This window comes from Chiloscyllium punctatum, chromosome 30 (genome assembly GCF_047496795.1).
Source record: "Chiloscyllium punctatum isolate Juve2018m chromosome 30, sChiPun1.3, whole genome shotgun sequence".
Lineage (NCBI taxonomy): Eukaryota > Metazoa > Chordata > Chondrichthyes > Orectolobiformes > Hemiscylliidae > Chiloscyllium > Chiloscyllium punctatum.
The window spans coordinates 37,216,107-37,360,285 of NC_092768.1; the positions used below are offsets into that span (position 1 = coordinate 37,216,107).

Sequence of the window (144,179 nt, forward strand, 5' to 3'; positions counted from 1 at the left end):
GTCATGTCGCAGCCATACTGCAGGTTAATGAGGTCACTTTGGGAGAACTACATACAGTCTGGTTGCCCTACTAAAGGAAGGATGTTCTTAGATTGGATAGGGTGCAGAAAAGATTTACTAGGATCATACTCGGACTGGAGTGTTTGAGTTAGGAGAGGTTGGATAGCTGCTATTTTTGTCACTGGAGCGAGGGGGTGACCTTAGCGAGATTGATAAAATCACGAGGGGCGTAGATACGGTGAACAGCCAAGGTCCTTTACTCAGGGTGGGAAGTCTGAAACTAGAGGGCGTAGGTTTGAAGGTGAGAGGGAGAGATTTAAAAGGCACCTGAGGGGTAACGTTTTCACATAGAGGGTGGTGTGTATATGAAACAAGCTGCCAGGAGGAAGTGGTAGAGACAGGTACAGTTACAAGATTTGAAATAAATCTGGACAGGTATATGAATTGGAAGGGTTTAGAGGGATTTGGGGGCTCGAGGCAAGCAAACGGGACTAATTCAGATTCGGAAACCTGGTGGAGATGGATGAGATGGACTGTAAAATCTGTTTCCATGCTGTATGACTCTAATTACTGTACAGCTGCAATGAAACATAATCGCTACCTCTTAAAAATCCCCAACACATAAACACTTACTCATGAAAAAAAAAACAACCATTTAACAGAAATTTTATAGGTGGAAGAATAATGACAGGGAAAACAAAGTTCTCAGGATCTAAGAATCCCCTGTCTGAGAATTCTTTAAAAGAAAAGCAAAAAACTAGAAATAAAAGCTTTTGCATCAAGAGAAAGTGGGAAAAGATGATTTCTGTCTGCTAGCTCCGGAGCTCTGACTGCTCTACATTTACAGGCCTGAAGCAAACTGCAGCTGAACCAATCAGAGGCTGTCGTCAGGCAGTTTGTCAAAGCTCCTGGTATCACTCTGACTCAGCGTTCTTAATACTCTAGCAGCAGCCATTGTCTTGTACAACTGAAAATGGGCACCACTTAACTTTACCAAGTTGCAAACTTGTGGCATTTCACCTGTAAGGCAGCGCCAAATATCCATGTCAGTTTGGGGCGGCACGGTGCTTCAGTGGTTAGCGCTGCTGCCTCGTAGCGCCAGGGACCCAGGTTCAATTCCCGCCTCGGGCGACTGTCTGTGTGGAGTTTGCACATCCTCCCTGTGTCTGCGTGGGTTTCCTCCGGGTGCTCCTGTTTCCTCCCACACTCCAAAGATGTGCAGGTCAGGGTGGATTGGCCCATGCTAAACTGTCCCATGATGTTCAGGGATGTGTAGGTTAGGTGCATTAGTCGGGGGGGTAAATGTCGGAGGTCGGTGTGGGCTTGTTGGGCCAAGTGGCCTGTTTCCCCATCGGAGGGATTCTATGATAGTTTACAGTCAAGGAAGTCGCAATACAGTACTAGTGCTTGAGTGAGGAGCCTGAGCTAACGTTTACAATGCTCTGGCTCCAGTTCAGTGCAAACACTGCCCCTCTGAGCCAGAACGTTGCGATTCTGCTTCAGCAGTTCCCTCGCCATGAACACTTTCTGGACCCCACACTCCCTTCAGTAACCGGTGAGTCACCTAATTCCACTGATAAAGCTTGGCTGAGGCGAGGGGGGGGGGGGGGGGGGGGGCGCAGGACCTCACAACGTGAAGGTTGTCCCCAGAATCGGTGTTTTTCATTCTCTAGGCGTGCCGAAGGCCCCGCGAGACAGCGACATTCCGATGGGGATATTATCCGAATCTGCGTCGGTGAGGACGGTGGGACAGCCTATCCTGAAATCAAAATCGGTAGGAGCTGATGTGGTTCAGTGATGTGTGTCCTGCAGGAAAAGATTATGCCACAACACTGATGTCGTTGAACTAGTACAGGTCCCACAATCCTTTATCTGAAATTCTGAAATCGAAATAGCTTTGAAATCCGAAGTTGTTTTCCGTATAAAAAGGTTGTTTGGCCGGTGAATGAGTGCCGCAATTCCGCACCCACTCGACCCACATTACTCAGATGTGACATTGTGGTGCGGCCCAGCACTGGCAGGCCTCCATTGTGTCTCAGTGCTCGTGCCCGCCATGGGTGGTTCTGCTGTTCGGTAAGATTTTGTTTAACGTTTCATTGTGCAAATGTCATTTATTCTGAAATCCGAAAAGTGCCGAAATCCGAGAATCAACTGCCCCCCCCCCCCAGCAGGACAGTGGATAAAGGATTGTGTACCTGTAACACAGAGGTCCAGGCTGTTGCTGTGTGGCTACCAAGTTCAAATCCCGCCGAAACAACTGGGGAATTTAAATTCAGCCGACAAAACGTTGAATTGCAAAGATAATCTTGATTCGGAGATGCCGGTGTTGGACTGGGGTGTACAACGTTAAAAATCACACAACAACAGGTTTGATTGGAAGCACATCAGGTGGTAGTGGAGGGCTCAATCTTAACACACAGAATTTATAGCAAAAATTTACAGTGTGATGTAACTGAAATTATACATTGAAAAATTTGATTGTCTGTTAAGTCTTTCATCTGTTTGAATACCGTAATAGTTTCACTTCATGTGTAAATCACAAAACCTTTTTTTTAAAAGTTGCATTCTCGGCTTGGCTGTTAACAATGGTGATAGCTAGACATTATGTTGAAGGTGTTAGCCCCCTGTGTTCTCTGTCTATGCCATGATGTTTAGATTGATTCTAATCTAAAAAGTGAGATAACTTGAGTTTTACATAAATTCATGCAGTTTTTGAGCTCAGAGTTCCAAATGACAACTGTCACATGACCGTAAATTATTGCTGAAGGCCTTATAGTTTGTTCCTGTCTACTGGGGAAGGAAATCTGCTGTTCCTGCCCTTTCTGGCCTTCGCATGACTCCAGATCCACAGCAGCGTGGAATTGTCTCTTGAATTGTTCCCTGAAGTAGTCTCGCAAGCTGCCTCAGTTAGGGATGGCCACCAAATGATGAACTTGCCAGCGATAGCCATTAACCAAACCCAGGAAAACCTTTCTGCTCTTAAAAGGAAAAGTTACATCAGTTGCTGTGCTGAGGGTGCTCGGCAGACGCCAGTCAGTGGCGGTGAACCTGTCCCATTCTTTCTGCAGAGCGAGAGGACCCATGCAGCCTTCCTTCCCCAGCGGCCTCGACGGGTTCAGACAGCACGGTGACCTTATCACATCCGAGCAGGTAACAGGAGCAGCTCCCAGCCTTGGGAAGCAGGGGACCTGTCCGTGGAACTGACAGGACCACCTTCGTGAGCAGGGCACTTTCTCTCGAGAGGAAGAGGCGCACACAGTGTCAAACAGTTTCAGCTGAAAGCAGTGGGATCGGCAGGGGCCGGGTTGGGGGTGGGGGGGGAGTGGGGGGGGTCGCCTCTTTCTGTGGTAACGTTGATTGTGGATCCTATCCTGCCTCTGTCTCGGGTCATTCTCCCCATTGTCTGGTGACCACAGTGTGTTGACAAGACAGTCTGTCTGTCTGCTGGCCAGTAAGCCTTTTCTAGCACTTGCACTCTGGTGTTGCAGAGCAGAAAGAGGGGGGAAACTCCAGGCTGCTCCTCCCCTCCAGAATCCCATCAATCTATTCCCCTTTACAGATCTCATTCCGATTCACTTCCCGGAGGGATGGAATCCCCGTCCGGCACCGGTCCGGGCAGCACATTCCAGATCCTAGCCCCTGTGCTGTGTTTGAACCAATAAAGGGTTGCATGTTCTGCAGATTGAGCCGAGTGGGTGATCCCTGGTTACTGACTCCACTGCAAGCCAGGAGTGAGTCTCCCTCTGTCTGTGTTGAGCAGATGCTTTCTCTTGCGCAGATAATTGTTCCCTCCACGTGCCCCCGAATCCTAATGTCCATCCACTGTCCCCCGCGTCGCCTCCCCCTCACACCAGCCCTCCACCTATCTCCCATCCTCGTGCTGTCTCACAGTCTGTCTTGTGCGCGTTCTTTTTTTTTCTCTTTCACTGCTCACTTGCCCACGCCGTCACGTTGTCTTGCGAACGCTGTTGACTCGGCATCGCGTGCTTTGTTAATCTCCCGCTGTCTCTCGCACGTGCGCTCTCTGGTTCTCTAAAACAATACTCTCCCTCCCTCCCTCCCTCCACCTGCCAGCGATATCAGTTTTGAGGAGGATTGCTGCACTGAGGCGGATGTGGTATCTGAGAGCGACACGGAGGGGTTGCAGGCGGCGATGACGAGGCGGAGAAAGCGGATGGCTAGTCCGGCCAGGAATTGCCGGTGCAAGCAGCGCGGGGCGCTTGACATCGGAAAGGAGATCGACCGCTGGAACTCACTCAAGCAAAGCCTGCGGCTGAAGAGTGATGAAGAAATGGCCAGGGCACTGCTGGATGTGTAAGAACCTTTATGAAGAAGCTAGAAATCCCAGACCTTCCTTTGGGACTTCTCCCAGGGCAGCTATTTAAGAGAGAAGTGGGTTTGATTGGTGATTTTTCTGCCAGTCCATCAGTTGTGGGGGGGGGGGGGGGGAAACCTGTCAGGATATGAGAGCTGTTAACTTTCTAGCGTTATCCCTGACACAGTTCTATCTAGCCTTCTGTCACTGACCCAGCTTCCTGTTTGTTTTCCACTGATCCTCTGGGAAGTACTTTGGGGAAATTAGATTAGATTCCCTATAATGTGGAAACAGGCCCTTCGGCCCAACAAGTCCACACCGACCCTCCGAAGAGTAACCCACCCAGACCCATTTCCCTCTGACTGATGCACCGAGCAGTGCGTGCAATTTAGCACGGCCAATTCACCTGACCTGCACATCTTTGGACTGTGGGAGGAAACCGGAGCACCCGGAGGAAACCCACACAGACATGAAGAAAATGTGCAAACTCCACACAGACAGTTGCCCAGAATCGAACCTGGGACCCTGGTGCTGAGAGGTAGCAGTGCTGCCTAATATCCTGTGTTTGACCATCAATGCCTTGAATAATGGAACAGTGAGGATACAATTGGGGTGGGGTGGGTTGTGGACAGTGTGTCTGTGGCTACACTGGAACAGTGTCAGGATTGCCTGGGTGTAACATGAAGGGTCTCGTGTGTAATCTAAGGGGGCGGGGGGGGGGGTTGGTGTTTGCATTGGTACAGTCTCTGTGTTGAGGTATGTATATATAAGAGGACTGTGCATGTCAGTGCACGTGGTGGAATGCTATGTGATTATAATGATTCCTGACTAATACAATTTGCTAATTTTTCTTTATAATAGGTATAACAAGACCCACTCCATTCCCCTCAGTCCAATAACCACGATTGCTACAATGGTGAAGGAGGTGTGAGAGCAAGACATTACATCAAGGTTGGTTACACCTACAAGAATTTGTGCTGGTCAGGACTGTGGTCCAATTCCCTGCGTCCATCCACCCCATGGATCGGGTACCACTGAATGCTCTTCCTGCTTCCTCCCTTGGGCCTGTCTGATAGCTGTCCTGCTGTGATTAACCCTTCAGCTATTCGCTTCTTCCTTGCCGAGGCCAGACTTGGGCAAGGACAGCAGATCACTTTCCCTAAAGGACGTTATAGTGAGCCCGATGGGCGTTCACATACGTTGATGATAGGTGTCACAGTCCCCCTCACTTGAGACTTGTTTTCAATTCCAGATATTACTGATTGTTAAATTACAGGCCTGGTCCTAGCATGTGCAAAGGAGCTGTATTCCAGAGGTTGGGGGGTGGTCACTGCCTTAATATCAAGGCACCATTTGCCGGGGTGTGACATTGAGGAGTCCTCTCCAATCGAGAGTCAGTGGGGAACGGAAGGATGTCTCTCTGCTGGTTGGAGTCATACCTGGCACATAGGAAGTTGTGGTTGTTGTTGGCGCTCAGTCACCTCAGAAATGGGGATGTTCACCGATGATTGCACAACGTCCCGCATCATTCACAGCTCCTCAGATACGGAACCAATCCACGTCGCAATTCCGTGAAGTCTGGACATCCTTGGGCATGGGCTGAAAAGTGGTGAGTAACATTCATGCCCACACATAGGGCCTAGCTATGATGATTTTCAACGAGTGAGAATCTAACCCTTGCATCTTGGCATTCAGTGATGTTACCATCACTAAACTCCCCATGACCAGCATCCTGGGGGTTACCATTGACCGAGAACCTGAACTGGGACCGGCTTTATAAATGCTATGGTTACGAGAACTAGACAGAGGCTAGGTGTTCTGCAGCAAGTTGGGAATACTTGCAAGAACCCCTGTAGGCCATAGCCACGTCCTGGTTTGGAAATGTGTGACTTTATCCTCATGGTCATTTGGTCAGAATCCTACAACTGTCTCCTGAGGAGCACTGGGAATGTCCCTACAACTGGAGCGCTGAAGGAACACTGGCAGAGATTCAAAAATATGGCTCATCACCACCTTCTCGAAGCTAGGTATGGACAGATAACGGATGCTAGACCAGCCAGTGAAGCCCATATCCTGCCAATGAGTATCCTCGGTGGTATTCCCTCATGGCCCCCAGAGCGGGTCTAGTATTGTAATTACTATGTGACCATCGACCCCCATCAGTCCACCCTGCCATTCTCAGGCTGCCATTCTGTTGGTCTAGCACCTCGCATCCATGTCAGTGCGGCCGGGTGGGGAAATCACAGACCGAAATAATCATTTTAGAATCCCCTTTCACCGTTCCTAACTTGGTTACTAACCCACTTATCTCTTTGTTCCCCCCCCCCCCCCCAAAAGCACTTTTGGAACAGCAAGGTGTTTGCATCCAGGAATCCCAGGCACCGGTGGAGCAGACACTGCACGCTGTTGCCCCAGGATCAGAGTCAGGAGCCAGCAGGTCACACCTGGGCAAGGTACGGCTTGGCGGCCGCCATTAATCTCCTTCACCAGCTGCTTGCTGCGTCTGGAATCTCATTCAAACAATAACAGAGCGGTAATTAGCATTGCTACGTACGAGAGGTCAGAATTCAGGGTGGCAGATGTTTCCTGTAAGCTGTGGAATGGGAGAAATGACAGACAGCAGGCAGCAACAAAGCTTCTGAAACTCAGGATGGGAGTTTTACAATCCGAGAAGTGGCTGGACTGGGAGCCAGTGGACTAGGAGAAAGTGAGGACGGCAGATGCTGGAGATCAGCTTCAAAAAATGTGGCGCTGGAAAAGCACAGCCGGTCAGGCAGCATCCGAGGAGCAGGAGAATCGACGTTTCAAGCAATGTGTTTCATCCCGTATTCCTGATGAAGAGCTTATACTCGAAACGTCAAGTCTCCTGCTCTTCAGACGCTGCCTGACCGACTGTGGTTTTCCAGCACCACACGTTTTGGCGAGGAGCCACTGTACCTGAGGGAGCACAGGAACTAGGTGTGCATTAGGACAGGGGAAGTGACATTTCGGAGGAAGTCCTCGGGAAAACAGTTGAGTGGCAATAACTGAGTCACGGGTGAACGTTTTAAGCTGTAAACAAGTGACATAATTTTATTTACACAACCAATTTTAATGTTGCAGGAAGCACTGTTAGCTCCTTAACGTGTGAAGGTCTTCCATTGTAATATCAGGTTTTCACACCAAGTTCAGCAGTAGCTACCTCAGAATTCTAGCTAAGGATATTGTGCCAAGATGCTAACTTACCCTCTTTTCGGGGCTGGGCTGTGTCAGCACCGAGACTGAGAACAGCAGCCCCGGGTGTCCCAGCTCATGCAGCAGCGTCACGGGCTGTGTAGACTCTCATCAAGGCCTTGCATTTACTTCTGAAGGACCAGGCCCCTTGCGGGCGGTACCAAGTGCTGTTGCCTGTTCCAAGGTTGACATGCACAGGAGGTCATTGGACCGGGGAGTGAGCAAAAGCGAGAGCCTGTGGGGCCCCATGCAGTTGCTCAGAGGCAGTCGAAGGGAAAGATTTGGCTGCTGCTCAGTCAGAGGTTTAGAAGCGGGGGGAAGATCAGCCTTCGGTGAAAGTGGTGCTTTTTATCAGTCTCCAGGCACACACGCGTTGTCTCTGTCACAGAGCCACACCTCTGCTGTCTGCAAGCTCACTCTGCTATGGTGTTAGTACATTACACACACTTCTCACACATACATGCACACTCTCTCTGCACGCTGTCTCTCTGTATGTGTGTGTCTCTCTCTCCCCCTCCCCCCGTCTCTATCTCTCTCTCTCTCCCCCCCCCATGTGTGTGTGTCTCTCTCTCTCTCCCTCCCCATGTCTGTCTCTCTCTCTCTCCCTCCCTCCCCATGTCTGTCTGTCTGTCTCTCTCTCTCTCCCTCCCTCCCCAGGTCTGTCTCTCTCTCTCTATCCTCCCCATGTCTGTCTCTCTCTCTCTCCCTCCCTCCCCATGTCTGTCTCTCTCTCTCTCTCTATCCTCCCCCCCTCCCCCTGTGTCTGTCTGTCTCTCTCTTTCTCCCCCACCCCCATGTGTCTGTCTGTGTCTCTCTCTCTCTCTCTCTCTCTCTCTCTGTCTTTAAGCTCCCTCTACTGGATGTTCTCAGTACTTCTGAAAACTGTGTCCATCTCTCTCACATACACATGCTTATTTTCCATCACACAGAAGGTTGCAGAGAGCAGAATCTCCAAAGCTTCAGTGAAGGGGTTCAATTTGAGATGTAGAAGAGGCCAGAATTTTAGAATGTTAGAATCCCTACAGCGTGGAAGCAGGCTGCACCGACTCCCTGAAGAGTATCCCCGCCTCCAATCCCATGACCCTGTATTTCCCATGGCTAATCCACCCTCAGCCGGGCGTCTTTGGCTCGTGGGAGGATACCAGAGCACCTGGAGGGAACCCACGCAGACAGTCGCCCAAAGCTGGAATCGAACCCAGGTCCCTAGGTAAACAGTGCTAACCATCGCTCATTCCTGATGAAGGGCTTTTGCCCGAAATGTCGATTCTCCTGTTCCTCGGATGCTGTCTGACCTGCTGTGCTTTTCCAGCACCCCCACCCTCTTGATTCTGATCTCCAACATCTGCAGTACTCACTTTCTCCCAGTGCTAACCACTGAGCCACCAGGCAGCCCCAGGGGTTAGCTGTGTCAGTGGGACTGGAGAGTGGGGTGAGTGAAGTTGTGGAGCAATTGTAACTTGGGGGCTGGGAATTGTGAAATTGAGGGTGGTCGACTAGGAGGCAGTGCAAGCCAGCGTGCATAGTGGGTGAAGGCCTCTGCAAATCAGAGACATAGAACGAGGGGTTTTGGATAGAAAACGGCTGTGGAAAGGTAAAGTCTGGAGGTAACCAAGGAACCAATGATGGTTTCGTCAGTGGATGAGCTGGAGCAGTGACTGTGCCGAGCGGGGGGTGGTGGGGGGGGGGGGGGGGCGGTGGAGGACAGGCAGTCCCGGATGAAGTGAGAAGCTCAGCTCGGTCTCAAGTAGGATGCCAGGGTCGCAGGAAGAGTCTGATTCAGCTGCAGACGATTCGCAGGGAGAGGTTAGGGAGTTTCTGAGTCTGTCTCTTTGGCTTACCCAGTCCCTACTCCCAGCTGGAGGAGCTTTCTGCACAGCCCGTAGTGAGTATTGAAGAAACAGTCTGACAGACCTGTGGGTCTGTGTGTGTCTGTGTGTGTATGTGTGTGGGTGTGTCTGTGTGGATGCCTGTCTCTGATTGGGGTGTGGTTGTGTGTGTGTCTGTATGTGTCTGTGTCTCTGGGTGGGTGGGGGTGGGTCTGTGTGGGTGCCTGTGTTTGGGGGTGTGGTTGTATGTGTGGGTGTCTGGGTATGGGTGGGTGTCTGTGGGGGGGTGTGTATGTAGGTGTGTCTCTGGTGTGTGTGTGTGTGTGTGTGTGTGTGTGTGTGTGTAGATATCCATTCCTTCATCAGTATCTCTTTCCTAAACCCCAGGCCCACAATAGCAGTGTTCCCATTGGACAAACGTGTTTTTCCTTTCCCTTTAACCCTGTGCTGTCATTGGCTGATCCCCAGTATTTCTATTCTCGTCAACCTAATCAAGGATGTTATGACACACCCTCTGGAGCAGGTGGGACTTGAACCTGGGACATTACCACAATAGCACCACAAGAGGGCTCCCACTGTCTTTGTCTTTCTAACGCTGTGCTGTCATTGAATAGATTACTAATGCTGTTGTAAAGGTGACAGCAGTGCCTAATGTTGGCCAATGATCACTTAGAGTCATACAGCACGGAAACAGATCCTTCGGTCCAACCAGTCCATGCTGAACATAATCCCAAACTAAACTAGTCCCACCTGGCCCTCCAAAACCTTTCCTATTCATGTACCTGTCCAAATATCTTTTAACCGTTGTAGCAATTGTCTGCATTCACCAGTTTCTCAGAAAGTTCATTTCACACACAAAACACTCTGTGTAAAAAAAAAAATTGTCTCAATGTGTTTTTAAAAATCTCTCTTCTCTCACCTTAAAAATATGCCCTCTAGTCTTGAAATCCCCCATCCTGGATAAAAGTTACCTAGCATTAACCTATCTATACCTCTCGTGGTTTTAGAAACTTCTGTAAGGTCACCTCTCAACTTCCTACACTCTTTATAACTGAAACTTTCCATACCCAGAAATATCCTGATAAATCTCCTCTGAACCCAGCTTAATATCCTTGCTACAACTTGACAACCAGAACTGGACATAGTACTCCAGAACAGGCCTCACCAATGTCCTGTACAATCTCAACAATGGCTTCCCCATTCCTGTACTCAAAGGGCTGAGCAATGAAAGCAAGTACACCAAACTCCTCTTTAACCACCCTGTCTATATGTGACACAAAACTTCAAAGAATTATGTACCTGAACTCTTAGGTCCTTCTGTTCTACAATGCTATCCAAGACCCTACTATTAATTGTACAAGTCCTACCCCTGTATGTTGTACCAAAATGCAACACTTCACACTTACCCAGGTTGAACTCCATATGCCATATTTCAGCCCATTAGCCATTTGATCAAGATCCCTTTGTAATCTCAGAAAACCGTCTTCCGTGTCTGCTGTGCCACCAATTTTGGTGTTGTCCGTGGACTTACTAACCATGCTTTCTATATTCTCATCCAAATGCCATATAGTCTCATATATAAATGTCAAACAAAAGCGGACCAAGAGCAGATCTCTGTGGAACACTGCTAGTGACAGGCCTCCAGTACAAAAAGTAACCCTCCACCACCACCTGCTGCCGTTAAGCCAATTTTGTGTCCAACTGGCAAGCCCGAATCCCATGTGACCCAGCTTTACTGGTTGGCCTGCCTGCCATGCAGAGCCTTGTCGAAGGCTTTACTGAAAGTCCAAATAAACAAAGTCTACTGCTCTCCCCTCATCAATCTTTTCAGTAACTTCTTCAAACCCTTTCTTTATGTTTTGTTTTTCAGAGTACCACTGTGTGAGCCTGAGTCTGCCCTGACCAGAACATGCCCCCCGCCACCTTCAGCTCCTTGGGTTTGGTTGCTTGAGGGTGAACCAAGCTGGGAATGTGCTTGAGCAGCTTTGGTCAAGATGTGACATAATACAATCAAACAATGTATTTATTTATATATATATCTGCCTAACGTATGTTTTGTACAATATTTTTGTAAAGACTTTCTATTGCAGAGGAACAAAGTATCTCTAGTTTTTACCAAGTCTGAGGTGCTGTATTTTGTTATTTGTCATTTCCATGACTTCTCTGTACCGGAGTGAGGGGCTCAGTTACAGGAGTACTGCTGTACAAACACTTTATCTTCAGTCTGAAAGGCTGCATGGACTCCATTTAAAGAGGAGGAACTTCAGTGTGCTGTGGCTGCGTCACCCCTTAGTCAGACTAAGTTTACTCAGTAAACGTCTCAGTGGGCATTGTTCTGAAGACTGGAACGGATCTGAACCGTGCACCCCACTGCGTGTTCTCAAGGCTCATTGCCACGTAGGATCACCTCTTGTCAAACTTGTGACCCCACAAGTACAATCTCCCTCTTGATCTCTGCATCCCTCACGTGAAATTACAACAGAATGTGCTGACAATACACAGCAGGTTCACTGTCTGTGGAGAGGGTAACCACAGAGTTCTAGTTTTGGAACTCCGTGCGAAAGAAGAGACTTTGCAGACTCAGCAGTAACTCCGTTTTTCCACAGACCGTGTCAGACCACCAGAGTTTCTTCGGTATTCTTCTATTTCTGATCTCCAACATCAGTGTTTTCCTTTACCGCCTTAGAAAGAGAATAATGGAATTTCACTGACTTGACAAGAGCTCACGTGAGAGGCTGGAGTTTCTACGACTTGGAATTTATAATCACAGGATCTCATTGAACCACATCAAATTCGAACAGAAATTGGAAAGTAGACAGTGAGACCTCATTTGCAGGTTTGCGGTTCCTAGAAAGTGGAGTCGCAGGTAGACAGGATGAAGGCTGTGTTTGGTATGTTTGCCTTGACTAGGCAGTGCATTGAGTACAGAAATTGGAAAGTCATGTTGCGGCTGTACAGGACATTAGTTAGGTTGCTTTTGGAATACTGCGCTCAATTCTGGTTTCCTTGCTGTAGGAAGGATGTGAAACTTGAAAGGGATTAGAAAGATTTACGAGGATATTGCCAGGATTGGAGGGTTTGAGCTGCAAGGAAAGACTGAATACCCTCAGTTCCCCCATCTCTCTATCTGTCTGTATCTGCTATGTCCTTATCGCACTGCTTGCAATCACAGAGTCATAGTCATCGAGATGTACAACACGAAAGCGGTCTCTTCGGTCCAACTTGTCCAGGCCAACCAAATATTCGAAATGAATCTAGTCCCATTTGCCAGCTTTTAACCCCTATCCCCTCTAACCTGGAACACCGGTAGGAACACTACCACAATGGTGCCACAAGAGGGCCCCGAATGTCTGTGTCTTTCTAATGCTGTGCTGTCATTGAATAGGTTACTAATGCTGTTGTAAAGGTGACAGCAGGGGGCTAATGTTGGTCAATGACCACTTACAGAGTCATACAGCACGGAAACAGACCCTTCGGTCCAACCAGTCCATGCCGAACATAATCCCAAACTGAACTAGTCCCACCTGTGACAGTGTTGGGAAATGTTTGTGTCTAAAGGGCCCAGACTTTCTATTTTTTATGAGTCACATAAAGCCAGCACACAGATGCAACAGTCAGTAAGGAAGGTGAATAGCCTGTGGCCTTCACAGGTAATGTGAATGGAGACTTCAGCTGAAGGAGACAAAGGGCATATGGTAGTGGGGGCAAAGTACTGACTTGGATTGAAAATTGGCTGGCTGACAGGAAGCAAAGAGTAGGGATAAACGGGTCCCTTTCGGAATGGCAGGCGGTGACCAGTGGGGTACCTCAAGCTTCAGTGCTGGGACTGCAGCTGTTTACAATACGCATCAATGATAGAGATGAAGGCATTAAAAGTAATATTAGCAGATTTGCTGATGACATAAAGCTGGGTGGCAGGGTGAAATGTGAGGAGGATGTTATGTGTGGTTATCCACTTTGGTGGCAAGAACAGGAAGGTAGATTACTATCTAAATGGAGTCACATTAGGTAAAGGGGAAGTACAACGAGATCTAGGTGCTCTTGTTCATCAGTCAATGAAAGCAGCATGCAGGTACAGCAGGCAGTGAAGAAAGCTAATGGCATGCTGGCCTTCATAACAAGAGGGATTGAGTATAGGAGCAAAGAGGTCGTTCTGCAGCTGTACAGGGCCCTGGTGAGACTACACCTGGAATATTGTGTGCAGTTTTGGTATCCAAATTTGAGGAAGGTCAGTCTGGCTATTGAGGGAGTGCAGCTTGGTTCACAAGGTCAATTCCCAGAATGGTGGGACTATCATATATTGAAAGTTTGGAGCGACTGGGCTGGTATACACTTGAGTTTAGAAGGTGAGGATCTGATTGAGACGTATAAGATTATTAAAGGGTTGGACACTCTGGAGGCAGGAAGCATGTTTCCGCTGATGGGTGAGTGCTGAACCAGAGGACACAGTTTAAAAATAAGGGGTAGACCATTTAGGACAGAGATGAGGCGAAACATCTTCACCCAGAGAGTGGTGGCTGCGTGGAACGCTCTGTCCCAGAGGGCAGTGGAGGCCAAGTCTCTGGATACTTTCAAGAAAGAGCTGGATAGAGCTCTTAAGGATAGTGGAATCAAGGGTTATCGAGATAAGGCAGGAACAGGATACTGATTGTGGATGATCAGTCATGATCATAATGAATGGTGGTGCTGGCTGGAAGGGCCAAATGGCCTACTCCTGTACCAATTGTCTGAGTGGGTATAGGTTGGAAATTTTGTTCAAAGTGGGAATTTGAGAGCAAATGGTGAAAGCTGAGCTTTAAATAAGGTTTACTGCAGGAACTGAAGTCTCCAGGAGAAAACGTGAGCAGGAGAGAATAAAAGGCACACAGACAATAGAAAGGACAGCCTGAACAGTGCATGGCAAGGATTGGTGAAGATTTCTAGTCTTCAAAGTAAAAGTAAGTACTTCAGTTTGTGCTTAGGTCTGTAGTCTTTTTTCCCTCCTGTCCTAAAAATGTGCTCGTTAAGTATAAGGTTGATACTGGAGTTTTAATTCCAATAAAGTGTAATGAGCAGGCATTCTAAAGTACAGTAATTAATAAAGTATAACGATAGCTGGATGGATTATGTGTTGTTGCTGCAACATGTGGAAATGGCTGGATGCCGTAAGATAAAGGAGCAGAATTGCACAATTCAACCCATTGAGTCTGCTCTGCCAGTCGATCATGGGTATGTTTCTCAATCCCTTCTCCTACCTTCTCTCCATCACCCTTGATTCCCTTACAGATCAAGAACCAAGCTATCTCTGTCTTAAGCAGACTCAATGACTTGGCTTCCACAGCCATCTGCGGCAATCAGTTCCACAGAGTCACCCTCTCACTGAAGAACTTCCTCCTCAGATCTAAAGGGTCATCCCTTCACCCTGAGACAGTGCCCTTAGATCCTCGTCTCTCCTACTAGTGGAAACGTTTGCTTCGCACCCACTCTACCCAGGCCCCTCAGGTACCTTTAAGTCTCAATGAGATCCCACCCCCCCACTCCTATCCTTTGAAACGCCGTCAGTACAGACCCAGAGTCCTCAACCTCTCCTCATGTGACAAGCCCTTCATTCCTGGGATCATTCTTGTAAACCTTCTGGACCCCTCCAATGCCAGCACATTTTTCCTTAGAGACGGGGCCTAAAACCACTTACAATATTCCAAATGCAGTCTGACCTGAGCCTTACACACCCTTATCAGTACACCTCTTGTGTGAATGCTAACTTTGCATTTGCCTTCCTATCTGCCAACTGAATCCTGCATGTTAACTTTCTAGAGAATGCTGAATGAGGACTCGAGTCATTTTGTGCTTCAGATTTCAGAAGCCTTTTCCCATTTAGAAAATAGTCTATGTTTCTATTCTTCCTACCAAAATGTATACCTCATACTTCACCATACTGTATTACATCTGCCACTTCTGTGCCCACTTGACTAGTCCTTCTGCAGCCTCCCTGCTTCCTCACAACTACCCGCCCCTCCACCTATCTTTGTGACATCTGCAACAATACCCTCAGTTCCTTAATCCAGGTCATTAATGCACACTATGAATAGTTATGGTCCCAACACTGATCCCTGCAGAACTCCACTAGTCACCATCTGCCATCCTGAAAAAGACTCCTTTGTCCCCCTTCTCCCACTCATCCAGTCCTCCATCAATGCCAGTACCTTCATTCTTGGCTCTTACTTAGCAGCACTTTGCCAAAGGCCTTCTGGCAATCCACATTCGATCACGTCAACTGGCCCTCTTTTGTCTAACTTGCTCATTACCTTCTCCAAGAATTCCAACAGATTTGTCAGGCATGACCTCTCCTTCACGAAGCCCTGCTGACTCTGCCCTATTTTGCCATGCACGTCTAAGTATTCTTCAATCTCATCCTTAATAATCAAATCTAAAATCTTATGGATGACAGAGGTCAGGCTGACAAGCCTATGGTTTCCTTTCTTGCTACCTCCATTCTTGAACAGGAGTGTTACATTAGCCACTTGCCAGTTTTCTGAGACCCTCCCTGACTCCAGTGATACCTGAAAGATCAGCACCAATGCGTCTCCAATCTCCTCAGCTGTGTCCTTCAGAACTCAGGAGTTCAGTTCATTCGATCTGCTCAGTAGACCTTGTACCTTCTCCTTACTCAGCCATTATATTCATCACTGCAGCCTGACTCTGTTGAAGATCTGGAATGCTGCTGGTCTCTTCCACTGTGAAAACCTTTGCGAAGCACCTGTTCAATACATCCACTATTTCTTTATTCCTCACTACGACTTCTCCAGCCTCAGTCCAATGTTCACTCTTGCCCCTCTCTTACTTTTTAGCTGTCTAAAAATATTCTTGCAATCTTTTTCTTTGCTACTAGTTAACTTACCCTCATATTTCATATTCACCCCCTTAATTTTTTTGTTTTAGTTATCCTCTGCTAGATCTTAAAGGCTTCCTCATCCTCTGGCTTCCCACTGATCTTCACCTTTCTTGTTTGTATTTACACTGTCCTTGATTTTCCCTCTCAGCCATGGCTGCGCCATCCTCCCCTTAATATGTTTTTGTCTTCCTTGGGTTGAATTTCTGCTCTACCTCCCAAATTACCCCCAAAAACTCCTGCCACTGCTGCTCCACAGTCTTCCCTGCTAGGTTTCCCTTCCGATCAATTCTGACCAGCTCCTCTCTCATATCTTTTAGTCAATTGTGATACCGTTACATCTGATTTCGGGTTTCTCCCACTCAAACTGCACAGTGAACTCTCATATTATGGCCACCACCCTCTCAGAGTTCCTTCATCTTCAGCTCCCTGATCAAGTCTGACTCATTACAAGTGGATAACTAGAGAAAGGATTGGTCCACTGAAGGATAACAAAGGAAGGCTGTGCACCGAACCTGAGAGAATGGGTGAGATTCTGAATGATTACTTTGCATCAGTGTTCACTGAGGAGAGGAACATGATGAATGTTGAGATGAGAGATAGAAGTTTGATTAGTCTGGATCATGTTGACATAAGTAGGGAAGCTGTGTTGGGTAGGCTAGAGGTTATTAAGGTGGACAAATTTCCAGGACCGGATGGAATCTATCCCAGGTTGCTGAGGGAGGCGAGAGAGGAAATTGCTGGGGTCCTGACAAATATCTTTGCGGCATCCTTAAACACAGGTGAGGTGCCGGAGGACTGGAAGATTGCTGATGTTGTCCCCCTGTACAAGAAGGGTAGTAGGGATATTCCGGGTAACTACAGACCAGTGACCCTAACGTCGGTGGTGCGGAAGTTTCTGGAGAAGGTACTGAGGGATAGGATCTATTTACATTTAGAAAAAAATGGGCTTATCAGTGATAGGCAACATGGTTTTGTGCAGGGGAGCTCGTGCCTTACCAATTTAATAGAGTTCTTCGAAGAAGTGACCAAGTTGATAGATGAAGGAAGGGCTGTTGATGTCATATACATGGACTTTAGTAAGGAGTTTGATAAAGTCCCCCGTGGTAAACTAATGGAGAAAGTGAAGTCACGTGGTGTGCAGGGTGTTCTAGCTAGGTGGATAAAGAACTGGTTGAGCAACAGGAGACAGAGAGTAGTAGTTGAAGGGAGTTTCTCGAAATGGAGAAAGGTGACCAGTGGTGTTTCATAGGGGTCAGTATTGGGGCCACTGTTATTTGTAATATACATAAACGATCCTGAAAACGACACTGTTGGTATGATCAGCAAGTTTGCATATGACACAAAGATTGGTGGTGTAGCAGAAAGTATAAGGGGCTGGGTCCACTATGTTTTGTCATTTATATAAATGATTTCGCTGTGGACACAGGAGGTATAGTTAATGAGTTTGCAGATGACACCAAAATTGGAGATGCAGTGGACAGTGAAGGTTACCTCAGATTACAACGGGATCTTGAACAGATGGGCCAATGAGCCAAGGAGTGGCAGATGGAGTTTAATTTAGATAAATGTGCGGTTCTGCATTTTGGAAAGGCAAATCAGGGCATTTTCAAATTATACACTTAATGGTAAGGTCCTCGGGAGTGTGACTGAAAGAGACCTTGGAGCGCAGTTTATAGTTCCTTAGAAGTGGAAGTGATTAATGTTGCTACCATGGAGACAGACCCAGGCAGGCCCAGATGGCATGAAACTGGATGACATTCAAGCAATCCATAATTAGGATGCCACACATCTGCCTCAGCTGCTCCCCCTATGGCTGAGACTGTGTTCATTTGCAGATGCCTTCAAAAAGAATACAACAGGTTTGGAGGGAAAGGAGCGAGGAGCAGGCGGGTAGGAAGAGTTTAGTTTGGGATTATAGCAAGCACAGACTGGTTGGTCCAAAGGCTCTGTTTCCATGCTGTATGACTCTGTGACTCAGAGAGTTGAACTATCCTGATTCCTAAAACTGAAGACCAGGAATGCCTGAGAAATATCGATAACTGGAAGCCCATCATGATTGGGCCCATTTTACTTCACTTGCCTACAAAAATGGTAGCGAAGAGACTCAGTTCCACAGTCAGTCTAAACCCCAGACACAAAGAGGATCTTAGCTATGACCCCAGATTGCAATGAACACGTTACAGTTTTCGATAACAACATTCAAGGTGCCAAAAGGAATCAGAAGGATCTCACAGTTATCTTTGTAGATCTGCAGAAGAGTCTGGACTCTCTAGGGCATGAACTATTAATCAAGGCTCCCTCACGAGTCTATTTTCCCAAAGCTAATTGTATACACTTTAGATTAGATTACTTACAGTGTGGAAACAGGCCCTTCGGCCCAACAAGTCCACACCGCCTCGCCGAAGCGCAACCCCCCCATACCCCTACATCTACCCCTTACCTAACACTACGGGCAATTTAACATGGCCAATTCACCTGACCTGCACATCTTTGGACTCTGGGAGGAACCCGGAGCACCCGGAGGAAACCCATGCAGACATGGGGAGAACGTGCAAACTCCACACAATCAGTCGCCTGAGGCGGGAATTGTACCCGGGTCTCTGGCGCTGTGAGGTAGCAGTGCTAACCACTGTGCCACCGTGCCACCCATGTTTCGTCATACAGCACGGAAACAGAGCCTTCAGACCAACCAGTCCATGCTGAACATAATTCCAAACTAATCTAGTCCCACCTGCCTCTGCTTGGCCCATATTCCTCCAGAACTTTCTTATCCATGAATTTATCTAAATGTCTTTTAAACATTGTAACTGTGCCCACAACCACCACTTCCTCGGGAAGTTCATGCCACACACGAACCACTCTCCCTTGTCATTTTGCTGTCTTTCTCCTCTTGCCTTAAAAATATGCCCCCCAGTCTTGAAATTTCCCACCCAAGGGAAAAGACGCCCTGCCACTTATCTTATCTATACCCCTCATGATTTTATAAACCTCGATAAGGTCACCCCTCAGCCTCCGATGCTCCAGCAAAAAAAAAACCCAGCCCATCCGGCATCTCCCTATAGCTCAAAACCTGCATTCCCAGCAATAACCCATTAAGTCTCACAACAGCAGTTATTAAAGGGAACCATTCAAAAATAATTCAATAAAAGAGTCGCAAGGGGAGTAAAAGCAGGAGGACTCATGATCTCCAACACTTCTTAACATTGCCCTGGATCTGCCTTCACGCACCCTAGAGGAGGCCAAGCTAGGAGTACCAGTGCTATTAATTGATAGAAGAGTAAACTGTTCTGCCTTGTCCATTGCAGATGGCATAGGGCTGATGGATGGCTCACACTCTGAAACATTGAAGAGCCTCATCCAGGCTCTTTGCAAGAACTTACCATTCCAACATTACTAAATAATCAAGATGCAAAGAAGGGAGGAAATAAGTACAATAACTATTATTATAGGAAAGAAGTACTGGGGTAACTAATGGGGCCACAGGCTGATAGGTCCTTGGAGCTGATAGGTTGTATCCAATGATTTTAAAGGACCTACAGAGAAAATAGATAGACTGGTAGAAATCTCCCTAAAATGTTTTATGATTCAGAGGTGCTGGTGTTGGACTGCGATGGCCAAAGTTAGAAAATCACACAACATCAGGTTATAATCCAACAGCTTTCTTTGGAGGCACTAGTTTTTGAAGCACTGCTCCTTTACCTGATGAAGAAGCAGCACTTTGAAAGTTAATGCCTCCAAATCAACCTGTTGAACAATAAACCTGGTGTTGTGTGATTTTTAAAATGTTTGAACTCTGGAAAAGTCCAAGGGTGGCACAATGGTTCAATGGTTAGCACTGCTGTCTCACAGCCCCTGGGACCCAGGTTTGATTCCAGCTTCAGGTGACTGTGTGGAGTTTGTACATGCATTCTGTGTCTGTGCGGGTGTCCTCCGGGTGCTCTGGTTTCCACCCACCATTCAAAGATGTGTGTTTTATGTGGATTGGCCATGCTAAATTGTCCAATAGTGTCCATGGATGTGCAGGCCAGGTGGAGGAGCCATGGGAAATGCAGGGTTACAGAGATGGGGTGGATCTGGGTGGGATGCTCTTTGGAGCGTCTGTGTGGACTCAATGGGCCAAATGGCCTGCTTCCACCCAATAAGGGATTCTATGGTGGCACATTGCTGATATAATATTCTTATACAAAACGGGAGGAAGAAAAGTTAACAATACGCCAGTTAGCTTAACATCTGCTACCTGGGAGAACGTCATAAAGGATATAATAGCAGAGGATTCAGAAACACATAAAATAATCAGGGAAAATCAGCAGGAATGGGAAATCTTGCCTGAAATATTTGCCGAGGAAGCAAAAAGCAGGATAGGCAAAGGGGCAACCTGTAGATGTGATGTATTTGGATTTCCAAACAATATTTGACAAGTTACCCTGTGCTGAGTTTTTAAATAAGATGGAGTTCATGGTGTTGACAGTAATATATTAGCATTGACAGAGGATTGGCGAAATAATCGAAGACAGATGGAGTTGCGATGAGAGGGCCATTTTCAGAATGGAAACCTGTAACTGGTAGATGTCACAGGGATCCATGCTAGGGCCACAGTTATATTAATGAGTTGGAAAACAGAAATTGAGCATACGATGGCCAGGTGTGGGAGTGATACAAAACCGGCTAGGAACGTAAGTGGTGAAAATGACACAGAGTTTACAGAGGAATATAGACAAGGTTAAGTGAGTGGGCAAAAGCTTGGCAGACCCAATGCAATCTGAGAAAATGTGATGTGCACTTTGGCAGAAGGAGTAGAGGAGCAGAATATTGTTGAAATTGACAAAGACCGCAGCACAAAGGTCTCATGCATACATTACAGAAAGCTAGCACACCAGTTAACCAGGCAATAAGCAAATGGAATGCTAGCATTTATTTCAAAGAGAATTGAGTATAAAAATAGGGGGGGGGGGTCTTGCTAAAAAGTATACAAAGTACTAGTCTGGCTGCACCTAGAATATTGTGAACAGTTTGAGTCCCCTTATCTAATGAAGAATATACTGGCATTGGGCAGTCCAGAGAATGTTCACGACCCAGTCAGAGAGACTGTCTTACAAGGAGAGGTTGAGCAGGCTTGGACTGTACTCATTGGCGTTTGGAAGAATGAGTAGGGTGCCAACCTACTGCTTTCCTTGTAAAACAGTCCCACTGTACCCAAAATGTGGATAAATGAGAGGCAACCTTATCGGAACATACAAAATTCTTCAGGAGCTTGACAGGGTGGATGCTGAGAGGTTGTTGCCCCTTGTGGAAGAGATTAGGACCAGAGGGCAAAGCCTCAGAATGAAGGGTTATCAATTTAAGACAGAGATGAGGAAGTTTTTCTCTCTCACACATCGTAGGGAATTCTTTATCAATGGATATACAGGGGGCATTCAATGGAAATTCAGCAGAACAATCCCTGGGATATTGGGATTCCTTCAGGAAGACCTTGCGGGCCTGTATTTCTGTAGAGTTTTCAAGGCTGAGAGGTGATTTCATTGAAACTTACAAAATTTATTTCCGGGTGGATATAGGTTAAAAAAAAGTAAGTTACCCTTGGCTGGTGTGTCCAAAGCCAAAGGATATAATCTGAAGGTGAGGCATTTAAAACTGCAATGAAGAGGAATTTCTTCACCAGAGGGTGGTGAATTGTTGCAGGCCTCTAACCAAGAAAGTGGGAAGTGCAATCATTTAAAATGTTCAAGACAGAAATGAGTAAAGGTTTGAAGAGTAATGACATCAGGGGATGTGGAGATAGTGGCAGGAAGATGGCCTTGAGGTTGGTGATCAGCCACGATCTGTTTCAGTAGCAGACCAGGCTCAATTCGATGAATGGTCTACTCCTATTCCTTTGTGGATGTCATTGAAACAGCGAACGGTAACGTCGATCCTTGTGGCACGTAACCAGATCCGACCAGAAAATGTTCCATTTCTTTCCTCATCCCTGTTTTCTCTCTCCATGAACCAATTCTCAGATCTTGGCAAATTCCAAGTGATCTTATGGACTCTAATCACGTGTAGCAATCTGATTCGTGGCACTTTCTTAAATATTCTTCTGAAAGCCAAAATGTAACGCAGCCACTTGTTCTCCTTTATCTATCTTCTTAGTCACATGTTTAAAAAGAGTCTAATAAATAAATTTTTCATGGTTCTATATATACACAAGTGCCCTATTACCAAGACCCAGAAAACAGATTGCAGCACGTTTTCCCAATCACTGATTGCAGCTTAGCTTATCAATAGTCTCCCTCATTTACCTCTGTTTCCATATTTGCAGCAACATCCTTTTGGCTACAGGCTGTTGTCTAGGGGATTTATTGACCTTTAGTTCCATTATTTTCTTCGCTACCTTTTTCTACTCATGCTAATTAAGTGATTTGTTCTCACTGGAATGGTAGCTCCCTTCAATTTCCGGTATGATCTTTTGTGAATTCTGCTAAAAAAAAACTAAAAGGTCCATTTACAATCTCTGGCATTTTTTTATTGACAATTATAATTCCTCCTTTGTTAATTTGTTCCTTTTTTTTAACATGTATGTAAATGTACCTCTAACCTTTTAGCATTGCAATGTTTCCTCTTTATTTATGATTGTAGTCAAGACAGCCATTGATAAGCTGTAGGGAAAATATCAAGTAATAGATTCATACAGCACAGACACAGGCCATGCCAAACATAATCCCGAACTAAACTAGTCCGAACTGCCTGCTCCTGGCCTATATCCTTCCAAACCTTGCCTATTCATGTACCTATACACAAGAAATTAAGGGCTACGAGGAGAATGCTGGTAAGCGGAGTTGAAATGCCCGTCAGCCATGATTGAATGGCGGAGTGGACCCGATGGGCCGAATGGCCTTACTTCCACTCCTATGTCTTATGGTCTTATACAAATGTCTTTTAAACACTGTAATTGTACCCACATCCACCACTTCCTCAGGAACATCATTCCACATGCGAGCCACCTTCTGTGTAAAGAATTTGTCCCTTATGTCTTTTTAAAATCTCTCTCCTCTCACCTTAAAAACATGCCCCCTAGTCTTGAAATCCCCCATCCTGGGAAAAGACAACTACCATTAACCTGATCTATACCCCTCATTATTTTATACACTTCTATCAGGTCACCTCTCAATTTCCTACGCTGTGGTGAAAAAAAGTCTCACGCTATCTAGCCTTTCTTTATAACTCAAACCTTCCAGATCAGACAACATCTTGGTAAATCTCTTCAGAACACTCTCCAGTTTAATAATATCCTTCCTACAAAAGGGTGACCAGAACTGGACACCATATTCCAGAAGGGGCCTCACCAACCTCCCTGTACAACCTGAATATAACGTCCCAACTCCTATACTCAAAGGACTAAGCAATGAAGGCAAACATGCTAAATGCCTTCTTAACCACCCTGTCTATATGTGACACAAACTTCAAAATCTCTGTGAAACTGATAACTGGGAGAGAGAGAGAGAGAGAGAGAGAGATAGGAAGGAATGGAGGCAAAGTATCAGTACAAATTATATAACAAAGAAGTGGAGGAGTTTTAAGACACAATGGGGAGCATTCTTGTCTCTGAGTTAGAAGTTCTCGGTTCAAGTCCCACTCAGACCGAAATAGTCAGAGAAGGCATATTTGTTACGTAGCTGCCAAACAAATTTGGTATCAATCTATAAATCCAGTACAGAGGAACCTTGATTATCCAGCACTCGATTAACCGACTTTCAAATTATCCAAAAAAGATCGCAAGGTCCCGATTCTTGGCTAACTATGTTATCTGGCATTTGCTTATCCGGCATTCAATTAACTGTGTGAAATACACCCTGCCCATGTCATTTGGATAATTGACATTCCTCTGTATGTGGCAACAGCATTTGGTAAGTGCAGGGGAGATTTCTTGTCAGCCACTTGATGGAAGAAGTGACTAGGTGCATTGAAGAGTGCAATGCATTTGACATCGTCTACTTGGACTTCAGCAAGGCCTTTGAGAAGCTCCTGCATGGGAGACTGATCGCAGCATTAAGAGCCCATGGGATCCAAGGAAGTTTAGCAAGTTGGACCCAGAATTGGCTGAGTGGCAGGGGAAGCCGAGGATGGTAGGAGAGAGGTGTTCTGGTGACGGGAAGCCTGTATTTCTTCAAGGATCTGTACTGGGGGCCCTCACCGCTAATGCTACATACAAATGATTTGGATTTGAATGTTAAGAGGGTTGATAGTAATTTCACGCACAATGTGAAAATTAGTGACATGGTAAATAGTGAGGTGGGTAGGCTTAGATTTCGGAGGATACAGATGGGCTGATCAGAGGCAAATGGGATTCAACTCAGATAAGTTGTAAGGTGCTGCACTTGGCAAGACAACAAAGCTATGGAATCCATGATGAGTGGTAGGAGCCTGGAGAGCCTCTACTGTCACTTTCCAGTGGCATGGCGCCACAGCTCACATGTTGACACACCAATGTAGGCTCTTAGGGAGGTTGTTTGTCATATTTTCTGGATAGCTCCTGTATATCAAATTGGTGCCAATGACATCTCTCCATTTTGGTGGGATGGATTTAGGACCTGCCTCTTCGCCTTGCCTATCATAGAATCAGGCCGAATGGCCTGCTTCCACACTGTAGGGATTCCATAATTCTAGAATATGTGCAGTGTGGGAGCAGGCCATTCAACCCATAAAATCCACACTGACCCCCCCCCACCACCTCACAACAGCATCTCACCCATACCCACCTTCCCACCTAACTCTGGTAACCCTACATTTCTCAAAGTTAACTGCACATCCCTGGACACTACGGGCAATTTAACATGGCCAATCCACCTAACATCTTTCCGGCTGTGGGAGAAAACTGGAGCATCTGGTGGAAACGGGGAGGGGGCACGTGCAAACTCCGCACAGTCGCTGGAGGGTGGAATCGACCCCGGGTCCCTGGCGGTGTAAGGTAGCAGTGCTAACCACTTAGCCACCGTGTTGCCCCAAAAGTAAAGGTCAGGGTGCTCTAGGTCAGTCTAGCCCTTGAGCAGAGGTCTAAAAAAGGAGACTATTCAGCCCAACATGTCTGTACTAGCTCTTTGTAATCAGTGCCGCTCCCTTGCCTTTTGCCCGTCGATCTTGCCTTTTCAGGTACATAGGTAATCACCTTTTGAAGGTTACTATTGAGTGTGCTTCCACCATCTCCTCAGGCAGTACATTCCAGATCATAACAACTTGCTAAGTAAAGAAACAAAATCTCCTCATCTCCTGTTCTGGTTCTTTTATCAATTATCTTAATATCTGCCCCTTGGTTATTGGCACTTCGTCAGTGGAAACATCTTATCTCTGTTTACTTGATTACGTTCTTAGTCATTCTGAACACCTCTAGTAAATAGACGTGATAATGTACCACATAGGACATGTAAATTGGGAGCAGAAAGTTACAAACATGGATACGTGGACAGATTAAGGCCTCAAGCAGAACTGTGCCAGATGGAGTTCAATGCGGAGAAGTTTAAAAAGATCAAAGGAGAATATTTTCTAAATGGTCAGATGTCAGGAACTGTGGAGAAGCAATGAGATTTAGGAATCTGTGTTCAAGTTTTACCAAAAATTAGTATCCAATAGACTTACCCCTATTGCTGCAGTTCCAAACACACTGGAGAGACTCGATACAAAGCAGTCCACTTGATTGAAACCACATTGACAATGATTGTTCTCCCTCCACCATTGACACACAGTGACATGTGTTCCACCTGTAAAGTGCAATCAAGTATCTTTCGGCAGCCTCTCTAGCCCCTCGAAGGGTAGGGGAAGTGGAGCATGGGTGCACCATTATCTGCAAGTTCCCCTCCAAGCCATACCTCTTGACTTTGAACTACGTCACTGTTCCTTCAAAATTCAGGAATTCTGACACCGGAAATAAAACGAGAAAATCAAAGCAAATGTTGAAAATCTGAAAGAAAGGCAAAAGGAAGCGTTGGTCCCACAGCATCTGTGGAGAGAGAAGCAGCTGACTGTTCAAGACCAGTACGACTCTTTTTCTCAGAACTGAAAGGAACTGGAAATAATGTTTTTTTTATATACTGTGGACAAGGGGGAGAAAATGGAAAGGGTTGTCCATTAGGTCCCTTTTATATCTTTCCTCTCTCCCCTTAAACCTATGCCTTCCATTTCTGGACTCCCCCACCCCAGGAAAAAGACCTTGTCTGTTTACCCTTTCCATGCCCCTCATGATTTTATTAACCTTGATAAGGTCACCCCTCAGCCTCCGACGCTCCAGGGAAAACAGCCCCAGCCTATTCAGCCTCTCCCTGTAGCTCAAACCCTCCAACCCTGGCAAATGACAAAGGGAGTGATAACAGGAAAGGAGATACAGAGATGTCAAAGTGGTGCAAATGAGGGAGTGAGAGAAGAAAATAGATGCATTCTGCTGAAAACAAAGCAAGATCCAGGGTGTTGCTGAGTACAGACGGTTTGAGTTATAAGGAAAGGCTGGGATTTTTTTTCACTGGAGCGTAGGAAGTTGAGGGGTGACCTTGTAGAAGTTTATAAAATAATGAGGGGTATAGGTATCTTTTCCCTCAGGTTAAGGATTTCGAGACGAGGGGGCACAATTTTAAAGTGAGGGGGAGAGAGAGAGTTCAAAAGCATATGAAGGCAATTTTCTCACGTAGAGGGCAGTTCCCAGAGGAAGTGGTGGATGTGAGCAGAGTTACAATATTTAAAATACATTTGGATATGTACATGAATATGAAAGGTTTGGAGGGATATGGGCCAGGAACAGGCAGGTTGGACTGGTTTAATTTAGGATTATGTTCTTTCAGCTTTAATTGTGCTTTGTTGGAAGATCAGAGCAGCCCCAGGAGAGAAACATTAGTACAATAGCACAGTGGTTTATTGAAATGGCTAAACAACTGCAAAATTGGGATCATTGCTACGGGCAGAATGCACATTTTTGGCCATGCAGTCATCCCAGTATGTGTCTGGCCTCGCCAGTGTAAAGATCATGTTGTCAGCAATGATGGCATTAGAGTCAGAGAGTCATAGAGACGTACAGCATGGAAACAGACCCTTCAGTCCAACTCGTCCATGCCGACCAGATATCCCAACCCAATCTAGTCCCGTTTGCCAGCACTTGGCCCATATCCCTCTAAACCCTTCCTATTCATATATTCATCCAGATGCCTTTTAATGTTGTAATTGTACCAGCCTCCACTACTTCCTCTGGCAGCTCATTCCATACATGCACCACCCTCTGTGTGACAAAGTTGCCCCTTAGGTTTCTTTTAAATCTTTCCCCTCTTACCTTAAACCTGTGCCCTCTAGTTCTGGACTCACCCACCCCAGAGGAAAGACTCTGTCTATTTACCCTCTCCATGCCCTTCATGATTTTATTAACCTCAATAAGGTCACCCCTCAGCCACTGATGCTTCAGAGAAAACATCCCTAGCCTATTCAACCTTTCCTTATAGCTCAAATCCTCCAACCTTGGCAACATCCTTGTAAATCTTTTCTGAACCCTTTCAAGTTTCACAACATCCTTCCAATAGAAGGGAGACCAGGATTGCACACAATATTCCAAACGTGGCCCATCCAATGACCTGTACAGCTGCAACATGCCCTCCCAACTCCTATATTCAATGCTCTGATTAATAAAGGAAAGCACACCAAATGCCTTCTTCACTATCCTCTCTACCTGAGATCCCAGTTTCAAGGAACTATGAACCTGCACTCCAAGGTCTCTGTTCAGCAACACTCCCCAGGACCTTACCATTAACGTATAAGTCTCTCTCTGATTTGCCTTTCCAAAGTGTGAAAGTACAAGTGAAATGTTGCTTCACCTGGAAGATATATTTGGAGCCTTGGACAGTGACGAGGGGATGAGGCGAACGGGCAAGTGTTTGCATTGGCAAAGTGCCATGGAGCAATGTGCAAGTGGTAGCAGTGATGAAGGAAGTGCTGACAGTAGAGGGAGGGGAGGGGAGGGGAGGGGAGGATGTTTTTGGTGTTGGTACTGTAGGTAGAGGGGGAAATGACTGGAGAATGCGGAGGCTGGTGGGGTGGACAGCAAGGACAACGGGAATCCTATCGTTGTTCTGGGAAGAATGGGAAGGGGTGAGGGCAGAAGATCAAGAGATGGGTCAGACATGGCTGAGGGTTCTGTGGCCCAGGATGAGGGGAGATCCTCAGCTGAGGGAAAAAGGAGGACATGTCAGAGGCACTCTGGCTGAACGTGACAGCATCGGAATGGGGGGAAAACATAATCTGCTTCACTAGTATCCCTTTCAGGAAGAAAATCTGCCATCCTTATCTGGTCTGGCCTACCTGTGACAATATGGTTGACACTGTGACAATGTGGTTGCTTCGTGAGATTCTCAGTTGAGGTACCGGTGAAAAATCACACGAATTAAGAAATGAAAAGAAGTTGAAGCCGGAATCCCGTTGAATATTTCAGACCTGAGATGGATAGATTTTCTGTAAGTGCAGGTAGTCTCTCACAAACAATTTCCCATTCACCATGATTTCAAGACTTGAAAATTGCTGTCACACCTTGTAAGAATAAGGAGAATGCAGTTGGGGTGAGTGGATGTCAGTGAGAGCAGGGGCCTGTTGGAAGGTTGGGGGTGCATAGCTGCTGGAATTCAGTCATTGCTTTCTCAGTGCTTGCTAGCCCAAACCTGTAGCCCACTTGGGGTCATGACTCCCACTTTAGGAGCCCAATATTACAGATTGTGGCTTCAAGCAATTCTAGTCTCCTCTCTATTGGAAGGATGTCGTGAAATTTGAAAGAGTTCAGAAAAGAATTTACACGGATGTTGCCAAGGTTGGAGGATTTGAGCTATAGGGAGAGACAAAATAATCTGAGGCTGTTTTCCCTGGAGCGTTGGAGGCTGAGGGGTGATTTCTATAAAATCATGAGGGGCATGGATAAGATAAATAGACAAGATCTTTTCCCTGGATGGGGAAGTCCAGAACTAGAGGGCACAGGTTTCAGATGAGAGGGGAAAGATATAAAAGGAACCTAAGGGGCAACTTTTTCACAGAGAGGGTGGTTTATGTATGGCATGAGCTGCCAGAGGAAATGGAGGCTGGTACAATTACAGCATTTAAAAGGCATCTGGAATGGGTATATGAATAGGAAGGGTTTAGAGGGATATGGGCCAAGTGCTGGCAAATGGGAGAAAATAAGGTTATGATATTTGGTTGGCATGGACGAGTTGGACCAAAGGGTCTGTATCCGTACTGTACATTTATCTATGACTCTAAGACGTGCAAATGCAGTTCAGTTAAGGAATAATTGTGATCCAAGCAAATGGCAAAAAAAGGTGCAAACGCGTCTTCTCATCCTGAGGTCACCCAACCAATGCCCACCCTCCCAAAAGCAAATGCAATTTCTCTACATTGACCAAAGTCCTACTGCCACATGGATAAGGCCTCCACTCTGCTTTTGCTCAACCTGGGAGGACTCAACTCATGCACAGGAAGCTCCCAGGAACTTGACAATTTTGACTGCACTCTGAACACACTTCAGTCACCTCAGAGAATGCCTTCAGGAGCCCTGCCAACATCAAGCCGAACTGCAAAAGCAGCAATGTACGTCGATGATTTCAATCAGTGGGTTTTTAAAAAAGGTCCCCTTGTTCTAGGAAGGATGTCATTAAACTGAAAAGAGTGCAAACGGAATTTACAAGGATGTTTCCTGGACTCAACCGTCTAAGTTATAGAGAGTTTGGGCAAGCTGGGGTCTTTTTCTTCAGAATATTGGAGACTGAGGGGGGATCCTTATAGAGGTGTATAAGATCATGAGAGGCATGGATAGGATGAATGTACTCAATCTTTTTCCCAGAGTTGGGGAATCGAGGACTGGAGGGCATCAGTTTAAGTTTAGAGGGGAAAAATAAAAAGGGAACCTGAGGGGCACCTTTTTTTTTAAGAGAGTTGTACGCATATGGAATGAGCTGCCAGTGGAAGTGGGCACATTAACAACATTCAAAAAGCATTTGGAGAAATACGTGGTTAGGAAAGGTTCAGAAGAGTATGGGTCGACAAGTGAGGCGCTGGAAAAGCACAGCAGATCAGGCAGCATCCCAGGAGGAGAAGAGTGGGAGTTTGGGGCCAAGTGCAGGGAAATGGAGTTAGCGTTGATGGACATTTTGGTCAGCATGGACCAGTTTGAGCCAAAAGGTCTGTCTCCATGCTGTCGGGCTCTAATGATTCTCAGCAAATGATTAAATTCCAGTCATAGGCTTATCTGCACAGAGGCAACATCATGTGTCAACAGTTCAGAAAAGATTTACAAGGGCTGTCAGGGTTGAAGTTTTTGAGCTTTGAGAGAGGCTGAATAGGCTGGGTTTTTTTTCCCCTGGAGCTTCGGAGGCTGAGGGATAACTTTATCTAGAGGTTTATAAAATCATGAGGGGCAAGAGTAAGGTGAATAACCAAGGTATTTCTTTCCCCAGGGTATGGGCGTCCAAAATGAAGGCGTGTAGGGTTGAGGTGAGAGTGGAAAGGTTTAAAAGCCACCTACAGGGCAACTTTTTCACACAGAGGGTGGTGCATGTATGGAACGAGCTGCCAGAGGTGGGTATCATTACAACATTTAAAAGGCATTTGGATGGGTACATGAATAGGAAGGGTTTAGAGCCAATGTAGCAAATGGGACTAGCTCAGTTTAGGGTATCTGGGTTGGCAGTGATGAGTTGGCCCCAAGCGTCTGTTTCCATGCTGTATAATCACATAACATAGAGAAGGCTGTGTTATTTGTTATAATACAGACAGGGGGCTATTATTTCAAATCTTTCTGCTGTTTTTTGGTTTACCAGTTGATGTACTTGCCTGAAAGTGTACACAGAGCTGTGCTCCCTGTGGGGTTGGGGAGGTGGGGGTGGGAGGGGGGTGGGGGGGGGAGGTGTTACTGAGGGTGATAAGGGAGATGACCTGGTTCAGTACGTTCCCCATGCCAGGAACATTACTGGTAGAACACTGTTAAGGAGAACAAGGTGTGACCGAGGGCAGGTGAATGTTTCACTAGAGAGACAGGGAAAGGAGAGTGAGAGAGAGAGAGAAACAAATCAGCCGGCAACCTCAGCTGCAGTCACTTTTCTTTCAACTCGTTCCAACTCCTTTGTCACTCGTTGTCAGCCAAAAGGGGGCTTTTTTTCCCCCAAAAAAAGCAAGAACGCTGTCACAACAACAACACGGCCCGTCCTCCGTAGCGCCTAAATTGTAAAGGGCAGCGTTATTTCCATTTTTTGTTTATTGTTTGAGTCCCATCCCGTTGTTGATGCTGACAACATCGATCACTCCCGGGCACTGCGAAAGAAAATAACAACAACAAAAAAAAATTGGGAATCCATTGGCAGGTTTCACTGTAAATCTAGGGGTAAGTCCGAGAGGTTCCCTTCTCCCCCAGGAGACTGTATGTGTGTGTGTGTGTGTGTGTGTGCTGCCAAGTCTTCAGCATTCGCCAAACTTTAACCCGACTGCAGCCTGAACATCTCCTGATGTGGGCAAGACAGGGCTTGGGGGTTTGAGTGGGGAGGGGAGGGGGGGGCGAAGGGAGGGAAGCCCAGTCGGTTCAACAAAATAGACATCTACCCAAATAATCATCCCCCCCATCCCATTATCACCCCCACCACCGTTTCCCCCACCCCTCTCCAACTTGCACGCTGTTTACGAAGACCTTACGCCGAACGGGGAAGGTTGGATAAAGGTTCCCAGTGAGTCAGAGACGGACGGTGCCGCACTATGGGTCCAAGGGGACGCGGGAGCTGCGTCTCTTCGCTGTTATTGTACATCTTGCTGTGCTCCGGCGGTGAGTACTGGACTCTTTCCAACTCAGAAACTGCACCTTGACTCCCCCCACCACCCCCACCCTCACCCACTCCCCTCCGTCTCCGCTCACCACCCTGCCTTTTCTTTGTGTCTTTCAGAATTCAATAATAGATGGAGCACATCTGCCGCCCCCACTCTACCCACGGCTGGTAAGACTTAATTCGCAAACAAAATTATTCCCCCGTGCCTCTCATTTTTTTTTTCCAAAATTTTGTTATCAATCGGTGCAATTTTCAAAACCCACCTCCCTTCTATTTCCTGCTAAAATATTGTTTGAATGTCGTATTTCTGGTTTATCCACATCTCCTCGCTCGTTTTCCAGGCTCATTTTAACCCAATTCGTAATCTCCCGCCCGATTTTGCGCCGGCGCTGACTTCGGCGTGCGTTTGGGGGTTGGGGGTGGGAAGGGGCGGAGAGACCCCCCACCCCCACACTTTCTGTCTGTGACCCCCAATGGGGCTGCATTGGTTAGCTGAAAATTTGACTGTTACCTCCCATTAGCTGACCCTCCCCATTGGAAAGAATTTTTAAATGTGACAATGAGTTGCAAACTTTTGGCTTTTTTTTGGGGGGGGGGAGGTGATGGTTTACTATCACATTCCCAGCAAGGGGAAGTTATGGGCGCTCGGGAGAGAGGGTTGCTGGTCTGTTTCGTCCACCGAACAGAATTGACCCGGGTTAATCCTCCCCTCAATCTTAACTTTCAAATAAAATACTGCGGAGGCTGGAAGTCTGAAACAAACTCAGAGATTGCTGGAGAAACTCAGCAGGTCTGGCAGCGTCGGTGGACGGAAAGATTGCTGGAGAAACTCAGCAGGTCCGGCAGCGTCGGTGGACAGAAAGATTGCTGGAGAAACTCAGCAGGTCTGGCAGCGTCGGTGGACAGAAAGATTGCTGGAGAAACTCAGCAGGTCCGACAGCGTCGGTGGACAGAAAGCAAGAGTTAATCCAACGGGAAGCATTAACTCTGTCTTCTGTCCATATGCTGCTGCTCGGTTTCTCCGGCATACAAAAACAAAACAGTATTTAACGTTTTGAGTCTGATGTGACTGTTTGAGACCCCCCTTTCTCCCTGAGACACAGACTGCTCTGGTGCGGGGGAAATGAGCCAGCTGTAAACTTATCATTTTTAATTCATTTCTGATGGGCACACGCCTTCCTGTTTTCTCTCGATTCTCGCTCTGCCTTTTGGCTGGGAGTCGCAAACTCAGGATTTCACATCAGGTCTGTGCTTGCCTCCGAATGTGTTTCTAGCCCGTGAATGTTTAATGTAACCTCAAGCGTCCAAAGGTCTCGGCTAATGGCTGGGGCCAAGTGTAATGACTGAATCAACGCTCCCGTCAGGTCACTCCAACCTCTGTGATACTCTCCGAAGTCCGCCTCTCATCGCGGAAGAAACCGACCGTGAAGCTCCAGGGGACATTAGTGCCGCACAATCGCCTTCGACAAAGCCCAGCTCAATCAGCGGAAGCCGCTCACTGATATCCCTGGCTCATTCGCATTGGGAGAGTAGGTAGCCGCGTCCCTTTGAAGTGGCTACTAAAGGATTCTTTTTTTCACGCGCCATTGCCCCGCTGGCTCCGACCCATAACTCCTTCAGGAAGGACAGCAGAAGGTCCCCGTAAACTGTCGGCCAGGCGACCTGGCCAGAACCTGAATTCCTTACCAAGGGCCAAACCGAGATTCAAGGGAGCAGGAGACGATGGGGGGGCGCTGGCAAGGCAGAGTACTAACCATCCAGCCGAAGTGCTGGAGCAGAAAGTGTATGTGTCGGTGTGCAAACAGAAAGAGAAATTGCTGGGGAAATTCAGCAGGTCTGGCAGCATCTGGAGAGGGAGAGAGAGAGAAAAAATCTCAGGTCCAGTGGCCCTTCTCCAGAGTTAGACCTGCCCTTACGGTGCTAAGGCATGTAAGGCTACGGGTTAAGTGCTGGAAAATGGAGTTAGATTTTTTTTTCCTGACCATAGTGCGATGGGCCGAAGGGTCTTTTTCTGTGCTGTGGATCTCTATGATACGAAAGACTCCTGGTAGGGGGCGGGGACGCGAAAAGCTGTAGAGAGAGAATCCGAATGGAAATTTGCAGTGAGCCTTCCTCAGACCTTTCCAGAACTGGGAAATGGTGGTTTTAGGCTGATGACGTATAATAGGGTGGGGGAATAGAGTATGTGGAAATAGAGGCGACAGGCAGAGAAAAGGTGATAGGCAAACAAAGATAATTGACCACAAACCAAGAGAGAGAGAGAGAGAAATATCAGGCACCATGAGCATAACTCCACTTTGGGGTGGCACGGTGGCTCAGCGGTTAGCACTGCCGTCTTCCAGCACCAAGGACCTGGGTTTGATTCCAGCCTCAGGGGACTGTCTGTGTGGAGTGTGTACATTCTCCCCGTAGCTGTGTGGGCTTCCTCCCATATTCCAAAGATGTGCAGGTTAGGGTGAATTGGCCATGCTAAACTGACGCCGGGATGTGCAGGCTAAGTGTGTTAGCCATGGGAAATGCGGCATTGTGGGGAGGAGGGGAATGTCGGTGTGCACTTGACGGGCCGAATGGCTTGCCCCCACACTGTAGGGATTCTATGGTGCGAACAAGAACATCAGCAGATGCATTACCCTTTCCCAATCATCCCGAGGAAAGGGTCACTGAATTCAAAGCTTTAACAGTTTCCCTCTACACAGATGCTGCCAGACCCGCTGAGTTTCTCCAGTTCTGTTACCTTTATTCAATATCCTGGGGACCCAGGTTTGAACTGAACCCCATTAGTTGGGTGGCATTTGAATGCAGTGAACAAGAATACCTGGAAAGGGAAACGTCTCGTCGTTACTCTGAAACCGCTGCTGTAAAACTCCCCCAATGCTCTCGCATAACAGTCCACCCACACTGAAAGAGAGGGGCTCAGTTTAGCATTTCAGCAGGGGAGAAATCACCTCTATCAGCACAGCATTTCCTCAGGACTTCAGGACAGCTTTCAGTTTTGTTCGCCTGCTCTGGGGTGGGACTTGTGACTTGGGTGGGACAGGAGCTTTGTGATTTAGTGGTGAGAGCGCCCCCTATTCAGTCTGAGGCCGCTGGAATTTGAGTTGAAACTAGGGCAGATTTTCAAGGGATGAGCCATGAACTCGCCACAATGAAACAAGCTATCAACGGGGAACCCCACGGACAAACAGCGGGGAACTACTTAAAGAAGTAATTGCCACAATATAAACTCCAAAAGGCTATGCAACCCCATGCCCCCTCCACTTCTGACCACTTGTGTAGTAGATAAGCAATCGGAACTAACAAACGAGGTTGGAGAGGGAGAGAGAGGTTGAAGAAAAGCAAGGGGGCTGTGCCTGGCAGTGGAGGGCATTGGAGGGATTATTGAGCACGCTCATTGCGGAAGATCCAACATGGGATTGCAGAACCCACTTACAAACACAATTGGAGGCGAACACATCAAGACAATCTGAATGCAGGCGAATCAAAGATAAGGAACTCTATGAAGAGCATCAAGAGACGTGACAGACCTGCACTTTGTGCATTTTCACAAAGGAGGACAGATCAACAGTGCAGTGGAATGGCAAAACTTGTGAAGATGGGGAATGGCAAATAAGAACTTGAGAGGATGTAAGTAAGAGGAAATAAAATCAGGTTGAGGTATTAAGTGAGTCAATGTATTAGTCAGTATTTTCCATATCACTCCAAATTTGAAAGTGACATAATCTGATGGTACAGATAGTCAGCATCATGTCTGAGCTGACTCTTAGGACGGAGTGACCTCGTTGATCTTGTGCTCGCTCCCCATCACCCACCATTTTGTTTTCCTTTCTGGAGATGTTTGTCCAATTCACCTTCCGAAAATGATTGGTTCTGATGGGAGACTGTAGGGAAGTTACTGGGATGGATTATCAGGAGTGGTATCAGTGAACAACTATGGACTCAGACGTCTAAGTGAGTCAACAGAGATGGGAGAGCTGCCAGTAGAACTGAACAGTAGTTTTGAGGTGGTCACTGTAACAAACTGATCAAGGTTCAATGGATCTTCTCCATTGAGACTTTCAAAGGCATTGACGAGGTTCCACCCAATAAGCTATGAGCAAAGATGCAAGTACAGGGAATTGGGGGTAATCTGGTTGTTTTGGCTGAAACTGATTGAGGAACAGGGAGATGTAAAAAAGGATTAGAGGAACATAACAACATGGAATGTAGTATAAAATAGGAGCCAATTTAGCCCATTGAGTGTACCCTGCCATTCAACTAGATCGTAGCATCTGCAGTCCTCACTTTCTCCTCGTTGAGGATCTCTGTCAATACCATGTTCCCCACTCTTCCCACAACTTTTCTGTCTGAAATACCTAGAAATCTATTGTTCTCTGTCCTGAACGCACTCAGCGACTGAGCCTCCATAGTCCTCTGTGATACGAATTCTAAAGATTTACCTTCTTCACCAGTGAAAGCACTCATCATCATCATTGCAACATTTAAAAGGTATCTGGCTAGGCACATGAATAGGAAGAGTTTATAGAGGGATATGGGCCAAATGCTGGCAATTCAGTTCTGGTCTTTCTGCTCTGGGAAGGATGTTGTAAAACTTGAATGGGTTCAGGAAAGATTTACAAGGATGTTGCCAGCATTGTAGGGTTTAAGCAGTAGGGAGAGGCTGAATAGGCTGGGATTGTTTTCTCTGGAGTGTTGGAGGCTGAGGGGTGACCTCATAGAGGTTTATAAAATCATGGAGCATGGATGGGGCAAATAGACAAGGTCTTTTTCCCAGGGTAGGGGAGTTCAAATCAAGAGGGCTCTGAGGGCAGAGAGAAAAGGTTTAAAACGGACCTAAGGGCAACTTTTTCATGCAGAGGGTGTGCGCATATGGAATGAGCTGCCAGAGGAAGTGATGGAGGCTAGTACAACTACAATGTTTAAAAGGCATCTGGATGGGTATACGAATAGGAATGGTTTAAGGGATATGGGTCAAGTGCTGGCAAATTAGACTAGATTAATTTAGGATATCTGGTCAGCATGGTTGAGTTGGACTGAAGGTTTTGTTCCATGCTGTACATCTCTATGACTCAATGACTCCATCTCTGTGCTAAACAGCCTGTCCTCATCCATAGACTTCATTCTCATTGATGTAGGACGATGGCCAATATCGAGACTGGAGCAGGGGCCTTAGCTGTTCACCCCAGATCTAAATCAAATTTCAGTGTTGTATTTCAGGCGATGAGAGCTCAGAGACACAAGGTGACTAGTCGGTTACAGATGGCTGCAAAAGGGCTTAGATTAAACAGATGGGCAAAATGGTGATATATTAGAGTAAAGAAATTTCTCCTCATCTCAAACTTGAATGGCTTACCTTTTATTTTGAGCGTGTCCCTTGGTTTAAATTCACCAGCCAGGGAAAACCCTTTATCTACATCCAACCTGTAAGAATTTTATTAATTTTAAATGAGATCACCTCTCATTCTTCAAAACTCAAGGGAATCCAAGGGATTAACCTCGTGAATCTTTATTATACTCCCTCTAACAAAAGTAAACTTCTCTTTAGATAAAGAGGCCAAAACTATGCACAATGCTTCATGGGCGGTTACAGCACGATTATGTTTACTTGTGTGCTCAAATCCCCTTGTGATGAATCCATTTTACCTTCGTATTTGTTTTTAGTGATGTTTGGACAAAGGCACCCAGGTCCTCTGAACACATACACTTACCGATTTCTCAACATTTCAGAAGTATCCTGCCTTTGTGTTTCATTTCACGAATTTCTCCTCAAGCCACGTGCCATCCTGATTTAGAAGCATGTTGCTGATCCTTCACTGCTGTTTGATTCAGTGATAGTGAAGGAGCGACAATATGTTTCCCAGCTCAGGATGGGAGCGTGACCTGGAGAGGTACTTTCAGATGGTAGTGTGTTCCCATTGCATCTTCTGTCCTTGTCCTCCTAAAGTGCAGAGATTGCAGATTTGGAAGGTGCCATCAGAGAGTTTGATGAGTTGTTGCAGTGCATTTTGTGAAGGGAGTCAAGGTTGAAGGTGATGGATCTGGTGCCAATTATATGAGCTGCTTTGTCGTATAGTCACACAGCATAGAAACAGAACCTTCAGTCCGACAGTCCATGCCAATCATGTTCCCAAACTAAGCTAGTTCTACCTGCCTGCATTTGGCTCATATCCCTCCAATCCTTTCCTATTCATGAACTTATCCAAATGTCTTTTAAATGGTGTAACTGTACCCACGCTCACCACTTCCTCTGGAAGTTTATTCCATACACGAATGACTCTCTGTGTAAAACAAGAGTTGCCAAGATGTCTTTTTTAAAAAAAATCTGTCTCCTTTCATCTTAAAAATACTCTTGAAATCCTACACGCTAGGGAAAAGAAACCTGTACCTTCTCGGCACCCCTCATTATTTTATAAACCTCTATAAGGTCACCTCCTACACAACAACAAAATAACTCCCTGCCTGGATGGTGGCAAACTTCTTGGATGTTGCTGACAAGTGGGAAATATGCCAACGCTCCCGTTTTGTGGCAAGGTTTGGAAAGACAGGAAGAGAGTTACTCGCCATAGAATTCCGAACCTCTGACCTCCGATTGTAGCTGCAGTGTTTATATAACTGGTACAGGATTCCCTAGGTTATTGATCATGGGAGATCCAGCGGTCCTTTCTCACCCAGCGGGTTAAGTGAGACAACATAACCCAAACGCCTTGAGGCACTTGGAGCTGATTTAAGTGGCTGTTTATCATTAAAGACCAATGCATCTCAATGAAAGTCATCAGAGGACTGTAAGGTTGCTCTCTCACCAGAGGGAGGCAGTGAGGTTAACTTGTGGGTCATTATGCCTCAGATGAGGGGTGAGTCCTTCATGGTAACCTCAGCCGGGCGGGGGGAGGGGGAAGGTGGTGAGAGTCCAACCTGCACTATCAGCATCACTCTGTGTTCGAAACCAGCCATCCAACCAACTGAGCTAACCAACGCCTGAATTAGTAACTCATGCCAGGGGTCTGGGGGGGGATGGTAGTTTCACGACAAGTCCAGCCTCTGGCTTACAAACCAGTCCTCCCACAGCCTTGCGCGGGGAGTGCACAGACTCCCCGGAGATCGTTTCCCGTTCGCCTAACTAGCGCACAGCCTCGTTGACAGGTTCCACTGGTCTGATCATTTCCGGGAGGAGGTTTGTCACCGTTTTCCTGGAGAACCACTCCAGCTCCGCCGTCCTCACCTTGAACATCATCACCTATGACAAGACGGCCAATGTGAACGTGTCCATCTATAGCCCCCCTCTGCACCGGTCGCAGACCATCCCGGCCAGCAGCAGCGCCGTCATTAACCTGGAGCCCACCTACATGCTGAAGGGCAACGACGTGTCGCGGAAGGCCATCCTCATCACCTCGGATGTCGACATCTCCGTGGTGGTGCTGAACACCCGCTACAACACGCAGGACGCCTTCCTGAGCCTGCCCGTCGCCAACCTGGGCACCACCTACTACGTGGTCACCTACAACGGGGTCAAGTCCAACCAGCGGCAGTTTGCTGTCGCCAACCCTGGCTCCGAGCGGGTGCTTGTCACCATCACCGTGGTGGGTCTAGTGGAGTACAACGCCACAGAGTACGCCAATGACCAGACCTTCTCCTTCATCCTGGAGGCGAACCAGGCCGTTCAGTTCCAGAGCGAGGTCGACATGACCGGCACCAAGGTCGCCTCCGCCAAGCCGGTGGCCGTCTTCAGCGGCAACCGGTGCATCATGCTCTCGTCCGCTGACTGCGACCACATCGCCGAGCAGCTGCTCCCGGTGACAAAGTGGTCCTACTCCTTCGCCGTCTTCCCCCTGCTGGACAAGGACAGCCTGGACATCATCACCATCATGGCCGCCGAGAACGACACCACCGTCAACGTCTACAGCATCGAGGGCAACGTCAACGTCTTCCTGAGGGAGGGCAGCCACATCAACCTCACCGTGACCAGCGGCATGATCGTCAACTCGGCCAAAGCGGTCATGGTGTCCTACCTGTCGACCGGAGGCAGCACGTCCCTGGTCCAGAGCTTCGACCCCTTCCTGGTCAACGTCATCCCGCCGGCCTACTTTAGCGCCCACTATGTCTTCGTCACCATTGCCAACTTTTACAACTACGTCCTGATCGTCTCGTCGACGCCGACGTCCAGCCAGATCATCCTCGACGGCAAGCCCCTGGCCAGCTTCCAGACGGAGAACACCACCTTCTGGGACTTCACCGCCACCCGGGTCTACCTGGGCAGAACCGCCAGCCGCTATGTCATATTTCACGCCGACTCCCTCTTTGGGATCTACGTCTACGGGGTCGCTCGGGGCGAGTCCTACGCGTATTCGATGGGTGGCAAGAAGAACATCAGCAGTAAGTGCCTTTCTCTTGTCCCACTTTAGAGCATTTGTGCAAGGTCTGATAGTGTCGGAAAAGAGATGCTTTGAGAAGTCAGTAGTTATTATCATTGGGCTTGCAATTCACGGATACTAGGCTAAGGGGCTTGAATATGAAATTTGAATTCAATAAAAGGGGTGGGTTGGTTTAAATGCAAAACAAACCTATTTAATCCACCGGTGTCCTGTAGGGAAGAACAGAAATCTGCTATCTTCACCTGGCCTGGCCTATATGTGACTCCAGACGTGGTCCTCCAATGTGGGGTTGGCTTTTAACTAACTGCCCTCCAAGCCCTCAGCAATGGGCTGTGCCGGGGCACCCACATCCTGTGAGTGAATTCAGAAAAGGAATGAGTCTCCGATGAAACTCCACCCAATATGCAGTGTAAACTAAATTTTCACTATTTCAGGAGTCTACCATTTGGTAATAACCTTGGCCTTTTAGCAGTGAATTTAGAGAGGCGGAATGGCCTCCCTATGCCAAAGTAGTGTTGTTTGAAAGAGGACTTGAAAATTGGCAGAAAATGGGATTGGCAGACACTTTAGTGGTGCAAATACCCATTAACTTCTACATTGAATTGGGACAAGTGCTCCTTCAAATATCCCCCCTCCACTGCTGAGAGAGTCCGGGCCACTGACTGAGTGCAGCGAGGTGAGATTAGACTGAACAGCTCATCATTGAGCAGCTTAGGCCGATACGGTGTTTAGAAGGTTGAGCGCCGACCCCATTGAGGTGTGCAAGACGCTAAATGGGTTTGACAGTGTAGCGTAGAGAGGAGGACCACCACCTCCCCCCCCCCCACCTCACCCGTGGGCCAACTTAGAACGAGAGGTTACCATTTCAGGCTAAAGGGTGGTAGACTTAAAACAGAGATGAGGAAGAGCTAGTTTTCATAAAGGGTCACGTGTCGGTGGAACTCACTACCCCAGAATGTGCAGTGGGTGCCGGGACATTGAGTAACTTTAAGGAGTAGGTGGATTTTTTAAAATCAGTAACGGGTTGGCGGACTGTGGGGAGCGGGCTGGAAAGTGCAGTTGAGGCCGAGATGAAGTAAGCCCCGGTCATAGGAGGTGGTGGAGGAGGGGCCGAATGGCCTCCTGGTTCTAACATTCGGACGCACCATGCAGTTCCTGAAACATTCAGCGACCCCCCCCACTCCCAACCCCACCTCAACCCCAACCCCAACTCCACTCCCCCCAACTCCAACCACCCCCACTCCCGACCCAACCCCCACTCCCGACCCCAACCCCACCTCAACCCCCCCACTCCCAACCCCAACCCCCATCCCAAACCCCACCTCACTCCCAACCCCACCTCAACCCCCCACTCCCAACCCCAACCCCCACCCCAAACCCCACCTCACTCCCACTCCCAACCCCCCACCCCTACCTCACTCCCACTCCCAACCCCAACCACTCCCCCACTCCCAACCCCCCCACCCCCACCCACCACCCCCTCCACTGCCAACCGCAACCACCACCACCCCCCACTCCCAACCCCAATCCCCACCCCAAACCCCAACCACCCCCCCACCCCCACCCCACCCCCACTCCCAACCACTCCCACTCCCCCACTACCAACCCCCCACCCCCACCTCACTCCCAACCCCTCCCCCACTCCCAACCCCCCACCCCCACCTCACTCCCACTCCACCTCCCTCCCACTCCACCCCCCCCTCCACCCCCACCCCCTCCACCCCCCTCCCACTCCACCCCCCCCCACCCACTCCACCCCCACTCCACCCCCCACCACTCCCAACCCCTCCCCCACTCCACCCCCCACCCCCCACCACTCCCAACCCCTCCCCCACTCCACCCCCCACCCCCAACCACTCCCAACCCCTCCCCCACTCCACCCCCCACCCCCAACCACTCCCAACCCCTCCCCCACTCCACCCCCCACCCCCAACCACTCCCAACCCCTCCCCCACTCCACCCCCCACCCCCAACCACTCCCAACCCCTCCCCCACTCCACCCCCCACCCCCAACCACTCCCAACCCCTCCCCCACTCCACCCCCAACCACTCCCAACCCCTCCCCACCCCTCCCCCACTCCACCCCCAACCACTCCCAACCCCTCCCCACCCCTCCCCCACTCCACCCCCAACCACTCCCAACCCCTCCCCCACTCCCAACCCCCACCTCACTCCCAACCCCTCCCCCACTCCCACCTCACTCCCACTCCACCCCCCACCCCCACCCCCAACCCCAACCCCTCCCACCTCACTCCCACTCCACCCCCACCCCCCTCCACCCCCACCCCCCACACTCCCACTCCACCCCCACCCCCCTCCCACTCCACCCCCCACCTCCACCCCCAACCCCTCCCCCACTCCCAACCCCCCACCCCCACCTCACTCCCAACCACTCCCCCACTCCCAACCCCCCACCCCCACTCCACCCCCCTCCCCCCCATCCACCACCACCACCCCCCCCCCCCCCCCATCCACCACCACCACCCCCCCCCCCCCCCCCCATCCACCACCACCACCCCCCCCCCCCCCCCCATCGGCAGGGCCCATCTCTCTGTGCTTTCTTTCCCCATCAGTCGTGGACGTGAAGAGGTCGGCGAACTTCGTGTGTCTGTCGCAGGCGGCTGAGTACACCTTCCCGTCGAGCATGCTGGTCAGCGCCGGGGTCACCGTGTCTGACGTGCACCTCATTGACCCCACGTGCCGCGCCCACCAGCAGGACGAGAACTGGATCATCATCACCGCGCCCTTCGACTCCTGCGGCACCACCGTCACTGTAAGTGCTGCGCCTGCGCGGCTGCCCGAGGCGCGCACACACACGCGCGCGCGTGCGCCCTTTGTGGGCTCGGGGTGGACCCGACCCGGACTTGACCCCGACCGCGCGGCGGGCGGACTCGCTCTTGGGAGGGAAAGGGCGGGGCTTTGACTTCAGACGGTCTCCCAGGAGTCTCCCACGTGACTCCTGCTCAGAGTTGGCGTCGAGTCTGGAGGGGACAGCGTTTGGGATGGAGGAGATGGTTCGGGTGCAAGGTGCAAGGTGAAGCAGAGCAGTGGTGCTTCTGAACTCCCCATGTCTTTTATCCACCAGCACCCTATACCCACTGTCCCTTTCCCCACCCCACCCCCTCAAAAACCATGAGCATAAATGCTGTCCCCTGCACACTCTAGTTCTGAAAATGAGTCGTCCAGACTGGAAGCATGAGCTTGCTCGCTCTTCCATGGGTGCTGTCTGACCTGCTGTGGTCTCCAGGGTTGGTTGTTTGCAGTGCAGATTTCAGCATCTGCAGCCATTTGCCCCCACATTGGGGCTGTGTACCAAGACCAAAGGGGAGATGCACACGTTTGTGATCACCCGTTCCAAATAGACAGGCACCGTTCAGTGAGATAGATTATGGCTGATCCGATAATCCTCAACTCCATTCTCCTCCCTCTTCCCCTCCGTAACCCTTGTTTCCCTCACTGATTAAAAATCTCAGCCTTGGATGTACTTAACGGCCCAATCCGGATGGCCCTCAGTGGTAAAGAATTCCACAGATTCAGTCTGCTCTGAGAGAAGAAATTCCTCCTCATCTGTCTCCTAAATGGGCCACCACTTACTTTGAGATGACTCCCTCTGTGCCTAGACTCTCCCACAAGGGGAGACAACCTCTCTGCATCTACCTTGTCAAGCTCCTGAGAATCTTCTATTTTTCAATATGTGTTGTTCATCTAAACACTCAACTTCCCTTCATAAGATAATCGAATTGCAAAGAATTTTCAGCACCCTTGATTTTCATTCTCCAGTCTAGCCTTTCCATTCTCTTTACTTGCAATGACATATTGTTTACTCCCTTTCATTCTCACATCCTTAGCTAGTCTCCTGATAAACATATCCTGTGCGGTCGCTGTTACAGACATGCGGAAATTAACTGAAAGCACACAATTCTCCTCCTTTGTGTCTGTGATCAGCGCAGCCTTACCTCCAAAAGCTCGTGTAATTGTCAGAATCCCTGTTACTGCGCAGTCAACCTAAAAGCAGCAGCCTTTCACAGATTTAAACGAGGATTGTTGATTTTCACACACACACACTCACTCTGGAAAGGTCCACAGCTGTGTCAAAATGCATGGCACGCACACATGAAAGGTACCATTAAAGACAATATTGCACTTCTACAAGTCTTAAACCAAGTAGTCATGATTTGGAGATGCCGGTGTTGGACTAGGGTGTAAAAAGTTGAAAATCACTCAACACCAGGTTATAGTCCAACAGGTTTAATTGGAAGTACTAGCTTTTGGAGAGCTGCTCCTTCATCAGGTGGTTGTGGAGACCACCACAACCACCTGATGAAGAAGCAGCGTTCTGAAAGCTAGTGCTTCCAACTAAACCTGTTGGACTATAACCTGGTCTTGTGTGATTTTTAACCATAAACCAAGTAGTTTGCAGTTAAATGTCTGTGAAGCAGGTGTTTCCTTTTCCCACCCTGGAGGTGAAGGTCAGTTGAATTGGGGTGGTTGATTTCATTACCTGACAGACGAGGAGTCAAGTGTTTGCGCATTGGTGGTCCCTGTCTTTTTGGAGTACACCTCAATTGTAGCAGCTGTGAATTCCCAAAGGGAGTGTTATTTCAACACATCGAGGGAGATCCCTTTCCATCATCATGGAACCTTCCGGAAAGCTTGTCTTTTCTATTTGCTTTGCTTTCTTTGTTGCATCACAAGAGGACTCCCAGGGGGCCACAATTTATTTGTTTTCTTTCTCCCCATATGACTGTTGTTAAACTTAAAAGGGTGCAGAAAAAAAAATTCACAAGGACGTTGCCCGGGATTGGAAGGTTTAAGATATACGAAGAGGCTGGGGCTGTTTTACCTGGAGTGTCGGAGGCTGAGGGGTGACCTTACAGAAGTTTATAAAACCATGAGGGGCATGGATAGGGTAAATAGCCAAAGTTTTCGCTCCCCAGTGCAGCGAAGACCAAAACTAGAGGGCATGGGTTTAGGGTGAGGGGGGAAAGATTTAACAGGGACCTGAGGGGCAACTTTTTCACACAGAGGGTGGTGTGTGTATGGAATGAGCTGCCAGAGGAAGTGGTGGAGGCTGGAACAGTTACAACATTTAAAAGGCACTTGGATGGGTATATGAATAGGAAGGGTTGAGAGGGTACAGATCAAATGAGGTCAGTTTCATTTCGGATATCTGGTCGGTATGGATGAGTTGCATTGAAGGGTCTGTTTCCGTGCTGGACAGCTCTGACTCTACAACTACGACTGAATCCAAGAGGCCCCAGCAGTAATGCTTATATTTTCCCCAAATCACCCGTGGCTTTCTGTCACATTTTGTTCAATTCATGGTCACACAGTAAAGAGACACCATTGTGTATATACTTTAGTATTCACTTTCTCCAATCACCAGGAAAACACCCATGTGGCCTACTGAACATTAATATGCACTTCCTGTCAAGGGCAATGCTGTCATTAAAATGTGAAGGTGGGGCAATCAGGGAGAGGAAGGGAGGGGATTAAATCAAAATAGGGTTGTAGAGTGGTGAAGTGAAGTGCTTCCCCCTCCACTGAGACCAGGGATCGAACGTAACCACAGAAGGGGCGCAGGCAGACAACAGATATGACCCCCCCCTCCATAGCCTGGCTGCCGGAACCTGTCTTATTGCCCAGGAGCAAATCCACGAGGCGTTCCTCCAACCTGCCCACACCCCTCCACGCTGGGCACCCAAGGATCAGGAGCATGGGGCTGAAGTGCAACCCACAGGTAACTAAAAAAGGGGTCACAAATGCCCGCGTGGTCACAGAGTCTACAACTCAGCCGCAGTTTAGAAGTGACTGCTATGTGCAACACCCCAGTTCCCCAAGGGAAAGCAGGAGGACTCCTGTGGAGTGCCTGACGCCCCCCCCCCCCACCCCAATCCCCAAAACTGAGTGATCCCTGGCTGTAAACGAGCATGCCAAGGTGTGTCCGGGTGCTGGGTGGAGGGGGATGGTGTACAGCAGCAGTCCATAAGAGCCCAGAATTTTGCTTCCCTAAGACAAGGAGAGAGAGAGAGAGAGAGAGAGAGAGAGGATGTGTTTCCAGAGGGGGACCAGCATGTGGGACGCAGACTCCGATGGGTGGCAGATCCAGGCATGAGGGTACGTCCTCACGAATGGGGTCTCACCGCACACCTAAGCATCCATCTATCGGTGCCCTGAAATCCTCACGAATGGGCTCTCACCGCACACCTAAGCATCCATCTATCAGTGCCCACCCTTTCAGGGCACCCTGCGTGCCAATTCGTGCTCAAGCCCCCACCACCCAGCACATTCCAGACCCTGCTTACCCTCATCCCCCCACCCCGCAGCCATGCCCTTCCTGTGGTCATCTCTGCCTTCCCCTCCTTCCGTGGTTACATTTGAGCCCAGTCTCACTGGAGAGGGAGCACAAGGTGCCCATCGATGCTCTTGATGCCTTTAGGGAGAGTTGGGCACGGTGAGGGATGGAGGGCTTCATTTCCCCCTCCTACTCTATTCTGAGTTAGTCCCCTCCCTCTCTCTACCTAACTTGCCCATCACAACATTTTAATGACAGCATTGCCCTCGACAGGATGTGCTTACTAATGTTCAGTAGGCCACATGAGTGTTTTTCTGGTGATGGAGAAAGTGAATACTAAAGTATATACACAATGGTGTCTCCTTACTGTGTCACCGTATATTGAACAAAACATTACACAAGGTGAGGATTCCTGGGTTACCACTCCCTGAAGCGAGTGGGCCATGTTCCAGACAGTGATCAGGTCCTGGTAAAAGACAGGCAGCGTCCTGAGGGCGACCTCCAAACCGTCATGATCGATGAACAGGAGCTGCGTGTTGTAGTTGAGGTTACGCACCTGGCGGAAAAGTTACCTCGCCAGGGCGCACCACCTAGAATGAGGCTCAACATAAGGCTATCGCTGCAAGGTCTGAAGGCAGAACATCGTGACCTGGGTGCGGATGCTCACCAGCGACTGACCATCCTCCTCAATAGGGAGACTCAGGACCTGCGCAGCGACCCAGTGCATCTTTTTGTCCCAGAAGAAGTCGACCGACGTTCTCTGGATGTCAGCAACAAAACCAAGAGGGGGGAATCCAAAGGGACCAGTCGGTACCACAGCATGGCAGCCACCAGCTGGTTTACGGGCAGCACTCGGAGCAGACCTACCAGTGACCTGCGTGAGCCGAGACTTTGGCCTCCAGCTCCTGCCAGTTCACCGGCCAGGATTCCTCAGCCAGGCTGAGGTAGAACCCCAGGTAGAGGAGACGGGTGGTACTCCAGCTGAACCCCCGACAGAAAGTCCACTCACCACATGCCGACCAGGAGCCTGGAACATTTGACCCAATCGATCCGGCGGAAGATGCCGCCCAGCTCATGGCCTGGCACTTGCACATCCTCCCCAGGTCAGCCGGGTCGGGTGAGCATCAGAAGCACATTGTTGGTGTATACCAAAAGGACCACCACCAGTACTCGGCCTGGGCGGAACCAGTCCCAACACCCTTCTTTGCAAGAGGCACAGAAAAGGCTCCACACACAGGGAAAAATAGCAGCTGCAAACCCCATAGGGAAGTGCTATTTTCACATATCGAAGCAGATCTCTGACAATCATTATGGAACATTCCAGAAAGCTCGTTAGGTTGTTGAAATGACAAAAATCAAATGACCCCTCTTGTAGGTTCAGGAGAGATTTACCAGGATGTTGCCAGGAATGCAGGGACCTTTTCACTAGAGTGCAAGAGGCTGAGGGATGACCTTATAGAGGTTTATAAAATCATGAGGGGTTTAGATAAGGTGAAAGGCAGGTGTCTTTTCCCCAGGGCAGAGGAGTTGAAGACAAGGGGACATATTTTTAAAGGTGAAAGGAGAGCAACTTAAAAATAAATAAAAAATAAATTAAAAGAAAAGAGGGGCAATTTCTTTACACAGAGTGGTTGGTGTGTGGAATGACCCTCCAGAGGAAGTGGTGGATGTAGGTACAGTTACAATGTTTAAAATACATTTAGATACGTACATGAATAGGAAAGGTTTGGAGGGATATGGGCCAGGAGCAGACAGGTGGAACTGGTTTAGTTTGGGATTGCGTTGGGCATGGAGTGGTTAGACCGAAGGGTCTGTTTCTGTGCTGGGTGACTCCACCATAAGTTTGTCAGATTCTATTTTAAAAGGCAAACGTGTTTATTTCAAGAAAAAAGCTAATGTGCTCATGCCTCAGATTTGAACCTAAGTCCATATGGCATTAATCTTTCATCCCTGGCCCAATGATGTCATCATCATAGCCCACAGTCGCAAGTGGTACGTGGCTGCAATTTGAGATTGACCGATTAGGTTCAGGCATTGCGTTTTTTGGCATCTTTTGACTGACAGGGCCTTAGAGATATTTTCTAAGCAGCCTGCTCAGAGATGTTAATGATACACCTCTAGAGCAGGTGGGACTTATACCCAGACTTCTTGGTCCAGTGGTAGAGTCATTACCACTGCACCACAAAAGCCCTGCCTTCCAGTTTACACAATGGCTCCACACATCACCTAGCAGCATTTACTGCACAGTCGGGCGCACAGCAGGTTTTTCCCTTTTCACACAGGGACAGTTGAAGCTAATTGGAATGCCCTAACCCCTGCCTCAGTGGCTTGAATATTCATTCATGGGCCCTGTCATGACTGGTGACCACATTGAGTGGGCTGTCACGGTGCAGTGGTAGTGTTGCCTGGTCACCACTCTCAGCAACAGTTATTGGCTTGGTACAAAGAGGAAGGAGAGTCAAATCTGTATCAACTGACTAACAACTTTATTAGTTCAGTTAAAAGAGATATAATTCACACTGTTTGGTTAAGAAAGGGTTTAAAAAAAAAAGCATGCAATTCATACAGGACTAAAATCTATGCGTCCACCTACTAAAACAAACAGTCAAAGACTTCAAAAACCAGTACTTGAGAAGAGTAGCTCATGGTGGTCAGGCCATTCTCCATGTACTTGGTGCAATCTCCATACTTCCAAGTGCAGGGTCCTCCATAATTTGCGAGGTTTTGCTGCTGGCACACCCCAAATCCTTCATTGCAATCCTTTCTCCTTACCTTCCCGAACTGCGGTGTCTTGACTTCTCAATGGTTCTGGTTATCAGGCGAGACTGTGCCTTTTCACCCCAAAGACACCGTGAGGAATGTCTCAGTGGCCGTCCACCAAATCAGGATTTATACCTTATGTCATTCCCTCAGAGCTGAGCCGATTCGAACTTGGTTCCAGCCAGCACAAGACATGGGCTGGGACTCCGCTAACTTGAGTCCACCAGCTGCTGTTTATATGTGTGAGCAGCCCCTCTGAGTCAGGTCGAACCTGGCTTCAAGTCCCACTTCTCCAGGTGTGTAATAACATCTCTGAATGGGTTGGTTAGGAACATGCTGACTACCACATTGAGCAAATCCAACTTAAATGAGAAACCAAACAAGGGCTTTGTGTCCTTATTTGTGTGGAATTATTTTTTCACCCCATGTTATTGATAGAACTGTACCTCAGCAGTTCAGGAAGGCAACTGTTATGGACCAGACCAAACCCCCTCAAAATATATGAAGATAGCCTTGATCCTAGCTTCTTATTTTAAAGGCCAGTGCCAGGTGTTTTGCATTCTGGATGCAATTTGATGGGTCAAATTACTGGATCGGAAGCAAAACTCACCTTCTCCATCCACTGCAGTTAGAATACAACAAAATGAAGAAGGAATTGGAATAACTCAACTCTATTGGAAATGTTAACATAATAACGGATTATTCAACAACAGGTTGTTCTGCTATAACACACATTTTGTTAACATGAATTCACTGTAACACGATTGACAAATTGGGGACGATGTTTCTAAAAGTGCAAACTTTTAAAATGTGTGTTGGCTGTAATGTGATTACATCAGCAACACTTTAAGCACTGTTTCTATGGCATGAGTTTTCTATAATGCAGAGTTGCACAAGAACACAACCATCACATTATAGAAGGACTACCTGTGGTAAACAGAAAATGTTCCAGTGTAATAACATCCCATCAACACACCATCAGCTAAGGCAAATTCAGAAAGAAAAACAGGTTGTCTCACATTCAAGCAGCAGGAAGAGAAAGCTCTTCCCAGCTTTTCACTGTAAAAGCTGAGAGAGAAAAAAAACAGCTTCAAGACCCCATGGAAAAACTAAAAACTAAGAAATCCTGGTTGTGTGGGAACTTGACTCCACCCATTCAGGCTGCTTCTATTGTTTCAATTTAAAAAAAAACTCAGGCCTCACAAACCGTTTACTCTAGTGTCTCTGAGTAGACAGCTTACCACCTTAAAATAAGCACCCAGGACAAAACACACCTGTTGAAGGCATAGTATCATCACCCAGCCTGCCACCACATTCTCCAAGGGCAAGAGGGGAAAAGGCATTAAATACTGGCCCAGCCCAGCATGCCATGAGACGCTTACCGTAGAGATTCAAGTAAAAGTCAATCTGATGTAAAAGTTGACCCCCTATTTTTGGCCAAAACAAAATCTAGTATTTTCCATATAGCTCGTGTAAAAGTCGACCCCAGCCCTTCTCATAATTCACCCTGACATTAGGCTTCGGATTTCTTAAGTATAATTAGTATTCACTTTTTGTACGGCCGTCCCACTCCACTCCGGGATTCGAGTCTCGCCGTCAACTGCACTAGCGGTGTCATTGCCGCTCCAAGGAAGGTGGGGGCAGAAATAACCACTCATTCATTTTATTTAAATTATTATTCTCTTGAGCCGGTAATTACCGTAACTCATCGTGCCTTTTTCGTTATTCGTTTAGAGGCCAACCGGGCTCCTAATGATAACAGTATGAATTTTGACGGGCATGAATTTCAGCCCCTCGACAGTAATAGTCGACCCCATAAATTTAACCTTAAAACGTGGTCTACAAGATCCGACGCTTACACCCTACCTTAAAAGAAAAATTGTCTTGCTTCAATACTCGTTGAACATTGAGTGAACATCCTGTTTTTTTGTCATTTGTTGCAGAACGAAACTGGAAAGATAGTGTACGTGAACACGGTGTACGGCAGTATCCCTCGCACTCCCATTCACCGGCTGGAGATCGAGCTGAAATGCGAGATGTCGCTGAACGAGAGCATTACCATGGGCTTCATGCTGCAGACCAACCACCTGGTCCGCTTCGGCCACTATAACGTATCCTTTCGCTTCTTCCGCTCCATCAATTTCAACGACCCCATCGTGCAGTTCCCTTACCAGGCTGAGCTGAACGACACGCTGTTTGTGCAGATGGAGGCGGAGACGGCCGACGCCGGGGTGCAGATCTTCACCGACACCTGCGTGTCGGCACCGATGCTCAACTCCAACCACGCGCCCTACGTCATCCTCCAGAACGGGTGAGTGCCCGCCGGAACCGGGAAATCGGGGCGTGGACTGCGAATCAAAAATGCACACCCCGCGGATGCTGACCGTCCAACTCAGTCCCCTGTTCTGCTTTGCCCCACCACCCCCACCGTCCTCTTTGCCCCACCACCACCCTCCCCATCCTCTTTTCCCCACCAACCCTCCATCTGCTTTGTCCCACCACCCCCACCGTCCTCTTTGTCCCACCACCCCCCTTGCCCCACCCGCCCATCCACTTTGCCCCACCACCCTCCAACTGCTTTGCCCCACCAACCCCCCCATCCACTTTGCCCCACCACCCCCCATCCTCTTTGCCCCACCAACCCCCCCATCCTCTTTGCCCCACCAACCCCCCCATCCTCTTTGCCCCACCACCCCCCATCTGCTTTGCCCCCACCCACCCATCCTCTTTGCCCCACCACCCCCCTTGCCCCACCACCCCCGCCATCCACTTTGCCCCACCATCCCCCCATCCTCTTTGCCCCACCAACCCCCCCGTCCGCTTTGTCCCACCACCCCCCCACCTCTTTGTCCCACCACACCCCCCCCCCCATCCTCTTTGTCCCTAAATCTCTCATTCCTTCTCAAAAAGCATTCCATGTTTTGGTCGCACTGCGCTTTCTATGGCAGGGAATTTCCCAGGCATGCTGACCTCGCTCTCTGGAAACCGAAGGGGAGGTGTAGCAAGGCCTGTTTGCATTCCGATATAAATCTGATACAAAGAACCGCTGATGCTGGAGATCTGAAACAGAAGTTGCTGGTGAAACTCAGCAGGTCTGGCAGCATCAGTGGTGGAGAAAGCAGAGTTAATGCTTTGAGTCCAGCGACTCTCTGTCAGAACTGTTAGCAGCTAGAGGAGGATGGGATTTGCACTGAAGACAGGGGGCGGGCGGGGGGGTGGGGTGGGGGGGGGGGGGTTGTGAGCGCACATTTGGGTACAGAGTCCAGAGGGAGAGGGAAAAAGATAGTTGTAGATTTTCTATAAGGGATAGTCGATGGTAAGCCAGGGAGGAAGAAAAGCTGATCGTGGGGTCTATGAGTGGGTGAAATGGGTTGGCTCTGCTGAGCGCAGCCTGTGTCAATACAGGTCCTGGAGTAGGGAGTGGAGAAAGGACATCGATGGAGGTGTTCAGGTTCTAAGATTATTGAACACCATATTGAGTCCTGAAGGCTGCAGGGTCCCGAACAGGAAAATGCGATGCTGCTCTTCCAGCTTGCACTGAGCTTCACTGGAGGACTGCAGCAGATTCGAGGCAGAGATGTTGGCCAGGAAACAGGGTGGGCGTGTTGGCCAGGGGACTAGGGTGGGCGTGTTGGCCAGGGGACTAGGGTGGCGTTTTGAAATGATAGGCAAGTGGAGGCTTGGGATCACTTTTACAGAATGTGGGTGTTCTCCAAAGTGGTCCACCCCATCTGCATTTCCTCTTCCCAACCTAGTTAAAAATCACACACCACCAGGTTATAGTCCAACAGGTTTATTTGGAAGTACAAGCTTTTGCAGTACTGCTACCTGGCGAAGGAACAGTGCTCAGAAAACTAGTGCTTTCAAATAAACCTGTTGGACTATAACCTGATGTTGTGTGATTTTTAACTTTGTCCACTCCAGTCCAACACTGACACTTCCACACTGTGACTCCCAATGAAGAGTAGATCACATGGTGAGCAGTGAATACAGTGGGCTGGATGGATCGAAGTGCAAGTAACACCCTCCTTAGTTTGCTCCCGTACCCCAAGCTCTAGATTGACATGGGCTGCTTTCAGTGGATCTCAAGCCATTTGACCCACTCATAGTCCCCATTATCTTCTTCCTCAGTTGATCACCAACCATCCCTATGTCTGTCTTTTCTCTCTCTGTTTCTCTCTCTGTCTCTGCCTCTCCCCTCCCATTCCAACTGTCCATTCACCACCCCCCCCCCCCCCAACTCAGTAAAAGAACAAAGAAAATTGGAATGTCTTCTGGGGTAGACGTCACCTGTACAAGAAGGGCGGATTGCATCTGAATTGGAAGGGGACTACTATAATGGCAGGGAAATTTGCTGAAGCTGCTCGAGAGGATTTAAACTAGTAAGGTGGGTAGGTGGGACCTAGGGAGATGGTGAGGAAAGAGATCAATCTGAGACTGGTAAAGATTGGGAAAAGGAGCAAGTCAAACAGTCAGGGAAGGCAGGGACAAAGCAGAGAACAAGGTAGGACTGATAAATTAAACTGCATTTATTTCAATGCAAGGGCCTAACAGGGAAGGCAGATGAACTCAGGGCATGGTTAGGAACAAGGGACTGGGATAGCATAGCAATTACAGAAACATGGCTCAGGGATGGGAAGGACTGACAGCTTAATGTTCCAGGATACAAATGTTACAGGAATGACAGAAAAGGAGGCAAGAGAGGAGGGGGAGTGGTGTTTTTGGTAAGGGATAGCATTACAGCTGTACTGAGGGAGGATATTCCTGGAAATACATTCAGGGAAGTTATTCAGGTGGAACTGAGAAATAAGAAAGGGACGATCACCTTATTAAGATTGTATTATAGACCCCCTCATAGTCAGAGGGAAATTGAGTAACAAATTTGTAAGGAGATCTCAGTTATCTGTAAGAATAATAGAGTGGTTATGGTAGGGGACTTCAACTTACCAAACGTACATTGGGACTGCCATAGTGTTAAAGGTTTAGATGGAGAGGAATTTGTTAAGCATGTACAATAAATGTTTTTGCTTCAGTATGTGGATGTACCTCCTCGAGAAGGTGCAAAACTTGACCTACTCTTGGGAAATAAAGCAGGGCAGGTGACTGAGGTGTCAGTGGGGGAGCACTTTGGGGCCAGCGACCATAATTCTATTAGTTTTAAAATAGTGATGGAAAAGAATAGACCAGATCTAAAAGTTGAAGTTTTACATTGGAGAAAGGCCAATTTTGATGGTATTAGGCAAGAACTTTCAAAATCTGATTGGGGGGGCAGATGTTCGCAGGTAAAGGGACAGCTGGAAAATGGGAAGCCTTCAGAAATGAGATAACGGGAATCCAGAGAAAGTATATTCCTGTCAGGGTGAAAGGAAAGGCTGGTAGGTATAGGGAATGCTGGATGACTAAAGAAATAGAGGGTTTGGTTAAGAAAAAGAAGGAAGCATGTGTCAGGTATAGACAGGATAGATTGAGTGAATCCTTAGAAGGGTATAAAGGAAGCAGGAGTATACTTAAGAGGGAAATCAGGAGGGCAAAAAGGGGACATGAGATAGCTTTGGCAAATAGGGTTAATGAGAATTCAAAAGGTTTTTACAAATACATTAAGGCCAAAAGGGAGAGAATAGGGCCCCTCAAAAATCAGCAAGGCGGCCTTTGTGTAGAGCCACAGGAGATGGGGGAGATAATAAACAAATATTTTGCATCAGTGTTTACTGTGGAGAAGGACATGAAAGATATAGAATGTAGGGAAATGGACGGTGATGTCTTGAAAAATGTCCATATTAAAGAGGAGAAAGTGCTGGATGTTTTGAAATGCATAAAAGTGGATAAATCCCCAGGTCCTGATCCGTTATACCCTAGAACTCTGTGGGAAGCTAGAGAAGTGATTGCTGGGCCTCTTGCTGAGATATTGGATCATCGATAGTCACAGGTGAGGTGCCGGAAGACTGGAGGTTGGCTAACGTGGTGCCACTGTTTAGGAAAGGTGGTAAGGACAAACCAGGGAACTATAGATTGGTGAGCCTGATGTCGATGGTGGGCAAGTTGTTGGAGGGAATCCTGAGGGACAGGATGTGCATGTATGTGGAAAGTCAAGGACTGATTAGGGATAGCCAACATGGCTTTGTGCTTGGCAAATCATGTCTCTCAAACCTGGTTGAGTTTTTGAAGAAGTAACAAAGAGGATTGATGAGGGCTGAGCGTTAGACGTAATCTGTATTGGCTTCGGTCAGGCATTTGACAAGGTTCCCATGGGAGACTGATTAGCAAGGTTAGATCTCACGGAATACAGGGAGAACTAGCCATTTGGATACAGAACTGGCTCAAAGGTAGAAGACAGAGGGTGGTGGTGGAGGGTTGTTTTTCAGCCTGGAGACCTGTGACCAGTAGAGTGCCACAAGGATCAGTGTTGGGTCCTCTACTTTTTGTCTTTTGTATAAATGATTTGGATGTGAGCATAAGCAGTATCGTTAGTAAGTTGGTAGATGACACCAAAATTGGAGGTGTAGTGGACAGCAAAGAAGGTTCCATCGGATTACAACGGGATCTTGATCAATGGGCTGAGAAGTGGCAAATGGAGTTTAATTCAGATAAATGCGAGGTGCTGCATTTTGGGAAAGCAAATCTTAGCAGGACTTATACACTTAATTGTAAGGTCCTATGGAGTGTTGCTGAACAAAGATATCTTGGAGTGCAGGTTCATAGCTCCTTGAAAGTAGAATCACATGTAGATAGGATAGTGAAGAAGACGTTTGGTATGCTTTCCTTTATTGGTCAGAGTATTGAGTACAGGAGTTGGGAGGTCATGTTGCGGCTGTACAGGACATTGGTTAGGCCACTGTTGGAATATTGCGTGGAATGCTGGTCTCTTTCCGAATGGAAGGTGTTGTAAAACTTGAAAGGGTTAAGATAAGATTTACAAGGATGTTGCCAGGGTTGGAGGATTTCAGCTCTAGGGAGAGGTTGAATATGCTGGGACTGTTTTACCTGGAGTGTCAGAGGCTAAGAGGCGATGTTATAGAGGTTAACAAAATTATGAGGGGGCATGGATAGAGTAAATAGACAAAGTCTATTGGGTGGGGTGGGGGAGTCCAGAACTAGAGGGCATAGGTTTAGGGTGAGAGGGGAAAGACATAAAAGGGACCTAAGGGGTAACCTTTTCACACAGAGGGTGGTACGTGTATAGAATGACCTGCCAGAGGAAGTGATGGGGACTGGTACAATTGCAACATTTAAAAGGCATCTGGATGGGTATATGAATGGGAAGGGTTTGGACAGGTTGGGCTGGGTGCTGGCAGGTGGGACTAGATTGGGCTGGGATATCTGGTTGGCACAGGGTCTGTTTCTGTGCTGTACATCTCTATGACTCTACTCAACCTCTCTTCATAGCAAGAAAATACTGTTGCTGGCTACTGTCAGTTCTGAAGACGGGCTCAAAGTGGTCAGTCTGCTTTGCCTCCACAGATCGGTTGAAATTCTGTTTCTATTCACAACCCACCCATTCTCCCTCCCCCTCAACGGGAGGGTGGGGGTTGACCAGCCTGGGTTGAAGAAACCTCTAACCCACCGTGAGAGACCCCTCCGAATGTTAACGCTCAGTTTCTCCTTGTGTTGCAGCTGCGTCAACGACGAGACGTTCAGGAGCTACAAGACCAACGACCTCAGGAAGCAGCGTTTCAGTTTCCACGTGTTCAAGTTCGAGGACTTCCCGCAGGTCTACATCTTCTGCGACCTCATCCTGTGTCACTCCAACTCCTCCCCCAACCGCTGTGAGCGGGGTTGTGTGCCGACCCGGAGGAAGCGGGAATTGCGATCCATGGAGAGTAAAGTCAAGGCCGCTCATCTCTCCCAGGGGCCCATAGTGTTTCCGGCCAGCTCACTCGGTGTGTTGCTTTTCCCACCTCCTCCTTTAATACTCCCACCCTCTCCTACCCCCCCCACCGCGGGTCGCGATCCGTACAAGCCGTGGCCATAGCATCTCCGCGTACTTTTTCCCTGACTGTGGGCCTAGAAATTGGGGTACTTTCGCGATTGGGCGCACAAGGTGCGAATCCTGGCCCGGGACACGGCGGGGTTGAAACACAGGGTCTCCCTCAGCAGAGCTGGCAAGCCCCCCCGAGCCACTGGCACAGCCGAATGGAAGATCCGGCCCATGGCACACTAGGTAAGTGAGCTGGGAGCGCCAATCGGCTTGGGGGTGGGGTGGTTGGGGAGGATGGGGGGGGCGGGCAAATCGTACAATACCCTACAGTGTGGAAGCAGGCTATTCAGCCCATCAAGTCCACACGCACCCGCCCTCCGAAGAACATCCCACCCCAGACCAACTGCCCCTCCTGTCACCCTGTGTTTCTCATGGCTCATCCATCTCGCCTACACATCGCTGCACACTATGGGCAGTTTCGCCTGGTCAATCCACCCTGACCTGCGCATCTTAAGAAACCCACGCCGAGGTGGGGAGAGTGTGCACAGACTGTCACCCGACGATGGAACCTAGAGCTGTGAGGAAGCAGTTGAAAGGGTGACATTGGAAAAGCATAGCAGGTCAGCCAGCATCCGAAGAGCAGGAGAATCGATGTTTTAGGCCCTTCATCCCAGATGCTGCCTGACCTGCTGTGCTTTTCCAGCGCCGCACTCTCGACTCTGATCTCCAGCGTCTGCAGGCCTCACTTTCTCCTCCGCTGTGAGGCACAGCACTAACCACCGAGCCCTAGGAGTCGTGGAATGGAGTGTGGAACATTGGAAAAGGAAGTGTGGGATGTTAGGGAGTTGAGTTGAGAAACTCAACTGAGTGGGAAAGTCATTAAGCTTCCGGGAGGATAGCTATTCAATTTTCTTTTCATTCATTCTTACACATCTCTGGCTAGGCCAGCCTTTATTGTCTGACCCTCATTGCTCAGAGAATGGTTCAGAATCCACCATATTGCCGGAGTCACATGGAGGCCAGATCAGGTAAGGATGGCAATTGCATTCCCTAAATGGCCTTAGTGAACCAAATGGGTTTTCTCTCCCCCATGACAATGGATTCATGGTCACCATTAGGTTCTCAATTTCAGAATGTTATTGAATTCAAATTCCACCATAGTGGTGGTTTGAACCCAGGTCAGAACATTATATGGGTCTCTGGATTAACAATCCAATGATAATACCACTAGGCCATTGCCTTCCCTTGGAATTGGGGATGGTGGTAAGTAACATTAGCACCACTCAAGTGCCAAGCAATGGCAATATGCAAGAGAGAATCTAACCACATCACCTTGGTATTAAATGCCATTACAGCCACTGAATCCTCCACTGTCAACATCCTGGGGATTAGTAATGACCAGATTCTGAATGGGGCAAGTCACATAAATGATGTTGTACACCCAAAGGCTGGGAGTTGTGCATGGAGTAACTCACCTCCTGATTTCACAAAGCCTGTGCTGCCCATTTGCAAGGCAGGTGTCAGGGGTATGAAGGAGTACTCCCCATTTTCCTTGTTGCGTGCAACTCAAAGAGCCCCAAGGGCATCCAAGCTAATGCGGTCCACGAGATCAGACCCCCATTCATCACTTAAATGTTCAGTTTGTTTACCACTGGTGCACAGGGCAGCAGCGTGAGCCATCTACAGGATGCACACAGGCTCCTTTGACAGCACCCTCCAAACCTGAGGTGCCTACCACCTAAAGGACCAGGGCTACAGATCCATGGGAACATCTGCAAGTTCTCCAAGTCACATATAATCTTGACCTGAAACCATGTTGTGGCTCAATCACTATAACTGGGTCAAATATCCTATAGCACCCTAACTCTCAGCATTGTAATTTTCCTGCATCCTAAGGAATGCAATTGTTTGAAAAGGCAGTTCACTACCCCACTTCTAAGGAGAAAAGTAGGGAAGGTATTGTGGTTTCACTAGGGGTGTCCAGATACTGTGAAATAACACATTTTAGAAAAGGTGGTGGATCATAAAGTGTGATCGATTGTTTTGGGAAATTGGGAACTTGTACTGGAAAGAGTGATTAATTATCCTGTGAACAGGAGGCTCTTAGAGTGGGAGGTTATATTGGCCGGGCAAAAGTGAGGACTGCAGATGCTGGAAACCAGAGTTTAGATCAGAGTGGTGCTAGAAAAGCACAGCAGGTCGGGCAGCATCCGAGGAGCAGGAAAATCGACATTTTGGGCAAAAGCCCTCCATCAGGAATAGAGGCAGGGTGCCTGCAGAGTGGAGAGATAAATGAGAGGGGGGGGGGGGGTGTGGGAGTGAGGAGAAAGTAGCCTAGAGTACAATAGGTGAATGGGGGTGGGGATGGAGGTGATAGGTCAGAGAGGAGGGTGGAGCAGATAGGTGGGAAGGGAGATTGGCAGGTAGGATAGGTCATGAGGACAGTTCTGAGCTGGAAGGTTGGAACTAGGGTAAGGTGAGGGGAGGGGAAATGAGGAAACTGGTGAAGTCCACCAGTTATATTGACCAGGGTGGACAATTGCTTTGGGAGTGGGTGGATTATTGGATCAGGAAAGGTGGGCATTGATTCAAGAGTATATGTGATGCTGGACCAGGAAGGGTGGATAATTGGGAAGGAACAAAGAACAAAGAAAATTTGCAGCCCAGGAACAGGCCCTTCGGCCCTCCAAGCCTAAGCCGACCCAAATATACTGTCTAAACCTGTTGGTCAATTCCTAAGCATCTGTATCCCTCTGCTCCCCACCTACATTTATCCAGACCCATCTTAAATGAATCTACCATGCCTGCCTCTACCACCTCTGCTGGCAACACGTTCCAAACGCCCACCACCCTCTGTGTGAAGTACTTGCCGCGTGTATCCCCCTTAAACTTTTCACCTCTCACCTTGAAAGAGTGACCTCTCGTTATTGACTCCTTCACCCTGGGAAAAAGCTGTCTCTATCCACCCTGTCTATACCCTTCAGGATTTTGTAAACCTCAATCGTGTCCCTCCTCAATCTCCTTTTTTCTAATGAAAATAAACCTAACCTACTCAACCTCTCTTCATAGCTAGCACCTTCCATACCAGGCAACATCCTCGTAAACCTTCTCTGTACCCTCTCCAAAGTGTCCACATCCTTTTGGTAATGTGGCGCCCAGAACTGTACACAGTATTCTAAATGCGGCCGAACCAATGTCTTGTATAATTTTAACATGACTTGCCAGCTCTTATACTCAATACCCCGTCCGATGAAGGCAAGCATACTATATGTCTTCTTGACCACTCTATCCACCTGTGCAGCAACCTTCAGGGTACAATGGACCTGCACTCCCAGATCTCTCTGCCCATCAACTTTTCCCAAGGCTCTTCCATTCATTGTATAATTCGCTAGAGAATTAGTCTTGCCTAAATGCATCACCCCACATTTTTCTGGATTGAAAACCATCTGCCACTTTTCTGCCCAACTCGCCAGTCTATCTATATCCTCCTGTATTCTCTGACAGTCCCTTATACTTTCTGAAACTCCACCAACAGTGCCCTCTTCCAGATCATTTAAGTATATTACAAACAACAGTGGCCCCAACACTGACCCCTATGAAACACCACTGGTCACCTTTCTCCATTTCGAGAAACTCCCTTCAACTACTAGTCTCTGTCTCCTGCTGCTCAACCAGTCCTTTATCCACCTAGCTAGAACACCCTGCACACCATGTGACTTCACTTTCTCCATCAGTCTACCTTGCTCATGTTTAACCTGAATCCACGAGACTCCATGGGATCCGGAGTCAAGGTTGAGGAGTCCCTGGACAACTCCATCCTGACTGTATCTCACTGTGCCATCACCTCTGCTGGGTCTGTCCTGCCGATGGGATAGGACATATCCAGGGATGGTGATGGGGGTGTCTGGGACATTGGCTGTAAGGTATGATTCCATGAGTATGACTGTGTCAGGATGTTGCTTGACTAGTCGGTGAGACAACCCTCCCAATTTTGTCACTAGCTCCCAGATGTTAGTGAGGAGGACTTTGCGGGGTAGATAGGGCTGTTTCTGCTGTTGTCTTTTCCGATGCCTATGTTGATACCTGATGATCCATCTAGTTTCATGTCTCGAGACTTGGTAGCGATTGGTACAACTGGATGGCTTGCGAGGCCATTTCAGAGGGGAATTAAGACAAAGCACATTGCTGTGTGTCTAGAGTCACATGTAGGCCAGACCAGGTGAGGATGGCAGGTTTCCTTCCCTGAAGGACATTAGTGAATTTGATGGATTTTTCCAACAATTGACCATGATTTCCGGATCACCAGTAGATTCTTAATTCTAGATTTTCTTCTGATTTTAACTTCCACCATTTGGATTTGAGCCTGAGTCCCCAGAACGTTACTTGGGTCTCTGGATTACCACTAGACCATTACCTTCCCAATGGACCAATAATGAACTAATTTAAGCCAACATTGCTACAGTTCTACAGTTCAAACCAACAAGTCTTAAAAAACACAACTGTCTGTACTTTATGAACTAGCACAGCAGCCTCCAGGAATTATATCTGCACAGCGGATGCAATCATCTCTCTCTGGTGAGACCAACGACTTCATATTCCCCTCCGAGTCATGCACCATCCTCAATTGGAGCTGTGTTGCCTTTCCTTCGCCTGCTGGAGGGTCAAAATCCTGAAAGTCCATCCGGGAATGGTGCTGTGGGTGTACCAGAAGCTCACCGCCACTTTCACTCTGGCAGGTTGGCCAGGCACATCAAATACTGGCAAAAAGAAAACTTTATCATGCATCAGGGAATTTAAATGTTCAGAGGGCAATCCATGTTACATCCCACCCTTAGACAGCACCTTCCAAGCATCGAATCCTAGAATTCCTACAGGGAATCCTAGAAATATCGAAACTACCGTTTGTCATTTTTATAAATGAACTGGATCAGGGTGTCGAAGGATGGGTTAGTAAATTTGTGGATGACACTTAGGTTGGTGGAGTTGTAGCTAGTGCTGAAGGGTGCTGCAGATTAGAGGGACATAGATAAAGTGCAAAGCTGGCCAGAGCGGTGGTGAACGGAGTTTAATGCAGAGAAGTGTGAGGTGATTCGCTTTGGAATGAGCAACAGGAATAAAGATTACTGGGCTTCTGGTCAGATTCTTGGTAGTGTATTTGAGCAGAGAGATCTCTGTGTCCATGCACATAGATCCCTGAAAGTTGCCTCCCAGTTTGTTAGGGTTGTTAAGAAGGTGTGTTAGCTTTTATTGGGAGAGGGATTGTGTTTCAGAACCATGAGGTCATGCTGCAGCTGTACAAAACTCTGGTAGGGCCGCACTTGGAGTATTGCGTACAGTTTTGGTCACCGCGTTATAGGAAGGATGTGGAAGTGTTGGAAAGGATGCAGAGGAGATTTACTAGCATGTTGCCTGGTATGGAGAGAAGATCTGATGAGGAAAGACTGAGAGACTTGAGGCTGTTTTCATTAGAAAGAAGAAAGTTGAGAGGTGATGAATTGGGACATATAAGCTAATCCGAGGGTTAGCCCGAGTGGACAGTGAGAGCCTTTTTTTCCTCGGATGGTGATGGCTAGCATGAGGGACGTAGCTTTAAATTGAGGGGTGATAGATATAGGTCAGATGTCAGAGGTAGTTTCTTTACTCAGAGAGTAGGTGGTGCGTGGAACGCCCTGCCTGCAACAGTAGTAGACTTGCATTTAAATGGCAATTGGATAAACATATGGATCAAAGTGGAATAGTGTAGGTGATATGGGCTTCAGATTGGTTTCACAGGGTCAGTGCGACATTGATGGTGGAAGGGCCTGTACTGCACTGCAGTGTTCTATGTTCCATATCATTGTTCCCTCCGTGTTGCTGGGTTAAAATCCTCGAGTTCCCTCCCAAACCTGCACTTTCTTAGGAGGAACTAGGGATGTGCAACAGATGTTAGCCCAGCTAGACACACTCACGGCCCACAACTGTATCAAAGAAGTATGCAACGCTGGTTACCATGGAGACCAATATTGGGTTTTGCACCTGATCCTCAAGGTGGGCAGGTTGGGCTGCAATTGTTCCCTCACCTCTTGAAGTACAATTGGAATATTCCCCATGCAATGGCTGGTGCTATTGAGCAGCCTGGTGGTTATCCTCAGATTGAACCTGATCATTATTGCCAAGTTTGAAACTTTTAAAACAAAGTTATCCAATGAGCGGGGGCTAGTCTTCCATCCGTTTGAGAGCAGGTGAAGATGCACCAAAGCAAACTGCGATGGCAAGTTAATTCCTGTGTTTTTTTTCCTCTTCCCACCTCCCCTTCCGCTCCCTCAATCTTTGTGCAGGAGGCCTTGCCAATTTCGAAAGGAAAGGTGCCAATTATTCCATGTATATGTTTGGCTTGCTTTCGACTGTTTGTCTGAGTCTGATCACCGCTTTGATCCTGCAAAGAAAATACTACTTGCGGCAAAACTGAATGGTTGCTGTATCCAGCAACTGGGGTTTTAAAACAAAAATTGAAACGCGCGCGGATGTGAATGAAGCACAAATCCTCCTTTCACCCTTTCTCTTTCTGCCTACATCCAGAAGTGCTCTTGTACAAAACTGAATGTGTTTTCTCTCCCCATCCCCAGATCGCCCCAAGGTACTTTTTCACGTGTTGCGCACACATACCTTCTCTAAGGCTGTCCACTTGGAATTCCCTGTGTCCTGACTGCAGGGCTAAGCCCCTAGATGTACAAACCTATCAATGGCTGGGGGGGGGGGGGGGGGGGAGTGGGTGAGAAATCTGTCAAGGCTTCAGATTGTAACCTTTTGGCTCTTCAATTAATGATGATTTTATTTTTCCCAGGTAAAACAAATTTAAAATAACCAGGAGAGTAAAAAAAAATGAACTCGAATCAGTTTATTTTGAAGCATTGCTTTTATATGATGGCAATTTTTTAAAAGAGTTAATGATTAAATGGGCTGATTGCTACTGCTGTGAAAGTAAACAAAATCGCTGTCATGATTGCTCTGATTTGAAGTTAATTCTCTGTGTACCTACTGAGCTCGATTAAAGTATTTATTGCACCAGACCTGATCACTGTTTTTCCTGCCCTGTACATTCATTCCTTGTCAAGCAAAGCAGATGACATCAGTCTGTTCCCAAGGGAAAATAACGACTGCTAACCAAAAACCTTTAACAGTTCATAAATGGACTCACTGTGAGCTAGTGCCCAAACAGAACTGGCTTCCTAGAAACTGAATGTGCAAATGCGTCCTCATATCAACAAGGATCAATAAGCCCTGTTCTGGAGATCCGAAACAGCGGCCCCACATCTTTGAGACACTGAACAGATTAGGCAGCATCTATGAAATGAGGATAGCAACTTCTACAGGGATAGCCATTCCGATGCTCTGAATGAGCACAATGAAAGTATGGTTGCTAAATTTGCGAGTGCAATAGCTGGGAGAGTATGTTGTCACGAGAAAGTCGAATCTACCAAGGGATATAGGCATGTTAAGGGAGTGGGCAGCGATTTGGCAGATGGATTATTTTTAGACTCAAAATTGGGAGATACAATTGGGAGGTTTGCAGGCGACACTAATAAAGAGGGTTGCAGTGGACTGCTGGAAGACAGCAATAATTTGGTGGAGTGGGCGGATAATTGGTCAATGGAACTCAGTCTAGAGAAGTGCATTGCGATGCATTTGGGGAAGGCACAAGAGAAAGGAGGGGTAAAGAAAGGGAGAGACTTTGATGTGCATGTCTGCACAGATCTCCTCATGTTGGATGAACCAGGAGATAATGTGATAAAGAAGGCATTTGGGTTGCTGCCCTTTATTGGGCAAGTTAGTGAATACTAATACTGATACTCTGTAAGACACTGGTTAGGCCAAAGCTGCAGGTTTGTATACTATTACACATCACAGTGTTATGGACCAGTTCAGACCCCCTCAAAATCTTGGAAGAAAGTGGCCTCAACCCTAACTTTTTATTATTTTAAAGGCAGGAGTGAATGGGGTATTCCAGGTGTGCTGCGGTTGGTCAACTCACTCAGCTTTAAGCAAAACAGAATTTATTTAAACCCTACAGTCCAGTTGAAACACAAGCAAAATAAAACCGACTTTAGAATAACTTCACTGGAAAACTTAACTGACCTGATACAGTAACTATTACTAATTAACTGTTCCAATCCCATAAGCGCAAAAAGGTAAATTGAAATACAGATTCTTACAGGCATCACAGAGCAACATGCAAAGGCAGATTTCAGTGGAATTCTCTACTGAAGCTTGAAACTGCTCTGGACGGACACACACTCACCCACACACACACACACACACACCCTTACACACACACCCCCATACACACACACACACACACATTCACCCATACACACACACACACACACACACACGAAAGCAAGCTAAAATATAAACCTGAACTGGGAGAACTGAACTGGCCGCTCCCCTTCCATTGTTAAATGAGACTCTTCAAAAGCTCTACCTTTACCACCTCTCTTCAAACAAAAACCACGGACAAAATAATCTTTTTTTAAAGACGCAGCATCGTCACAACAGGAAATATGTAATTGCAGCAGGAAGAGCGCGGAGAAGATTTACAAGAATGTTGCCAGGATTTGAAATTTGAAGCTGTGAGGGGAAATTGGATAAGCTCGGGACAGATGAGGCTGAGGGGTAATAATTGAGGAGTGTACAAAATAACTAGAGACTTGGACAAAGTGGAAAGGGAAGGCAATCTTTCCCAAGGAGAGACATCAGTTATCAGGAGGCACAAATTGAAGGTGGCAGAAGAATTAGAGAAGACATGACAAAACACTCTTTAACCCAGAGGGGGAGTTAACTTCTCAGTTTGGGGGTTGAGGAGGGAACCAATGAAACTCTTGAAAAGATCTGCACCTGTAGTGCTGTAAACTGCAAAGCTACAGGCCACATTATGGACTGGGGGATTAGAATAGGGGTCTAGTTAATTCAGCTAGGCGCAGACATGATGGGCCAAAGGGTCTCTTTCTGTGCTGTCTGGTTCTATAAGTGTGGGCAAGTGTGAAGTTTTCTATGTCGGTAGGAAGAACATAAGATCAAAATACTATTTAATTAGAGAGAAATTGCAGAACTCAAAAGTACAGAGGATATGGGTATCCTGGTAGATGAATCACAGGTTAGTATGCAGGTAGGCCAAGTGAGTAGGAATTGAAGATTGTTATTTATTCAAAGGGACTAGAATGAGTAACTAGGGAAGTTTAAGTGCAGCCGTATATAGAACATATAACATAGAACATTACAGTGCAGTACAGGCTCTTCAGCCCTCGATGTCGCACTGCCCTGTCATACTAATCTGAAGCCCATCCCACCTACACTATTCCATGTACGTCCATATGCCTGTCCAATGATGACTTAAATGCACTTAAACTTGGCAAATCTACTACCGATGCAGGCAAAGCATTCCATACCCTTACTACTCTCTGAGTAAAGAAATTACCTCTGACATCTGTCTTATACCTATCTCCCCTCACTTTAAAGTTGTGTCCCCTTGTGTTTGCCTTCCCCATACTTGGAAAAAGGCTCTCCCTGTCCACCTTATCTAACCCTCTGATTATCTTGTATGTCTCTATTAAGTCACCTCTCAACCTTCTTCTCTGTAACGAGAACAGCCTCAAGGACCTCAGCCTTTCCTTGTAAGACCTTCCCTCCATACCAGGCGACATCCTAGTAAATCTCCTCTGCACCCTTTTCAAAGCTTCCACATCCTTCTTATAATGCGGTGACCAGAACTGTAAACAATACTCCAAGTGTGGTCATAGCAGAGCTTTGTACAGCTGCAGCATAACCTCCTGGCTCGGGACCTCAATCCCTCTATTAATAAAGGACAAAACACTATATGCCTTCTTAACAACCCCGTCAATCTAGGTGGCAACTTTCAGGGATCTGTGTACATGGACACTGAGATCTCTCTGCTCATCTGCACTCCCAAGAATTTTACCATTAGCCCAGTACTGTGCATTCTGATTACTCCGGCCAAAGTGTATCACCTCACACTTGTCCACATTAAACTCCATTTGCCACCTCTCAGCCCAGCTCTGCATCCTATCAATGTTTCTCTGCAACCTATTACATCCTTCGTCACTATTCACAACTCCACTGACCTTAGTGTCATCCGCAAATTTACTAACCCATCCTTCTATGCCCTCATCCAGGTCATTTATGAAAATGACGAACAGCAGTGGACCCAACACCGACCCTTGCTGTACGCCGCTAGTAACTGGACACCAAGATGAATGTGTTCCATCAACTACAACCCTCTGTTTTCTTTCAGCAAGTCAATTACTGATCCAAACTGCTGTGTCTCCCACATTTTGTAAAATAGCCTACTGTGGGGAACCTTATCGAACACCATGCTGAAATCCATATACACCACATCAACTGGTTTACTCTCATCTACCTGTTTGGTCACTTTGTCAAAAAACACAATAAGATTCGTTAGGCACGACCTACCCTTCACAAAACCATGCTGACTGTCCCTGATTAGATTATTCTTTTCTAGATGGTTATAAATCCTATTTCTTATAACCTTTTCCAACACTTTACCAACAACTGAAGTGAGACTCACTGATCTGTAATTACCAGGGTTGTCTCTACTACCCTTTTTGAACAAGGGAACCACATTTGCTATCCTCCAGTCCTCAGGCACTATTCCTGTAGACAATGATGATTTGAAGATCAATGCCAAAGGCTCGGCAATCTCTTCCCTTGCTTCCCAGAGGATCCTAGGATAGATCCCATCTGGCCCAGGGGACTTGTCTATTTTCACACTCTGCAGTATTTCTAATACCTCTTCCCTGTGAACCTCAATCTCTTCTAGTCTAGATGCAAGTATCTCTGTATCTTCCTCGCCAACATTTTCATTTTCTATAGTGAACACTGTCGAAAAATATTTATTTAGTGCTTCCCCTATCTCCTCTGACTCCACACACAACTTCCCACTCTTATCCTTGACTGGCCCTAATTTAACTCTTGTCATTCTTTTATTCCTGACATATCTATGGAAAGCCTTAGGGTTAACCCTAGTCCTATCCGCCAACAACTTCTCATGCCCTCTCCTGGCTCTTCTGAGCTCCCTTTTTAGCTCTTTCCTGACTTCCTTGTAACCCTCAAGTGCCCTAACTGAGTTTTCACATTTTGTCCTAACATTAGCCTCCTTCTTCTTGACCAGGGATTCCACTTCCTTAGTAAACCATGGCTCACGCATTCTATATCTTCCTCCCTGCCTGACAGGTACATACTTATCTAGGACACACAGGAGCTTTTCCTTGAATAAGCTCCGCATTTTTAATGTGCTCATCCCCTGCAGTTTCCTTCCCCATTCTATGCTTCCTAAATCTTTCCTAATTGCATCATAATTTCCTTTCCCCCAGCTGTAACTCTTGCTCGGTGGAGTACACCTATCCCTTTCCATCACTAAAGTAAATCTGACAGAATTGTGGTCACTGTCTCCAAAGTGCTCACATACTTCCAATTCTAACATCTGGCCAGGCTTGTTACCCAGTACTAAATCTAAAGTGGCTTCGCTCCTTGTAGGCCTGTCTACATACTGTGTCAGGAAGCCTTCCTGCACACACTGGACAAAAACTGACCCATCTGTAGTACGCGTACTGTAGTGATCCCAGTCAATATTTGGATAATTGAAGTCCCCCATGACAACTACCCTGCCTCTCTCACTCCTATCGCGAATCATCTTTGCTATCCTTTCCTCTACATCTCTGGGACTATTTGGAGGCCTATAGAAAACTCCCAGCATGCTAACTTCTCCTTTCCTGTTTCTAACCTCAGCCCATACTACCTCAGATAACGAGTCCCCAAACATCCTTTCTACAACTGTAATATTGTCCCTGATCAACAATGCCACACCTCCCCCTCTTTTACCATCTTCTCTGTTCTTACTGAAACATCTGAATCCCAGAACCTGCAACAGCCATTCCTGTCCCTGCTCTATCCTTGTCTCAGTAATGGCCACAACATCGAAGTCCCAGGTACCAACCCACGCTGCCAGTTCACCCACTTTATTTCGGATGCTCCTCGCGTTGAAGTACACACACTTCAAACCAGGTTCTTGCTTGACAGTGTCAGATACTTGATTTTGGAACTCTCTACTCTCATCCTCTTCTGTACCTGTCCTACAATTTTGGTTCCCATCCCCCTGCTGTATTAGTTTAAATCCACCTTAATAGCTTTAGCGAATTTCCCACCCAGGATATTGGTACCCTTCTGGTATAGATGAAGACCATCCTGCTTGTAGAGGTCCCACCTACCCCAGAAAGAGCTTCAATTATCCAAAAACCTGAAACCCTCCCTCCTCCACCATCCCTGTAGCCAGGTGTTCAACTCATTTCTCTCCCTATTCCTCACCTCACTAGCACATGGCACGGGCAGCAAACTAGAGAAAACAAATATGTTTGTCCTAGCTCTAAGCTTCCATCCAAGCTCCCTGAATTTCTGCCTTAAGTCCCTATCTCTCTTCTGACCTATGTTATTGGTGCCAATGTGGACCACGACTTGGGGCTGCTCTCCCTCCCTCCGAGGGATCCCAAAAATACGATCAGAGACATCACGGACCCTGGCACCTGGGAGGCAACACACCAACCGTGAATCTCTCTCGTCCCCACAGAAGCTTCTATCTGGCCCCCTAACCAGACCATGTCTGAAGTACTGCATACCATTTTGGTCTTGAGTTTTGAAACAGGGTGAAATTGCTTGAGAAGCACTTCAAAGAAGGTTCACTTGACTCATTCCTGTGATGAGGGGCTTATCTTATGAAGAAATGTTGAACAGGTTAAGCATGAATCCATTGACGTTTCAAGGAAGAGGGGTGATCTTATTGAAAGGTAAGGGGCTGAAGGGACTGGGTAAGGTGGGAGATGTTTTCTCTTGAGGGGCAGACTAACTGATAGGACATGGTTAAGAATGTAAAGTTTCCCCTTGAAGAGAGTAATGAGGAGAAATGTATTCTCTCAGAGGCTGGTCAGAGTGTTCAGATCTCATCCCCCAGAGCTGGCATTGGTTGAGTCTTTCATTCCAGGCAGAGTGAGCTGGAGCTTTGACAGATAAGGCAGTCACAGGTTAAAGTGGAGACGAGACCACAACCAGATCAGTCATAGAGTGGACTCCAAGCGACAAATGGCTGGTTCTAGTCCTAAATCCTATTGCCCTATACTGAGGATGGCATGGTGGCTCAGTGGTCAGCACTGCTGCCTCACAGCACCAGGGACCCGGGTATGATTCCTGCCTTGGGAAGGTTCTTCCCGTGTCTGCGTGGGTTTCCTCCAGGTGCTCCGGTTTCCTCCCACAATCTAAAGATGTGCAGGTTAGGTTGGATGGGCCGTGCTAAATTGCCCCATATTGTGCAGGCTAGGTGGGTTAGCCATGGGAAGTGCAGGGTTATGTGAATAGGGTTGGGAGGGGGGTGCTCTTCGTAGGGTTAGTGCATAGTTGATGGGCTGAATGGCCTGCTTCCACATTGCAAAGACTGTATGTAAGAAGCAATGGAAGTGAGCTATTTGGCCCTTCAAGCCTACTACTCCATTTAATACAATCAAAGCTGGTATAACTGCGGCCTCAACCTCAGTTTCCTGGGCAACAAAGCCACTTTTGATTCAAATAGAATCCCTACAGTGTGGAAACAAGCCCTTCAACCCAAACAAGTCCACACTGACCCCCTGAAGCGTAACCCACCCAGACCCATTTCCCTTTGACTAATGCACCTAACACTATAGGGCAATTTCCCATGGCTAATTCACCTGACCTGCACATCTTTGGATTGTGGGAGGAAACCAGAGCACCTGGAGGAAACCCACGCAGAGACGGGGAGAATGTGGAAACTCCACACAGACGGGAATTGAACCCGGGTCTCTGGTGCTTGGTATCTCGCAGTGCGATGGCCTCTCCATGTTTAAGTACTCCAAAATGTCTTTTCCCTAGGATCAGGGAGTCCAGAACTTAAGGGTATAAGTTTAGGGTGAGAGGGGAAAGATATAAAAGAGACCTAAGGGGCAACTTTTTCACGCAGAGGGTGGTACGTGTATGGAATGAGCTGCCAGAGGATGTGGTGGAGGCTGGTACAATTGCAACATTTAAGAGGCATTTAGATGGGTATATGAATAGGAAGGGTTTGGAGGGATATGGGCTGGGTGCTGGCAGGTGGAACTAGATTGGGTTGGGATATCTGGTGGGCATGGACGGGTTGGACTGAAGGGTCTGTTTCCATGCTGTACATCTCTATGACTCTATGACTCTATGCAAGGATCATTCTCAGTCTGAAAGTCTGAAAGATTAATGTTTTTCCACCTCCCTCACAACCTCTGATCAAACAGGAAGCTGCACACATCCTTCTTGAATGTATTTGATAATTCAGCTTACATTGCCCTCTGGAAAGAAAGGGTGGCTCAGTAGTTAGTACTGTCGTCTCACAATGCCTGGGACCGGGGTTCAATTCCTCACTTGGACAGCTGGCTGTATGGAGTTTGCGTGTTCTCCTGGTGCTTTTGTGAGTTTCCACCAGCTGTTCAGATTTCCTCCCACAGTCCAAAGATGTGCAGGTTAAGATGGGTATGCTAAATTGCCTCATCGTGTCCAAGGATGCACAAGTTGGGTGGGTTAGCCATGAGAAATACAGAGTTACAGGGTTAGGGTGGGGAGTTGGGTCTGGGCAAGAGGCTCTTCAGAAGGTGGGGGCAGATTCGATGGGCTGAATGGCCTCTATCTGTGCAGTAGGATTCTGTGAAAGTTGCAAAGATTCCCCTAGAGGATAGAAACGTCTCCTCATATCCAACATTCCCTCTAAGTCACGTGACTGCAGTTTTGGAACCCACAGCTGCATGTGGAGCTCAGAGAGACACACAGGAGATTTAAAACGAAAAGGGAATGTTGCTCATATCCACCCTTCACTGCTTACCCCTAATTTTGGAATTGCAACCTTAGATTAGATTACCCCCGTGAGGGGAAATACCCTCTCTGCTTCTCTCCTGCCAAATTCCCTCTGAATTGTATGCGTTTCAAGAAGATCATTTCATTTCTTTTTGCTCCAGTTCCATAGAACAGGTTGTTTCTGGTTTGTGGCATTTGGTTAAAACTGGAAAATGTTAGTTGCCGATAGAGTCATAGAGTTATACAGCACAGAAACAGACCCTTTGGTCCAATTCGACCATGCCAACCAGATGTCCTAAATTAACCTGGTCCCATTTGCCAACACTTGGCCCATATCCCTTGAAACCCTTCCCATTCATATACCCATCCAGATGCCTTTTAAATGCTAACTTCTACCACTTCCTTTGGCAGCTCACTCCATATAAGCACCACCGCCTGCTTGAAAAAGTTGCCCCTTAGGTCTCTTTTATATCTTTCCCCTCTCACCCTAAACCTTATGCCCCTCTAGTTCTGGATTCCCCCACCCCAGGGAAAACACCTTGTCTATTTACCCTATCCACGCCCCCTCATATTTTATGAACCTCGATAAGGTCACCTCTCAGCCTCCGACACTCCAGGGAAAACAGCCCCAGCCTGGTCAATGATGATGTAAAAGAAGGCAGAGATGGTGCATTATAGTCACTGTTTGAACGCTTCACCTGCATCAGACAATATCGATAAAGGGTGGCAGATTTAAATCCAAGACAAGGAGAAATTACGTCTCTGAAAGACTCGTGTATTGTGGAATTCACCATCATGAAGTGCAGTCGTTGCTGGGACAGTGAGTAAAGTTAAGGAGGAAATAGTCAGATTTTTAATTAATAATGGATTAAAGGGTGAGGGGGAAGGGGCATGAAGTGGAGTCGAAGCCAAGATGAGATCAGCCATGATCGTGTTGAATGGTGGAACCGGCTTAAAGAGCTGAATGGCCTATTCCTGCTCCAAGTTATTATCGTCAATAAAACAGAGCCAGAAAATGCTGGAAATCCCTATAGGTGGCAGCGTCTGTGGAGCCTCACCTCAGCACTTCCCAACATACACAGGCAGAGGTTATGAACCTCTGCAACCTATTTCTCAGCAACTTTCTGCAGGACAGCTACTTGATCACTCATGACTCAAAGTAACTCCACTGTAATTTTTTAAAGAATATGTATTCATGGAATGCAGGTTTGCTCGCTGAGCTGGAAAGTTTGTTTTCAGATGTTTCGGCATTATGCTAGAATCAGAGAGAATCCCTACAGTGTGGAAACAGGCCCTTTGGCCCAACAAGAGCACACCCACCCTTCGAAGAGTATCCCACCCAAACCCATTACTGTGCATTTTGCCCCTAACTAACACATCTTTGAACACTATGGGCAATTTAGCATGGCCAATTGACCTAACCTGCACATCTTTGGACTTGTTAACACCTTCCCGCTCAGCGAGCAAACATACATCCAGAACCTCAACCTGAGCTACAAATCTTCTTAAAATTGCTAATATGTATTCATCCTTGGGATATTGGCGTCACTGGTTGACCATACCCAGTTAGACAGTAGTTAAGAGTCAACCTCTCCATTGCTGCAGGTTTGGGCTGACATAGAGGTCAGACCAGATAAGGCTAAAGGCCAGATCTGAACCAGGTGAATATTTACAAAAACCTTCCAGTGGTCGCAACTATGCTAGATTTCTATTCAATTCAAATTTCACTAGATGTTGGGATTTGAACCAGTTCCCTCAGGACATTGATCTGGGGTTGTGGATCAGTATCATAACAGAGGGTAACTGGACTCTGAACATTAATGCTCTTTCTCCCACTACAAATGCTGCCACACCTGCTGAGTTTCTCTAGCACATTCTGCCTCATGGCATTGAGCAACACAGTGGCTCAGTGGCTCAGTGGCTAGCATTACTGCCTTACAGCACCAGGGGGCCCAGGTTTGATTCCTCAGGCGACTGTCTGTGTGGTGTTTGCACATCATCCCTGACTCTGCGTGAGTTTGCTCCGGTTTCCTCCCACAGTCCAAAGGCTTGTAGGTTAGAGTGGATTGGCCAGACTAAATTACCCACGGATGTTCAGGCTATGTAGATTAGCCATGGCCAATGCAGGATAGGGAGTGCGATGCTCTTTGGAGGGCTGGTATACTCTCAATAGGCCAAATGGCCTGACTCTCCACAGACACTCCCAGCTGTAGGGGTTTCTATCTCATCATTTGACCTCAGGTTTCAATCCCATCCTTTATTTGCAAAGGGTGGTCGAAATTCATCTGCAAAATTGCCATGTTGCTGATGCACTTTGCGGGTGGTTGGCTCAGTTGGCTGGTCAACTGGACTGTGATGCAGGGTTACACCCCAAAGAGGGGTTCAATCTCCACACTGGCCGAGGCTAGTAGGAAGGGCTCCCTCGCTCCAACTCTCCCTTGCCTTAGGTTAAACCACCGCCAGTTGTCTGTCTCTCTCTCTTTATTAGAGACAGCCCCACAATTCAGTCTGGTACCACTACAGCGAGTGAACTGGTTAGGCTAGTCCACTTATTCAGGCAGCCAATTTCTGGCTGGGCTGCCCATACATAAACATGGTTCAACATGCCAGGAGATCTTTTCCACATTAACCGGTTCAGTAATGTGTTTGTGCAGCTCTCGTGGTGCAGTGGTAGTGTCCCTCTCTCTGAGCAAAGGAGGCCTGGATTCAAGGCCCACCTGCTCCAGGGATGTGCATAACACATTCCTCGGAGAGGGTTCACTTTAGGCAGTGCTGGGTCACATAGATGGGAAAGTAAGGAGCAGCCGTGCATGAACTGTTTTGAAGTCACAGAAAGACACTAAGAACTGAGTTGCCATTGACATCGCAATTTTATTTCAGTTCAGCAGAAGACAGACAGCTAAGATTTTTGTAAAATTACAGCCTTTCAGTAATCAAGCATTTGCAGATTTTCCGCAATTCAGGCAGTTTTGATGATCAGATCTAATTAATGAGGCTTCTGTGTGATTCACAAAATGTTAGGTTATCATTCGTTCAGCGTTGAGGGAAAAGCAACTGCTGATCAAGGTTTCAATTGTTCTGTCGAACAGGTTAAACCCACAACCAACACAGATGAAGGAACTGACATGGAGATCGCCTCCCAATGGCGTGTTCAACTACTTGGAATCCTCCGGAATCCGTGGAACTGCTGTAAGTAATATCTTCTCTGGAACATCAAACCAAAGACAGAAATCAGAAATCCCCCTGAAAGTACCCCAAGAATGGGGGCATAGCTGCTGTTCTCCTTCCTCTCTGAGTTCACCTGCAGACGGATGAGTTCTGGTTCAAAGAAAATAAAACAGACATAGTAAGAGGCAGCACAAATTCACCTGACCCCTGAAGACAGCTCGGTAAAAGTTCTAATACTTTACCCCGCCTCCAGCACCGAGCGGAAGTGACTTATTGGATCAAGGATGGACTGAGCTAATATTTAGTGTTGTCCCATCCTGGTATATCCATCTTTGTACCAATACTTTGAATCCCTACAGTGTGGGAGCAGGCCATTCAGCCCATCAAGTCTACACCAACCCTCTGCAAAGCATCCCATCAAGGTCCGCCCCTAACCCCTGTATTGCCCATGGCCAAAAATACCTTACCTGCATGTCTTTGAATTAGGGGAGGAAACCGGCGCACCCAGAGGAAACCTGCAGATCCACAAGGAGAACATGCAGATAGTCACCTGAGGTTGGAATTGAACCCAGATCCCTGGCGCTGTGAGGTAGCAGTGCTAGCTGCTGATCCACTGTGCCATGCCTTGTTTGAAACAAGGCCAGGCTTTGAAATTTACTCAGAGCAACGGCAGCTCACGTGGACCTGGGAACCTAAAGGTGTGGTCAATGTGAGAAGGCCCCCGCCTTGCCTGAGTACAAAGTAGACAAGTTTCTCCCCCGCAATGGTACAGCACTGGAGGCCATTTGGCTGATCATCCTGATACAGCTTCTTGCAGGGTCCATCCAGTTACATTCCCCACAGCCCTGAAAATCATTCTTCAGTTGGCTGGATGGACGGTTTACAGTGTGATGCCAACAGTGTGGGTTCAATTCCTGTATCAACTGAGGCTATCATCAAGGACTCTCTTTCTCAACTTGTCCCCTCGTGATGACTCTCAAGTTAAACCACCTTCAGTCATCTCTCTGATGAGAGAGCAGCCCTGTGGTCTGGAACTATGGTGACTGTACCTTTGCATTTTTGTTTTTTCTTGACAATGAAATATTTAGACAGTAACACACAGCAATAACTGATGAAATGATTCACATGGAGACACTTGCTTTTAGAGGTTATTTTGTCTTCTTTAAGAGAGATTCATGAAAGGTGACAAGCTGTTTGTAAGAAAGTAAACAGCTTATGAGGTCTTGGGTTTTTTTTTTAAAAGTTGGAACAATAGAAGCAGCCAGGCTGGGGTGTGGCCAGCTCTCACAGACCACGACTTCTCGTTTTTTTAAAACATTTTAGGTATAGGTTTAAGCAGTTGCTGTTGTGGGCTTAAAGAAGTAGAAGCTATCTTTTCCCCCTCTCTGTTACAGCTAGAAGCTGGGGTCTTCCTCTGCTGCTGGGTTACCTAGAAGAAAAGCCTACTTTTCTCTAAATTTCCTTTTTGCCAATGGGTGTGTTCATGGGATGTTACTGCATTGGAATAGTTAATTAATGATAGTTACTGTATCTATTATTCTGCTAAGTTTTCTAATAGAGTAAAGTAATTCTAAATTCCTCTTTCTTTGGCTGTATTTTAACTACAGTATTTAAATAAATCGTGTTTTGTTCAACATCGACTGGTTTGACTAGTCGCATTGCATCCGGAACATAGCACCTCACATTTACCTTTAAAAATAAGAGAAAGTTAAGGTCTAGACTACCTTCTTAATATATTTTGAGGGGGGTCTGCTCTGGTCCATAACACACTAACTCCCAATGTGGGGTGCTGCTTGGGATCAATGAAAACAAATTAACCACAATAGGGTTCTGTTGCAAATATCTCATCATTGGTCCAGGAATAACTGTGTTTCTGATGTCACTGCTAAGAAAAGCTTGTGACGCAAGAAGAAAAACACAGATTGTAGAAGCTACGTCGATCATTGTCGGACATAAAGTTGATCTGTTGGGTACACGAACTACTCTCGATCATCCATAGTGCACCACAGGGGTAGAGCGCTTGGTCTCCCCTTCCAGTTCCAATTTGATTCAGCTCCCCACCCCCCACCCCCCACCCCCAACTCCCAACTCTCCATCTCCTTTGACGGCTCACATTGCCCTTAATGGGATTTGTAGCCAAATCAATCATTCGGTGATTTACTGGTAGCGGTTAATAGGTTGAAAAAGCACGTGGGTGATTTGGTGATAGGGAGACACACATTGTGTGCACGAGACTTACTAGGTATAAAGAAAAATCTTCCATAGTACTGTTCCTTTGAAACCAATTATTAATACATCAAGATCATACTGAATACCATTAATATACATTGTATGGTGATATAGGAGCTTTTATTTTAATATACTGGCCAGGGGACCAGTTTTATTTTAGTTCAGAACAATCAGGGCTAGGGCTCTGATGGAAACACTACAAATCAAGATTAGGTACTGCCGTCAGTGGGCTCTGGAACTGACAGTGGTAGTATAGCCTTCCAACTTTCCATCTGGTATCTTACCAGGAATATCGTCCGCCTGCCATTGGCACGTGCTGGAAGGATAATGCTGGCCCCCTTGTTATAAACCAGTGGGGCCCCTGAACCCAGAGTCTCTAGCTTCGAGGATCAGGTCAAAGAGAGAAAAAAGATAGAAATGGCAGGAGAAACTCAGCAGGTCTGGCAATATTCATGGAGAAAGAAAGATGGGTTAGCATTTTGGGTCCAACGATGCTTCCACCGAACAGTTCTGAGCTCTCAGAACCTTATTTCTCAACCAATCTCATCAGTGGTGTCAACCTTTGTCAATTGAATTATGTGCGACCCTGCCAGTTGTGGGAGCAAGGGGCATACAAGTGGTTGGCCATGCTTGCTACATTACAATAGAGACTACATTATATTTGCTGTTAGTCTCTGTACAGCAAGTCTTAGAGTCAGAGAGAGAGAGAGAGAGACACACATACAACACAAAGAAACCCTTTAGCCCATCGAGTCTGTGTCCACCTACTTACACTGACATATTCACTCAGATCCAATCTCTGTAAATAAACTGGGAATGTTTGGGCTCAGTAATAGTGTCCCTACCTCTGGACAGGGAGGCCCGCATCCAAGTCTCACCTGCTCCGGCGGGGCATAATTACATCTCAGAACTGATCAGTTAGAAAAATTAGGTTATATGAGAAAAGATAAACAAGGAACACTACCCTTCACTTACAATTGCAAGCACTTCTTAAGGAAGGGTTGCTGGACCTGAAAGGTTAACTCTGTTTCTCTCTCCACAGATGCTGCCAAATCTGCTGAGTTTCTCTAACCAGTATGGTTTCTGTTCCTGATTTCCAGTTCTTTGGGATTTTGCTTTGCTATTGTTAAGTGAGGAACGGTTTTCCGGGACCAATGTTGCCCGTTAACCGGGGAGAAACGGTGACTCGATACTTGTGACCGTCTCCCAAGTGAAGACCCACCTTCAAAGTCACGGCGGAAGATGATGGGACCCTGCGAGAGGCGCGCTGACTTGACTTTATCGTCCCGTGCGCTGAGAGCCCGCTTGTGTTTTCCTGGTAAGCAGCCTTGGGCACATCGGTTAGGGAGGGAGTTCTTGTGGCAGATCATCACCTCACACAGCACGTAGACCTTCGGATAGTCGTGAAACTTAAACACGTGGAAACTGAAACGCTGCTCCCTGGTATCGCTCGACTGGTGTGACCTAAGTGTGGCGTCCCTGGCACAACTGCAGGAGACAGTGCAAAGCAAAACCCAAAAACAACACAGTCAGGTCCAGAGTCACCAAGAAGAGACAATGTAACCACTGCCCCTTGACTTTCAATGGTGTTAACTTCGCTGAAGAATCCCGCACTATTCAACATCAACATCTTGGAGGTTACCATTGACCAGAAACTCAACTAGATTCACCACATGAATACAATGGCTCAAACAGCAGGCCAGAGGCTAGGAATCCTGCAATGAGTAACTCACCTCCTGACTCCCCAAAGCCTGCCCACCATCCCCAAGGCACAAGTCAGGAGGGTGACGGAATACTCCCCAGTTGCCTGGATGGATGCAAGAAGCTTGACACCATCCAGGACAAGGCAGCCCACTTGAGGGGCACCAACATCCACTCCCTTCACCACCAACACTCAGTTGCAGCAGTGAATAGGTACATGAATAGGAAAGGTTTGGAGGGATATGGGCCTGGAGCAGGCAGGTGGGACTAGTTTACTTTGGGACTATGGTCAGCACAGACTAGGATAGAAAGGTTTGTTTTGTGCTGTATGACTGTATGACTCTCTGACTCTACCTACAAGATGCACTGCAGAAATTCACCAATGATCCTCAGACAGCACCTTCCAACGCCACAACCTCTTCCATCTAGAAGGACAAGGGTAGCAGATACATGGGAACACCACCACCTGCAAGTTCCCCTCCAAGCCACTCACCATCCCGACTTGAAAATATATCGAAATCCTGGAATTCCTTCTCTAAGGGCATTGTCGGTCAACCCACAGCAGGTGGACTGCAGCGGTTCAAGAAGGCAGCTCACCCCCACCTTCTCAAGGGGCAACTAGGGAACGGGGCAATAAATGCTGGGCCCAGCCAGCAACACCCAAGTCCCACAAAGTAATAATTAAAAAAGGAGTCAAGGCAGAGACACAATGTGTGCCATGAAATCACAGCCCTGACCAAGTGCAATGTTGCTAAATTATTAAACTTTATTTAGCTGCCTCTTTAAATCTGCCATTCCCTATTTAGGAATGACTTGGAGGTGCTGGCATTGGACTGGGGTGTACAAAGTTAAAAAAAATCACTCAGCACCAGATTAGAGACCAACAGGTTTATTTGAAAGGACTAGCTTTTGGAATGCTGCTCCTTCATCAGGTGGTTGTGGAGAATTGTCCTATTGAGGGACACAGAGTGCTGTTGGGAAACCCTGCCTGGGACTGCTGTTTTAGGAAAAGCAACACACCTACACTTCACACAATCTAGTCCATGGCATTCGCTGCTCACATTGTGGTCTCCTCTCCACTGGGGAATCAAAGTGCAGACAGGATGACCTGCAGTCTGCCCGCAGAAATGACCCCGAATTTCTGGTTACTTGACTTCTTGACTCACCACCCTGTTCCATGGGCAGCATCTCTGTCTTGGGTTTGCTGCTTTAGCTGGAAGAACAGACCCTCACTTTCTGCTTGGGAACTCTGCAACTTTCTGGATTCAATATTCAACTCCAACAATTTTGGAGCTTGAGCATATGGGTGGCGCGGTGGCTCAGTGGTTAGCACTACTACCTCATGGCACCAGGGTCCCAAGTTCAATTCCAGCCCTGGGTGACTGTCTGTGTGGAGTTTGTAAGTTTGCCCTGTGCCTGCGTGGGTTTCCTCCCACAGTCCAAAGATGTGCAGGTCAGGTGAATTGGTCATGCTAAATTGCCCATAGTGTTAGTCAGAGGGAAATGGGGCTGGGTGGGTTACTCTCTGGAGTGTTGGGCCGAATGGCCTGTTTCCACATTGTAGGGAATCTAACCTAATTTTCTCTCAAGATCTTACCCCAACCTCCACACACAGCCCATTGCCAGCCACTAACAGACCCCATTAGCAACTAGTCATGACCTTTACCCCTTACCACCCAACTTGTTTACTCTCTCTCTGGGCTCCATCTCCACCTATCATTTACTCTTTCCCCTTCTCTAGCACCCTCTTTTTCCCAAGCTACCATTAGTTCTGAAAAAGGGTCATTGGACCCAAAACGTTAACTCAGCTTTCTCTCCACAGATGATGCCAGACCTGTCGAGTTTTCACAGCAATTTTTGATTTTGTTTTTGATTTCCAGCATCTACGAATGTTTGCCTTTCTCATCTGTTTGCTGTTTAGGTGAGGCTGGGGGTCAGAGTTTCCTCAAAAAATGCGTTGGATGAGCCGAGCTCTCTTACAAAGGTCTGGACTGCATTCCTGATGAAAGATATGTTGGCCTTGGAGCACAGGGTAAGTTTACACGAATTATACCTGGGCTTCAGCGGTTAGGTTATGAGGAGAGATTATGCAAATTAAAACCAGAAATTGCTGGAGAAACCTAGCAGGTCTGGTAGCATCTGCCGAGAGAGAAAACAGAGTCAATGTTTCTGGTCCAGTGACCCTACTTCAGAACTAGCTCCAACAATTTCAATCTCCAGCGATTTCCAGCGTCTCTAGTTCTTGCTTTTATGATACAAATGATGCCTATTTTCTCTCAAATTTAGAAGGTTGGGGGTGGGGGTTGGGGGGGGGGGGGAGGGTGATCTGATCAAATTCTTCAGGGTATTAACACAAAGCAATGAGGCAGATAAAGGGCAACTATTTCCACTGGTTGGGGATTCTAGAACTAGGGGCCATGGTCTGAGGATTAGGGCCAGACCATTCAGGAGAGACGTCAGGGAAATCGTTCAATGGACAAAGGGGCGATAGAAGTTCGGAACTCTCTTCCTCAAATGGAAATGGATGTGGGATCCATTGTTAGTTTTAAATCTGAGATGGATTTCCTTTTGGAGAAAGTGAGGACTGCAGATGTCGGAGATCAGAGTCGAGAGCTGGAAAAGCACAACGGGTCAGGCAGCATCCAAGGAGCAGGAAAATCGACTTTTCGGGCATAAGCCCTTCCTGATTAAGGGATATGGGGCAAAGGCAGTCACGTCACAGGACAGCCATGATTTCAGCGAATAGGAGAACAGGCTGAATGGCCTCCTCCTGTTTCTATGTCTACTCTGAAAGACAACGAATTAGAGTAAAGAGTGTCCTGTACCATGTCCATCCCTGATTGGATGCATGCAGGGCAAAGGCTACAGGTGCAGGTCAATTCAGTTTCTGAGCTCACTGTTATCTTTGCATCCCTACAGTGTGAAAGCAGGCCATTCATCCCATTGAGTCCACACTGACCCTCTGAACAGAATCCCCCCCCATCCCCCACAGAACGTTCTCCCCATCCTATCCCTGTAAAACTACATTCCCCATGGCCAACCCACCCAGCCTGCACATCCCTGGGACATTTTGGCATGGCCCATCCACGCCCCCGCACATCTTTGGACTGTGGGAAGAGCCAGAGCACCCGAAGGAATCCCATGCAGACATGGGGAGAATGTGCAAACTCCACACAGACTGTCACCCGATGGGGGGCATCGAACATGGTGAGGCAGTAGTGAGGCTAACCACTAAGCCACCGTGCCACCCTGTAAGAATGTTAAACAAGAGCAGGTGCATGGACAAGGAGATTTTGAGCTCACGGACTGACTGGCTGTCTTAATTACATTGGAAATGTTTTAATGTGTATTTTAATTAAAGCTAGTTTTCTCTGATGGTGTAATGTGTCTTTGTCATCGCTATAATTATTTTGCTGATGTGTAACTTTTACGTTAGAATCTGTATCTAAGTTACCTTTGCACCTAAGAAGATGCTGTACGTGGTGACTTGAAAACATTTCACAGTACTCACTTGACTATGTGACAATTATTCAAATTCCAACATAGCCAGAATGAATTCCAATGCGGGATATCCCTGGAGAAGGAGCACCAATACTCACAATACATTTAGGTTAGATTTGATTCCCTACGGTGTGGAAACAGGCCCTTTGGCCTAAAATGTCCACACTGACCCATTTCCCTTATATATATTTCTCTCTGACTAATGTACCTAACACTTTGGGCAATTTAGCATGGCCAATTCACCCTGACCTGCACATCTTTGGATTGTGGGAGGAAACCCACACAGACACGGGGAAAACGTGCAAACTCCACACAGACAGTCACCCGAGGTGGGAATTGAACCTGGGTCCCTGGCTCTAAGAGGCAGCAGTACTAACCACTGAGCCACCGTGCCACCCAAAGGCGGGCTTAGGCATCACAGGGAGTGAAGTGCTTTACTCCCCCCCCATTCTATTTTGATTTAATCTCTACAACCCCTCCATTCCTTTTCTTCATGCATGGCTTTGCTTGTACTAGGCTTTGCTTAACATTGCTGCATTGGCCACATGGGTGTCTTTCCTGGTGGGGGATCATTAATAAAGTTATTTTCACTTGGTGTTTTTCTCCGGGTCTTGCATCTAAATACATGCACACACTTACACACAGACACACACAAGTGCTGGGGATTATAAGCACAACTGCTCTATGGCAGTAATGTAGGGGGAATTAAAAAAACCCCATGAATTCCCAAGTGGAACTTTCAGGATAGACAATTAAGTGCAATAAATGGATGATGTAGAGTGCTCCTCTTGTCGAAAGGAGTCCTCATAAAATCACAGAAATGTTGCATGTGAGCTGCCCAGGTAACTTTAACAAGCTAAACATTCAAAGTGCAGCTCGCTCACGGATGTTTCTTTTAAAGTGGGATGTTAATTCTTCATTTTAATATGACGAATATTAATATGTCAAAAACGCTGTTTTTCAAAAAGAAAGAACAATACTCATTTTTGATCCAACATCACCAAAAACGAAAGGATGTTCTAATTATTGTCGCACTGCCCCTCGTGGGAGTATGGGTTGTGTAAATAATCGGTCATGCTTGCTACGTTACAACAGAGACTGGATTATATCGACATTTGGTCTCTCTGGGCAACAAGTCTTAGCATCACAGACAGAGTCAGAGAAGAGGCCGTTCAGCCCAGCGAGTCTGCATCCACTGACCTAATGTCTGTGATGGCATTTCTGTAAACAAATCTGGAATGCTACCCCTTCATTTATAATTGTGATTATCTTTCAACTGCAACCAGATTTTCACGGAGCAAGAGACACACAATTTTCTGGCCCTATGATTGATCTGCACTGCAATTGCCTCATCCCTTGAATGCATTCCTCTGGCTAAGGTGAAGTCACATGGATACTTTTAAAAATAAAGGCACTCATTGGGTGGGGCCAGCATTTTGCTATTGCTCCCTAATTGCCTTTGAGCTGCTGGATAGCTTCAGAGTTAACCACAACTCAGTAGGTCACATGCAGGGTAGAATCAGCAGGGAGAGCAATATTAACAAGTAAGAATTAACCCAATGGATTTTTGTAGCAATTCCCATTAAATTCATAAAATCCCCATACTGTGGGAGCAGGCCATTCAGCCCATCAAGTCCACAGCTGCTCTCCAAAGTCCATCCCACCCCACCACCTTATAACCCTACATTCCCCATGGCTAACCCACCCAGTGTACACAATTTAGAACAGCCAATTCACCTAACCTGCAGGTCTTTGGACTGCATGAGGAAACCAGAGCACCCAGACACAGGGAGAACATGCAAACTCCATACAGACAGTCACCCAAGGCAAGAATTGAACCTGAGTCCCTGGATCTGTGAAGCAGCCTTGTTAATCACTGAGCCACCATGCCACCCATTACCTTTATTGCTGTGAACAACCTCCCTGTCAGAAAATGTTGTTTTGATTAATTATAACAGTTTTGCAAAGGCAATTAAGCTGTTGAGGAATTTGAACACCCATCTTAGGGCACTAGCCTAGTTTGTTAGTCCTGTGCAATTACTATTACACTCCCACAGCCTGGAATAAAGTGAGTGATGTTACAACTCCAAGATAGAACACAGTGTTATGCGTGTGTTTTTTTTATTATTGTCCCCGATTGTTAATAATCTGTGGCAATTTAGGGTACTTTGTAGTTGGACCTAACACTTTAAAGGGGTCTGAGATGACTGACAAGGATGTTACCAGGGTTGGAGGGTTTGAGCTGGGACTGTTTTCCCTGAAGCATCAGAGGCTGAGGGGTGACCTTATAGAGGTTTATAAAGCTATGAGGGTCATGGATAGGGTAAATTGACAAGGTCTGTGGAGGAAAGGATTGCAAAGATGGTTCTGGACAGGAGCGAGAGTAGCAGTGTAGCTCTTATGGGGGCATTTAACTTTCCAAATATTGACTGGAAATATTATAGTCTGAGTACTTTAGATGGGTCAATTTTTGTCCAATGCTTACAGAAGAGTTTCCTGACACAGTATGTAGTCAGGCCAACAATGGGAGAGGCCACGTTGGATCTAGAACTGGGTAATGAACCTGGCCAGGTGTTAGATTTGGAGGTAGATGAGTATTTTGGTGATTATGACCACAATATGGTTATGTTTACTTTAGCAATGGAATGGGATAGGAAAATAATGCAGGGCAAGAGTTACAGTTGGGGGAAAGGCAATTATGATGCGATTAGGCAAGATTTAGGATGCATAGGATGGGGAAGGAAACTGCAGGGGATGGGCACAATTGAAACGTGGAGCTTATTCAAGGAGCAGCTACTGCGCATCCTTGATAAGAATTTACCTGTTAGGCAAGAAGGAAGTGGTTGAGTGAGAAGCTCTAAATGAATAGTTTGCATCAGTATTCACACTGGAAAAAGATGATGTTGTCAAGGAGATTACTGAGATATAAACTACAAGACTAGAGGGGATTGAAGTTCACAAGGAGGAGGTGTTAGCAATTCTGGAAAGTGTGAAAATAGCTAAGTCCCCTGGGCTGGATGGGATTTATCCTTGGATTCTCTGGGAAGCCAGGGAGGAGATTGCAGAGCCTTTGGCTTTGATCTTTATGTCATTATTGTCTACAGGAATACTGCCAGAAGACTGGCGCATAGCAAATGTTATCCCCTTCTTCAAGAAGGGGAGTAGAGACAAACCTGGTGATTATAGATTAGTGAGCCTTACTTCAGTTGTGGGTAAAGTGTTGGAAAAGATTATGAGATAGGATTTAGAATCATCTAGAAAGGAATAAGTTAATTAGGGATCGTCAACACAGTTTTGTGAAAGGTAGGTCATGCCTCACTATCCTTATTGAGTTCTTTGAGAAGGTGACCAAGCAGGTGAATCAGGGTAAAGCAGTTGATGTGGTATATATGGATTTCAGTAAGGCATTTAATAAGTTTCCCCACAGTAGGCTATTGTACAATATATGAAGGCGTGGGATTGAGGATGATTTAGTGATTTGGAGCAGACACTGGCTAGCTGAAAGAAGAGGATGGTGGTTGATGGGAAATGTTCATCCTGGAGTTCAGTTACTAGTGGGGTATCATAAGGATCTGTTTTGGGACCACTGCTGTTTGTTATTTTCATAAATGACCGAGATCAGGGCGTCGAAGGATGGGTTAGTAAATTTGTGGATGACATCATGGTCGGTGGAGTTGTGGATAGTGCTGAAGGATGTTGTAAGTTACAGAGGGACATAGATAAGCTGCAGAACTGGGCTGACAGGTAGCAAATGGAACTTAACGTGGAAGAGTGTGAGGTGATTCACTTTGGAAGGAGCAACAGGAATAAAGATTACTGGGCTAATGGTAAGATTCTTGGTAGTGTAAATGAGCAGAGACATCTCGGTATCCATGTACATAGATGCCTGAAAGTTGTCACCCGGGTTGATAGGGTAGTTAAGAAGGCATGCAGCGTGTTCGCTTTTATTGGTAGAGTGATTGAGTTTCAGAGCCATGAGGTCATGTTGCAGCTGAACAAAATGGTGGTGCGGCTGCACTTGGTGTATTACGTACAGTTCAGGTCACTGCATTATAGGAAGGATGTGGAAGCTTTGGAAAGGGTTCAGAGGAGATTTACTGGGATGTTGCCTGGTATGGAGGGAAGGTCTTATGAGGAAAGGCTGAGGGACTTGAGGCTGTTTTCATTGGAGAGAAGAAGATTGAGAGGTGACATAATTGAGACATATAAGATAATCAGTGGGTTAGATAGGGTAGACAGTGAGAGCTTTTTTCCTCAGATGGTAATGGCTAGCACAAGGGGACATAGCTTTAAGTTGAGGGGTGACATATATAGGACAGATGTCAGAGGTAGTTTCTTTACTCAGAGAGTAGTAGGGGCGTGGAATGCCCTGCCTACAACAGTAGTAGACTTGCCAACTTTAAGGGCATTTAAATGGTCTTTGGATAAACATATGCATGAATGTGGATTGGTGCAGTTAGATGGCTTTCAGACTGGTTCCACAGGTTGGTGCAACATCGAGGGCCAAAGGGCCTGTACTGCGCTGTAATGTTCGATATCTTTTTTTCCTGGGGTAAGTAGTCCAAAACTAGAGGCCATGAGTTTAGGGTGAGAGGGGAAAGATTTAAAAGGGGCCTAAGGGGCAAATGTTTCAGGCAGAGGGTGTTGCCTGTATGGAATGAGTTGCCAGAGGAAGTGGTGAAGGCTGGTACAACGACAGCATTTAAAAGGCATCTGGATGGATATCTGAATAGGAAGGGATTGGAGGGATATGGGCCAAATGCTGGCAAGTGAACTTAGTTGAAAACGTCTGGAGGAATTGGATGGAAGGGGCCCTACGACTCATTGTCAGCACAACCGATACAAATGTGAGCCCAGTGCAACCCAAGGAGGGAACCCCAGAATAACCTGTTCGTACAGGACCCGAATGTCCCACACTGCACCAAATTAAAAACAGAGAGCTGCAACGCTTACCCGTTTTCAATGATCGTGTAAGCTACAATGTTGGCGTTCAGTGACGGGACAGACACGCAGTTGTCGGTAAATATTGCCACTCCCTTGTCAGCGGTCTCTGCCTTCATCTGGACATACAGCGTCCTGTTCAGCTCCACCTCATAAGGGAAATCCCGAACTGGGTCGTTGAAGGCTTCAGAGTGAAACAGTGTGAACGACACGTTGTAGTGGCCCAAGTGGGATGCATATAGGGTGCGGGGCACGAAGGCCATGGTGATGTTCTCAACCGTCAACATCTCGCAATTCAGTTTGATTTGGAGACGATGGATCGAGGTTTGAGGGGCAGTTCCGTACACTATGTTGAAGTAAGCGATTTTCCCAGTCTCATTCTACAATGAAAATGGGACGTTATGACACAGTGAGGCATAGGTTGAATAGGCAGCAAAATTATATCTGAAAGCAACTTGAGGCTTTGTCAAGTGGATGAGAACAAAGCAGAGCCGCAGGGGTGGGGGTGGGGGAGAGAAAGACTTCAGTATCTCTTCCTCCCATCATCTCTCAACACCTCAATCAGCTGATACTTCCTTTCCCCTCAGGGGTTTGTCAGTTTTTGAAACTCCTTTCCTCAAAAGGCGGTGGATGCTGAATCTTTCAATATCTTTGAGTATGATAGATTCTTGTTTCCCCAAAGGGTGAAAGGTTATTGGGCGCCATGCAGGAATGCAGAGTTGAGGTTGAAATGAACTCAGCTGGGGTCGCATTGAATGGGCCAGCAGGTTCCAAGGGCTGAGTGGCCCACTGTTATTGCCTGTTGGTATGGTTCACGTCAAACACAAGGGAGTACAGGCCAAGTTTTGCAAACCTAGTCTGATTGCCATATTGTGTACTTGTTGATATCAGTACAGTGGATCAGTGGTTAGCACTGCTACCTTACAGCACCAGGGGCTTGGGTTTGATTCCAGCCTTGGGTGACTGTCTCTATGGAGTTGACATATTCTCCCCGTGTCTGGGTGAATTTCCTCCGGGTGCTCCGGTTTCCTCCCACAGTCCAAAGATGTGCAGGTTAGGGTGGGTTGGCCATGCTAAATTGCCCATAGTGTGCAGGTTAGGGGGATTAGCCATGGGAAATGTAAGGTGACAAGAAGTGGGTGGGCTGGAGGATTGGTATGGGCTGAATGGTCTGCTTCCACCCTATAGGGATTCTGAGTGTAGATTTAAATGTTGCTCGCCAGGCCCAGCATTTATTGCTCATTCTTACTTATCCAGAAGGTAGTTGAGAGTCACTCACATTGCCGTGGGTCTGGAATACCATGTAAACCAGACCAGATATGGATGGCAGATTTGCCTTCCCTAAATGGCATGAGTGAAATTAACTTTCGTGAACCAGAGTTAACTTTTTAGTTGAAATTTCACCACCTGCCAAAGTGAGATTCAAATCCATGTCTGCAAAATACTAACCCAGAGCACTGAATTACTAACACAAACAAAAACAGAAGTTGCTGGAAAAGTTCAGCAGGACTTGTGGCATCTGTGGAGAGAAATCAGAGTTAACATTTAGGAACGAGTAACCCTTTCTCAGAGGACAAAAGGTTAACTCTGATTCTCTCCACGGATGCTGCCAGATCTGCTGAGCTGTTCTAGCAAGTTGTGTTTGCGTTTCTAATTTGTTTCTGCAATTTGAGAGGGAGAAGAGAGAATCGGAAGTGCCAGTACTGCAGTGGATAAATATGTGGTTATCCACTTTGGTGGCAAGAACAGGAAGGCAGACGACTACCTAAATGGAGTCACATTCGGTAAAGGGGAAGTACAGCGAGATCTAGGTGCTCTTGTACATCAGTCAATAAAAGCAAACATGCAGGTACAGCAGGCAGTGAAGAAAGCTAATAGCATGCTGGCCTTCAGAACAAGAGGGATTGAGTATAGGAGCGAAGAGGTCCTTCAGCAGCTGTACAGGGCCCTGGTGAGACCGCACCTGGAATATTTTGGTCTTCAAATTTGAGGAAGGAATTCTAACTCTTGAGGGAGTGCAGCGTAGGTTCACGAGATCAATTCCCGGAATGACAGGACTATCATATGTTGAAAGATTGGAGCGACTGGGCTTGTGTACACGAGTTTAGGAGGATGGGAGGGGATCTGATTGAGACGTATAAGATTATTAAATGATTGGACACTCTGGAGGCAGGAAACGAATGTTTCCGTTGATGGGTGAGTCCCGAACCAGACGACACAGTTCAAAAATAAGGGGTAGCCATTTAGAACAGAGTTGAGGAGAAACTTCTTCACCCAGAGAGTGGTGGGTGTATGGAATGCTCTGCCCCAGAAGGCAGTGGAGGCCAAGTCTCTGGATACTTTCAAGAAAGAGAGGAATAGAGCTCTTGAAGTTAGTGGAATCAAGGATTATGGGGATAAGGCAGGAACAGGATACTGATTGTGGATGATCAGCCATGATCATTATGAATGGTGGTGCTGGATCGAAGGGCCGAATGGCCTACTCCTGCACCAATTGTCGATTGTCTACTTACAGCATCCACAGTTCTTTCAGGGTTTATTTACCATTCACTGAATAATTAGCCCGATGACATTGCAGTGCACCAACTTTAAGTTCTTTCACGGTTTCTTTTACAATCATTACCAGTTGGTGAAATTATTACCAAAACACAACACTACTGATCAGAATGCTACCACTTCCCCTTAATTGTGAGTTCAGATCAAAATCACCAATTCAGACCCACCCAGCTCACAGATTTACTGATTTACCAGAAGCTGCTCAACCCAACCTCAGGAATACCATACCCACGTACAATGATTGTGGTGCCACAGGAATTAAATGGAGCTGTGATGATGACCCAGTTTTCATCTCTCTGGTCAGCATGGCACGTCGGGTCAATGAGGTGTACATCATTGGTTGATAACTTGGCACTGGTGAGCACACTGGATGGCAACATGTAGACGGCAGCCTCGGGAAGGCACGTCAATGAGCCCCATTTTTCCTGTTCTAAAATAAACAGGATGAGAGTGTTAGCATCGCACCATGCTTATTGAGGAAGGGAACAGGTTGCTTTGTACTTCAATCATGTCTGTTAGAGGAGAAAGCAGGTAGGACAAAGATTGAATCATAGAATCCCTGCAGTTTGGAAACAGGCCACTTGGTCCATCATGTCCACACCAACCCTCTGAAGAACAGCCCACTCTCTTCTTTATCCCGTAACACAGCATTTCCCATGGCTAATCCACCTAGCCTACACATCCCTGGACACAATGGGCAACTTAGCATGGCCAATCCACCCCTCTGCTGCACATCTTTGGATTGTAGAGGGAAACTGGAGCAGCCAGAAGAAAACCATGTAGACAACGGGTAGAATGTGCAAACTCCACACAGACCGTCGCCCGAGGCTGGAATCGAACCCAGGTCCCTGGCGCTGTGAGGCGGCAGTGCTAACCACTGCTGCCCCATTGTTTGTGGGTAATCGTCTGAGGAGTGGGAGAGGATCCTCACAGAGTCATTATGGCTATTTGACCCACTGACCCTGTGCCAGCTCTCTCTCTCTCTCTCTCTCTAGAGAGAGAGCAATCCGCGTAGCTCCAATCCCCTGCTCCCTCCCCACTGCTCCGCAATTGTATTTCTCTCAAGTGCTGCCCAGTTTCCATTGGAAATCATTGATCCATCTCTATTTCCACTGCCTTCACAGATCTTTACCTCTTCCATCCTGTGTAAAAAAAAATGCATTTCCTTACACCATCCCTAAAATGATTATTCAAAACCTTAAATCTGTGTTCCCTAGTCCCTGTGGTTTTTAGGTAAGTGAGCTATCTTTTCTTTGCATACTTTATATAAACCTATCACGGTCTCACACACCTCTATCAAATCTCCCCTCAATTACAATTGCTTCAAGCAGGATAACCTAAATATATTCAACCTAACCTTACAATTAAAACCTGCCATCCCTGCTTCCTCTCTGGTAAATCTCATTGGCATGCCCTCAAGAACCCTAACACTTTACTACAGCTTGATAATTTAGGTTTTTATCAATTGTAATCTCCACTCCTTAATGCAGATGATTTGTGTCAATAATAGAAAGTCAAATGATGTAAGGGCAGCACTGTGCTATGTACTTTGTATGGCAGGTGGCCTCACGTACATAAAATGGGGGGGGGGGGGGGGGGGGGGGGGACGACACTCATTTTGCAGTGACAAACAAGGTGGAACTCTGAGCTGACAAGAACAAGACCTTAAGATCTTAGGGAATAAGAAACAGGAGTCAATCCTTTGGCCCTTTGAGCCTGCCAAGGCCTTCAATATGATTGTAGAAAGTAGGATCAGGATTAGGCCCATTTGGCCCCAGCGAGTCTGCTCCACCGTTCAGTGTTTCTCTTTAAAATATATTCGATGAATTTGCTTCTACAGCTGTTTGTGGTAAGGTGGTCCAAAGGTTCACCAGCCCCCTCCCCTCACCCCCCGAGTGAAGCGATCTCGATACACCTCAGTCCTAAATGGCCTACCCTGTATCCCTAGACCATCAAGACATTCCTGAAGAGGTTATGCTCGAAACTTTGATCCGCCTGCTCCTCGGATGCTGCCTGACTGGCTGTGCTTTTCCAGCGCCACACTTTCTGTCTCTGACCTGCAGTCGTCACCTTTCCCTTAGACAATGGCCCATTGCCCTCGATATTCAAAACGTGGCATCTGGTTGTGGCCTTAACTCTGCTTTCCTGCTTGCAACAAAATTGGGATATCTGGTCAGCATGGACGGGTTGGACCGAAGGGTCTGTACATCTCTATGACTCTATGACTCTAAAAGCCATTGACTGACTCTCTTGTCAAGCCATCTGTCTGTCTTTGTATGGCTGTAATTAATGACGCACCTTCTATTGCTCTTGGGGGTTGGAGGGAGGGATGTAGGGGGTGAAACGTCGTCAGAATAATATCCTCTGAGAAAGTAAATTCCATCTCGTTTCCATCTTAAATCATATTTTTAACTTGTATCCATTGGTTTGACATTGTACCTTCTTACAAATTGAATGTCTTGTTGCGAATTATTTAATAACGTGTTCGAGCATTTTCTCATTCACAGATGTTAAGCTAACTTACTAACTGGTAAGTTTCCCACTCTCTGTCTCCTTCTTACTTTTGCTACTTTGCCGTGACCTTTCCAGATTCGAGGTCATTTTATAAATTTACAATAATATGAGAGGGCGTAGATTTAAGGTGAGAGGGGAAAGATTTAAAACGGACCTGAGGGGCAATGCTTTCATGCAGAGGGTGGTGCGTGTATGGAATGATCTACCAGAGGAAGTGGTGGAGGCTGGTACAGTTACAGCATTTAAATGACATCTGGATGGGTATATGAATAGGAAGGGTTTGAAGGGATATGGATCAAATCCTGGCAAATGGGACTAGATTAATTTAAGATATGGGGTCGGCGTAGATGAGTTAGGACTGAAGGGTCTGTTTCTGTGCTGTACATCTCGATGACTCGATGATCTCTGCAATTGCTTTTTTTTAAAGCCCCTGAGATGCAGACATCTAGGTCGAGGGTACCTTACCTCCCAGAATGCCTACTTGGCACTCAGACTTGGCACTTGAGTGCCCATTTGGCTAACCCGTCATTATCATCCTCCGTGTTTGTCAAGCTTTAAACATTTTGATATTGGAAAATTTCTCCATTTGTGCTATTTTCAGTTAATGTGTCGACAGTTAACACTCTATCCAAACTGTCTGCGCCTGACCAGAGGCAAGCAGTTATTTTGTGGCTTGGCCAACCAAGGTGACTCAATTCTAATCAAGAGAGGCCTCATTGGGGACCCTGTAAACTTTGGCTAACAGTGCACAATTAGTGATATTGAATTAGATGTGTATCAGACACCACAGTAATATTTCTAGTTGAAAGAAACCTCAACATCACATGTAATGGTAAGTTATCGAGGTACTCAGGAAGGCTTGTGGAGGTCTCTGCCTCTGAGCTCGCAGCTCTGAGTTGAAGACCCAGCCCAGAACCTGATGGCTAAGCAAGGTGCATTCATAAAGGCAACATGGTGGCTCAGTGGTTAGCACCGCAGCCTCACAGAGCCAGGGACCCCGGGTTCGATTCCACCCTTGAATGTGTGCAGTTTGCACATTCTCCCTGTGTCTGCATGGGTTTCCTCCAAAGATGTGCATGTTCGGTAGATCAGTCATGCCAAATTACCCATAGTGTTCAGGGATGTGTAGGTTAGGTGGGTGAAACATGGGGAATGCAAGGTTAGAGGGATGGGATGGGTCAGGATGGGATGCTCGTCGCAGGGTTGGTGTGGATTCGATGGGCTGACTGGCCTTCTTCCACACTGTAGGAATTCTTTGATAATGCAGCTGAACGGATGGAGTTACAATCTACACATCCTTGCAATGGCAGTCAGTGAGAATGGGAAAAATTCCTGGCTTGTCACATGAAGAAAGAAAGCACTATCATCACTATCCATAGCTCCAGACTGCAACATGCATACAGAGTGTAAGTTGTCACTGCAATATGGACTCACCAGTTGAACTATAACATACCGCCACAATAATTGCCTTTTTTGCACATTTTTGTCAAGTTAGGATTATAGACATGCTAATTAGGATCAACAGTAGGCCATTCGTCCCCTGTTAACCTGGTCCATATGCAATAAGATCATAGCCACTAAACTGTTACCTCAATTCTCCATTCCTGCCTACCTGGATAACCTTTTGACCTCTTTCTTAACAACAACTGATCCAACTGTGCCTTAAAAATGTTCAAGACTCTGCCTCCACCACCTATTCCAAAAGAAAGTTTCAAAGAATCACAACCAACTACAAGACAAAACTTCATCTTCTCTTCGTTTTAGGTGGGTGACCCTGGAGTAATGACCCCTTGTTCTAGAATGTTCCATTGGAAGAAATAGCCTATCTGCATCCTGTCAAGACTTCTTATGATCTTTTCACCAAATCACCTCTAACTTTTTTGAACTCTAGCAGATCCAAGCCTAGCATGGCCAATCTTTCCTCATAAGACAACTCAAAAGATGGCAGTTACATCACACTGTAAACCTTTGTTATAAATTCTGTGTCTTATGATCTTATACTCCACAACCACCTGATGAAGGAGCAGTGCTCTGAAAGCTAGTGCTTCCAAGTAAACCTGTTGGATCATAACCTGGTGTTGTGTGATTTTTAACAAAAGATGGCAGGTATTAGTCTAGGAAACCTGCTCTGAACTACTTTCAACACATTTAAAATGCTCCTTAAATCAGAAGACCAAAACCGTGCACTTTATTCCAGATGCGGTCTTACTACTACTCTGGTTAATTGAACAATAACCTCCCTGCTCTGGTATACAATTCCCTCATGACAAGTTGTAATATTCAATTAGATTTCCTAATTACTTGTTGCTCGTGCAAATTAACCTTTTGTGATTCCTGCACAAGGTCACCCAGGTCTCTCTACAGCTTGGAGCTCTGAAATCGCACATCGTTATAACAGTATGCTTCTTACTCATTCTTACTGTCAGAATGAACAGATTCACATTTTTCCAATTACACTCCAGTTGCTCATCTTTGCCTACTCACCTGATCTGTCGATGTCTTATTGTAGCATTCTCGTGTCCTCTTCCTAATTTATTTTCCTACCGATCTCTCACCAGCAAATTGGCAATCCTTTTTTTCCTTTATCTAAGCAATTTATAGTTGAGTTGCCAGCACCAACCCTTGTGGCACATCACTAATTACACCTTGCCAAACCTTTCTCCTGTGTCTGTATCCAAGCCAGTGTGCTACCCCCTACCCTTTGATTCTTTATTTTTTTTAAAATTTCCACATTAACCTTTGATGAGACACTTTATAATTTGATAATTCTCAGTTCAGTACATTCACCTTTATCCACAGCAGGTGTTACCTCTTCAAAGAACTCCAACAGAATGGTTAAGCATGAATTCTCTTCCACAAAATCATATTGACTCTACTCAATTTCCTGATTTATAACTGCTTCTGCAATATTATTTGCATTCTTAAACGGCGAAGATTGATGCAAAATACATGTTCAATTCATCTGCTGTTACCTTATTTTTTATTATTGATTCCACAGAGTAATTTTCAGTGGGACCAATGTTGACATTGTTACCTTTAAATTTTTATAGAAAATCTTTCAATTTTTTTTTCCATATTTCTGGCTACCTTCCTTTTGTTCTCCAACTTTTTTCTTTATTAACTTTCTTTAACATATTCTGTCAAATCTTCTGACCTGCCACCTGTATGAGCAAAATTACGTGCTTCCTTTTAGCTTAAAATTTTCTTTAACATTTCAAGTTAACCAGACATGTCGGGACCATCTCTTGGAACTTTCCTTCCTCCTTGATATGTGTCTATCCTGTGTATTTTGAAGTGTCCTTTTTTCATAATTTTCCCCAGCACCCATGTTATGTGCGTGCAGGTGTCGGACACAGTGAAGAACAACAAGTGTGTAAATCTTTATTTATATTCCACCATCAGGAAGAAAGGAAACACCCGAGTGGCCAGTGACAAGCGATGCCCTTCACATCAAAGGGCAATGCTGCGTGATCAAACAGTGAAGGAGAGGGCAGGGATTAAATCAAAATAGAGTTGGAGGGGGAAATAATACATTCGACTCCCTGCGGGGCCCATGTTTTGATGTATCCTCTTTTATTTCTTTCAAGGTGCACGAATCTTTATTCAATTTCCACCACCAGGAAGATAGGAAAAACACCCGAGTGGCCAGTGACAAGCACTGCCCTTTGATGTATCCTCTTAAATGTCTGCTACTGCAACACTAACCTTAATCTTATTTGTTGATGCACTTTAGCCAACTCTGCTCTCAGCCATCATAATTTTTCTTATTTAAAAAATAGTTCCAGAACCATTACTCTCTCCCTCAAACTGAATGTAAAATTGATGTCTGCCTTCAAGATGGATTCGTTAATTATCGCAGATCTTGTATAGTCTGTTCTTTGGTCAGTTCCAGAATATGCTGTTCTAAGAAACTATCATAAGACCATAAGACCATAAGACCATAAGACATAGGAGTGGAAGTAAGGCCATTCGGCCCATCGAGTCCACTCCGCCATTCAATCATGGCTGATGCGCATTTCAGCTCCACTCGCCAGCGTTCTCCCTGTAGCCCTTAATTCCTCTCGACAACAAGAACCTATCAATCTCGGCCTTGAAGACATTTAGCGTCACGGCTTCCACTGCACTCCGTGGCAATGAATTCCACAGGCCCACCACTCTCTGGCTGAAGAAATGTCTCCGCATTTCCGTTCTGAAATGACCCCCTCTAATTCTAAGGCTGTGTCCACGGGTCCTAGTCTCCTCGCCTAACAGAAACAATTTTCTAGCATCCACCTTTTCAAAGCCATGTATTATTTTGTACGTCTCTATTAGATCTCCCCTTAATCTTCTAAACTCCAACGAATACAACCCCAGTATCCTCAGCCGTTCCTCATATGCTAGACCTGTCATTCCAGGGATCATCCGTGTGAATCTCCGCTGGACACGTTCCAGTGCCAGTATGTCCTTCCTGAGGTGTGGGGACCAAAACTGGACACAGTACTCCAAATGGGGCCTAACCAGAGCTTTATAAAGTCTTAGTAGTACATCTCTGCTTTTATATTCCAACCCTCTTGAGATAAGAGACAACATTGCATTCGCTTTCTTAATCACAGACTCAACCTGCATGTTTACCTTTAGAGAATCCTCGACTAGCACTCCCAGATCCCTTTGTGCTTTGGCTTTATTAAGTTTCTCACCATTTAGAAAGTAGTCCATTCCTATATTCTTTTTGCCAAAGTGCAAGACCTCGCACTTGCTCACGTTAAATTCCATCAGCCATTTCCTGGACCACTCTCCCAACCTGTCTAGATCCTTCTGTAGCCTCCCCACTTCCTCAGTACTACCTGCCTGTCTACCTAACTTTGTATCATCGGCAAACTTCGCTAGAATGCCCCCGGTTCCCTCATCCAAATCATTAATATATAATGCGAACAGCTGTGGCCCCAGCACCGAACCCTGTGGGACACCGCTCGTCACCGGCTGCCATTCTGAAAAAGAACCTTTTATCCCAACTCTCTGCCTTCTGTTAGATAGCCAATCCTCAATCCATCCCAGCAGCTCACCTCGAACACCATGGGCCCTCACCTTGCTCAGCAGTCTCCCGTGTGGCACCTTATCAAAGGCCTTTTGAAAGTCCAGATAGACCACATCCACTGGGTTCCCCTGGTCTAACCTACTTGTTACCTCTTCAAAAAATTCCAACAGGTTTGTCAGGCATGACCTCCCTTTACTAAATCCATGTTGACTTGTTCTAATCAGACTCTGCTCTTCCAAGAATTTAGAAACCTCATCCTTAATGATGGATTCTAGAATTTTACCAACAATCGAGGTTAGGCTAATTGGCCTATAATTTTCCATCTTTTGCCTTGATCCTTTCTTGAACAAGGGGGTTACTACAGCCATCTTCCAATCGTCCGGGACCTTTCCTGACTCCAGTGACTCTTGAAAGATCTCAACCAATGCCTCTGCTATTTCCTCAGCAACCTCTCTCAGAACTCTAGGGTGTATCCCATCGGGGCCAGGAGATTTATCAATTTTAAGACTTTTTAACTTTTCTAGCACTATCTCTTTCGTAATGGCAACCATACTCAACTCAGCCCCGTGACACCCTTTAATTTTTGGGATATTACTCCTGTCTTCCACTGTGAAAACTGACACAAAGTACTTGTTAAGTTCTCCTGCTATTTCCTTATCTCCCATCACTAGGCTCCCTGCATCAGTTTGAAGTGGCCCAATGTCTACTTTTGCCTGTCGTTTGTTTCTTATGTACTGAAAGAAACTTTTACTATTATTTCTAATATCTACTATTATTTCTATCCTTGAAACAGTCCACAAAATCCGCAGTGAGGTAACCCTTTGCTCGTCTACCTTTCCAGTTGAAATGCAGATCGATATGTCCCATGCATGTCACCACAGCTTTCTGACAAGCCTTCTTTATTTCTTCCTTAATGCTTCACACTGCCATCTGATTACAGTTAGTAGACTCTGATATGTGACTCTTGGCTTTATAATTTCTAATTCTCACACAAAATATTTCCACATCTCGGTTTCTTAAATTTAGGTAATGCCTTTACTATTATGCTAATACTACCATTAACTAGCACAGCCACCCCTTCACCTTTTCCGATTTTTCTGTCATTTCTAAATATATTGTACTCTTCAAGATTCAGATCGCAATCAATGTCATTCTGCAGCCGTGAGTCTGTAATGGTTATTAAATCATACATATTCATTTTTACTCGTGTTCTCAGTTCATCTGGTTTGTTCAATTGCAACATGGTTTCAGATACTGCACCTTGATTTAGATCCATTTATATTATTTATAAATTCTACTCATTTCTGTTGGTTGACTCTTAGATACATATTTTCTAACCATTTCTGTCATGTTATGTTCATCACCTCTCATATTAATATCTTTCTATTTAGCCTTGACCTTACTGCTCGATTCCCAAATTTGATCTATTCCCCAATATCTATTCCTCATTAACCATAAAACTGTAGTTTCTCTTTGCTATCTAGGTTGAATATTTTGAATAAGTCTCCCGTGTAACTTTTTGCTTTATTCATTCACAGGATGAGGCCATCGCTGACTAGACCATCATTTATTGCCCATCCCTAATTACCCAAGCAGCAGTTGAGTCACAGACCCACAGAGAGTCACATGTAGGCCAGACCAGGTAAGAATGACAGCTTCCTTCCATGAATGAACCAGTTGGGGTTCTCCTGACAATCGACAATAGCTTCTTGGTCATCATTCGACTCTTAATTCCAGATTTTATTTTGAATTCAGATTCCATCATCTGGCATGGAAGGATTTGAACCCAGGTCCCCAGAACATTACTTGGGTCTCTGGATTAACAGTAATACCACTCGGGCCATCACCTCCCCTAAATAATGTATATGCGGGAATTAATCCTTGATGAACACATACTGCTCCCTCAGCCTGCTCCACTATACAATATTGCAGCTGATTCACTTCAATCCCATTTACCTATCCGATCCAGGGTATTTGTTGATTCCGTTCGAGTCCACAGCTCGGCCTTGAATAACTAAGCGTTCACAGCTTTCTGACGTAGAGAATTCAAAGCCTTCACGGCCTTCTGAAGGCAATGACTCTCTCCTCATTGCCAGTCCAAAATGGCAGACTCCTCTGCCCTTGATGTAAAGCTCCCTAGGCAACCTTCCACATAGACTTCAGACCATCCATCCAACACGTGCCCTCCCCCACCCACCAACCCACCAGTGAAATTGGCTTCCCAAAGCTTTTGTGTTTAATATTCTTGTCTTTAAATGCAAAGAGAAAGGTATGGTGAATACAATTCAGTTGAGAAGTGGTGGTATCATGGTAGTGTAACTAGACTCGCAATTGAGAAGCCAACTCATGTTCTGGGGTCACAGATTCAAATCCTGCCATAGGAGATGAGAAAATTTGAATACCATGAATATCTGAAGTTACAACAATATACTAGCCTCATGGCAACCAATGGACTTGAAGCATTTATTCTCTCTTCACAGGTTCTCTTGAGTTTCTCCAGCAATTTCTGTTTTTGCTTCTTTCTAGTTACAGGAATTGGTTTACGATTATATCTCTGGCCCGATACTCAACTGCAATGGCTTCAGTCGGACCAAATAGCAAATGGGACAAGTCATGGGCAGTCATGACGAGTTCATTGGCCAAGACCATTTCAACCACCCTGATCCTTTCTGTGGGATCCATGACTTGCGAGCCGTTGGGACAGAGAGAGAAAACCCTGAGCCAAAAAAAACAAATTGCCTTCTGACGTTGATCATTGGTAACCCCAGTGGCTCTCAAAGCTTCTCAACAGCGGGAGAGCTGTGAATCTCACTTCATCCGCACCCAACCAGAATTGATGGAGCAAATGGCACTGCTGTTGCTGAGACAGCAACGAGGTGGCATCTGGGTCAAAGCTGGAGTACATCAGCCTTCAGTTGAGCTGCTCGGTCATTGTTTTCAGCCCCGCGTGTTGAAATTCTGATCGCAGGGGCGTCACGGTAAGGGAAAATCATTTTTAAAAAAACGCATGTCATGGGTGATCACACTTCTGGCCTTGCAACTGTGTCATGGGAATAAAAATTCTGCCATGTTCCACCACACATTACTCTGTGGCTGCCTTTGGACCAACCCGTAGGCTACTTACATGACCATGTTTTGAGAACCTTTGGCTTAATTCAGGCTCTCCTAGCCCTATAATTCCCTACCATCACCACCACTACCCCCGCCATCCCCCCACACACCCCCAGACCTCACCTCCCACCCCCACACATTTTAATGGCAGTTGGGCATTGGTGGCAAAGTCAACACCAGTTGCTCATCCTACATCGCCTTTGCCTCCCCATGTGAGTTTAGTGGCAAGAGGATCAGGGTTGGTTGAGGGTGGAGGGGGTGGTGGTGCTTTGTTAACTCAGCTGGCTAAATGGCTGGATTGCTGCACAGAATGATGGGTTCAATTGCCATACCAGCTGAGGTTACCTTCTCGAACCCCTTGCCAGAGTAACCCCTCAGGTCAAACCACCATGAGTTGGCTCTCTCATTGCAGGCAGTCTTGAGCCACAGCAAGGGGAGAATGGGTCTGGAGGACATGAGTGAGTGCAATTAGAGGTTGTAACAGCATCTATATAGTTAGAAGCTGTAGGTTTCCACTTTGGTTAGCTCCCCTGGCTCCCCCAATCCTAAACATAACCCTGACCCTAACTCTATCCCAAACCCGAGTCCCAACCCAAATCCTAACAATAACACTAACTCTAGCCAAAACCCTAACGTTAACGCAAACCCAAAACCTAACCCAAATCCTAAACATACTGTAAACCTAACCCGAACCCTTTCCCAAATCCTTGACATAACACTAAGCCTAACACAAACCCTGACCCTAGCACAAACTCTAACCTTAACTATAACCCTCACCCAAGCCTTAACACTAACTGTAACACGAATCCAAACCAAAACCTAACCCTAACCCTAAACCTAACACAAACCCTAACCTTAACCATATCCCTAACCCTCAACCAAACCCTTACACTAACACAATCCTAACACTAACACTAACTGTAACAGATGTTGGGAAACGTGAAAGGGTTCAGAAAAGATTTACAAGGATGTTGCCAGGGTTGGAGGATTTGAGCTATAGGGAGAGGCTGAACAGGCTGGGGCTGTTTTCCCTGGAGCGTCGGAGGCTGAGGGGTGACCTTATAGAGGTTTACAAAGTTATGAGGATAAATAGACAAAGTCTTTTCCCTGGGGTCAGACAGTCCAGAACTAGAGAGGCATAGGTTTAGGGTGAGAGGGGAAAGATATAAAAGAGACCTACGGGGCACCTTTTTCACACAGAGGTTGGTACGTGTGTGGAATAAGCTGCCAAAGGCAGTGGTGGGGGCTGGTATAATTGCAACCTTTAAAAGACATTTGGATGGGTATATAAATAGGAAGGGTTTGGAGGGATATGGGCCGGGTGCTGGCAGGTGGGACTAGATTGGGTTGGGATATCTGGTCGGCATGGACGGGTTGGACCGAAGAGTCTGTTTCCATGCTGTACATCTCTATGACTCTATCTATGACTCCATTAATCCTAACCCAAACCCTAACCCTAACCTGAACCCTAACCCTAACCCTAACCCTAATGCTAAACCCAACCCACAATTGAATGGAAGTTAAATTCCACGAGCTGCTGAGGTGGGCTTTTGAGCAAACATCTCCCAAACACTAGCCCAGTGACTTAAACCCCTCAAAACCACCCCATAATGAGCAAGGAGACACTTACTGATGGGTGGCTGTATGTTACCCATGGGGTATCCGTAAGACTCAGCTCGCCCGATCCCATAGATATAGATTGCGAAGTGAACAGAAGGATGCGAGATGACGTGTCGCTCTCCGGTTTCGCCCAGGTAGATTCTGATGCCCGTGAAGCCCGCAAAGTGCAAAATCTCAAAGGGGTAGGTGCTCAACAGCCTGCCATCTAAGTCAATGCTGGCGACGTTATGTCCCGGTGAAATGGCGAGGAGGTAATTGAACAGACGTTGCATGGTCACAAAGACATAGTAATTGCTGAAGAAGATGGAAGGGATGATCGTCAACAGGAAGGGGTCAAAGGTCGACACAATTGGGTTGCTGCCCCCGGTGAATAAGTAAATGACCATGATGGGCTTGTCGGATTTCAGGGTTATCCCGCCGGTCACGGTAACGTTGATGTGAGCGGACTCATGGAGGAGCAGTCGATTGTCTCCTACCTCGGTGTGAACTTGCACAGTGGTGTCGTTCTCTGAGGCGATGATGGTGATGAGGTCCTCCTTTTTCTTCTTCATGAGGGGGAAGACGATGAAGGAATCCGACCACTTGTCCACCGGGTACAAATTCTCCCCGATGTGGTCGCAGTTGCTGGGCGGGACGGTGATGCATTGGTCCCCGCTGAAGACAGCCACGGGTTTTGAGGAGCTGACCTTCGTCCCAGTCAGGTCTGTGCTACTCTGAAATTGAACAGCCTCATTGGGTTCCATGATGAATGAGAAACTCTCTTTGTCATTGTATTGGGTCCCATTGAAGGTGAGAGAACCACTAACGGTTATCGTGATCAGAACATGCTCATTGCTGTTAACAATAGCAAACTGCTTCATGTTATACAGACTATCCACGCTGTAGGTGATGATATAATACTTTGTACCCAGGACAGTGGTTGGCAAAGTCAGAAATGTATCATAGGTCTTTGATCTCCCATTTAATGCGATGAGGGTGATTTCTTCGCTAGATATCACGGTTATGGCACTCCTTGACATCTGGTTACCCAATAGCATGTAGGTGGAATTCAAAACTATCATGCTGGTGCTGTTCTTTGCTATGGCCACTGAGTGGTTATATGCTGGCTGAGCGATAGACACAGTCACTACTGTCGGTCTATCATGGGTGACCACGTGTATGGTGAGAACAGCAGAACGGTCATAGTTTTGCAGAAAAGCTAAGATGAATTTTTTCCCTGAAGTAAGTGATTGAGTGGAATCTGCTGAATAATTCAGAATTTGTTAGAAATCGAATGACTTCCATTCCGGTGAGCAACATAGCGAAACATTGACATTGGAGGTGTACATAAAAAGTCACGAAGCATAGGGCACCTGATGGGGAAAGGTCATGAGGCCACACCCTATGATGGACAGCTTGGTGAGAGGGTGCACAGTGGTTTGAGACAGTGTATGGTGTGATCTGGTCAATGGTGTGGCTTGTAGAGTGGTGAATGGCAGTCATGGTGGATGAGAGGTGGTTAGTGCTATGGGATGGACATCAGTGTACAGTTGTGAGAAGTGTGGGACAAAGAATGATGAGGAATGGTCAGTTTGTGTAGGCTGGACAGTGGTGTGAGACAGTCAGTTTGGTGGGCTGGACAGTTGTCAGTTATAACCCAGTCAAGTGGGATGGACAGTGGTGCTGTGGACAGCGATGTGAGACGGTCAGTGGTTTGGGATGGTCAGCAATGTGGAAAGGACAATGGCGTAGGATTATACTTTGATGAGTGTTGGCCAGAAGTGAGAAATGGACAGAAACATGAGATTAACATGAATTTGGGGCAATGAGTTGTGTCCATTGGACAGCGAGAGAGATTGTCAGTGTTGGAGAGCAATGATACATAGGTACGGGACAGAAAGTGTTGAGTGGTGGACTGTGGTGTGTGATAGTCAGTGGTGGGTGGTGGACAGTAACCTGACCTGGTCAGGTATGAGTGGTAATGTGCAATAGTCAGTGGTGTTGGAAGGTCAATGGTGATGGATGGTCAGGGATGAAAGTTTTGAGGGATGGACTGTGAGTTGTATGGGATGGTCCGTAGAATGGGAATCCCAGCAGAAAGGGCTGGACAGTGATGATGGACGGACAGTGGTGTGAGATGGTCACTGTGTGGAATAGACAGTAGTGTGTGGTGGTCAGTTCTGACAGTTGCAAATTATATTTAGTGGGGTGAGATAGGCCGTGGTGTGGGGTGAACAGTGCTGCCTGGTGGAGTGGAATCATCAGCGATAGTATTATAGACTGTCATGAGAGCTGGCCAGTGGTTTGGGAATGGTTAGTGGGATGGGATGGATCATGATATGGGATGGGCAGTAATGAAAGATTGCCAACAGTGAGAGATAGATTGTGGTGTAGGATAGTTAGTCATGTCGACTTTTCTTTTGAGATGTGAACTTTTCTGGCTGTGTCAGCTCTAGTTGCCCTTGAGAAGGTGATTGTGAGCTGCCCTCTTGAATGCTGCTGGGTATTTGATGGAGGTGGGCACGTAATACTTGGGGAGAAAATTCCAGGATTTTGACTCAGCCACACGTAAGGGATGATGGTATATTTCTAAGTCAAGATGGTGACTGGCTCAGAAGGAATCTTGCAGTTAGTGGTGTTCCCATGTATCTGCCGCACTTGCCCTTATAGATGGAACTGGTCATGGGTTGGGAATGTGCTGTTTAAAGAACCTTGGTAAATTTCTGTGGTGCATCTTGTAGGTGTTACACACTGCTGCTACTGTCCTTCTGTAATGAGAGGGAATGTGGGTTTGTGGATGTAGTACTAATCAAGCAGGCAGTTTTGACCTGGATGGTGTTGACCTTCTTGAATGCTGTTGGAGCCGTACTCACCCAGGCAAATGGGTAGCATTCCATCACACTCCTGACCTGTGCCTTGTAGATGGTGGACAGGCTTTGTGGAACCAGGAGGTGAGTTAATCATTGCAGGATTCCTAACTTCTGACCTGCTCTTGTCGGCACTGTATACGTATAGCTAGTCCAGTTCCATTAACGTTCAATGTTATTCATAGGAAGTCGATAATGGGAGACTCAGCAATGTTAACGTCACTGAGTGATGGTTAAGTTCAATCTTGTTGGAGATAGTAATTGTCTGGCACTTGTGTGATATACCTGTTACTTGTCAGCATAAAACTGGATACACTCCAGGACTTGCTGCATATGGGATGGACTGTTTTGGTGGTTGGGAAGATGTCAATGGTGCTGAACACTGTGCAATCATCGATGAACCTCCCGACTTCTAACCTTTTAATGCAGGGAATGACAGTGATGGAGCAGCTGAAGATGGTTGAGCCCGAGGACACTACCCTGAGGAACTCTTGCAGAGATGCCCTGGAGCTGAGGTGATCGATCTCCCACAGCCACAACCATCTTCCTATGTGCCAGGTATGGAGCTAACTAGCGGAGAGCTTACCTCTGGATACCCATTGATGCCAGTTTTGCTAGGGTGTCTTGATGCTATGCCCAGTCAAATGCAGCCTTGATGCCAAGGGCTGCCACTCTTCCCTCCCCTCTGGAATTCAGCTCCTTTATCCGTGTTTGAACCAAGGCTGTAATGAGACCTGGAGCTGAGTGCCCCTGGCAGAACCCAAACTGGGCATCACTGAGCAGGTATTGCTGAGCAGGTGCTGTTTGACAGCACTGTTGATGGAATATCCCATCACATTACTGACGATCGAGAGTAGACTGATAGGGTGGTAATTGGCTGAGATAGATTTGTCCTAATTTTTGTCTCCACATTCTCAGTTAGACGTCAGTATTGTAGATGTAGTGGAATGACTTTGATAGCCACACAGCTAGTCCTGGCGCACAAGTCTTCAGGACTATTGCCAGAATGTTGCCAGGACCCATAGCCTTTGCAGTATCTGGTGCCTCCAACCACTTCTTGATATCATGTGGATTGAATTGGATTGGTTGAAGACAATTGATGCAAATTCCCTCTGGAGGAGGCCAAGGTAGGTCAGGAATAGGAAGGGTTTAGAGGGATATGGGCCAGGTGCTGGCAGGTGGGACTAGATTGAGTTGGGATATCTGGTCGACATGGACGAGTTAGACTGAAGGGTCTGTTTCCATGCTGTACATCTCTATGACTCAATGCCTCTAGCAGATCTCATCCATTCAGAATCACTCAGCCTTACCTATCATTTGCTGCTCATGCTGCTATGTTGTAACATCAACAGGTTGATACCTCCTATTTATGTTTGCCTGGTTCAGTTCTTCGCATACCCTCTTGCACTCTTGGGTAGTCACTGGGTTGAGATGGACAGTGAAGGGTGATGGTCAGTTGTGATGAATGGTTAGTGGTGTGGATGGAGAGAGGCGTGGATGGATAGTGCTGTGGAGGAACAATAGTGTGAGATGGTCAGTAAACTAATGTTAGATGAACAGTAGAGTGGGAATGTCAGTGGCGAGGGATGGACAGATGATGTGAGTTGGTCAGTGATGTGGGATGGCCAGTAGGGAAGGACAAACAGTTAGTGGAGTGGGATGTTCAGAGGTGGTGGATGGTCAGTGGCGTGGCACACTCTGAGAGAGAAAACAGTTTGGAATGATCTGTGGTGAATGTGAAAAAGTGCATAATTAATATATAAATAACATTTTTGGATGTTAGATAACAAAATAGCATGATGTAAGGTGTGTGTGTTATATAGTCATATCATATATCTTAGCACTTGGTCCTGGAATTAGTAGCATGCTGGTTTGATCTGTGTGTCTGGAGGGATTTAATGATGAACTCCTAAGTATTTCTGTAATGTAGTGAGGTCCTTTAAAAGAAGCAGTCTGAGAAAGAGAGTTCTTAGAGGCTCATGGGAATTGTTTTTTTGTTGGAAGATTGAACAAAGTAAAGAATTGTGCATTAGGCATTCAGGGTAGTCAGTTCTGGAAATTGCAAAGATTTGTTTTTGCTTTGTGAAACGCTCATCGGTGGAAGCAAAGATTTTGTGTTTGCATTTGGCACTTTTGGCAGAAGTCTTGGTTGAAGCTGGATGCTTAAGACAGTTGCTCCTGAAGTAATGAGATAGGCTGGAACTCTGAAGCAATGGATTACGACAGTGCAAGGATTTCAGATTTTAAAGTTGTGGGACCAGAAGCATTTAGACAAAATCCTAAAGATGTTAGTTGAAGCTGATAAAGTCTATGTTCAATTATATGAAGACTCAAGGAAGAGGCTATATGAGTCATAAGACTGGGGATTGAAGCCACAGTTATGTCAAACCCTACAGAAGTAATAGAGGAGGAAATTCTCTCTGGTGTAATATTAATTGTTGTTCAGATTAATGGGATTGTATGCTACCATGTATTTCTGAATCGTTAAACATGTGTTATAGTACATGTTTTGGTTTAGTCTATCTTTTGCTTCATTTATTTTATGTAATAAACTTCTGTTTTCATGTTGGAATCAAATCTGCAGCATTTCAGTGAAAGAACACCTTGTTATAACCAAGAAAAAGATCTATCAAGCCAGATTTCCATCTTGGATCTGACTTGCGCAGTCATAAGATCAGCTGGGAGCAAAAGCAATAGAGGTAGACATATATTGTTTGCTACCACATGAACTCAAGAGAAAAAAAAAAGAACATGATCAGTGAGTCCTTTCAAAACTGATCTTAATCCAAATTATTTTGTCAAAATGCAGTTGGCTTTAGACCACTGTGCTTTTAATAAAAATATGTCTATACTATTGGGTTTATGACAGATATTGTAAACATGTAAGGCCATTAGCTTTTGTTTTTGGTTTGCAGGAACCTAGATCATAGCAAATCTCCTTAAAAATTTAGTTCAGCTGCATTCTATTTAGAATTTAGTATGGCTTATCTCTTGCAGGGAGTTTAGGGAGGTGTAGAGACCAGGTACATCAGCAGTAGGATTTAGTTTGTAAAACTTTCAAACCAGGAGAGATTGGTTAGAAATCTGCTAGTTATTAAAATTGAGAATGTTTAGGCTCTCATATTTTGGAATAAAAATAATTTCAGCAGTTTTGGTAAGAATTAATTGAATTTTCTGCATAGTTCATGACAAGGAAAAAGTAGACACATAGACAGTTGGGATAGAGATGTAAGTTTTCATGACTTGAGTCCCAGTGATGGATAGATAAAATATTTGCAATCTTTTTAAAGGCTAAACTGAGAGAGTAAGCAGATAACTTGAAAGTTGAAAATAAAAGCATAATCCAGCAAGGATTAGCTGCTTAAAGACACAAGGAGAAAGTGAGGACTGCAGATGCTGGAGTATCAGAGCTGAAAATGTGTTGCTGGAAAAGTGCAGCAGGTCAGGCAGCATCCAAGGAACAGGAGAATCGACGTTTTGGGCACAATGCAACAATTACAATTAGGAAGGAAAGCTGAAATTGAACTCTCACAACTAGAATTAATTAAGATGCAGTTAGAAATGAAAAATAAGACTTGAGTTACAGGTGTGTTGAAATGGAAATTGGTCTCTGGTGTTGGAAGGTCAATATTGTGGGAAGGTCAATGAGCAATGGACATGTTGAATGGACAGACAGAGGTGATAGCATTTGGTGTGAAATCTTCAAAGGCATGCACTGGTCAGCTGTATGGGCCAGCCAGTGCTGTTCATTCAATGGTGGTGAATAATAGCCAATTTGTGGCATAGTCAGTAATGTGTGATGGTCAGTGATGCAAAAGGACCACACTTGTGCGGGATTGTCAGTGCTATATGATGGACTGTGGTAAGTGGTACACATTGGTGTTCGATGGATAGAGTATTAGATGAGTAGTGCTGTTAGATGAGCAGTGGTGTTAAATGGGCAGTGGTGTTTGATGGGCAGTAATGCTGGTTGGGGAGTGGTGTTGGATGGACAGTGGTGTTAGATGGGCAGTGGTATTCGATGAACAGTGGTGTTAGATGGACAGTGGTGTTGCATGGGCAGTGGCGTTAGATGGGCAGTGGCATTAGATGGGCAGTGGTATTGGATGGGCAGTAGTGTTAGATGGGCAGTGGTTTTAGATGGGCAGTAGTGTTCGATGAACAGTGGTGTTAGATGGACTGTGGTGTTCGATGAACAGTGGTGTTAGATGGACAGTGGTGTTGGATGAACAGTGATGTTAGATGTGCAGTGGTGCTATATGTGCAGTGGCGCTAGATGTGCAGGGTATTAGATGTGAGGTGCTTTTAGATGGGCAATGGTGTTAGACGGACAGTGGTGTTAGATGGACAGTGGTGTTAGACGGACAGTGGTGTTAGATGGACAGTGGTGTTAGATGATCAGTGGTGTTAGACGGACAGTGGTGTTAGATGGACAGTTGTTTTGGATTGGCTGTGGTGTTAGATGAACAGTGGTGTTAGATGGGCAGTGGTGTTGGATGAACAGTGGTGTTAGATGTGCAGTGGTGCTAGATGTGCAGGGCGTTAGATGTGAGGTGCTTTTAGATGGGCAATGGTGTTAGACGGACAGTGGTGTTAGACGGACAGTGGTGTTAGATGGGCTGTGGTGTTAGATGAACAGTGGTGTTAGATGGGCAGTGGTGTTAGATGGGCAGTGGTGTTAGATGGGCAGTGGTGTTAGATGATCAGTGGTGTTAGATGATCAGTGGTGTTAGACGATCAGTGGTGTTAGATGATCAGTGGTGTTAGACGGACAGTGGTGTTAGATGAACAGTGGTGTTAGATGAACAGTGGTGTTAGATGGGCTGTGGTGTTAGATGGACAGTGGTGTTGGATGGGTAGTTGTGTTGGATGGGTAGTTGTGTTGGATGGGTAGTTGTGTTGGATGGGTAGTGGTGTTGGATGGTCAGTGGTGTTTGATGGTCAGTGGTGTTTGATGGTCAGTGGTGTTAGATGGGCAGTGGTGTTAGATGGACTGTGGTGTTGGATGGGTAGTTGTGTTGGATGGGTAGTTGTGTTGGATGGGTAGTGGTGTTGGATGGGCAGTGGTGTTAGATGGGCTGTGGTGTTAGATGGGCTGTGGTGTTAGATGATCAGTGGTGTTAGATGGACAGTGGTGTTAGATGGACAGTTGTTTTGGATTGGCTGTGGTGTTAGATGAACAGTGGTGTTAGATGGGCAGTGGTGTTGGATGGGCAGTGGTGTTGGATGGGCAGTGGTGTTGGATGGACAATGGTGTTAGATGGACAGAGGTTTTACATGGACAGAGGTGTTAGATGGTCAGTGGTGTTAGATGGGCACTGGTGTTAGATGGGCAATGGTGTTGGATGGGCAGTGGTGTTGGATGGGCAGTGGTGTTGGTGGGCAGAGGTGTTGGATGGGCTGTGGTGTTAGATGGACAGTTGTTTTGGATTGGCTGTGGTGTTAGATGAACAGTGGTGTTAGATGGGCAGTGGTGTTGGATGAACAGTGGTGTTAGATGTGCAGTGGTGCTAGATGTGCAGGGCATTAGATGTGAGGTGCTTTTAGATGGGCAATGGTGTTAGATGAACAGTGGTGTTAGACGGACAGTGGTGTAAGACGGACAGTGGTGTTAGACGGACAGTGGTGTTAGATGGGCTGTGGTGTTAGATGGGCTGTGGTGTTAGATGATCAGTGGTGTTAGACGGACAGTGGTGTTAGACGGACAGTGGTGTTAGATGAACAGTGGTGTTAGATGGGCTGTGGTGTTAGATGAACATAGTGTTACATGGACAGTGGTGTTGGATGGGTAGTTGTGTTGGATGGGTAGTTGTGTTGGATGGGTAGTTGTGTTGGATGGGTAGTGGTGTTGGATGGGCAGTGGTGTTTGATGGTCAGTGGTGTTAGATGGGCAGTGGAGTTGGATGGGCAGTGGAGTTGGATGGGCAGTGGTGTTGGATGGGCAGTGGTGTTAGATGGGCAGTGGTGTTGGATGGGCAGTGGTGTTGGATGGGCAATGGTGTTAGATGGGCAGTGGTGTTAGATGTCAGTAGTGTTAGATAAACAGTGATGTTAGACGGACAGTGGTGTTGGATGGCCAATGGTTTTAGATGAGCAGTGGTGTTAGATGGTCAGTGGTGTTAGATGGGCAGTGGTGTTGGATGGGCAATGGTGTTGGATGGGTAGTTGTGTTGGATGGGCAGTGGTGTTGGATGGGCAGTGGTGTTGGATGGGCAGTGGTGTTAGATGGACAGTGGTGTTAGATGGATAGTCGTGTTAGATGGGCAGTGGAGTTGGATGGGCAGTGGTGTTGAATGGGCAGTGGTGTTGAATGGGCAGTGGAGTTGGATGGGCAGTGGAGTTGGATGGGCAGTGGTGTTAGATGTGCAGTGGTGTTGGATGGGCAGTGGAGTTGGATGGGCAGTGGTGTTAGATGTGCAGTGGTGTTGGATGGGCAGTGGTGTTGGATGGGCAGTGGTGTTGAATGGGCAGTGGTGTTGGATGGGCAGTGGTGTTGAATGGGCAGTGGTGTTGGATGGGCAGTGGTGTTAGATAGATAGTCATGTTAGATGGGCAGTGGAGTTGGATGGGCAGTGGAGTTGGATGGGCAGTGGTGTTAGATGTGCAGTGGTGTTGGATGGGCAGTGGTGTTAGATGGATAGTGATGTTAGATGGATAGTCGTGTTAGATGTGCAGTGGTGTTAGGTGGACAGTGGTGTTAGATAGATAGTCATGTTAGATGGGCAGTGGAGTTGGATGGGCAGTGGAGTTGGATGGGCAGTGGTGTTGGATGGGCAGTGGTGTTGGATGGGCAGTGGTGTTGGATGGGCAGTGATGTTTGATGAACAGTGGTGTTAGATGGACAGAGGTGTTGGATGGGCAGTGGTGTTTGATGAACAGTGGTGTTAGATGGACAGAGGTGTTGGATGTGTGATAAGTGATGCACAGTGGTGTGGTGGTTAGAATTTGGAGTGATGGCATTCATTGTTATATAATCATTGTGGACAATTAGTGGTGTGCGATGGTCAGTGGAGTGAGATTATTCATGCTGGTGCCTATTCAGTGGTGTTCTCTGGAGTTACAGTGGCAGGAAGTGACCATGATGTGGAATGGACAGTGTTGTAGGGTAGACAGTGTGGTGTGATGGTCAGTTCTGAGGAATGGTCAATGATGTGTGATTGGCATTGTTTTGGATGGGAATTTTTGAAGGTTGAATCGTGCTGTAGGGTAGTCAGTGGAAGTTATAAGATGGATAATAGTATGTGTTGGCAAGTGGTGTGAGTTGGTTAGTTTTAGACGATGGACAGTCATGTGGTATAGGCATTGTGTGGGATAAGTCAATGATGAGGAATGGACAATGTTGTGGAATACTTAGTTGCATTTGACAGTGATGTGAGTTGTCAATGTTGGATACAAAGAACAAAGAGAAGAAAGAAAATTTACAGCCCAGGAACAGGCCCTTCGGCCCTCCAAGCCTGAGCGGATCCAAATCGACTGTCTAAATCTGTCGGTCAATTCCTCAGCATCTGTATCCCTCTGCTCCCCACCTACATTTATCCAGACCCATCTTAAATGAATCTACCGTGCCTGCCTCTACCACCTCTGCTGGCAATGCGTTCCAAACGCCCACCACCCTCTGTGTGAAGTACTTGCCGCGTGTATCCCCCTTAAACATTCCACCTCTCACCTTGAAAGCATGACCTCTCATTATTGACTCCTTCACCCTGGGAAAAAGCTTTTCTCTATCCACCCTGTCTATACCCTTCAGGATTTTACAAACCTCAATCAGGTTCCCCCTAAATCTCCTTTTTTCTAATGAAAACAAACCTAACCTACTCAACCTTTCTTCATAGCTAGCACCTTCCATACCAGGCAACATCCTCGTAAACCTTCTCTGCACCCCCTCCAAAGTGTCCACATCCTTTTGGTAATATGGCGACCAGAACTGTACACAGTATTCTAAATGCGGCAGAACCAATGTCTTGTACAATTTTAACATGACTTGCCAGCTCTTATACTATATGCCTCTTGACCACTCTACCCACCTGTGCAGCAACCTTCAGGGTACAATGGACCTGCACTCCCAGATCACTCTGTCCCTCAACTTTTCCCAAGGTTCTTCCGTTCATTATATAACTCAGTCTAGATGATGATCAATGATGAAGGATGAACAGTGGTAAGGGATATAAAGTTATGTTGGTTGCACTGTGGGGTGTGTGACGATCACTACAGAAAGATAGACTGTGGGATGGGGTAGTGCAGGATTAGTAGGGAAACTAACAGTAAATAATTAATTTAGTTATAATCGTACAAAAATATTCAATATTTAATCTGATATTATATGAACCTGAGAATATTTCACTACTCCACTCTTTTTAGACAAGACATACATCAATTTGCCCAGAATAGTACTTTGTGTTCTGCATTCTTTATCTAGTTTTAAGATTATAAGCAACATTTTAAGCTTTTTTTTCAAGAAAGGTAATTAAAACCTCTTTCCAACTGTTTAAACACTGGAGAGACAGCACAAAAGGCTTCACCTAACATGTCGACTGTAAGAAAGAATGGGTGTTCATTAAGAAGTATATGGTTTAACAGGATATTTGCCCATTTAGATTGAGATTATGAGTGCAATGATTGTAACAAGATCAAAAAGCTGAATCACGTAGAGTATGAGTTCCCTGATTTTGGGCTGTTAATCTGGTCCAAGCAAGGAGCCCTGGCAGGGTTAAGAGGATGAAGATTAGGGATATTGAGCCCCTGAATGCCTAACTCAGTGAGAGGCAGCACTATTGTCAAGAGATATGCATTTGCAAATGAAGGGTGATTGATGATGCGATGTCAGCTGCTGAAGAGTTACTTCAGTTGCAAAGAGAGCAAAGCTCAATCCTGAAGGAACTCACTCGCAGCAATCATTTTGAAGCCTCGGGTAAGCATTTTCGTACAGACTGCCTTTGTTTGGGAAGCCTGACTCATTCAACCCTACCATCGAGGACTGGGCCCAGTACGTGGAAAGAATACATTATTTTTTCTGGGCAAATGACATTGTGGCAAACAGGAAAAACAACATGCAATTCTCCTGACAGCTTGTGGAGCTGCAGCTTTTTCTGTCATTAGGGGCCTGACTTTTTCTTGAAGCATCAGATGCTAAAACATATAAAGAATTGACTGACATTGTTAAAGAATATTATGGCCCTCTAATTCTCACTTTTACTTAGCAATTCAAGAACTGGGGAAATCCACATTAGGGTTTCTGATGAAGCCCTGGCAGAAGCTTGCGAATTTGATTTAACCCTTAACAAGATGCTTAGAGACCATCGGCAGGATTAATCTTGTGACTATGCAAAATGCCTACTGGCTGATGCTCAAATGGACTTCAAATTAGATCCACAACTGGCAATGGAAAAAGTGGCAAGTGGAGCATGTGAATTGCAAGCCAGTCCAATGGAAGTGGACACCCTCGCCAGTTCACCTGGGCTTGGGGAACACCAGCTGAGTGTAGACAACAACATAGCCTCACACAGGGCATATCCTAACAGGAGTAAGTCTAGACCGCCCATAGCAAAACCCCAGAACAAGGCAGCTCTTGGCCAAACAGTTAACAGTTTCTTCAGGATCCTGCCTGGTAAGACATTGCAATTGTTGTCATTTTGCAGATGTGGGACAACAACCGAGCCCTAATAGACATAAATGGAGTAATATAACTCGTGGGCGGGAATCCTGGAGTGTGCCCAGGCAGATTTATACCCTCGAAAGACCACCTGCGCCTGGTGTGGAACAGTTAAATAGCTCAGAAACATCCAAATCAGAACCAATCAAAACAAACGGCTGGCAGAACAGCCATTCAATTTTCCTGAGGTCAATACCAGCCTGGCTGTTTCAGAAAATCGCAGAAGCAGTTTTCAATAACATTTGCTCTGGACCCCAGCCCTTAACTTTGCACGAGACTTCAGATAAGCTGAGAACCTATACGAGGGAACCTTTACACATTAAGAGTATAACTTTAGTTCAGTCTGTTATGAGAAGCAGCTGCTAAAGTTACCAGTGACTACAGTAGAAGGCTGGGGCCCAAGTTTGATTGGGGGGGGGGGCATTACTTATAAGAGAGTAGTCTAGATTGGCCCAACATTTTTCAAGTAGAAAATGCCTGCTGGAGTGAAATTTTATTTAAACACCAATGATGTCTTCCAAGAAGGTCTAAGGGTTATCAGAGGGCCACCTTGCCTTTTGACCAGGAGGTAATTCCCTGATTCTCCAAGGCCCACCCAGTGCCACTTCCCTCACGGGTAAAAGTAGAGGCAGAAATCAGGAGGCTAGAAAGTGAAGGGATCATCAAACCGGTCCAGTTGGTGGAATGGGGCAGCAGTGGTCATACCCATCGTGAAGCCTGACTGGTCAGTTTGTCTTTGTGGGGAATTTAGATTACTTACAGTGAGGAAACAGGCCCTTCGGCCCAACAAGTCCACACTGACCCTCCAAAGTGCAACCCACCCAGACCCATTCCCCTACATTTACCCCTTCATCTAACAGGAGAAAGTGAGGACTGCAGATGCTGGAGATCAGAGCTGAAAATGTGTTGCTGGAAAAGCGCAGCAGGTCAGACAGCATCTAAGGAACAGGAGAATTGACGTTTCGGGCATCAGCCCTTCCTTAGATGCTGTCTGACCTGCTGCGCTTTTCCAGCAACACATTTTCAGCCCTTCACCTAATACTACGGGCAATTTAGCATGGGCCAATTCACCTGACCTGCACATCTTTGGACTGTGGGAGGAAACCGGAGCACCCGGAGGAAACCCACGCAGACACGGGGAGAATGTGCAAACTCCACACAGACAGTTGCCTGAGGTGGGAAATGAACCCGGGTCTCTGGCGCTGTGAGGCAGCAGTGCTAAACAAATGGTAAAGAGCTTTCCACAGCTGGATAAATCCCTGATCCCTCACACAGAGGATTTATACACAAAGCTGACAGGGAGTGGCTGTCCTGTACCAAGCTGGACATGACCCATGTGTACCTGCAATTGTGGTTAGATAAGGATTCCCAGAATTATACCGCCATTAATACCCAGAAGGCTTTGTGCCAATGTACAACACTGCCATTGGGGGCAGCATCAGCCTGTTCAATATCTCAGGTTAATTTTGCAAGGTTGCCATTTCCCTCCGTTATATCCTGAAAACAGGGAAGACTAATAAAAAAAGAGGACTTAAGTATAGTCGTAAGGCATTTTTCTGAGGCAGGAGTATGCCGAAGAAGGGAAAGGTGTGTGTCCCAGACCATCCCAAGTGATGTACTTGGGTTACAGTTGGAAAATAAAGTGAGCGTGATCAATAGTGCCTCCGGTCCCAGGTCTGTCCAGGAGCTTAGATCTTTTCTTGAGTTGTAAACTATTTTGGGAAGTTAGTACGTAATCCAGCCTCCATCCTGGCACCTTTGCATCAACTCCAAAAAAGGGTCAGCCTTAGAAATAGTCTCATAGACAGGCCCTAACTTTCGAGGAAGGAAAGAAACAGTGTGTGTTTCCCCAGGGTGCTCCATTTCCTCCCACAATCCGAAGGTCAGCAGGTTAGGTGAATTGGCAATGCTAAATTGGCCTTAGCATTCTGGAATGTGTTGGTTAGGTGCATTAGTCAGAGGTAAATATAGGGTAGGGGAAAAGTTCTGGGTAGGTTACTCTTCGGAGGGTCAGAGCAGACTTGTTGGGCCGAAGGGCCCGTTTACACAATGTAGGGATTCTAATTTTAATTCTATAATTGTCTACGGTGTTGGCACACTATTATCCCAAGAAAGATCTGGCATTGATGTGTGATGCCTCACTGTAAGGCATCGGGGTTATCTTAGCCCTTGAGAGAGGAACTCCCAATAGCGTATGCATCCAGGCTATTGGATAATGCAGAGCGTGAATACGCCTGGATAGAAAACGAAGGATTGACAGCCATATTTGGAGTCAGACGGTTCCACCAATACCTTTATGGGTGAAACATTGTAATAATAACACATCACAAACCCCTGCACGGTCTGCTTATAGAGAATAGGGCAGTGACACCCATAGATTCAGGCTGTACTCAGCAGTGGGCTCTAATATTAAATGCTTACAATTACGAGGTAGAATGTCAGCCAGGAGGCCCAGTATTAAATACAGATACGTTGAGCCACTATTTGTTAGCAGATACACCACCCAAGGTACCTCCCCCCCTGCCATCCCCACCCCCCCCCAATGGAAGAGCTGGTCATGACATTAAATTTTCTGGATGTGCTACCAATCATAGCAAACAATATCAGACTTTGGACGCAGAAGAATCCAGTCCATTCCAAACTGAAACAGTTAGTATTAATGGGTGTAACTGAAGGACCTTCTCAACTAGAATTGAAACCTGTCTGGACCCAGAGAGGCCAGCTCACTGTAGAGGATGGGATATTGCTGTGTGGAACAAGTATGATTGTCCCAAGCAAAGGTCGACACCAGATACTGGGCTGAACTCCTCTGATGGAGATAGTGTCATAGAGATGGACAGCACGGAAACAGACCCTTCAGTCCAACCCATCCATGCCAACCAGATATCCCAACCCAATCTAGTCCCACATGCCAGCACCCAGCCCATATCCCTCCAAACCCTTCCTATTCATATACCCATCCAAATGCCTCTTAAATGTCGCAATTGTACCAGCCTCCACCACATCCTCTGGCAGCTCATTCCATACATGTACCACCCTCTGTGTGAAAAAGTTGCCCCTTAGATCTCTTTTATATCTTTCCCCTCTCACCCCAAACCTATGCCCTCTAGTTCTGGACTCCCCCACCCCAAGGAAAAGACTTTGTCCATTTACCCTCTCCATGTCCCTCATGATTTTGTAAACCTCTATAAGGTCACCCCTCAGCCTCCGACGCTCCAGGGAAAACAGCCCCAGCCTGTTCAGCCTCTCCCTGTAGCTCAGATCCTCCAACCCTGGTAACATTATTGTAAATCTTTTCTGAACCCTTTCAATTTTCACAACATCTTTCCGATAGGAAGGAGACCAGAATTGCACGCAATATTCCAACAGTGGCCTAACCAATCTCCCAACAATGACCTCCCAACTCCTGTACTCAATACTCTGACCAATAAATGAAAGCATACCAAACGCCTTCTTCACTATCCTATCTACCTGTCGCTCGACTTTCAAGGAGTTATGAACCTGCATTCCAAGGTCTCTTTGTTCAGCAACACTCCCTTGGACCTTACCATTAAGTGTATAAGTCCTGCTAAGATTTGCTTTCCCAAAATGCAGCACATCGCATTTATCTGAATTAAACTCCATCTGCCACTTCTCAGCCCATTGGCCCATCTGATCCAGATCCTGTTGTAATCTGAGGTAACCCTCTTCGTTGTCCGCTACACCTCCAATTTTGGTGTCATCTGCAAACTTACTAACTGTACCTCTTATGCTCGTATCCAAATCATTTATGTAAATGACAAAAAGTAGAGGACCCAGCCTTGTGGCACTCCACTGGTCACAGGCCTCCAGTCTGAAAAGCAACCCTCCACCACCACCCTCTGTCTTCTACCTTTGAGCCAGTTCTGTATCCAAAATAGCTAGTTCTCCCTGTATTCCATGAGATCTAACCTTGCTAATCAGTTCAAAGTTTGTGAGAAGATTTGTAGCTTGGGTGCTCGTTGTTGTGGTTCTGTTCGCCGAGTTGGGAATTTGTGTTCCAGACGTTTCGTCCCCTGTCTAGGTGACAGCCTCAGTGCTTGGGAGCCTCCTGTGAAGCGCTTCTGTGATGTTTCCTCCGGCATTTATAGTGGTTTGAATCTGCCGCTTCCGGTTGTCAGTTCCAGCTGTCCGTTGCAGTGGTCGGTATATTGGGTCCAGGTCGATGTGCTTATTGATTGAATCTGTGGATGAGTGCCATGCCTCTAGGAATTCCCTGGCTGTTCTCTGTTTGGCTTGTCCTATAATAGTAGTGTTGTCCCAGTCGAATTCATGTTGCTTGTCATCTGCGTGTGTGGCTACTAAGGATAGCTGGTCGTGTTGTTTCGTGGCTAGTTAGTGTTCATGGATGCGGATTGTTAGCTGTCTTCCTGTTTGTCCTATGTAGTGTTTTGTGCAGTCCTTGCATGGGATTTTGTACACGAGTAGTACAAAAGGAAGGTATGACAGGGGAATATTCAAAACTAGCATTCCTACAACTTGAAAACTTGTTTAGAGAATGTCAACTGTTAAAGTTCACAGAAGCAATTCCAAAAGTTGGGGAGATAGCCATAAGGCAATCCGTAAGAAAATTAGAGGAATAGAAAATCTGTAGATGGAAGAGGTGCTAGTTTCAGGTAACAATGAGTAATAAAAGAGCTAGAACCAAAAACCAATTTGAACAAGTTAACGTGTTTACATTGTAATTGGATGCGAAATACCAAAGTCATTTGCTGGAAGGTGAATGAGAAACCCATTGCAGTAGCTGGAACATCTAAGGTATCCTCAGAAAAGAGGGCATCAGGAGAGAAACTAGGCATTAAAACTACAGTCGAAGTACAAAGGGAACATGCTTGCCTAGGGTGCGATATGTAGAGAGATGACTCAGGACTGTCATGAGCATTACTCATTGAATGTTGATTTTTTAAAAAAAAAGAATGAAGCCATTGAAGATCCTGTACCTTTTATGTCAAAGGAACAGAAATTTCCTTTGGTTTCAAACCAAAGGGGTAAACCAATGAAGATATTGATGGACTCTATAGCAATTCAGTCACTGATGATGTTTGATGATAATATTGTCTTCTAGAGGAGTTAATCAAGGAGAAAATATTCATGTAAGGTACACACGGAGGTTACAAATTAGTTCCATTATATAGAGTCAGATTAAAGAGTGACTTCACAAATGTAATATTTTTTAGTTAGAGTAATGAAACAAATCTTTGTATAGCAATTCAATCTTATCTTGGGAAATCATCCAGCTCGTCCAAAACTAATTACTTTACTGAGAGCAGTGTAGAAACCTGTAGAGGTAGAAGAAGCTGAGATGGTACAGGAGGAATATCTAGTATTGTTTCCTGACTGTTTTGGGACTAGACTTTAGGCTTATTGAATTAGAGAGGAAGAGTCAATTCAAAAAAAGGAAATAGCTTAGAATCAGGTACAAGATTTGAAATTGTAAATAAACTTGGACAAAGATGAAGAGAATGAGTCTGACATCTTTAACCATTTTCTTTAATAGAAATGCAAATAAAAGGCCTTAAATAAAAAAGTTATACCAATAAGCTCACTCAGAAATTAAATCAGAATTAGTATCTGCATGTTGTTCCTTTGCAAGTTAAAAGACAATTGAGGAAGTGAAGACCACCTCAAATTCAAGCTGATGAGGAATGGAGAATGTTTCATCACGTGTCATGAGTGTTTTTGTGGCTTATAAAATTCTAATGGTAGGTCACTTAGGTATTGGGGAAACACAGGCTAATATTTTTTTTTAGCCAGGATTTCATAAAGCTATGGTCACATGCTTTGTTACATTTTGTAAGACATTTCAAACATGTCAAGTACTGGGGATGTGCCAAACATTAATTAAATGTGTGTCATTAATCCAGTTACCACCTTTCAAAATATCATTTGGGGTGCACTAAAAAGATTGTGTAGGATGCTTACTTAAAAAACAGGAATGGGAATCAGCATATCTTAATCATTACGGATATTTCAACAGAATATCTCTGACTCAGTAATTTTAGAAAAGATTGCTACAAAAACAGCAGTAGAAAAGATAGATTGTTTTCAACCAACTATTGCTGCTAAAGAAATATGGGGAGAGCAAATGTTAAAATTTATGTCATAAAAATGTAAAGAAATATTGGATAGATTAAAAATAAACAATTGACACCTTCTGCTTATCAACCACAATCTCAAGGTACATTGGAACGATTACATCAAACTTTAAAGACCTAATTAGATCTTATTGTCAGGAATGTTCTGCAATTGAGGTAATGGAATTATATTTTTTTAAAATTGCTACTGAGTGCCATTAAGGGTGCTCCTAATAAGCCCACAGAAATCAATCCTTCTGAACTGATAAATGAGAGGATCACCCAAAAACAAATAAAACAAAATTCAGAGACTCCTTGCCTACATTGGAGATTCAATAGAAATTAACCACATCATGTAATGTTTCCAAAAAACATACATTTGAAGAGTGCTCAACAAACAATGAAACCGAGATTAGGTAAATAGGCCAAAGTTTTAATACTGGAGATGAGGTATTTGTGTTGTTACTCATCACTGGGGAATCATTAAAAACAGGAATCACTAAACTTTATCAAATCAACAAGAAACTAAATAATGTAAGTTTTGTAGTGAGTACTCCAGGCAGAATGTCAAATCAGCAAGTGTCTCATGTTCATACATTAAAGACGTATTATGACACGGAAGCTAGTCATGAGACAGTGCATTTATAATAGAGAAGGAAAGAAACAATGAAATTAAGACACCAGCATGATGGGAAAGTGAATCAAAAATTGAAAACTCAAAAGTTGATGCTCCAGAAATCAGATTGGATAAAATAGAAGTGTTTGAGATATTAGATAGCATGATATTTTATTTTCCAGAAATGTATCTAAGTGACTTAGATTACTTACAGTGTGGAAACATGCCCTTTGGCCCAACATGTCCACACCGACCCACAACCCACCCACTCCATTTACTTCTGCACCTAACACTATGGGCAATTTAGCATAGCCAATTCACCTAACCTGCATATTTTTGGGCTGTGGGAGCAAACCCACACAGACACAGGGAGAATGTGCAAACTCCACACAGACACTCGCCTGAGGTGGGAATTGAACCTGGATCTCTGGAGTTGTGAGGCAGTAGTGCTAACCACTGTGCCACTGTGCCGCCCAAGGACTCTTAGAGATTAATATACCAAATTGTGTAAATAGGCAATGCAAAGCATATTTACTTATTCAAGATACTAATATAGAAAATTTGTTACTATAAAAAGACTTAGTCCAGACAAATTTACTCAAGTGAGAAGAGAGATTAAATTCATAATGGACAATTATAATATTGAACTGAGTCATAGTAGCTGGAGTTCACTTACTGTGATGATGCCAAAACTGATTACAATAATCAATACAGAATTTTTAGGATCCAAAGTCAATACAGCAGCAAAATTGGATTAATGCCCTATTCCAGGATTGGAGGACAGCACGGAAAAAAATTGGACATGCACGATTCATCACCAAAATTTACTTACTAAAAGGATTTTGGCATGCTTCTTTCATTGATAAAGTCATAGAAATAGCACCTTTTGTAATCCCAGATGAACTTTATCAATGCAGAGTCAAGCTGTTTAGAATTAAAAATGCACCAACAAAGTCCCAATGATAAATCAATGAAGTCATCAAGAGTGACTACATGGTTTATATTGATGGCTTGGTGGTGTTTCGACCAGACCTTGGAAGATCATTTATACCAATTGCTTGAACTATTGAATGGATGCAAATACCACTTTGCTTATAAATCCAGCCCAGAGTGAAATGGCCAAGCAAGTGTGACTTATTTGTTCCAATCTTCATAACGGCTATGTTCTTATGATCCATTTGTTATTGAAAGAAGGAAAAAATTGAATAGACATTTAAAAAGTCATAGTACCTTTTACAACTTGAATGCTGTACCAACAACTTCATGATTTTGGCAATGTTTGAGATGCCCCTCAAACTGGCTGCTAATGCCAATGACATTCTGGTGGGCGCTATTTTATAACAAGACTCAGAAAAGGGGATGGCATAGCCTTTCAGGTAATTTTCAAAGAAATTTTCAAAAGAAATGTTTGTTGGTACACAAAGGGACATTGGGTCTTTCATTGGCACCACTTTGATTTGAAATCTAAATTGCCAACAACACTGAAGATACTGTCATTATATGGGCTGCAACCTGTTGCTTTTGGAGAAATTTCAGGAAAATAACTTATCGTTGTTTTGGTGGAGTTTAATCCTTCAGCCATACAGTTTATTAATAATTCATGCACCTGAGAAATGACAATGGTGAAGCTGACGTTTTAACTAGCATATATATGAAGGAGATTGAATGGTACAATTCAAATGGACCTGGGTGCAATAGGTTACCATTAATTCTTTGCATGTTTAATGCAAATATATTACTGATAATATAACATAGAAATAGAGTTAATAAGAATTTTTGATGGGAAATGGCAATGCTACTTCGGGAAGAAGTGTGATGAAAAAGGTTTATTTATATATAGAGAGACAGAGAGGAGAGAGAGAGGGATTGGATTAAAAAAAACAGCAGCAAGTGAGTGTTGAACACTTTCGTGAAGTTCTATTTATTATTAAAAAAAAAGGTTCTTTCAGAAGATTGATCTAATCCAGTATGTGTCAGAGATGAAGGACTCTCAGAAGCATTAATGGAAGAAGTTTTATATTGTAGTGCCTTACGACCAGCAGAGTAAGAATTGAAGGCCATTAGATTGCTTTGGATTCAGGGTAATCAAAGATTAGTTTAGGATACCCAGAGACTGTGGGGCTTTGTTGGCAGTTTAGAGGAGACCTGACTTGGATAAGAAGCAAATATGTTCTCTCTCCTCAAAATAAGTTTTCTTAAAGGAAATATATTACATGAGCAGAAAAGTTTAGTTTATGCGACCTCATGACCAGGAGTGTTTAGTTGGAACACTGCACATTATTCAAAGCTGAGAAAGTATAAGCACTCAGATTTTTGAGTACTCATGTAAGGAGATTCCATGGCTTTATGTTTGGGATCTTGAGATGTAATTTATCTGTATTTGTACCACTGCAAAGTGATGTTGTTAACAAATAGGTTGAAACATTGTTTTGTCGGGTATCTTGAGATCTTTCTATCAGTTCTATATCTAAAAAGGTTGATGTTGCACTATGTTTTGTGTAATACATTTCTGCTGTAAAAAAAAATCTGCTGTCGTGTGTGACTATATTTCAGTGAATAACCATACATTAACTAAAATATCTTTGAAAGATCTATCCAAATTTCATTCTGGGACCTCACTGGTCTAGCAGTACATTCAGCTGGCAACATAAGAGCTGTGGGACAGTCAGTAGTGTGGGAGGGACAGTGGTCAGGGTGGACAATGGCTGGAATGGACAGAATCCAAAGGATAGTGGTCAGGATGGACAGTGATGTGGGATGGGCAGTGATTTGGGATATACAGTGGTGTGAAATGGACAGTGGTGTGGGATTGTCAGTCATTAGGATGGACAGAATTGTTGGAGGGACTGTAAGTGGCATGGACAGTGTGTGGGATAGACAGTGGTGTGCATTGGAAGGTGGTGAGGGATGGACAGTAGTGTATTGGCCAGTGGTTAGGATAGACAAAATTTTTGAACTGACGGTGGTGTGAGATGGACAATGGTGTGCGATGGACTGAAGTATGGGATGGATTGAGATGTAGATAGGCATTGAGTTTGGATGGCCAGTGATGTGTTATGATCTGTGTTGTTGAATGAATGTTGAAGATTTCATTTGATTTATTATTGATTCATGTACCAAGATACCATGAAAAGTGTTGTTTTGCATGCTGTACAGACAGAATGGACAGTGATATGCAATTGTCAGTTGTGTGAGGTGGAAAATACTACGGGGGTCATCAGTGGTTAAGGATGGTTAGTGGTGACGGACTGTCACATGGGGTGGATAATGCTGAAGGATGAACAATGGTGCCAGAGAAACAGTAATGTGCAATAGTCAGTGAAATGGATGGGATGACATGGAATGATTTTTAACCAGTGACCTCAATTTTGAGTTTCTCCCGTAAGAGGATACATTCTCTCTATACTCACCCTATCAGGGCCCTTCAAGATACCATATATTTCAGTCAAATCACCTGTTATATTTCTAAATTCCAGTAGATACAAGCCAGACTCTCCAACTGATCCCCAAAAGGCAATGTTTTCCCATTGCCAATATTTGTCAAGTAAACCTTCTCTGAAATGCCCCCAGTGCTTAGATAAGGTGACCGACACTGTGCACAACCATCTCACCTGTGGGCTGGATAACAAGCATAATCTCCCAACTCATGATAAATTAAACATTTTATGATCTTTCCACGCAGTGAATGATGAGAAATGGTCAGCATTGTGGTATTGGAAGCTCTGTGGCACATCAGTAATAATTAATGGTCAGCAACGTGATATGGTTAGCCATAAGGCAAGGGTAGAATGGGGAGATACAGTAAACAGTGCAGAATGGTCAACGGTGTGGGATGGTCAATAGCAAGTCATGGTTAGCAGTGAGAGATGGTCAACAGTGAGATAATTTCAGCTGTGAGGTAGAGTCAGTTGTGAGGCATGTTTGGAATGAGAGCAGATTAGCAGAATAGAAAGGTTCGGCTTGAGGAAGGATCAGCAGCGTGATATGGGGAGTTATGTGATATGGTCAGGAGTGAGTTAAGGTTAGTGGTGTTGCATAGTGGGGATCAGTCACCACTATGGTATGGGCAGCAATGTGATATGGTTGTATTAGGTATTACCAGCATTGAGGTATGGTCAGTATGGAGGTACGGCCAGCGAAAGGATGTGATCAGCATTATGAATACTCACCAGTGATATATGGTCAGCATTGTTGCATGGTCAGTCAAATATGCACAGGAATACTAACTGTTTAACAGTGTGATATAGTCAGCAGTCAGGTTTGGTCAGCAATGAGATGTGGTAACCAGTACAATATGTTCACCAGTATGATTGCTCTCCAGTAAGATACAGTCAATAATGTGGACCACAGTAATCAGTGGCGTGTGGTCAGTGGTATGAGATGGTCAGTGGCATGTGGTCAGTGGTATGAGATGGTCAGTGGTGTGTGGTCAGTGGTGTGAGATGGTCAGTGTTGTGCATCAGCCTGTGTGTTGGATAGTCTTGTGTGTGGATGGCCAGTGGAGAGTTGCTGAACAATGTTCACTGGACAGTAATGGACAGTGTTGAAGAACGGTCAGTGGTTTGAGATCAACTAACATGTAGGATGGTCAGTTGGTGGGAGATGGATATTGGTGTGGGATGATCAGTGATGGAAGGTGGACATTGGTGGGGGATGGTCAGTGGTGGAAGGTGGACATTGGTGGGGGATGGTCAGTGGTGGAAGGTGGACATTGGTGGGGGATGGTCAGTGGTGGGAAGTGGACTTTGGTGTGGGATGGTCAGTGGTGGGAAATAGTAATTGGTATGGTATGGACAGTGGTGGGAGGTGGACATTGGTTTGATATGGTCAGTGGTAGGAGGTGGTTATTGGTGTGGGATGGTCAGTGTTGGGAGGTGGACATTGGTGGGGGATGGTCAGTGGTGGAAGGTGGACATTGGTGGGGGATGGTCAGTGGTGGGAAGTGGACTTTGGTGTGGGATGGTCAGTGGTGGGAAATAGTAATTGGTATGGTATGGACAGTGGTGGGAGGTGGACATTGGTTTGATATGGTCAGTGGTAGGAGGTGGTTATTGGTGTGGGATGGTCAGTGTTGGGAGGTGGATATTGGTGTGGGAGGATCAGTGGTAGGAGGTGGTTATTGTTGTGGGATGATCAGTGGTGACAGGTGGTCAGTGGTGTGGGATGGTCAGTGGTCAGAGGTGGACATTGGTGTGGGATGATCAGGTGTGAGAGGTGGACATTGTTGTGGGATGGTCAATGGTGGGAGGTGGTCAGTGGTGTGGGATGGTCAGTGGTGGGAGGTGGACATTGGTATGGGATGATCAGGTGTGAGAGGTGGACATTGGTGTGGGATGGTCAGTGGTGGAGGTGGATATTGGTATGGGATGGTCAGGTATGAGAGGTGGACATTGGTGTCTGAAGGTCAGTGGAGGGAGATAGATATTGGTGTGGGATAGCCAGAGGTGGGAGATGGACATTGGTGTGGGGAGGTCAATGGTGGGAGGTGGATAGCTGTTGGGGATTGTCAGGAGTAGGGTATGGACATTAGTGTGAGATGGACAATGTTGCGGAATGGAAGTGGTGGGGGTTCCATGACTGTGGGGTGGACATTGACATGGATGGTCAGTGATGAACAATGGTAATTTGTGAAATTGGTCAGTGGAATAGATTGGATAGTGGCATGGAATAATCAGTAATTGAGGATGGTTGGTGGTTGGGAATGCACAGTGGTAAGGATTGGTGAGGAGGGTGGTGTGGGATGGTGTGGGATGGACAGAGCTGAGTAATGGACAGTAGTGAGGGATTCAAGTGCTTGGGAATGGTCAGTGGTTTGGGATGGACATTGATGTGGGATGGACATGATATGGAATTGACATTGGCATGGGATGGCCTTGGTATGGAATGGACATAGGTATGAGATGGACTGTGGTAGGGATCAGTCAGTGGTGAGGGATGGACATTGGTGTAGGATGAAAATTAGTTTGTAACAGTCTGTGATGTGGGATAGGCAGTTTTCAGTGATGGACAGTGCTGAGGGATAAAGAGTGGGTTTGGGATGGACAGTGGTTGCCAATGGCCAGTGATGTGAGATGGTCAGTGATGAACAGTGTCCAGCATAGGCAGTAGGGAGGGATGGACAATGGCAATTGATGAAAGATGTGTTGCTGGAAAAGCGCAGCAGGTCAGGCAGCATCCAAGGAGCAGGAGAATCAAAATTTCAGGAATGAGGAGAGTGTGCCAAGCAGGCTAAGATAAAAGGTAGGGAGGAGGGACTTGGGAGAGGGGCATTGGGAATGCGATAGGTGGAAGGAGGTTAAGGTTAGGGTGATAGGTCAGAGAGGGGGTGGGGGGCAGAGAGGTCAGGAAGAAGATCGCAGGTCAAGAAGGCGGTGCTGAGTCCGAGGGTTGAGACTGAGATAAGGTGGGGGGAGGGGAAATGAGGAAGCTGGAGAAATCTGCATTCACCCCGTGTGGTTGGAGGGTTCTTAGGCGGAAGATGAGATGCTCTTCCTCCAGGCGTCGTGTTACCATGGTCTGGTGATGGAGGAGGCCAAGGACCGGAATGTCAGTGGCGGAGTGGGAGGGGGAGTTAAAGTGTTCAGCCATGGGGCGGTTGGGTTGGACCACTCCCTCCTCAACTCCCTCGTCAGGTCCACACCCCCCCACCAACCCAACCTCCACTCCCAGCACCTTCCCCTGCAACCGCAAGAAATGCAAAACTTGCGCCCACACCTCCCCCCTCACTTCCCTTCAAGGCCCCAAGGGATCCTTCCATATCCGTCACAAATTCACCTGCACCTCCACACACATCATTTACTGCATCCGCTGCACCTGCTGTGGCCTCCTCTACATTGGGGAGACAGGCCGCCTACTTGCGGAACATTTCAGAGAACACCTCTGGGACACCCGCACCAACCAACCCAATTGCCCTGTGGCTGAATACTTTAAGTCCCCCTCCCACTCTGCCAAGGACATGCAGGTCCTTGGCCTCCTCCATCGCCAGACCACGGCAACATGATGCCTGGAGGAAGAGCACCTCATCTTCTGCCTAGGAACCCTCCAACCACAAGGGATGCATGCAGATTTCTCCAGCTTCCTCATTTCCCCTCCCCCCACCTTGTCTCAGTCCCAACCCTCGGACTCAGCACCGCCTTCTTGACCTGCGATCTTCTTCCCGACCTCTCTGCCCCCACCCCCTCTCTGGCCTATCACCCTCACCTTAACCTCCTTCCACCTATCGCATTCCCAATGCCCCTCCCCCAAGTCCCTCCTCCCTATCTTTTATCTTAGCCTGCTTGGCACACCTTCCTCATTCCTGAAGAAGGGCTTATGCCTGAAAAGTCGATTCTCTTGCTCCTTGGATCCTGCCTGACCTGCTGCGCTTTTCCAGCAACACATTTTTCAGCTTTGATCTCCAGCATCTGCAGTCCTCACTTTCTCCTGGAGGGTAATTGATGGTCTTTGTTGTGATATGGATAGTGAATTGGGATGGATGTTCATGGGGATGGTCAGTGTTGCGGAATAGATATTGGTGTAGGATGTTCTGGGTTGCACAGTGGTCAGAATATACAATGGTGAGGGGTGAATGGTGGTGAGAGATGGACAGTAGTGTGAGATGGAACTTGGTGGGAGAGGCAGAATTGTAATGTTAGGTCAGTGGATGTCAGTGGTGGAGATGGTCAGTTTTGAGGAATGGTCAGTGATGAATGATGAATGTTGACCTGGAGTGAGGATGGTCAGTTGTTCAGGATGGTCAGGTCTGTGGGAATGGCAGTGATGGGATGGATATTGGTGTGGGATGGACATTGGTCAAACTTGTAAAGTGATGTGGGTTGGTCAGTGGTATGGAATGGATGGTGATATGAAAGGGGCAGTGGTGTGGCATGGACAGTGTTGTATAATGGACAGATGTGGGATTGAGATGTTTAGTGCTGTGGGATGGACAGTGATGAGGGATGAATAGTGGTGAAGGGTGGACAGTGTTAAGGGATGGATAGTAATGTGGGATAGACAGTGGTATGGGAGGTGATTTGGAATGGTCAGAGGTGGAATGGACAGTGGTAGTGATCAACAATTGTGTAAACTGGCAATGGGGAAGGATGGTCAAAGCTGTGAGATAGACAATGATGAGGGATGGACACTAATGTCGGTTGGACAGCAGTATGGGAGGGACAGTGGTATAGATGGTTAATAGTGTGAATGGACACGTGTTGGATGGTCAGTGGTGGGGAATGGTGTGTAATGCAGAATGGTCAGTGGTAGGGGATGAACAGTGGTGCGAGATTTACTGTAGTGTAAGACAGATTAGAGGGTTAGGATGTTCTGTGGTGTGGGATGGACAATGGTGTGGGATGGTCAGTGGTGTGGATTGTCAGTGGTGTGGATTGACAGTGGTGTGAGATGTTCAGTAATAGGAGAATGGATAAAAATGTGGGTGGATGTTCACTGGTGTGCAATGGTGTAGTGTGATCAGTGGTGGGATATGGGTTGGTGGTGTCTAATGTACAGTGATGGGGATGGTCAGTGGTGAAGAATGGACTGTGGGAGGGGTTACTTAATGTTAAGGGATAATGAGTGGTTTGGTATTGGCAGTAGGAAGAATGGTCAGTAGGTTTGGATGGACAATGGTAGTCAGTGGTGTGTAATTGACAATGGTGTGGGCTTTGGATTGGGATGAAAATTCCTCGGATATTTTCATGGTGTGGAATGGCTTGTGGTATGGGATGAACAGTAGTGAGGGATGGCCAGTGATGGGCAGTGCATAGTGGGCCAGGATAGACAGTGGTGAGGGATGGACAGTGGTGTGGGATATTCTATCATGTGCAATGGGCAGTGGTGAGTGTTAAACAGTGGTTATGCATGAATAGTGATGTGGGATGACTGTGGTGAAAGATGGTCAGTTGAGTGAGATGAACAAGATTTGAAATGGACATTGGTGAGGGATGGACAGTGGTGAATGTAGGTCAGTGGTGGGGATGGACAGTGGTGAATGTAGGTCAGTGATGGGGATGGACAGTGGTGAATGTAGGTCAGTGGTGGGGATGGACAGTGGTGAATGTAGGTCAGTGATGGGGATGGACAGTGGTGAATGTAGATCAGTGGTGAGGATGGACAGTGGTGAATGTAGGTCAGTGGTGGGGATGGACAGTGGTGAATGTAGGTCAGTGGTGGGGATGGACAGTGGTGAATGTAGGTCAGTGGTGGGGATGGACAGTGGTGAATGTAGGTCAGTGATGGGGATGGACAGTGGTGAATGTAGGTCAGTGATGGGGATGGACAGTGGTGAATGTAGGTCAGTGGTGGGGATGGACAGTGGTGAATGTAGGTCAGTGATGGGGATGGACAGTGGTGAATGTAGGTCAGTGGTGAGGATGGACAGTGGTGAATGTAGGTCAGTGATGGGGATGGACAGTGGTGAATGTAGGTCAGTGGTGGGGATGGACAGTGGTGAATGTAGGTCAGTGGTGGGGATGGACAGTGGTGAATGTAGGTCAGTGGTGGGGATGGACAGTGGTGAATGTAGGTCAGTGGTGGGGATGGACAGTGGTGAATGTAGGTCAGTGGTGGGGATGGACAGTGGTGAATGTAGGTCAGTGATGGGGATGGACAGTGGTGAATGTAGGTCAGTGGTGAGGATGGACAGTGGTGAATGTAGGTCAGTGGTGGGGATGGACAGTGGTGAATGTAGGTCAGTGATGGGGATGGACAGTGGTGAATGTAGGTCAGTGGTGGGGATGGACAGTGGTGAATGTAGGTCAGTGGTGGGGATGGACAGTGGTGAATGTAGGTCAGTGGTGGGGATGGACAGTGGTGAATGTAGGTCAGTGGTGGGGATGGACAGTGGTGAATGTAGGTCAGTGATGGGGATGGACAGTGGTGAATGTAGGTCAGTGGTGAGGATGGACAGTGGTGAATGTAGGTCAGTGGTGGGGATGGACAGTGGTGAATGTAGGTCAGTGATGGGGATGGACAGTGGTGAATGTAGGTCAGTGGTGGGGATGGACAGTGGTGAATGTAGGTCAGTGGTGGGGATGGACAGTGGTGAATGTAGGTCAGTGGTGGGGATGGACAGTGGTGAATGTAGGTCAGTGGTGGGGATGGACAGTGGTGAGGGATGGACAGTGGTGGGTAATGGTGAGTGGTGCATAATGAATAATGGTGTGGGGTGGATGTAGGCACGGATGGACATTGGTATGGGATGGTCAGTGGTAGGAGATTGTCAGTGATGAGAGATGGACAGTGGTGTGGGATGGGTGGTAGTTTGAAATGGACAGGTGTAGGACATCGCCAGTGGTGTGGAATGGTCCATGGTTTGGGATAGTGGTGATGAATAGGCAGTGATGTGGGATGGATATTGATGTGGGATGGACAATGGTGATGGATAGTCAGTGGTATGGGATGGACAGTGGTGTGGATGGTTGGTGGTGTGGGAGGGACAGAAGTGCGGTATGGTCAGTGGTGTGCTGTTGTGGTGGTGTGGTATGGACAGTGAAGGAGATGGTCAGTGGTAATGAATGCTCAGCAGTGGGCAATAGTCAGTGGTGTTGGATGAACATGCATAGTGGATGGTCAATGATGGGATGGACAGTGGTGGTGGATGATCTGTGGTATGGGATGGACAGTGGTGTGGATTTGGCATTGGTAGAGGATGCTCAATAGTGTGGGATGGATATTGGTATGGAATTGACAGTGGTGAACAATGGCCAGTAGTAGGGGATGAACAATGGTAGGTGTTGGTCAGTAGTGTGGGATGGACAGTGATCAGGATGGACAATAGTAGAGATTCATCAGTGCTAAAGGATGGACATTAGTGTTGGATGGACAGTTGTGTGGGATGGTGAAAGTACGATGGCAGTGCTTTGAGATGGACTTGGTGTGAGATAGACATTGATGTGTGATAGATAGTGATGAAGGATGGACAGTGGCAAGGGATGGACAATGGTTAAGGATTGTCAGTGGTGTGAGATTGACAGTGGTTTGGAATGGTCAGTAGTGTGGAATGATCAGAGGTGCGTAATAGACATTGATGTGGATGGACAGTGGTGGTGAATGGTCATTTGTGGGGCTGGATAGTGGTGTGTGATGGACCTTGATGTTGATGGTTATATTGGACAGTGGTGTGAGATGGACAATCATAAAGAATGGTCAGTGGTGTGAGATGGTCTGTAATGTGGGATGGACAATGCTGAGGAATGGTCAGTGATGGGAATTGGATAGTTGTGTGGGGTGGACAGTAGTGGGGAATGCAGTGGTGTGTAGTGGACATCGATATGGGATGGTAAAAACAATGACTGCAGATGCTGAAAATCAAATACTGGATTAGTGGTGCTGGAAGAGCACAGCAGTTCAGGCAGCATCCAACGAGCAGCAAAATCAACATTTCGGGCAAATTCCTGATGAAGGGCTTTTGCCCGAAACGTTGATTTTGCTGCTCGTTGGATGCTGCCTGAACTGTTGTGCTCTTCCAGCACCACTAATCCAGTAATCAATATGGGATGGACAGAGGTGGGGGATGGTTAGCAATGTGGGTTGGACATTGGTGTGGAATGGTCAGTCATGTGGTCAGTGCTGAGGGATGGACAGTGGTTTGGGATTGTGAGTTGTACATGATGGGCAGTGGCCAGGACAGATCGTGGTGAGACATGGATAATGGTAATGGATGTTCTGTCACATGGGATGGGCAGTGGTGAGGAATGGACAGTGCTAATAGATGGTCTGTCACGTGGAATGGGCAGTGGTGAGGAATGGACAGTGGTAATGGATGGTCTGTCACATGGGATGGGCAGTGGTAATGGATGGTCTGTCACATGGGATGGGCAGTGGTAATGGATGGTCTGTCACATGGGATGGGCAGTGGTGAGGGATGGACAGTGGTTTAGGATGGTCTGTCATGTGGGATGGGCAGTAGTGAGGGATGGGCAGTGGTAATGTTTGTTTTGTCACGTGGGATGGACAGTGGTGAGGGATGAACAGAAGAAAGTAGGAGATGGGCATTCATGTGGGATGGATAGAGCAAGAGCAGGTCAGTGGTGAGCGATGGACATGTACATTGACAGTGGTGGGGATGGTCATTTGTGGGGAATGATCAGTTTCAGGAATTTGCAGTGGTGAGGGTTGGGCTGTGGTGTGGGACAGACATTCATCAGGGATGGACAGTGGGAGTAGGATGGAAAATGGTAGGGCTTGGTCAGTGGTGAGGGATGATCATTGGTGTGGGACAGACAATGGTGTGGATTGGCAGTGGTCTGGGGTGGACAGTAGTGTGAGATGACATGGTGTGAGATAGGCAGAGGTTGGGTACAGTCATTAGTGTGGGCTGGTCTGTGGTATGGTATGGACAGTAGCCATATATGTATACATTCAGATAGGCACACGAGGGATGGTCAATGTTGAGAGATGGACCTTAGTGTGACGTGGACCTTGGTGAAGGATGGTCAGCGTTAGGGGAGGTCAGTGGTTTAGGAAGGTCAGTTATGAGGGATGTACATTGACCTGGAATGGACAGTAGTGGAAAATGATCAGTTGTGCAAGATGGTCATTTCTGTGGGAAGGACAGTGGTGCAGGGGTTGGGGTGTGTGTGGTGTGGACAGTGGTGTGGAGTGGACATTGGTCAGGTTTGGACATACATTGAGGATTTACAGTTGGGGACCAAGTGCAGTGTATCAAATTTTGCAGTTGACACTGAAATGAGCAAAGTGTGCAGAGGACAGTGAGAGTCTGCAGAGGGATATAAATAGGTCAGGTTCGTGGGCAAGGGAATGGCAGATGAAGTACCATGTTGGTAAATGTAACATCATCCACTTTGGTAGGAATAACAGCAAAACGGGCTTTTATTTAAATGTTGAAAAATTGCAGCATGCTGCTTGTGCTTGAAGCACAAAAAGTTGGTTTGCAGGTGCAGCAGGTAATGAAGAAGGCAAATGGAATTTTGTCCTTCATTGCCAGAGGGATGGAGTTTAAAAAATAGGGAGGTTATGCTGCAGTGTCTTATGAAGAAAAGTTGGCGGAGCTAGGGCTTTTCTCATTGGAGTGAAGAAGGATATGAGGTGACTTGGTAGAGGTGTACAAGATGATGAGACACATAGATAGAGTGGAGAACAAGAGACTTTTTTCCCAAGGTGGGAATGACGATCATGAGGGGGCATAATTTTAAGGTAATTGGAAAAAGGATGAGGGGAGATGTCAGAGGCAGGTTTTTACACAGAGAGTCGTGGGTGCATGGAATACACTGCCAGCAGTGGTAATGGAATTAGATACATTAGGAACATTTAAGTAATTCTTGGATAGGCATGTGGATGAGAGTAAACTGTAGGGCATGTAGGCTCATTTGATCTTAGAGTAGGAGAAAAGGTCAGAACAACTCCAAGGGTTGAAGGGCCTGTACTGTGCTGTACTGCTCTATGTTCTATGTTCTGCACAGAGTGTTGGTAAGGCCACACCTAGAGTACTGTGGACAGTTGTGGTCTGCTCACTTGAGAGAGGAAGTACTGACAACAGAGGAGGTGCAGAGGTGAGGGATAGACAGTGATGGGGATGGACAAGGATGGGGGATGGACAGTGACGGGGTGGACAGTGGTGGGGATGGACAGCAGTGAGGGATGGACAGTGATGGGGATGGACAGCAGTGGGGGATGAACAGTGATGGGGATGGACAATTGTGGGGATGGAGAGTGGTGAGAGATCTACAGTGATGGGGATGGGGAGTGATGGAGATGGACACTAGTGAGGGATGGACAGTGATGGGGATGGAGAGTGATGGGGATGGACAGTAGTGAGGGATGGACAGTGATGGTGGATGGAAAGAGGTGGGGGATGCACGGTGGTGAGAAATGGACAGTGATGGGGATGAACAGTGATGAAGGATGGACAGTGATGAGGGATGGACAGAATTGGGGATGGACAGTGATGGGGATGGACAGTGGTGAGGGATGGAGAGTGATGGGGAGGGACAGTGATGGGAGGTGGACCATGGTGGGGATGGACAGTGGTGAGGGATGGTCAATGATGGGGATGGACAGTGATGAGGGATGGACAGTGATGAGGGATGGACAGTGGTGAGGGAAGGACAGTGATGGGATGGACAGTGATGGGAGATGGACAGTGATGGGGATGGACAGTGATGGGGATGGACAGTGTTAGGGATAGACAGTGATTGGGATGGACAGTTGTGAGTGAAGGACAGAGATGGGAATAGACAGTGATGGGGATTGACAGTGTTGGGGGATGGACATTGATGGGTGATGGACAGTGAAGGAGAATGGACAGTGGTGAGGGATGGATAGTGGTGACGGATGGACAGTAATGGGAGGTGGACGGTGGTGGGGGATGTACAGTGATAGGGATGGACAGTGGTGAGGGATGGAAAGCGATAGGGGATGGACAGTGGTGGGAAATGGACAGAGATGGGGATGCACAGTGATGAGGGATGGACAGTGATGAGGGATGGACAGTGATGAGGGATGGACAGTGATGGGGATGGGTAGTGGTGTGGAATGGACTGTGATGGGGATGGACTGTGATGGGGATGGATAGTGATGGGGATGGACAGTGGGTGGGAAATGGGCAGTGGGGAGGGATGGACAATGATGGGGGATCACCAGTGATTGGGCATGGACAGTGACGGGGATGTACAGTGGTGAGGGATGGACAGTGGTAGGGATGGACAATAGTGGGGCATGGACAGTGGTGAGGGATGGTCAGTGATGGGGGATGGACAGTGATGGGGGGATGGACAGTGATGGGAGATGGACAGTGCTGGGAAATGGACAGAGATGGTGATGCACAGTGATGGGAGATGGACAGTGATGAGAGATGGACAGTGATAGGGATGCGTAGTAGTGAGGGATGGACAGTGATGGGGATGGACAGTGATGAGGATGGACAGTGGGTGGGAAATGGGCACTGGGTAGGGATGGACAGTGATGGGAATAAACAATGTTGGGGATGGACATAGATGGGGGATGGACAGTGATGGGGATGGACAGTGGTGGGAATGGACAGTGGTGGGGGATGGGCAGTGATGGGGATGGACAGTGGTGGGGGATAGGCAGTGGCGAGGGATGCACAGTGATGGGGGATGGACAGTGATGGGGATGGACGGTGATGGGTTTGGACAGTGGTGGGGAATGGAAAGTGGTGTGGGATGGACAGTGATGGGCAATAGACAGTGGTGGGGTTGGACAGTTATGGGGGATGCACAGTGGTGGGGAATGGACAGTGATGGGGGAAGAACAGTGATGGGGATGGACAGTGATGTGGGGGATGTACAGTGGTGGGGAATGGACAGTGGTGAGGGATGGACAGTGGTGAGGGATGGACAGTGATTGGGATGGACAGTGGTGTGGGATGGACAGTGATTGGGATGGACAGTAGTGTGGGGATGGACATTTTTAGGGGATGGACGGCAGTGGTGGATAGACAGTGATGAGGGAAGGACAGTGGTGTGGTGATGGATAGTGGTGAGGGATGGACAGTGGTGAGAGATGAACTTTGATGGGCAATGGACAGTGATGTGGGAATGGACAGTGGTGGGAGATGGAGAGTGATGGGGATGGAGAGTGATGGAGATGGACAGTGGAGTGCAGATGGACAGTGGGGGCGGATGGATTGGGATTAGCAAAAGGCAGTGGTGTGGGAATGGACAGTGGTGAGGGGTGAAGAGTCATAGGGATTGGACAGTGGTGGGAGGTGGACAGTGGTTAGACAATGGTCAGTGGTGGGGGATGGACAGTGATGGGAATGGACAGTGATGGGGATGGACAGTAGTGGGGAATGGAGAGTGGTGAGGGATGGTAAGTGATGGGATGGATAGTGGTGAGGGATGGACAGTGATGGGGATGGACAGTGGTGAGGGATGGACAGTGATGGGGATGGGCAGTGATGAGGAGGGTCAGTGGTAAGCGATGGACATTGATGGGGTAGGCAGGGATGGGATTGGTCAGTGATGGGGATGTGCAGTGGGGAGTGATGGACAGTGATGGGGATGGTCAGTGATGGGGGATGAACAGTGATGGGGGATGGACAGTGATGGGGAATGGACAGTGGAAAGGGATGGTCAGTGATTGGGATGGACAGTGATGGGGACAGACAGTAGTGGGCACTGGACAGTGATAGGGATGGACAGTGATTGGGATGGACAGTGGTGGGAATGGAAAGTGGGGAAGGATGCACAGTGATGGGGATAATCAGTGATGGGGATGGACAGTGATGGGGAATGGACAGTGGTGAGGGAAGGACAGAGATGGGGATGGACATTGATATGGATGGACAGTGATGGGGTTGGACAGTAGTGTGGAATGGAGAGTAGGGGGAATGGACAGTGGTGATGGACAGTGATGGGGAAAGACACTGGTGGGGATGGACAGATATGGGGGATGCACAGTGGTGGGGAATGGACAGTAGAGGGGGTTGGATAGTGGTGGAAGATGGACCGTGATGGGGGATGTACAGTGGTGAGGGATGGACAGTAATGGGGGATGGACGGTGATGGGGATGGACAGTGGTGGGATGGACAGATATGGGGGATGCACAGTGGTGGGGAATGGACAGTGGAGGGGGTTGGATAGTGGTGGAAGATGGACCGTGATGGGGGATGTACAGTGGTGAGGGATGGACAGTGATGGGAGTGGACAGTGATGGGGGATGGACGGTGATGGGCATTGAGAGTGGTGAGGGATGGTAAGTGATGGGGATGGATACTGGTGAGGGATGGACAGTGATGGGAATGGACAGTGATGGGGATGGACAGTGATGGGAATGGACAGTGATGGGGATGGACAGTGATGGGGAATGGACAGTGATGGGGATGGACAGTGATGGGGAATGGACAGTGATGGGAATTGGACAGTGGTGAGGGATAGTCAGTGACGGGGATGGACAGTGATGGGGTTAGACAGTGATGGGGGATGGTCAGTGATGGGGATGTGCAGTGGGAGAGATGGACAGTGATGGGGATGGTCAGTGATGGGGGATGAACAGTCATGGGGGATAGACATTGATGGGGAAAGGACAGTGATGGGGGATGGACAGTGATCGGGGACAGACAGTAGTAGGCAACGGACAGGGATGGGGATGGTCAGTGAGGGGGATGGACAGTGATGGGGAATGGACAGTGATGGGGAATGGACAGTGATGGGGCTGGACAGTGGTGGGAGGTGAACCGTGCTGGGCAATGGACAGTGTGAGGTATGGACAGTGATGGGGATGGACAGTGGTGAGGGATGGATAGTGATGGGGATGGGCAGTGATGAGTGGGGTCCATGGTGAGCGATGGACATTGATGGTGTGGGCAGTGGTAGGGATGTACAGTGGTGAGGGATGGGCAATGATGATCATGGATAGTGATGGGGATAGACAGTGGTGGGGAAGGCACAGTGGTGAGGGATGGACAGTGATGGGGATGGACAGTGATGGGGATGGACAGTGATGGGGATGTGCAGTGGGGAGGGATGGTCAGTGATGGGGGGATGGACAGTGATGGGGGATGGACAGTGATGGGGAATGGACAGTGGTGAGGGATGGACAGTGATGGGGATGGACAGTGATGGGGATGGACAGTGATGGGGATGTGCAGTGGGGAGGGATGGACAGTGACGGGGATGATCAGTGGTGGGGGATGAACAGTGATGGGGATGAACAGTGATGGGGGACAGACAGTAGTGGGCACTGGACAGTGATAGGGATGGACAGTGATGGGGATGGACAGTGGTGGGGATGGAAAGTGGGGAAGGATGCACAGTGATGGGGATAGTCAGTGTTGGGGATGGACAGTGATGGGGAATGGACAGTGGTGACGGAAGGACAGTGATGGGGATGGACATTGACAGGGATGGACAGTGATGGGGTTGGACAGTGGTGGGGGAAGGACAGTGATGGGGGATGGACAGTGGTGGGGATAGTCAGTGGTGGGGATGGACAGTTATGGGGGATGCACAGTGGTGGGGATGGATAGTGGTGGAAGATGGACAGTGATGGGGGATGTACAGTGGTGAGGGATGGACAGTGATGGGGGGTGGACCGTGATGGGGATGGACAGTGATGAGGAATGGACAGTGATGGGAATTGGACAGTGGTGAGGGATGGTCAGTGACGGGGATGGACATTGATGGGGTTAGACAGTGAAGGGGGATGGTCAGTGATGGGGGGTGAACAGTGATGGGGGATGACCAGTGATGGCGAATGGACAGTGGTGAGGGATGGTCAGTGATGGGGGATGGACAGTGATGGGGGACGGACAGTGATGGGGGACAGACAGTAGTGGGCACTGGACAGTGATAGAGATGGACAGTGATGGGAAATGGACAGTGGCGAGGGATGATCAGTGATGGGGAATGGACAGTGATGGAGGACAGACAGTGATGGGGGACAGACAGTAGTGGGCACTGGACAGTGATAGAGATGGTCAGTGATGGGGATGTGCAGTGGGGAGGGATGGATAGAGATGGGGATGGACAGTAATGGGAGATGAACAGTCATGGGGAATAGACATTAATGGGCAATGGACAGTGGCGAGGGATGGTCAGTGATGGGTGATGGACAGTAATGGGGACAGAGCTTAGTGGGCATTGGACAGTGATGGGGATGGACAGTGATGGGGATGGACAGTGGTGGGGATAGACAGTAGGGAAGAATGCACAGTGATGGGGATGGTCAGTGATGGGGATGGACAGTGATGGGGAATGGACAGTGATAGTGATGGACAGTAATGGGGATGGACAGTGATGGGGAATGGACAGTAGTTTGGGATGGACAGTCGTGAGGAATGGACAGTGATAGTGATGGACAGTAATGGGGAATGGACAGTGGTGGGGAATGGACAGTGGTTTGGGATGGACAGTCGTGAGGAATGGACAGTGATTGTGATGGATAGTGATGGGGAATGGACAGTGGTGGGGAATGGACAGTAGTGAGGGATGGACAGTGTTGGGGATGGACAGTGATGAGGGATGGACAGTGATGGGGATGGACAGTGATGGGGAATGGACAGTAGTGAGGGATGAACAGTGATGGGGAATGGAGAGTGATGGGGATGGACAGTGATGGGGAATGGACAGTAGTGAGGGATGGACAGTGTTGGGGATGGACAGTGGTGAGGGATGGAGAGTGATGGGGCATGGAGAGTGGTGTGGGGATGCACACTGGTCGGGATGGTCAGCGGTGGCAGATGAGGGAGGGGCATTGGTGTGGGAAAGGAAAGTGTTGAGGAATTGATTGTGATGGGAATTGGACAGTTAGGGAAGGTGGTCAGTGACGAGGATGAACAGTGATGTGGATGGACTGTGATGGGGATGGACAGTGATGGGGATGGACAGTGATGGGGATGGACAGTGAGGGGGATGGACAGTGAGGGGGATGGACAGTGATGGGTATGGACAGTGAGGGGGATGGACAGTGATGGGGATGGACAGTGGTGAGGGATGGACAGTGATGGGTATGGACAGTGAGGGGGATGGACAGTGATGGGGATGGACAGTGGTGAGGGATGGACAGTGATGGGTATGGACAGTGGTGAGGGATGGAGAGTGATGCGGATTGGACAGTTTTGGGAGGTGGACAGTGCTGGGGAAAGGACAGTGGTGAGGGAAGGACAGTGTTGAGAGATGGACAGTGCTTTGGGAGGGACAGTGGTGTGGGAATGGACAGTGGTGAGGGATGGAGAGTGATGGGGGCTGGACAGTGGTGGGGGATGGACAGTGGTGGGAGTTGGACAGTGGTGGGAGATGGACAATGGTGAGGGATGGACAGTGATGGGGGCTGGACAGTGAAAAGGGATTGACAGTGGTGAGGGATGGACAGTGAGGGTGATGGAGAGTGATTGGGGATGGGCAGTGGTGGGGAAAGGACAGTGATGGGGAATAGACAGTAGTGAGGGATAATCAGTGATGTAGGGTGTAGAGTGATAGAGATGGAGAGTGGTGAGGGATGGACAGTGATGAGGGATGGTCAGTGGTTAGGGATGGACAGTGCTTAGGGATGGACAGTAATTGTGATGGACAGTGATGGGGGATGGGCAATGTTGGGGAGATGGATATTGGTGGGCGATGGACAGCGGTGGCATATGGACAGTGATGAGGGAAGGACAGTGGTGTGGGGATGGACAGTGGTGACGGATGGAGAGTGATGGGGATTGGGCAGTGATAGGAGGTGGACAGTGGTGGGAGGTGGACAGGGGTGAGGGATGGAAATTGGTGAGGGATGATAGTGGTGGGAGACAGACAATGGTGGGTGATGGACAGTGATGGGGATGGACAATGATGGAGATGAATACGGATGGGGGATGGACGGGGTGGGAGATGTACAGTGATGAGGGATGGGCAATGTTGGGGAGATGGACATTGGTGGGTGATGAGGGAAGGACAGTGGTGTGGGGATGGAAATTGGTGAGGGGTAGAGAGTGATGGAGATTGGACAGTGGTGGGAGTTGGACAGTGGTGGGAGTTGGACAGTGGTGGGAGATGGACAGTGGTTGGGGATGGAGAGTAGTGGAGGATTGACAGTGATGGGGATGGACAGTGGAGAGGGATGGGCAGTGATGGGATGGACAGTGGTGGGGATGGACAGTGGTGACAGATAGACAGTGATGTGCGATGGACAGTGATAGGTATGGACAATGGTGGGGCATGGACAGTGGTGAGCGAAGGACAGTGATGGGGGATGGTCAGTGGTGGGGATGGACCATGGTGAGGGATGGACAGTGACAGGATCGACAGTGGTGGGAGATGGACAGTGTTGGGGGATGGACAGTGTGAAGGATGGACATTGATGAGGATGGACAGTGGTGAGGAATGGACAGAGATGGGAATGGACAATGGTGGGGGATGGACAGTGATAGGGATGGACAGTGGTGATGGATAGCAGGGATGGGCGATGGACAGTGATGGGCGATGGACAGTGGTGGGGATTGCCAGTGGTGGTGACTGGACAGTTATGGGTATGGACAGTGATGAGGGATGGACAGTGATGGGTGATGGACTGTGATGGGGATGGATGAGGGAGGGATGGACAGTGCTGTGGGAAGGACAGTGGTGTGGCGATGGACAGTGGTGAGGGATGGAGAGTGATGGGGATTGGACAGCGATGGGAGATGGACAGGGGTTGGGGTTAGACAGTGGTGAGGGATGAAGTGATGGGCGATGGACATAGATGGGGGATGGGCAGTGATGGGGATGGATAGTGGTGGGGACTGGACAGTGATGGGATGGACAGTGATGGGGATAGACAGTGATGGGGATGGACAGTGGTGGGGCATGGAGAGTGGTGAGGGATGGACAGTGATGGGGATGCACAGTGATGGGGATAATCAGTGATGGGGAATGGACAGTGGTGAGGGAAGGACAGAGATGGGGATGGACAATGATAGGGATGGACAGTGATGGGATTGGACAGTGGTGGGGAATGGAGAGTGGGGGGGATGGACAGTGGTGATAGACAGTGATGGGGATAGACAGTGGTGGGGATGGACAGTGGTGGGGAATGGACAGTGGAGGGGGTTGGATAGTGGTGGAAGATGGACAGTGGTGGGGGATGTACAGTGGTGAGGGATGGACAGTAATGGGGGATGGACAATGATGGGGATGGACAGTGATGGGGAATGGACAGTGATGGGAATTGGACAGTGGTGAGGGATAGTCAGTGACGCGGATGGACAGCGATGGGGTTAGACAGTGATGGGGGATGGTCAGTGATGGGGGATGAACAGTCATGGGGGATAGACATTGATGGGGAAAGGACAGTGGTGCGGGATGGTCAGTGATGGGGATGGACAGTGATAGGGGACAGACAGTAGTGGGCATCGGACAGTGGTGGGGATGGACAGTGGTGGGGATGGACAGTAGGGAAGGATGCACAGTGATGGGGATGGACAGTGATGGGGAATGGACAGTGGTGAGGGAAGGACAGAGATGGGGATGGACATTGATGGGGATGGACAGTGGTGAGGGATGGACAGTGATGGGAGTGGACAGTGATGGGGTTGGACAGTGGTGGGCATTGAGAGTGGTGAGGGATGGTAAGTGATGGGGATGGATACTGGTGAGGGATGGACAGTGATGGGAATGGACAGTGATGGGGATGGACAGTGGTGAGGGATGGACAGTGATGGGGATGGACAGTGGTGAGGGATGGACAGTGATGGGGATGGGCAGTGATGAGTGGGGTCCATGGTGAGCGATGGACATTGATGGTGTGGGCAGTGGTAGGGATGTACAGTGGTGAGGGATGGGCAATGATGATCATGGATAGTGATGGGGATAGACAGTGGTGGGGAAGGCACAGTGGTGAGGGATGGACAGTGATGGGGATGGACAGTGATGGGGATGGACAGTGATGGGGATGTGCAGTGGGGAGGGATGGACAGTGATTGGCATGATCAGTGATGGGGGATGAACAGTGGT

At 46.9% G+C, this 144,179-nt stretch overlaps 2 protein-coding genes across 2 annotated transcripts; both read left to right on the forward strand.

Moving 5' to 3' along the window:
• The first annotated feature begins 1,437 nt into the window (after window positions 1–1,437).
• On the forward strand, window positions 1,438–12,057 carry LOC140455571 (uncharacterized). The gene is made up of 6 exons (XM_072550492.1): window positions 1,438–1,774; window positions 3,069–3,150; window positions 4,075–4,314; window positions 5,177–5,266; window positions 6,653–6,768; window positions 11,225–12,057. Exons 1-4 carry the CDS (start codon window positions 1,438–1,440, stop codon window positions 5,244–5,246), a joined length of 729 nt encoding a protein of 242 aa, XP_072406593.1. The 3' UTR covers window positions 5,247–5,266; window positions 6,653–6,768; window positions 11,225–12,057.
• A 19,829-nt stretch (window positions 12,058–31,886) lies between these two features.
• LOC140455415 (IgGFc-binding protein-like) lies at window positions 31,887–64,094 on the forward strand. Its single transcript, XM_072550261.1, has 7 exons — window positions 31,887–32,018; window positions 32,137–32,187; window positions 39,157–40,386; window positions 42,959–43,158; window positions 51,384–51,751; window positions 57,052–57,317; window positions 63,673–64,094. The coding sequence occupies exons 1-7, from the start codon at window positions 31,952–31,954 to the stop codon at window positions 63,801–63,803; spliced, it is 2,313 nt and encodes a 770-aa protein (XP_072406362.1). The 5' UTR covers window positions 31,887–31,951; the 3' UTR covers window positions 63,804–64,094.
• The last annotated feature ends 80,085 nt before the right edge of the window (window positions 64,095–144,179 follow it).

Bases quoted from the DNA above. Each gene is read 5' to 3' on its own strand.
- LOC140455415 (XM_072550261.1), top strand. From the start codon at position 31,952: ATGGGTCCAAGGGGACGCGGGAGCTGCGTCTCTTCGCTGTTATTGTAC. The intron at 40,387-42,958 runs GTAAGTGCCTTT...TTTCCCCATCAG, and splicing joins TGGCAAGAAGAACATCAGCA to TCGTGGACGTGAAGAGGTCG. The intron at 51,752-57,051 runs GTGAGTGCCCGC...CTTGTGTTGCAG, and splicing joins TACGTCATCCTCCAGAACGG to CTGCGTCAACGACGAGACGT.
- LOC140455571 (XM_072550492.1), top strand. From the start codon at position 1,438: ATGCTCTGGCTCCAGTTCAGTGCAAACACTGCCCCTCTGAGCCAGAAC. The intron at 1,775-3,068 runs GTAGGAGCTGAT...TTCTTTCTGCAG, and splicing joins CTATCCTGAAATCAAAATCG to AGCGAGAGGACCCATGCAGC. The intron at 3,151-4,074 runs GTAACAGGAGCA...TCCACCTGCCAG, and splicing joins ACCTTATCACATCCGAGCAG to CGATATCAGTTTTGAGGAGG.